The sequence below is a fragment of the Ornithorhynchus anatinus genome, chromosome 4 (assembly GCF_004115215.2).
Source record: "Ornithorhynchus anatinus isolate Pmale09 chromosome 4, mOrnAna1.pri.v4, whole genome shotgun sequence".
In the NCBI taxonomy this organism is placed as follows: domain Eukaryota; kingdom Metazoa; phylum Chordata; class Mammalia; order Monotremata; family Ornithorhynchidae; genus Ornithorhynchus; species Ornithorhynchus anatinus.
This window is the reverse complement of record NC_041731.1, coordinates 98,913,655-99,035,550: the sequence shown is the minus strand read 5'-3', so window position 1 is coordinate 99,035,550 and position 121,896 is coordinate 98,913,655. Positions and strand designations below refer to the sequence as shown.

The 121,896-nt window shown below is 47.5% G+C and overlaps 4 protein-coding genes and 1 non-coding gene across 8 annotated transcripts; 1 reads left to right on the top strand and 4 right to left on the bottom strand.

Moving 5' to 3' along the window:
- Window positions 1-2,132: 2,132 nt before the first annotated feature.
- Window positions 2,133-42,765, bottom strand: GTF2B (general transcription factor IIB). The gene is made up of 7 exons (XM_029063754.2): window positions 42,658-42,765; window positions 31,395-31,501; window positions 12,275-12,408; window positions 9,242-9,388; window positions 8,983-9,112; window positions 6,245-6,526; window positions 2,133-2,591 (listed from the first exon to the last, which is right to left on the bottom strand). The coding sequence occupies exons 1-7, from the start codon at window positions 42,672-42,674 to the stop codon at window positions 2,458-2,460; spliced, it is 951 nt and encodes a 316-aa protein (XP_028919587.1). The 5' UTR covers window positions 42,675-42,765; the 3' UTR covers window positions 2,133-2,457.
- Window positions 42,766-46,067: 3,302 nt separating this feature from the next.
- Window positions 46,068-82,164, bottom strand: KYAT3 (kynurenine aminotransferase 3). 4 transcript variants are annotated; one of them, XM_029063379.2, is made up of 15 exons: window positions 82,091-82,125; window positions 79,460-79,598; window positions 79,262-79,362; window positions 70,109-70,167; window positions 69,042-69,186; window positions 68,111-68,260; window positions 64,787-64,873; window positions 63,551-63,676; window positions 63,342-63,462; window positions 56,483-56,559; window positions 55,111-55,200; window positions 51,428-51,614; window positions 48,123-48,196; window positions 47,847-47,933; window positions 46,068-47,067 (listed from the first exon to the last, which is right to left on the bottom strand). In XM_029063379.2, exons 3-15 carry the CDS (start codon window positions 79,358-79,360, stop codon window positions 47,005-47,007), a joined length of 1,365 nt encoding a protein of 454 aa, XP_028919212.1. In that variant the 5' UTR covers window positions 79,361-79,362; window positions 79,460-79,598; window positions 82,091-82,125; the 3' UTR covers window positions 46,068-47,004. The 4 variants fall into 4 exon arrangements, with proteins under 4 accessions (XP_028919212.1, XP_028919213.1, XP_028919215.1 ...); XM_029063380.1 differs by lacking the exon at window positions 79,460-79,598 and having other exon boundaries at window positions 82,091-82,152; XM_029063382.1 differs by lacking the exons at window positions 79,262-79,362; window positions 79,460-79,598 and having other exon boundaries at window positions 82,091-82,164.
- Window positions 82,165-86,506: 4,342 nt separating this feature from the next.
- LOC100088038 (testis-specific serine/threonine-protein kinase 6) lies at window positions 86,507-87,739 on the bottom strand. The gene has a single exon (XM_001517765.4). The coding sequence runs from the start codon at window positions 87,585-87,587 to the stop codon at window positions 86,772-86,774; it is 816 nt and encodes a 271-aa protein (XP_001517815.2). The 5' UTR covers window positions 87,588-87,739; the 3' UTR covers window positions 86,507-86,771.
- A 6,222-nt stretch (window positions 87,740-93,961) lies between these two features.
- On the bottom strand, window positions 93,962-116,253 carry LOC100086420 (guanylate-binding protein 1-like). The gene is made up of 11 exons (XM_029063340.1): window positions 116,058-116,253; window positions 110,942-111,153; window positions 109,684-109,811; window positions 108,730-108,839; window positions 108,328-108,524; window positions 107,717-107,959; window positions 105,470-105,747; window positions 103,287-103,499; window positions 97,656-97,758; window positions 94,422-94,615; window positions 93,962-94,258 (listed from the first exon to the last, which is right to left on the bottom strand). Exons 2-11 carry the CDS (start codon window positions 111,132-111,134, stop codon window positions 94,136-94,138), a joined length of 1,782 nt encoding a protein of 593 aa, XP_028919173.1. The 5' UTR covers window positions 111,135-111,153; window positions 116,058-116,253; the 3' UTR covers window positions 93,962-94,135.
- LOC114811929 lies at window positions 110,486-110,623 on the top strand. The gene has a single exon (XR_003759624.1). It is a non-coding gene; the product is annotated as a small nucleolar RNA SNORA7 (small nucleolar RNA).
- Window positions 116,254-121,896: the final 5,643 nt, after the last annotated feature.

Genomic DNA, 121,896 nt, shown 5'->3' with positions numbered 1-121,896 from the left:
GCCCCGGCGGTGGCTGCTCTGAGGCACCTCAATCTCTGCCCGGGAAACCACTGAGGCAGCGTGGCCTGGGGGCCTGGGACTCGGAAGGACCCGTGTTCTAATTCCGGCTCCGTCGCTCGGCTGCCCCGTGACCTCGAGCGAGTCGCCTCGCTCCTCCGGATCTCAGTTCCCTCGTGCTTAAAATGGGGATTAAGACCGCGAGACTCACGTGAGACCCGGACCGTGTCCAACCCACTTATCTTGGATCTATCCCGTGGCTTAGCACAGCGCCTGGCCCCTAGTCAGGGCTTAACAAATACCTTAAAAAAAAAAAAAAGCCAATAGTCAGTTCTGATTCTACTCGAGAAGAGATATGTAGCCATTTGGAGGTTTTAGAGAGGGGGAACTCGAGTGTTGTGAATTCTATTTTAAAGAGAGGACGCATGCAGCTGGAGGAGAGGCTAAAGAGGGGGAGAAGCCGGAGGAAGTTACAGCAGTCCAGCCAGGGGATGCGGGCTCCAACCCGGGTGGTGGAGGGAAAGAGAGGGGACCAGCGGCGTATTTCAGGACAGGCAGGATTTGGAAAACAATAGGGGAGGCGAGAGAGGTGACAGAGGACACCGACATTACAAACTCCTTGGGCGGGTTCGGGAACAAGTCCATATCAATCAATCGCTAGCATTTTGAGTGCTGATTATATGCCGAGCACTATAATCAGCACTTGGGAGACAGAGTTGGCCAACGCCTTCCCTGCCCACGGCGAACTTAAAGTCTAGAAGGGGAAAATACATTAATATAACTCAGTAAATTGAAGGGAGATAAGGCAACAGGTGGAAGTGTGCGAGAGGGTCGTGGGCAAGGAATAAGCCTTCTTGAAACTTTGGGGTACTTTCCAACCACACTGCACCCACTGGGCATTCAATGGTATTTATTGAACGCTTACTACGTACAGAACACTGTATTAAACGCTTGGAAGCGTACGATATAGCAGATAGTTCCTGCCCACAAGCTGTAAGTCTAGAGGACCATGACTGTAAAGGACGGAAGTGACGCGATGACTACTTTATGAATCGATCGTTTGAAGTCGGGGGAAAGAAGACAAAGGAAAAGTGAGAGGTGGAACGGATAGGGAGAGGAGGGCAGGAATTCGTAATCCTTCAAAGGGGAAAGGGAGCGGGATCCGAGGCACAGAGAGAGCTGTGACCTTAAGGTCAACGGGGAGCCCTTCCTGGCAGATGCCGGGAAAAAGAAGGATGCCGTGGTGAAGACAGGAGACCACTGAGGATACAGGGGGACTCATAGAAAAAGTTGGAACCGTCCGGCCTGCTTCTTATTAAAAACAGACAGAATTTAAGCGGATAGTGGTCGTCAAGCACCTTGCCGAGCGGCTGATGGAAGACGCTCAGACCAGGGATATTCGCAGTAGAAGAGGGAGGGAGAGCAGGTATCACAGCCCCATTTTACAGCTGAGGAGAGCCGAGGCACGGCTAAGTTAAATGATTCGCCCGAAGTCATTCGGCCGGCAAGCGCGTCTCGTCGGTGAAAGAATTTGCAAAGTCACCGGGGACGGTTTGACGACGGGGACGGGGGAGAAGCCCCGGAGACTTTAGAAGGGAGCCGAAGGTCTGGAGCCGTCGGTGGGGAGTATTAGCGAGTGAGCGAATCGACAGGGGAGGACCGACACTGGGCGGGCCGGAGGGCAGAGCTGTGGCCCGAGGGGGCTTCGTCCGTCGTTCTCCGTCGTCGGCACGAGCGGCAGGGGTTGTCACGGGTTCTGGATTTCCCTTCGGATCGTTCGGCGGCTGAAGCGGGGGGAGAGCGAGGAGGGAGGAGGTGACCGAGGTACGGCCGGGACAGGAAAGGTGCCTAGGGAGGTGGGGCGGGCAAAGAGGTCTCAAAAAGGTAAGAGATTAAAGAGCGGCACTGAACGTTCATCGTGTCCCCTTTGCTGTGCTTCCCAGCACATTTCAAAGGAATACTTTCCAACCCATTTCTTCCCCGTTTCTTATTTCCTGGCTTTTCAGAAAGTCCCCAGGCTCAATCTTCACCGCCTCGTACTTAAGAGCTCCCTTTCGCGTCACGAGCTCAAACCAAACCGAAAACGTCTACCCGACTCTGCCTGCTGAAAGCCGAGCGTGACTGCAACCCAAAAGTTATTTTTGGAAAGAGATTTATTCGGGAATTACATCATTTCAAATATCTTCCAAAATACAATTTGCTGAGATAGCTACAAAAAGAAATCAAGTAAGAGAAATGAGTCTTGTTAATTACCATTTAAATATTTTACTTTCACTATATATACACATACAAAATGCCACACGATTTTCTTTACTCTTGGAATGTGCACCGGTTCAAGCCCGCAGCTTCGTGTTTTTCCAAATCCACGACACGGAGGTTCCGGATCGGCACGCGAGACGGCCTTGCCCGCCGGTCACGGCACGACGAAGTCTGTGAGTTTTTCCACGGAGCGGCGGCCGTTTAGAGCTGCGGGAGCTTGTCCACGGGGGTGTCGAATTTAAAGTCTGCCGGGAACAGATCCGGAGCCCGAGGATAGATGAGCCTGTAAGACTGCCGGATGGTAACGTCGGCAACTCCGGCGATATCTCCGATTTCTGAGAGAGAACAGAAGAGGTACGTTGTGTGGGTATTTTCCTTCTCGTTTTTAAAAGGACCATCCACCTCCCCAGCCCTCCCAGCCCCCGCCGTCTCCCCGGACGTTTTTCCACGATGCTATTTCGGTCCCCAGTAGCCCGTTTCAGTAGGCGCGACTCCAAAACGAAGGAGACCTCGGGTGGTCCGGGAGCTCACCCTCGACCTCCCTTCACCAGCCCATTCCCTTTAATTGTGGCCCCGCGGCCAAGATGGAGCAAAGCCGAAGCAGCGTGGCTTAACGGCAAGAACCCGGGCTTGGGGGTCAGAGGTTGTGGGTCCTAATCCCGGCTCCGCCTTTTGTCTGCTGAGTGAGCCTGGGCAAGTCACTTCACTTCTTTGGGCTTCAGTTCCCTCATCTGTAAAATGGGGATTAATAATAATGTTGGTATTTGTTAAGCGCTTACTATGTGCAGAGCACTGTTCTAAGCGCTGGGGGAGATACAGGGTCATCAGGTTGTCCCACGTGGGGCTCAGTCTTCCTTCCCATTTTACAGATGAGGTAACCGAGGCAAAGAGAAGCTAAGTGACTTGCCCACAGTCACACAGCTGACAAGCGGCAGAGCCGGGATTCGAACCCATTCGAGACAGAGCCCCACGTGGGAAAAGAACTATGCCCAACCTGATTACTTTGGACCCCCTACCCCAGTGTTTAGAATAGTGTTTAGTACAAAGTAAGTGCTTAGCAAATACCATAATAACAGGGCCCAGAGCCTTAGACTGTTCTCCCCATCTAGACTGTAAGTTCGTTGTGAACAGGGAATGTATCTGTCCACTGTTTTTTTTAACTCTCCCAATCGTTCAGTACAGTGCTCTGCACACAATAAGCGTTCAGTAAATACAACCGACTGAGTCACCCAACTTCAGCCGGCGGAACAAGCCAGCCCTTCCCGCGTCGGGGAGTCGGGCTGGGCCTCAGCAATCACGGCTTTCTTCTAGGTCACGGCGTGGTGCCACCCCGGCGGGCTTTTAGGCAGTGACAGCGTGAGCCACACGATTAAAAAGCCCTTAGTACAGTGCTCTGCACACAGTAAGCGCTTAATAAATCAGATTGAAAGAATCAGGACATCTCACTGAGCTCAGCAGCAAGCAAGGACTCTTGCTGGACTCTATCCTTTGTCGTAGGGGGCGGGGTGTGTGTGCGCAAGAATTTCCAGAACGGCGAACCCCCACAAGAGACCGTTGAGAATTGAGAGGACTTTCTTGGGCTCCACTAAGATGGATCCTGAGCCCTCGCCATCCTGGGCGAGGACGAGCCGGCAACCTGCCCACGCCCCTGGGAGGGTCTTCGGGAGGGAGGCTGGGCCCCAGCTGAGAAGGAGATCCTCTACCCGCGACGACATTCGTGGCGCTTCCTCATGCTGTAATTATCCTGATCATCTTTTTTTATGGTACTTAAGCACCTACTACGCCGTTCTATAGACTGTAAAAACCCGATTAGACTGTAAGCCCATCAAAGGGCAGGGACTGTATCTGTTACCGATTTGTACATTCCAAGCGCTTAGTACAGTGCTCTGCACAGTGAGTGCTCAATAAATACTATTGAATGAATACAAGTGAATTGGGCTGGACGCAGTCCCTGCCCCTCATGGAGCTCACAGTCTAAATAGGAGGGAGATCTGAGGCACAGAGAAGTTGAGCGATTTACCCAAGGTCACCCGGCAGACAAGTGGCGGAGCTGGGATTAGAACCCAGGTCCTCTGACTCCCGGGCCCGGGCTCTTTCCGCTAGGCTTCGCTGCTTCTCGGCATCATTATAACATTGCTATTTTTTGGTTTTACGCCATCACCACCCCCCGACACACTTTTATTCTTACACTGTGAGCGGGGGGCAGAGGGGGGAGGCGAGTGAGGGGAGTGTGCTACTCTAATTCTCACCAGGGGATTTTTTTTCCTCAGCCCTGAGTTCAGTGCTCAGCACACAGCAGGCATGCAATAAATAACGACTCAACGAACAAATGTGCCAACAGCCTCTAAGTACCCAATCTGCTTCCGACGACGACTCAGCCTTTTGTGAAACCTGTCAAAATTTCTAATAGCTACTAGACTTCTGATTTTGAACCCACGCCTGCTTCAACACGAAGCCTCCAATTCCTCAGTTTACGGAGACGCGTTCGAGTTGCCCCCTAGATGCAATGACCCGGGGTGGCCGGGTTTAGACTGGGGAATGCAGAATGCTCTTCTTAAATCACTCCATCGTTCTTTAGTCCTATGCAGACCTGCAGTGAACACAGTAACTGGCATCAGCTTTAACGATGGTTTCGCCACTTCTGTCACCTTCTCCAAGAACTGGGTTAATTCCAGAAACTTAGCTCCGGAAGGCAGGTCGGAACTATGTTCCGAAACGGAAGATCGAAGAGCCTCAGTTACTACACTACTTGCAGATGGTGGATTGCCGACGTGCAAAGCAGCCCAGACCCACCCCACTCATGGCCTCTCATGGTAAATTTTCTATAAATCGCTAGGACACGGAAGGACGAACAGGACAGCACGATTCCCATAATATCGCCGTGAACTGGATATACCGCATGGGCTCTCTGCTACTGGGAATGTTTCTTCTGGCAGACGCACAGGATTTGAGCAAGGGCCTAGGAGTCAGAAGGACCTGGGTTCCGATCCTGGCTCCACCACTTGCCTGCTATATAGTCTTGGGGAAGTCACTTCCCTGGACCTCCGTTACCTCGTCTCTAAAACGGGGATGAAGATTGTGAGCCCCGTGTGGGACAGGCTCTGTGTCCAACCTGATTTGACTATCTACCCCAGCGCTTAGAAAAGTGCCTGGCACATAAGCACTTAAATAAAATTTTAAAAAATGGGAGTGGTGGTCACATGACAGTCCTTCAGGGGCAACCACATATATGGAGGGGGAGGGAAAAGGGGACCTCCATCGTGAGACCAGCTATTTAGCAATTTCTCAGCTTTCCTAAAGAGACATTCAATACCCACCCTAATTTCATACACAATTTATAAACCCTAAGGATAGCATCCTTGGACTATTTTTCATGAAACACACACACTCCCCCCTCCAAAAAAAGAGACTGAAATATTTATGCCCAGTTATTTCAGCACATTTCCATAAAGCAATCTTGACTAATACCTGTGTTAACATTAGAAAGATCAGGTGAGAGGACTCCTATCACGGGCTCTTTTTTAAATTTGTTTTTTTTAATGCCCTGAAACGTTTGAATATATTTTAGTGCCTAATATATGCATACGTGACTCGCGCAAGCTGTAATGAAGAAATTCAAACTCCGGCTAAGCCATGAATATTTCATCTGATCTCAAACAAGTTTGAGGGTAGAGACGGGAGAACGAAATTAAGCACACCACCACACCACCTCGGGACCCGAACTGTGTCGTGCCGGCTTTAAAGAGAGGGCGTTGAGCATTACCGGTCGGGAGAGCGAGGCCCAACGAAGAGAAGTGAAGAGATGCCGTTCTAAGCGTCTCTGCCGTGAAAAGCCACCCACGGGGCCCTATTCTGGCTTCCGGGGGGTAACCGCGAGGATGGAGGAGGAGGAAAGGAGGACGACGAGGAATGGAAGATCCACACGGCACAGAACCCCCCCCCCCCCGTCCATCCATCAACGGGGCCGCACGGCTTGGTCGAGAATTACCTTTCTGGGTCCTCTTTTCTGTGGACGCCTGTGACGCCATATAAATGGCTGCTGCTGCCACAGAAATGGGGCTCCTGCCGGGCACCAGGTCTATCTCCACAGCTTTCCGCGCAATGTGTGTAGCGGCCATCTGGACTTGTTTGGGAAGGCCGAGGTTGGAACAGAACCTTGACATGAAATCCCCAGTTGTGATCAAATCCACGCTCGTCTCCAGAGCCTTCAGAATAAGCTTAAAACATCGGCCTATTTCCTTCTTGGAAATCCTCGACACGGCACATATTTCTACGGAGGGGGGAGAAAAAGGAGGAGAAAAATCAATAGTAGTTACTGAGCACCTACTGGGAGTAGAGCACTGTACTAAGTGCTTCAGAGAAGACAATACAGCAGAGTAGGTAGAAAAGTTCCCTGCCCACAAGGAGCTTCCAGTCTAGACGGAGAAAAAGAATTAAATCAAGTCGGTTTCACAAACTACTTAACTTAGTTCTAGGAAAAATTCAATGCCTCTTGGAGAAAGGTGTCAAAGAGAATGGCGTGGAAGCAAAAGGGTCAAGATGCTGCATTTCCCCCCCACTTCTCTCTCAGCCATTTCATTCAATAGTATTTACTGAGCACTTACTATGTGCAAAGCACTGTACTAAGTGCTTGGAACGTACAATTTGGCAAGAGAGAGAGACAATCCCTGCCCAGTGACGGGCTCACAGTCAGCTCCGGACTGCCTGATCACCTCTGGGCGCTCTTGGTTACCGAGGAAAGCACTTCCCAACACATTCATTCATATTTACTGAGCACTTCCTGTGTGCAGACCACTGAACTAAGCGCTTTGTTCTCTAGTCTTCTGAAACAAGTAGCTGAAACCAAGCTCCCTCACCTGTCTGCGTGACTCTGGGCAAGTCACGTCACTTCTTTGTGCCTCAGTTACCTCATCTGTAAAATGGAGATTAAGATTGTGAACCCCATATGGGGCAATGACTGTGTCCAATCTAATTAGTTTGTATCTATCCCAGTGCTTAGAACAGTGCTTGGCACAAAGGAGGAAGAAGGAAAAAGGAGGAGGAAGGAGAAGAAGAAAGAAAAAGGAGGAGGAAGGAGAAGAAGAAAGAAAAAGGAGGAGGAAGGAGAAGAAAGAAAAAGGAGGAAGAGGAAGTAGGAGGAGGAAGGAAGAAAGAGGAAGGAGGAGGAGAAGGGAGGAGGAGGAGGAGGAAGGAGGAGGAGGGAGGAGGAAGGAGGAGGAAGGAGGAGGGAGGGAGGAAGGAGGAGGGAGGGAGGAAGGAGGAGGGAGGGAGGAAGGAGGAGGGAGGGAGGAAGGAGGAGGGAAGGAGGAAGGAGGAGGGAAGGAGGAAGGAGGGAGGATGAGGGATGGAGGGAGCAAGGAGGAGGGAAGAGGGAGGAAGGAGGAGGGAGAAGGGAAGAGGGAGGAAGGAGGAGTGCCAGACACTTAAGCAGAAGATTTGAAACCACCCTGGAAAACAGTATGGGCTTCCTCAACAAAAATACTGAGGGAGACTGGCCACCACGGACAAGGGCCCGGAGAGGTCATGATCTGAGGTACTCTGAAGTAGCATGGCATAATGGATAGAGCAGATAGAGCACGGGCCGGGGAGTCATGAGGTCAAGGGTTCTAATCCCCACTATGCCACTTGTCTGCTGCGTGACCTGCGTGGGGGGGGGGGGGGGGGAAGGGGGGAGAGAAACACTTCACTGGGCCTCCCTCAGCTACTTCATCAGGAAATCAGGGATTGAGACTGTGAGCCCCATTTGGGAAGGGGTCTGTGTAGAACCCGATTTGCTTATATAATAATAAATATGGTACTTGTTAAGCGCTTATGACGTGCCCAGCACTGTCCTAAGCACTGGTGTAGATACAAACCGATCAGGTTGGAGACAATCCCTGCTCCAAATTGGGCTCATACTCTTAATCCCCATTTATTACAGATAAGGTAACTGAGACCCAGAGAAGTGAAGTGACTTGCACAAGGTCACACAGCAGACGAGTGGTGGAGCTGGGATTAGAACCCATGACCTCCTGATTACCAGACCCGTGCTCTATTCACTACACGATGCTGCTTCTTGTATCCATCCCGGTGCTCAGTACAGTGCCCGGCACACAGTAAGCACTTAAATACCATAACTATTATTAGTAGTAGTTGTTCATTCACTCGTTCAGTCGCATTTATCGAGCGCTTACTGTGTGCAGCGGACTGTACTAAGCGCTGGGAAAGTACAATTTGGCAACAGAGACCCATCCCTACCCAACGATGGGCTCACAGACTAGAAATAAAGACAGAGAGGGGTGGCCACGTGAGCTGAAAGGATCTGTGACGATCACCAAGAGGTGAGGCTACTGGAACGAACAAATCCCGTTGGCCTTTATGTAAAATGGGGATTGAGAGTACGAGCCCCTTGTGGGACAGGGACTGGACCAACCAGGTTAATTTGAATGTCCCCACAGGGTTTTAAAACAGTGCTTGGCACACAGTAAGCTCTTAAATACCGTCATGATTATAATTATTATCATCACCCTCCTCCTGCTTGGGCTGACGAGCGCTCGCTAGTCCTAAGCAGAGCTAGAATGGGTGGGAGTCAGGGAGGGCCCCCCGGGGGGACTCGCTCGGGGCTTCCCCTGCCCGAGGGAGTTTGGGGCCAAGGACGCTGCCTCGCATCGGTCTTTCTGGCCTGTCCGTCCAGTAGCCCACTCTTTTTCAGATGAGAGGATCTCATCCGGAAAACGGGCGGCTTACCTTTAAACGTCCGGGGCACCCCTTCTTGTCGACAGGCAATGTAGAGGCAAGCGGAAGCTATGGCGTCGTTGCACCTCCCCTTCAGGCTCTTCTGCTCGTACACTTGCTTGAATAAGGTGTTCGTCCGGTCCTTCAGAGCAGAGAGACTATGCTTAATCACCTCTAGGCCGTTCAGAAGGCAGGGTTCGCCTCAGACTACGCGAATGGAGAAGTCAGTCCCAGAATTACGGAAGGGAAGGGGTCGAGACCAAGGACTTACGACTATATTTCTCGGAAGGTTGATTCTGTCGGCCATGTTGGTGATCTCTTTGAAAGCATTCATGATGGCCCGATCGGAGCTGCTCATCGTCCGGCGGTTCTGATACTTGGAGTTGCCAAATTCATCGAAACTCGCAGCCCCCGTGCCCTGTAACACACCAGAGATGGCTCTTTTGACGGCATTCGCCGCTTCAGCACTGTAGACTGTAAGCACCTGAGGGGCAGGGAACACGCCTGCTCATTCTGTTGTCTCGTCCTCTCCCAAGTGCTCGGTACAGTGCTCTGCACACAGTAAGCGCTCGATATATACGTACACTGATTCAGGAGCTAGGTTCTTTAGGCGTTCATCTTCCCAGCTTAGAAGCATCCAGAAGAATTCCAAGAGAAGCACAACATTACAAAATAAAACAAACAAAGAAAACACACACCAGGGAGAGGAAGCAGGATAGTTTCCAGAAACGAAGAAGGGGGGAGGAGGAAGGAGCGGCCTCCAGGAGGTGAAGGGCCAGTTGCCGCCCGCCCGCCCCGTCCGCCGCAGGGTTGGCCGGAGATCCAGTCTCCACCAGCCCAGCTGCCCGTCTTCTCCAATGGCTCATCAGTCAACAAGTCCTGCCTTAAGTCCATCCCAAATCCCTGCTTCATCTGCTGCCTGCTTTCCTTTCAAGGACCCGGTTTTTCCTTTCCTTTAACCGTCCTGGCACTCCCTAAAGTCTCCCCAGTTTCTCCACGTCCTCTTCAAAGTGCGGTGTCTAAAACCGGTCCAAACCAAAATAGCTCTCCCAACTTGCGCACATCCTGCTCTCGTTAATACCGCATCCAAAAATACACTTTTTTTTTTTTTTTAAATCCTAGGTCCTGTGGAACGGGGAATTTATCTGTAAATTAAACACCTGTCTAAATGGCTAGTTCCTAACCCTTTCCCCTCCTTTCTAAGTGAATCATCTTCCAGCAAGAGAGAAGTCCCAATTTGCCCATTACCATAAATACCCATAGAGAAAAAGGTGAGAAGTTGGTGCTTTTCTTCCTCCCGGGCCCAGGCCCCAAGGACGTTCGTTTCAAGCTGTGGCGTCACCCCGTTCTCTTCTGCTTCCCTCCTCCCTCCTCCGTCCCCCGACTCAAATATTCAACCCCCTCCCGTGGTGCTGACCATAAAAACCAAAACACCAAACGACCAAACACAAAAAGCCACCCCAGGACAGCACAAGCCCCCACCGCTTCTATTTCGGCAGGGCGAGCGGGGAGTCTGGGGACAAATGCATCATCGCCATGAAAACGTAGGCGGGACGCTTAAATTTAACCGCCGTGAAAAACCACAGCAGCTGTCCAAAAGCTGAAGGATGCAAGGGGCGCCGAATATTTTCCAATGCTAAGTTATCAAATTAAAATAACGACAAGTTCCTCGACACAAGTTTTTGGGGTCAGAAACTCGCGCCGCGTTCGTTCTGCCCGGCATCTAGGGAGCTGTGGATTCTCCAGGATCAGACGCTACATTGAGGGTGACAAGAGGGGCTTGTCTGTTGTGAGCAAGGTCCCGATAACTGGAGAAGCAACAGATTTACCTCATGGCCTTCCCTCCGACTTCAACGGCAATTCACAGAAACCAAGGGCTACCTGAGAAGTTCAACAATCCCCTAGCCCTGCTGGGATCAGACAGCCACAGTCGAGAAGGCTACTGGGCCGGATGAACCACTGGCCTGATCCAGAAATGGCACTGCTCCCCTTTCCCACCCTGGTGGAGGATGGAAACCTATCAACTGTATTTACTGAGTGCCTACTGTGTGCAGAGCACTGTGCTAAGCGCCTGGATGAGTACAAAAGAATTAGCAGATCGGATGCCCTCCCTCAAGACGCTTACAATCAAGCAGAGGAGATGGGTGGTAATAGACTACAGATAAGAAGGAGGACGAAGGGAAACGGTTCCCGAGTCAATGCTCTGGAACAGGGTAGGTGAGAAGCCGCATGGCCCAGTGGAAACAGCTGGGGCCAGAGAGACAGAGTCATGGGTTCAAATCCCAGCTCTGCCACTAGGCAGCTGTGTAACTGTGAGCAAGTCACTTTACTTCTCTGGGCCTCAGTTACCTCATCTGTAAAATGGGAATTAAGACTGTGAACCTCACATGGGACAACCTGATCACCCTGTATCTACCCCAGCGCTTAGAACAGTGCTCTGCACATAGTAAGCGCTTAATACCAACATTATTATTACTATTAATAAACCCAGTTCTGCCACATGCTTGCTGTGGGACCTTGTGCTTAACTCCTCTGTGCCTCAGTTGTTCTTTTCTCCCTCCCACCGGGAGAGTGAGCCTTACATGGGGCAGGAACTGTGTCCAAACTAATTCGCTTGTATCTATCCCGGCGCTCGGAACGGTGTTTGGCACGTTGTGATGCCTAACAGATTCCAAAAAATAAAAAATAAGGACCCATGGGCTTAGGGTGGAAGGGCAGCAGCTGGGGAAGATATACGTCGGGGAAACGAGAAATTTATTGTTGACAGCCTCCTGCAGGGAGGAAGAAAGCTGACCAGTCCTGGGACAGATCTAATCTGAAGCTCGTTATGGGCAGGGAAAGTCTCCACTAAGTCCACTGATTCTCTCAAGCACTTACTACAACGCTCTGCATGTAGTAAGCACTCAGATGTCACTGATTGATTCAATACCAGTTTGGGTCAAAACCTGCTTTATTTCCACTCAATCAATGGTATTTACTGAGCCCCTACTGTGTGCGGAGCACTGTACTAAATGCGAGGGAGAGTACGATATAACAGAGTTGGTGGATACGTACCCTGCCCACAAGGAGTTTACAGTCTACGGGGAAGACGACAGACATCAATATAAATGAAAGGTGGATGTCTACGGGAGTGCTGGGGGAATGAGGGAGGGTGAAAAAAGGTGCAAATTAAAGTGAAAGTGACGCAGGAGTAACCATAGTTATTTGAGCACAGCACTGTACTAAGCATTTGGGAAAATTGAAGCCATTCTCCCAAAGACAGACGGGACACAAATCACCAGGCTTCGACAGAGGTTATCGCTACCTTGCCAATCATTGTAGTCAAATCTCCGTCGCTCAAGAGAGGATTCTGAGTGTCTCCAACTCGAGAAGGATCTTTAGTCGCTTTGTCATTGCTGAACGTTCTCCACTCGGATCCCACGTCTATGACTCGGTCACCTGAGAAACAAAGCAAAAGCTCAATTTCGGTCTCGTGTTGCCGCTTTATAACCTCCTACCCCACCGGTCGGCTTAGCCGGTCACCTGGCCTCTATTAAAGTTCGTGGCACCATTACCGTTTGAACGGCGAGCCCGTCTTCACCTATTCCAAAAGTACCAGACCCCTTCCGTTCCCCCCAAATCACTTTTCCTTTTAGCGGCTATCTCTGATGCCACAAGTCTCCTCCATTTATTCGCACGGCGGAATTCTTCGCGATATTGAAAAATTAAGATTGATAAAATTGTAAGGAATGATGACGACAAGTCAGCGGTCTTGATTATCATTAAACAGTCTTGATCATTTTGAAGGAAGTCCAAAGAGAATTATATAATAGTCCAGGGACTCATTACTGCACTTAAAACAGTGAGGAAAACCATCGGATCGTCTGGTGCCCAGGCTAGAAGCAACAAAATAGGACTCGATTCTCTCTTTTTTAATCATATTAAGCTTTCATGGGAATTTGCAGGTGAATCGGCGAAGTTTATGATCATTCTCAATCACGTGAGTAGGGCAAAACAGGACAGGCAGGAAGTTACTCAGTGAGGGTGAGTCCAGGAAATATTTCACAAGTTAATAACAGCAAACTGACGACTGCGCAGAAATGGCCTACAAAAGCAGCACGTTCTATTGGATAGAGCACGGGCCTGCGAGTCAGAAGGACCAGGGTTCGAATCCCCACTCTGCCACCTGTCTGCTGCGTGGCCTGGGGCAAGTCATTTCACTTTTCCGTGCCTCAGTTACCTCACCTGAAAATGGGGATTAAGACTGTGACCCCATGTGGGACAGGGACTGTGTCCAACCTGATTTGCCTGTTTCCATCCCAGCACTAGTACAGTGCAATACGGTGCGTATAACTTACATTAGTCATTTACTCCTCGTGACACCCCTGAGAGGTAGGGTTCAGGTATTATTATCCCCCAATTACAGCTGGAGAAACTGAGAAATGGGGAGGTTAAGTGGCTTGCCCAAGGCCACTGAGGGAACAGGTGGACGAGCCAGAACTTGAACCCGGGACCTCTGGCTTTCAGGACCGCGGCTCTCTCCTCGCTCCATGCTGCAGGGACTGTGTCCGAACTGGTCACCTTCTATCTACCCAACAACTTAGCAATAATAATAATAATAATGTTGGTACAGTGCTTGGTACAAACTCCGCACTTCACTAGTGACCCATCAGATGTATAAAAGAGAAACACGAGGAACAGCTTCCACTCATCCGTCTGGGTCCTTTTTTGTCCCCCCGAGAGCTTTCCCGGGGGGGGGGGGGAACTGATCTGCTGCAGCTGGGCCCAAAGTGACAATAATAATGATAACGACAACAGTGGATTTGTTAAGCCCTTACTTTGTGCCGAGCACCGTCCTAAGCGCTGGGGTAGGTGCAAGTTAATCAGGCTGGATACAGTCCCGTCACACGTGGGGCTCACGGTCTTAATCCCCATTTCACAGATGCGATAACCGAGGCACGGAGAAGGTTGCCAGCAGACGTGGCGGAAACGGGATTAGAACCCAGTTCCTTCTGACCCCCAGGGCCGTGCCCTATCCTCTAGGCCACGCTATGTCCCGCTATGAAAATCAGATCTCACTTTTTTGGGCCAAACTTCCCCTTCGGAAGCCGCAATAGCAGGAGCACCCCGCCCCCAACACTCTGCAACTATTTGATTACGCTACGCTCCCCTTCTGGTCTAACTGTAACTCACCCCTAGAACAATGCCCCTTATTGTCGATGGTGATTTCAAAACCAAAAAAAAAAAAAAGTCAAAGGAACTTTTTAAAGAAGTCTGGCCGGGTATAAACGGAACACCGGGCGGTGATGTAATTTTTCCACATACATGGGAATGCCCTAAATGACTCACGCAGAGACCTGAATTATGAGCCGTTCCCTCGCTAATGAAACGTCTTTATGCAAAGGCCCAAGACGTTGCATTCACAGGAACTTGAAATTCATCAGGCACAATTCGCGGAGGAGGGCATCGCGAGAAGGAAACAAACCAACACCAGAATGTGGCGCAGAATGTACAGGAAATGGGGTCCACCGGGCAAAAGTTTGGGATGTGAGAAACTCTCTCAAGTTTTATTTTACATTTTCTTCTTTGGAAGACAGGTCGCAGGATCGTGCGAGGGTCCTACCTAGGAGGAACTCGCCCTCTATTAATAGGTGCAGCATGGCTCAGTGGAAAGAGCCCGGGCTTGGGAGTTAGATGTCATGGGTTCAAATCGCAGCTCTGTCACTTGTCAGCTGAGTGACTGTGGGCAAGTCACTTAACTTCTCTGTGCCTCAGTTCCCTCAGCAGTAAAATGGGGATTAAGACTGTGAGCCTCACGTGAGACAACCTGATTACCGTGTATCTCCCCCAGCGCTTAGAACACTGCTCTGCACATAGTAAGCGCTTAACAAATACCAACATTATTATTATTATTAGGTGTTCAAAGGGGAGCGCCTGACAGTAAGATACACGATGGATGCTTAAGCCTTTAGCAATACAGGCTAACTGCCAACCTACGACATTCCCTGCTCGGCCACAGCCCTGTCGTTTAGGCAATTAGCTCCAGAATGGAGGTGAGATTTTGGTCTACTACCTGCCACGATATCGGTATTTAGCTAACAATAATTTTGAGATCCACTTATTGGGGGGGCGGGGAGGCGTTTCTCAAAATGTAGGATCTTTTAAAATGGAACCGTGGGCCAGGCGCTGTTCTAAGCTCTGGGGTCGATACAGGGTAATCGGGTTGGACACAGTCCACGTCCCACATGGGGCTCGCAGTCTGAATGAATCCCCATTTTACAGATGAGGTACCGGGCGCAGAAAAGTGAAGTGTTTTGCCCAAAGTCACAAAGCAGACAAGCGGTGAAGTAGGGATTAGAACCCAGGTTTTTCTAAATCCCAGGCCTGTGCTCCACCAGTTAGGCCAAGCTAGGATGGGACATGACGTAGCGGATAGAGCACGGGGCTGGGAGTCGCAAGATCATGAGTTCTAATCCCGGCTCTGCCAGCTGTCTACTGTGTGACCTGGGGCGGGTCACTTAATTTCTCTGCGCCTCCGTTCCCTCATCTGTAAAATGGAGATTGAGACTGTGAGCCCCACGTGGGACAGGAGCTCTGTCCAACCTTATTTGCTTGTATCCGCCCCAGCGCTTAGTACAGTTCCTGGCACACAGTAAGCGCTTAACAAACACCTTAATTATTATTATTAATCATAATGTTGCAATCCAGGGGATAAGGTACTGTGAGGGATGGAATTGCAGTGAGTTCGGTACTGGAGAGTAGAGGAAGTGAACCGGAGACCTTCCCTGCCTCTCCCTTCTGCCTCGCCCTGGTCCTGGGACTTGTACCCTTTATTCACCCCACCCTCAGCTCACAGCACTCAATTTAGCTGCAAGTTATTTTAATTTCCGCCTCCCTTTCTAGACCGTAAGCTCCTTGTGACGAGGAAATGTGTCTACCGACTGTTCTACTGCACTCTCCTAAGTGCTTGGAAGAATGCTCGGCACAGAGTAAGGGCTCCATGAAAGAGCCCGGGTTTGGGAGTCAGAGGTCACGCGTTCGAATCCCTGCTCTGCCACTTGTCAGCTGTGTGACTGTGGGTAACTCACTTAACTTCTCTACGCCTCAGTTACCTCATCTGTAAAATGGGGATGAAGACTGTGAGCCTCATGTGGGACAACCTGATTACCCTGTATCTCCCCCCCAGCGCTTAGAACAGTGCTCTGCACATAGTAAGCGCTTAACAAATACCAACATTATTATGAATGACTGAAGGGATCAAACTGTCAATAGAATTCTATTCCGTTTTTGAAAGATACTAATTTTAAATACAATTCGCAGGCCACATTCCCCTTTAGTTATTCTGGTCTAGCAAAGTGTTTTACATCCCAGTGTTAAAATTTCATGATGAAGGAGCTGGTTTTAAAAAACATCTTTCTAAAGCTAAAGGTAAACTATTCAATATTCTAGATTAAAAAGGTATTCTCTCAGAACCCATCAGGCTATAAATCTGTACAGAACCAGTGTCGGAAGAGATAAACTCCCAGTCTCCAGTCTCCAGTGTATATGTAATCAATCAGTGGTATTTACTAAATCCTGTTTACTTGCTTTGCTGTATATACATCTATAATTCTATTTGTATTAATGCCTGTTTACTTGTTTTGTCGTCTTTCTTCCCCTTCTAGACTATAAGCTCGGTATGGGCAGGGACTGTCTCTCTCTATTGCTGAATTCTACTTTCCAGGTGCTTAGTACAGGGCTCGGCTCACAGTAAGCATCAATAAATATGACTTCATTTATTGAATTAAATGCTTACTCTGTGCAAAGCACGGCACTAATGCTTAGGAGAGTACAACAGAGTTGGTAGACACATTCCCTGCCCACAATGAGCTTACAGTCTGGGGTGGGTTGGGGGAGAGGAGGAAAAGACATTAATATAAATAGGTTATGGATATATGCATAAGTGTTATGAGGCTGAGATAATAATAATAATGGCATTTGTTGAGCGCTTACTCTGTGCAAAGCACTGTTCTAAGCGCTGGGGAGGCACAAGGTAATCAGGTTGTCCACATGGGGCTCACAGTCTTCATTTCCATTTTACAGATGAGGTCACTGAGGTCCAGAGAAGTGAAGTGACTTGCCCAAAGTCACACAGCTGACAAGCGGCGGAGCCGGGATTAGGACCCACGACCTCTGGCTCTCCAGCCCGGGCTCTTTCCACTGAACCACGCCGCTTCTCGATGAATACCATGCCCGAAGGGTGCAGGAGAGACGCAGAAGGGAGAGGGGGTTGGGGAAGAGAGAGGGCTTAATCAGGGAGGGCCTTCTGGAGGAGAGGTGACCTTAATAAGGCATTGAAGGTGGGGAGACTGGGGGCCTGGCGCACGTGGAAGGAAGGGGAGGGGGTTCCTGGCCAGAGGGAGGATGTGGGAAAGGGGTCACCAGTGAGGCAGAACTGACCGGGGCCCAGTGAGCAAGCTGGAGGTAGAGGAGTGAAGTGTGCGGGCTGGTCTGTAGTAAGAGATGGGTGAGGTAAGGTAGGAGGGGGTGAGATGGTTGACTGCTTTAAAGCCACTGGCAAGGGATTTCTGTTTGACGTGGAGGCGGATGGACAACCACTGAAGACCCGGGGAGATATGGCCTGAACTTCCTTTTAGAAAAACGATGGAGGCAGCCGAGCGGGGAGAGGCCGGAGGCAGGGAGGTCAGTGAGGAGGCTATGGCAGCAGTCAAGAGGGATACGCTAAGTGCTTGGCTCAGCAGAACAGCAATTTGGATGGAGAGGAAAAGCGGATTTTAGCGATGTTTGGAAGATAGAACCGACAGGACTGGCACTCCGTCCCCTTCCTTATCTTCTCTTGATTGGGAGCTCGCTGGGGGCAGGGAACGCATCTGTTTGTTGTTATACTGCATTCATTCAATTCAATCGTATTTACTGAGCGCTTACTATGGACAGAGCACTGCACTACTCTTCCAAGCGCTTAGGAAAGTCCTTTGCACACAGTAAGCACTCAATAAATAACGACTGAATGAACGAAAGAGGCCTTTCCTGATTAAAGGCCTCTTGTCCTTGGCTCGCTCTCCCTTCTGCGTCGTCTGTGCACTTTTGGACAACTGATATTCGCCTCACCCCCAACCTCACAACACTTACGTACAGATCTTTAAATTACGTATTTATTCACATTAATGTCTGCAACCCCCTCTGGACTGTAAGTTCATTATGGGCAGGGAATGTGTCTGCTAACTGCTGTACTGTAATCACCCAAGCATTTAGTACAGCACTTAGCATCACTCTGCATCTAGCGTAAGTATTCAATAAATAGGCCACTCTCTCCACCTTCAAAGGTCAGTTAGTACAGTGCTCAGCGCTCAAGAAATACAATTGAATGAACATCTCCTCCGAAAGGCCTTCCCCAAGTAAAGGCCACCTCCCAACCCCCAACTCCCTCTCTCTTCTGACTCTTCTAAGAGCTTGGATCTCTATCCTTAAGAGCACTTGGTATTCACCCCCTCTCGGCCCCCCAGCCACCGCAATTTATCACGTTCTTATCCATCAATCAGATCGGTGGTATTTATTGAGCGCTTACTGTGTGCAGAGCACTATACTAAGTGCTCGGGAGAGTACAATACAGTAAGAAGCAGCATGGCCTACTGAAAAGAGCAAGGGTGGGACTGAGAATCAGAAGGCCTGGGTTCTAAACTGGCTTCACCCACCACATCTACTGTGTAACCTTGAGCAAGTCACTTCACTTCTGGGCCAAAGTTAGCTCATCTGTAAAATGGGGGTTAAGACTGTGAACCTTATGGAGGACATGGACTGTGTCCAACCCAATTACCTTGGATCAACGCCGGCACTTAAATACCATTAAAAAAAAAATACATTAGAGTCGGTAGACACAATCCTTGCCCACAATACTTACGTAAATATCCCCCCAGTCTGCCATTTCCCCTATCTGTAATTTATTTTCATTTCTGCCCTCTTCTGTAGCCTGCAAGCTTTTTGTATATTGCCAACTTTATCGTTTTGTACTACCCCAAGTACTCCGTACAGGGCTCTGTACACAGTAAGCACTCGATACCACTGATTGAGCTTACGGTCTAGTGGGATACGAAGAACTTCTGTGAGCATTGGAGAGAGAGCCAGGGAAGTACACCGAAAGTCTACGACACGGGCACTACCGTCATGAAGTTTCCTACTGGGGGGGTGGGGGAAGACAAGAAAACTAAAAAAATACCTAGTTCAAGACCAGTGGACATCTGGCAGAAGGATGGGTTTCTTTCATACCGTTTGTGTCGACAGTTCTCGACACGCCGTGGTCTCTTCCAAACCTACGTCGCTGAGACCTCCAGCTTTTGTTCAATTGAGATGGTTCTCTGCTAGGTGAACAGAGCACGGGCCTGGGATTTAGAAGCTCATGGGCTCTAATCCCGGCTCCGCCACTTCTTTGCCGTGTGACCCTGGGCCAGTCACTTCATTTCTCTGTGCCTCAGTTCCCTCCTCTGTAAAATGGGAGTTGAGCCCGGCGGGGGCCAGGGACCCTGTCCACCCCGCTGTGCCCGTATCCACCCCAGCGCTTAGAACGGTGCCTGGCACATAGTAAGAGTTTAAAACATCGTAATTACCAACTAGTCTCTCCTCATTCTGTCCTTAGGTTGCTTGACGTACCTAGGTACCTTATCTCGTACTTGTCCCTATTGAACTTCATCCATTTGATGAGACTGATGTCAATTCCTTTATCTGGGTCAATAGAGTTACTGAACAGAATTGGTTCCGGTGGGACACGCCACTCGAAACCACTTCAAGCCTGCCGTACACTCATTTAGTGGATGGTTAAAAACGCATTTTCTAAGCTCTTCAATAAGATGTCAAACAGGACCAAATCGAAATCCCCCAAGAAGCCCATACAAATGACATCTATTGCTTCCCTTCTGGCTCCACGATCTCTAAGACTGAAGGACGCTAAGTTTTGTGGGTTTTTTTTTTTGGTCCGATCTGCTCTTTCCAGGTCCACAGTGGTTGAAAATTGTTCAATAATTTTTTTTTGCCATGTCCCCCCCCCGTGAATCAGTATTAAGGTGCCTGGCCGGTGACTGCTAGTCCTCCCTTTTAAAGTTGGATAGGCTCAAATGTGTATTTCTTGCCAATCCTCAGGGACTTGTGCCCTCTATGAATTCTCAAGAACAAGTGGCACTGTAATCACATCTGTCAATTGCTTAAAACTCCTAGGGTACACCTCATCTTTACTTGCTGATTTAAATGCAGCTGGGTTTTAAAATGTTAACTTTCCTTTCTTCCAAATCTGAAGCAGCTCTCCAATCTTTTGGGAAGTGGGGCTCGTCCTGGTCAAATGCTCGCTTTTTGATCTTTTTGGAAAAAACCGAAATGAAAAACCTGAAAAACTCCTGCCTTTTTCACTGTCCTCTATCATCACTCTAACCTTCCAGTCTATCAAAGGGCGGGGAGAGGGGGAGGCAGTCTGCACCCTTCTCTTCCGACTTTGCCTAAGAATACATTGAGGGCTCTGCCATCTTATATCCTGTGATGGCGACGGTTCCTTTTCAGCAATCGCTTTCTAATATTAACCCACACAGAACTGGGCTTTTCCTTTATAGGCTTTCCATTTTTTGCGGCCTTCCCATTTGCCCTTCGGGTCAAAGAAAAAAAAAATCAGGATTTAGCCAACTTGTCATCTGAGAGTTATTACCCATTTTTTTCATTCCTCTGCATGGGTACAGTTCATTCGTGGGCCTGAAGAGATCTCTCTCGGGCCCAGTCAAATGTCCTAGCCTCTTAGGTCCGACTTCTTTCCTATCTCAAACTAATCATATTTACTGAGTGCTTACTGTATGCAGATCACTATATTAAACGATTGGGGAGAGCTGATGGACACGTCCCCTCCCCGCAGTGAGTTTACGGTCTATCCGTAACCTGAACTTCGTTGGGTGGTGCTTTATTTTTACTGAGAACTTTAAGAAAGGAAGATTTAACTCCTCCCATATCTTCGACACTATTTTTTTTTATGGCTCCCGCAAAGATATCCATCTCCTATAAGGTCACTAATTTTTCTCTACTAACAGGGATACAAATCGAGGCCATTGCTCCCAGTCGATTCCACACCCTGCCAGGCATAGCCGTCCGTCGGCATTCAGTCCTAATCCCTCTAGTGAGGTGCTCAGAGTGAGTCTTAAAACCCGGGGGGTGGTGTTACAAGAATGGATGGCTACAGAAAACTCAAACCGTGTTCACTTTCGCTCCCACTTGCTACCTCCTGCTTCCTGAGCCTTAAAGCTCCTCTCCCCCTCTAGACCGGCAGCTCGTTGTGGGCAGGGAACGTGCCCGTTACATTGTACTCTCCCAAGTGCTTAGTACATTGCTCTGCGTGCAGCAAGCGCTCCATAAATACAACGGATTGACTTGTCTAGCTACCCTACATGCATAATGCTTGGGGCCAAGGAAAGAGAGGAGGTTAAAACCTCTCATCCATGCTTTTGTCAGGGCCTGCCCTTTCCCACCACCCACTCCTAAAGATCCATCTTCTCTAGGAAGTCTTGAGAAGCAGCATGGCCTAACAGATAGAGCACGGGCCTGGGAGTCACAAGGTCACGGGTTCTAACCCCGGCTCTTCCACTCACCTGCTGTGTGACCTCGGGTAGGTCACTTCTAGACTGTAAGCCCGGTGTGGGCAGGGATTGTCTCTATCGCTGAATTGTGCTAAGTACAGTGCTCTGCACACAGTAAGCGCTCAATAAATACCACTGAATGAGCGACTGCGCTTTACTTCTCTGGGCCTCAGTTCCCGTAACTTTAAAATGAGGATGGAGACTGTTAGCCCCAAGTGGGACAGGGGCGGTGTCCCAACTGATTTGCTTTCTATCCAGCCCAGAGCTTAGTATTCATTCATTCAATAATATTTACTGAGCGCTTATGTGCAGAGCACTGTACTAAGTGCTTGGAATGGACAGTTCGGCAACAACAGTACAATGCTTAACAAATAGTAAGTGCTTACCCAATACCACATTTATTATTAACGATGTCCAAGCTATGACGTTTCTGAATCTGCACCATTTCGAGCTTATAATGGATTCCACTTTATGTCAGCAAGCTCTTGGGGCAACCACACACTCCCCCCCACCCCACCATGAGTCTACAATATAGACGGAGAGAAAACTGTTCTATTCCACCCTGCCAAGTGTACAGTGCTCTAAACACAGAACTCAAAAAATACAATGGATGGATAATGGAGTACATAACTGGCTGCCATAAATATCCAGCTTGGTTTGAGAAGCAATCCTCCGCTTATAATACTGTTCCTATGAGAAAATTGGTTCTGACTTGCACTAGGATTTAAAATGAATTTTTCAGAAACCAACTGCATCCCGATTCTCAGGACTGTTTGTAATGTACACTGAGAAATTCTGATTTACAAGATAAAACCAATATGTGTCATCAATATATTCGCTGAGAAAACTGAAGCTCGGAAGAATCTCTAATGAAGATGACAGATTTTGACAGAGGCCTAGTCGAACTGCAGTAATATTTTCAAAGGAATACTCTAAAGTTTCTAATATTCTGGGAAATGAGATGTTTTTTCTTTAATATTGAAACCAGGTTTTTCCTCCTATTCATTTGGCCAACTGATTTTTATCTACTATCGCCAAGCAGACGGAATGGCTAAAAAGCAATAGCGGTAAGAAAAACAGCCATCCAAGAGAAATATGAATCCCACTTTCATCTACTGTACCCTGCAACACAACTCGGTATTTTTCAAGGAACAGGGTAAACCAGTCAGAAAGGGCAACCACACCATCAATTCGAATATTTCCCCTTTACCAGGCACAAAGTCAGCAGGCAACACCTGCATCTGTAGGCTTTGAAAAGTGACAAAGTGTATATACGTCCGACTTGTCGGACGGGCTTATTATCGTTCAAATACATTTCGGGCATGCTTCACTTCCATTTTCCAGAAGATTAAGTACAAAGTTGCACCAGTTTTCCTAATAAAAGATCTCAGGCTAGAAGAATTAACTCTTTCCTCTCAATTTATGTTTCATCTTTTTTTTTTTTTTGGTAGTTCCCCGCCACTGCCCACCCCCCAAACTTCCCAATCACGGTTCTAATACAATCCAGGAGGCAGCAAGGGGAAAAAGTAGATTTGTCTGTAAATGCCAATGCTGAAATCAGTTTACCTTAAATTCTTAAAGTACATCACCTGTATTTGTTTGGACATTCGGAGGAGTGCTGCTGATGAATGTTACTCATGAGTGCAGGTGTAGCCGAAGAGACCGGGGACAAATAGACCCTTTCTCACTTTTCTCACTTTCTCATCCCGGCCCCATCACCTGTCAGCTGTGTGACTTTGGGCAAGTCACTTAACTTCTCGGCGCCTCAGTTACCTCATCTGTAAAATGGAGATTGAGACTGTGAGCCTCACTTGGGACAACCTGGTTACCCCGTATCTGCCCCAGCGCTTAGAACAGGGCTGGGCACGTAGTAATTACTTAAATACCAACATTATTATTTTGGTTCACAAAAACTGCCCTCTTCTCTTCCGCCCTGTGTTGGCACTGTTTACCTCAAAGTGCATGCTGCAAGGATGGCACTGCCTCCCTGCCCAGTGATTCATAACTAGATCACCATCTTCCACCTTTGCATTTTAGCATCACACATTTCAAGGCTCCAGTTCCGGACTGAGATACGACGGGAGTTTGACCATTTTCAATTTCAAATCTCCGATACCTTTGAAGACTCGCATTAGGTCACTAATTGCCGGGAACACAAAATTAGTTTTGCTGCTCCATCGAATATGGGTTTGCTGCCATCTAGTGAACGACGACTGCCAAGTAATTGCCAAGTAAGGGGGTCTAGCCCCAAACTCACGACCAGACACACAATTCTCCCCCAATTAGGAAAGAAATCCACCTACGAAAACCGACCTTTGAAGGTATAAAAACATCAGAACCTAAAATGAGATATTTATAATTAAAGATGCACCTACTGCCCGGCCGAAACAGCCTCTACACCGTTAATGAGCTAGGTGAAGGTGGAATGCCTTCTAAACGACCAGCAGCCCAAACCTTAGTAGGATCCTGTCCTCTGTTCCAAACGCCATTTACTTGCTCATTTTACAAAAATAAGAGTCCACGATTAATGATATTTGTTAAGCGCTTACTATAGGCCGAGCTCTAGTCTAAGCGCCGGGGTAGATACGCGGTAATCGGGGGGTTAACAGTTTTAATACCCATTTTACAGATGAGGTAATAGGCACAGAAGTCACGTGGTTCGCCCAAGTCTCACGGCAGACAGGTGGCGAAGCCAGGATTAAAACCCAGGTCCTCTGACTCCCAAGCCCGTGCTCTTCCCACTGAGCCACGCTACTTCTGAAAACAAATTAAGAGGCTGAGATGACCAATATAAAGCTAAAGAATAATCTCACAAGTCCAAAGAACTATTTAGAGAGGACAAGCCTTCCTAGTTTCAATCTCAACCACCTTGAATCTACCCCAGCGCTTAGTACAGTGCCGGGCACGCGGTGGGCACTCAAATGCCATTATTATTATTATCACCCTCATCTTCAAAACAGAGGACTAACCCGTGGCAAGAGGATTTGATTGTTAGATCTCATGAAATCCCTGACAGTGAGAATTATCGGAAAGGTAAAGAGAAAACCAGAAAAGTGAAAGGAACCCCACAACCCTATTTGCTAATGGTGCTAAAAATTGATTATGTTATTTAAGCCCCCACATGGGGGTCACAATCTAAGCTGGCGAGCTGCAGGAGCGGGGAAGAAACACAAACAGAAATACGTTACTAACTTTGAGAGCAACTAAAAATACACAGTTGAGGAATTTCAAAACTCAGTTGACACGGCCTGAACGGTGAAGTTCCCCTTAGGCTGTGAACTTTGAGGGCAAATGGCTATTTTTCACGGTATTTGTTATAGTGCTTACTATGTACCCTGCACTGTACGAAGCACTGGGGCAGATACAAGCTATTCAGGTTGGAACCAACTTGTTTGGTTCCTCTTCTGTTGGCTTCCATAGTATCTAGTCACGTGCCCTGGGGCTGAGAGTCCGGTAACTGAAACCACCGTGAAAGTAAGAACTGTCAAGAAGTGGTACTGACAGCCACTCACGTTCCCAACTATCTCCCCTAATGACAGGCATATTGGAGGACTAGTGTCAGTAATATGGATTTTCAAAATCTCAGACCCAGAAACCAAGATAATAATAATGTTGGCATTTGTTAAGCGCTTACTATGTGCAGAGCACTGTTCTAAGCACTGGGGTAGATGCAGGGTAATCAGGTTGTCCCATGTGAGGCTCACAGTTAATCCCCATTTTACAGATGAGGTAACTGAGGCACAGAGTATTCATTCATTCAATAGTATTTGAGCACTTACTATGTGCAGAGCACTGTACTAAGCGCTTGGGATGAACAAGTCGGCAACAGATAGAGACAGTCCCTGCCGTTTGACGGGCTTACAGTCTAATCGGGGGAGACGGACAGACAAGAGTAGCTAAGTGACCTGCCCACAGTCACACAGCTGACAAGTGGCAGCGCTGGGATTCAAACCCATGACCTCTGAGTCCCAAGCCCAGGGTCTTCTCACTGAGCCACGCTACATGGGTTCAGTTAATCACCCTCAAACACTTTAAGGGGCTCCCTCACCGTGGCAGAATATTTCTCCAAAGAATTTTATCTATGACTTGCTGACTTTTTTCCAAAGAGATCATTTCCCCTCAAACAATTATTTTCTCCCACCAGATCAAGAACAGGAAAGGAGTCCAAGTCATTCCCAATTCCCAACTGGCCGGTGAATGATTTCAATCTCCTGGTTCTCCTCCTCTCTCTCAGACTGTTCCTCCTCAGTCTCTTTTGCGGGCTCCACCTCTGCCCTCCCACCCTCAGGGAGTGGGAGTCCCTCAAATCTCAATTCAGGGTCCCCTACTGTTCCCCATCTACACCCATGCCCTCGGAGGACTCATTCGCCACCATGGCTTCACCTACCACCTATACACAATTGGGAATCTACCTTTCAAGCCCTGAGCTCTCTCCATCTCTGCAATCACCTAATTCCTCCCGCCATCAGGACATCTCTACCTGGAGATCCTGCCGATCCCTCACAACAAAACATGTCCAAAACAGAACTCTTCACCTTCCCACGCAAACTCTGCACTCCTTCATCACTACAGGCAACAACATTACCTTCCTATCTCACAATCCCAGAACCTTGGTGTGACCCTTGACTCACCTCTCATTCAACCCACATAACCTGTTACCAAATCCCGTCAATCCTACCTTCACGACACGACTAAAATCCAGCCTTTCCCCTCCATCCAAACTGCTACCTATGCTGATCTAAGCAACCGGCGTCTTCCTCCTTCCTTGCTGAATGCCCTGTCTTCTCCCTCTCTCCTCGCTCCAGTCTGTGTATCACTCTGTGGCCTTGATCATTTTTCTCCAGGAACGTTCAGTCTATGTCTTCCACTCCTCAAGAAGCCTCAGTGGCTGCCCAACCACCTCCGCATCCAACAGAAACTCCTCACCCTGGGCTTTAAAGTACTCAATCAGCATGCCCCCTCCTACCTTACCTCTCTGACCTCCTACTGTAGTCCAGCCACTTTGTTCCTCTAGCACCAGCTTCCACAGTAATAATATTAAGGGCTTACTATATCCCACATACTGTACTAAGCACTGCGGTAGACATGAGCAAATCAGGTTCACTCATTCATTCAATTGTACTTATTGAGCGCTTACTGCTTGCCGAACACTGTAAGAAGTGCTTGGGAGAGTACGATACAATACACACATTCCCTGCCCACGTTAAATTTACAGTCTAGAGGGACACAGCCCCTGACCCGTCTGGGGCTCAAAATCTTATTCCCCATTTCACAGTTGAAGTAACTGAGGCACAGAGAAGTTAAGTGACTTGCCTATGGTCACCCAACCAACCCGGCTTAAACTCTGGCCTCCTCGGTCTCAAAAGACCCAAGGCCAATTCAACCGCCTCCTCTGGGTATCAACAGATTAAGTCGTTGGTGCTGTCTTTTACTTCACTGACACCACCATGACCCTTCAATTCCCCCCACCCTCCTGTCAGCCCATCCCAGTCCTCCCCTTCCAAACTCTCCCGCCCCCTCCACCAAACTCCTCCCAAGCCTTTCACGGCCCCCATATCTTCCCTCCCCATCCCTGTCGTCCTGTCCCAGCGTCACCCATCGTCCCCCTCCTCCCGCCAACTCACTCCCATCCAAATCTTCCCCTCCCCTTACCATCCCCCCTCGCTCTCACCCTTCCACTGCCGCTGCCAAGAGTGGCCCGCAGAACCCCGGCTCCATCATCCTTGATCCTTGACCTGTTCCTGTCCCGCTCTCTCCTCCTCCTCGCCATCCCTGAATCCTGGCTCACCCATTCCTGTTGACAAGGTCTCTCCCGCTGCTCTCTCCAGTGGAGGCCTCTCCTTCTCCCACTGCCCCAGACTCCCTGGGAAAGGAGGAGGCGTCGGATTCCTTCTCGCGTCCCGATGCCGCTTTCGCACCACCTCACCTCCTCCATCCTTTTCTTTCCCCTCCTCTGAAGCCCATCTCATCCGCCTCTACCACCCCCTCCAGATTCTTGTAAGCCGTCATCTACCGCCCCCAGGTCCCACCTCCAACTTCTTTTTACCATTCTGACCCCTCTCACACATTCTTCTTTCTCCAAGCCCACTTCGATCCTTGGGGGCTTCGAGATCCACAGAGATGTTCCCGCTGACCCTTCTGCCTCCCGCCTTCCATCGCTCAACTCGACTGACCTCCTGCTCCCCCCGACTTAATAAAAATGTCGGTATTTGTTAAATAAATAAATGGTGGCATTTGTTAAGCGCTTACTATGTGCAAAGCACTGTTCTAAGCGCTGGGGGATACAAGGTAATCAGGTTGTCCCACGTGGGGCTCACAGTTTTAATCCCCATTTTACAGATGAGGTCACTGAGGCACAGAGAAGTTAAGTGACTTGCCCAAAGTCACACAGCTGGCAAGTGGCGGAGCCGGGATTCGAACCCATGAATTCTGACTCCCAAGCCCGCGCTCTTTCCACTGTACCACGCTGTTAAGCGCTTACCCCACTTCACCCACTCACCAACTTGGACACACCCTCCACCTCATCAAACTCTAGCCGCTGCACAGTCTCTACCCTCTCCGATCCTGAAATCCCCCTATCCGACCACAACCTCACTTGAATCCCCATTTTCCAGATGAGGAAACGGAGGTCCAGAGAAGAAAAAAGTGTATCCCTTGTATCCCCCAGCGCTTAGAACAGTGCTTTGCACACAGTAAGCGCTTAAATACCACCTTTTTTTTTTATTTTACTGAGAAGCAGCGTGGCTTAGTGGAAGGAGCACCAGTTTGAGAGTCATAGGTAGTGAGTTCTAATCCCCGCTCCGCCGCTTGTCGGCTGTGTGACTTTGGGCAAGTCACTTTGCTTCTCTGTGCGTCAGTTACCTCATCTGTAAAATGGGGATTAAGATTGTGAGCCCCACGTGGGACAACCTGATAACCCTGTATCTACCCCAGGACTTAGAACAGTGCTTGGCACATAGTAAGCACTTAACAAATACCACAGGAAGCCCTAAAGCCCAGGATCCTGTCAGGAGAGACAAAGGAACTTGAAATAGTTCCGTGAGCCTTCAGGTTTTAAATTTCAAATCAAGAGCAAATCTTTCAGTTGAGAGTTTCGAGTGGAGAGACAATGTGGCCCCGTGGACGGAGCACGGGCCTGGGATTCAGGAGGGCCTGAGTTCTAAATCCCGGCTCTGCCACTTGTCTGCTCCATCACCTTGGGCACGTCGCGTCATTTTTCGGTGATCTCATCTGTAAAATGGGGATTAAGAATGCGGGCCCTTCGTGGGACATGGTCTGTGTCCCACCTTATATCTACCCCAGCGTGTAGGACGGTGCCCGGCACCAAGTAAACACTGAACAAATACCACAGATAAATACAAAAGTGTTCTTGGTTTGGGACCTAGGCGAGGCACGAAGTGGTCTGAGCTCTGCATATGCACTGGACTGTTGGTTTCATCGGTGTACGTATAAACAAACTCCAAGACCACATCACCTTCAGGTTTTCCTAGGTGCGTGACTGACTGAAGAGGCAAAAAGTGAGCTTCCCCAGAGCCACCCAAACGCTGTCCTTTGCTGGGCCGTTGGGCTTCCCGGGTCTGGTGAAGCTTGCACGGGTGCCTTTCGGTCCACCCAGTCCCTCGGAAACTCTGTTTAAAAACCAACTGGAGGAGCGAATCTATGCTGTGCCACGGGTCTTCTGTCTTGGGGGTTTTCCTCCCAGCTTCCGGGGGCGATGGCACGCTGCCCGCGGCTTCATCGCTTAAATCGAGTGCCCCGTCCCTGTGCTCCCGGACCTCGCTTTCTGTCATTTCTTTTCCGGCTCACCACCCGGCAGCCGTTCGGCCAGACTACCGTCAGCCCCTCTTCGTCCATCCCGCCCGGTGGAACCGCACGCAGTTGGGACACCGGGAGGGGGGCTATAGCGGCCATCACCCTGCTTGCCACCCGATATGCCGAGAGCTCACCTCCTCCAAGAGGCCTTCCCAGACTGAGTTACCCCTTTTCCCTCTGCTTCTCCCCCTTCACCTCCCCTCAGCTGAGCCCCCTTTCCCTCTGCTCCTCCCCCTCCCCCCTCCCCCTCAGCACTGTGCTCATTATCTCCTTATATATAATTGTATAATTATTCATTTATTTTGTTAATGACGTGTACATCCCCTTGATTCTATTTATCGTGATAATGTTGTCTTGTTTTTGTTTCGTTCTGTTTTACTCTGTCTCCTCCGATTAGACTGCGAGCCCGTCATTGGGCAGGGATGGTCTCTAGCTGTGGCCGAATTGTACATTCTAAGCGCTTAGTCCAGTGCTTTGCACACAGTAAGCGCTCAATAAATACTATTGAATGAATGAATGCTGCCAGGGGAGGGGGGCGGTTCTGCTCAAGGAGGCGGGATACTTGTGGGGAGGAGGCAGGGCGTTCCCTCAGCTCTGGACCGGAGCCGTAACGCTGTAGCCCCGCCAGCCCGAAACGCGGCGGGGCAGGGGGATTGACTACAAACAAAATCCCCCCCAAACAAAGCCTAATCCTAGATACGAACATTACCGTTGCCCCTCTTGACCGAAGGCTTACTGTGGGCAGGGAACACAGGTCTACAAACTCTGTTACACCGAACTCTCCCAAGCGCTTACTACAGCGCCCTGCCCAAGGTAAATACGATCGATCACACTTAGAACGCAGACTCCACTTGGCCTGTTTATTTGGTGGTTTTTAAAAGGTCGCCCTCGACACCGCATCGACCGATTTGATAAAGGACTCGGCGCCTTCCCTCTAGTCTCTGCCCATCCACACTTCTACTCCTCCTCGACAGTGATGATTATCCGGTTACTTATTCAGCACTCCCGGTGACACATTTACGCTACTTGCGATCTGGGCTCCAAATCCTTGTAAATTGGCCAAGCTCTGGCATTAGACTGTAAAACCCCAGGGGGCAGAGCCTGTGTCTGACGCACCTGGTGGACTCTTCGAAGCATTTACTAAGAATAGGCTATTAAATTTCATCCTTTATACACCCCACCCTCAGCGCCCCAGCAATTACATACGAAGCGTAATTTATTTTAATGACCGTCTCCCCCCTCGAAACTGTAAGCTCCTTTTGGGCAGGGAACGTGCCTACCAACTGTTATATTAAATAATAATAATAATAATAATGATGATGATGGTATTTGTTAAGTGCTTACTACGTGGCAAGCACTGCTCTAAGCGCTGGGGTAGATACAAGGTCATCTGGCTGTCCCACGTGGGACTCACAGTCTTCATCCCCATTTGACAGATGTGGCAGAGAAGTTAAGTGACTTGCCCAAAGTCACACAGCTGACAAGTGGCCGAGCCGGGATTAGAACCCATGACTTCTGACTCCCAAGCCGGTGCTCCTTCCTCTGAGCCATGCTGCTTCTCCTATATATATTACTAGAGTTTTCATATTGTACTCTCCCAAGCACTAAGTACAGTGTGAAGCAGCACGGCCTAGTGGGAGTCGGGACCTGAGTTCTAATCCCACTCGGCCACTTGTTGGCTGGGTGACCTTGGGCAAGTCACTTCACTTCACTGTGCCCCAATTACCTCAACTGTGAAATAGGGATTAAGACTATGAGCCCCATATGGGACAGGCAGGGACTGTGTCCATCCTGATATACTTGTATCTACTCCAGCACTTGGTTGACATAGAATAGGCACATAAATACCACTTTTTTTTTTAAATGTTCTGCACATAGTAAGGGCTCGATAAATATGATCAAGAAAACATTAGGATAAATACAAAATGGCACCAATACTTTCTCTCATGAACTTAAAATCCGCATTTATAGCAAATCACCTACTCTGATGAAACATGTTAGAAAAATTGAACGTCGTGATGGATATCCACTTACCTACTACCAATCCACACTCAGGGCAGATCATGTCTCCAGCTCTGTAGTCTTCCACTAAAATAGCATCCGGATGGTTTGGACAAGTCACTCTGGGGAGGACATCCAAACTAAGCAAAAAAAGAAAAAATTCACACATTTTATCTTCCGCCAGCCAACAATGATGCTAATTTTCCAGTGAAACTTCAGATTAAAGGAAAAGCCTGTCCCTTGTCTATTTCTTCACACTGTTCCAGGTTGGTACTGGCCCCCTTTTTTATTGAACTACTAAATAGTGGATGGTTCCAAAGAGCTCACTTTAGCTACATTCCAAATTGGGTTAATACTTGCGTATTGATTCTATGCAGATCGCCTTGTCAAACGGTTTCCAAATTCCTTTCTTCTACCCCTCCGCCAGTTTGAACGTGTCCCCCTCCCCCCCAGTGCCCCAGGACCTTTGCTCTACCCCCACCCCGCTGCACTTGTGTATATATGTACATATTTACAATTATAATTACACTTTTATTAATGTTTGATAATCAATAAATGTTCAATTAATAAAATCAATTTATTAATGTTTAATTAATCTATAATTCTACTTATTTATAATGATGCTACTGATGCCTGTTTACTCGTTTTGATGTCTGTCTCCCCGCTTCTAGACTGTGAGCCCATTGTGGGCAGGGGTTGTCTCTATTTGTTGCTGAATTGTACTTCCCAAGGGATTAAGTACATTGCTCGGCACACAGTAAACGCTCAATAAATACGACTGAATGAACATTAGTAATTGGTAAAGGCACGAGAAAAGTTTTCATTTTTGTAAACTTTTTTAAGTTTTGTCTCAAATTGCCAATAGTTCACTCTACCCTTACAAGAATGTCACGGAATTGGTTGCAAAACCACTTCAATGACCCTGGAGGGATTATGACATTCCTTTGCTCTTCCTCAACCCTGTTCCTGTTCTTTTCTTAGGCCACTGAGTAAGCAGTACAGAGGGAGGTGAAATTCAAATCTGCCAGTTTCGCTAAGGAGGGAAAAGAAAGAAGTTGAAATTAGGGTTCCGCTCCGGCGGGGTGTTCATTATGGATAGGGCACGTGTCCGCTAATTCTCATCATACTCTCCCAAGTGCTTACTGGGGTCTTCTGCACATAGTGAGTTCTCAATACCACTGATTGAGCAGCCTGTGATACTCCTTGGAAATCACTTTGAGATTAATTCTACATCAACTTCATTCATTCAATAGTATTTATTGAGTGCTTACTATGTGCAGAGCACTGTACTAAGCGCTGGGAATGAACAAGTCGGCAACAGATAGAGACGGTCCCTGCCGTCTGATGGGCTTATGGTCTAATTGGGGCAGACAGACAGACGAGAACAATGGCAATAAACAGAGTCAAGGGGAAGAACATCGCGTTAAAAAAAGGCAACTAAATAGAATCAAGGCGATGTACATTTCATTAACAAGATAAATAGGGTAATGAAAACATATACAGTTGAGTGGACGAGTACAGTGCTGAGGGGGTGGGACGGGAGAGGGGGAGGGGCAGAGGGAAATGGGGGGAAAAGAGGGTTAAGCTGCGGAGAGGTGAAGGGGGCGTGGTAGAGGGAGTAGAGGGAGAAGGGGAGCTCAGTCTGGGAAGGTCTCTTGGAGGAGGTGAGTTTTAAGTAGGGTTTTGAAGAGGGGAAGGGAATCAGTTTGGCGGAGGTGAGGAGGGAGGACGTTCGGGACCGCAGGAGGACGTGGCCCAGGGGTCGACGGCGGGATAGGTGAGACCGAGGGACGGTGAGGTGGGAGGGGAGCGTGCAGGGTGGGCGGTAGAAAGAGAGAAGGGAGGAGAGGTAGGAAGGGGCAAGGTGATGGAGAGCCTCGAAGCCTAGAGTGAGGAGTTTTTGTTTGGAGCGGAGGTTGATAGGCAACCACTGGAGGTTTTTAAGAAGGGGAGTGACATGCCCAGATCGTCTCTGCGGGAAGATGAGCCGGGCAGCGGAGTGAAGAATAGACCGGAGCGGGGAGAGGGAGGAGGAAGGGAGATCAGAGAGAAGGCTGACACAGTAGTCTAGCCAGGATATAACAAGAGCCCGTAGCGGTAAGGTAGCCGTTTGGGTGGAGAGGAAAAGGCGGATCTTGGCGATATTGTAAAGGTGAAACTGGAAACCTCTTGCATAGGGCATAAAGACCTCGTCAGCTGACACAAAATAATAATAATAATGTTGGTATTTTTTAAGCGCTTACTATGTGCAGAGCGCTGTTCTAAGCGCTGGGGGAGATACAGGGTAATCAGGTTGTCCCACGTGAGGCTCACAGTCTTCATCCCCATTTGACAGATGAGGTAACTGAAGCACTGAGAAGTCAAGTAACTTGCCCATAGTCACACAGCTGACACGTGGCGGAGCCGGGATTCGAACCCAGGACCTCTGACTCCCAAGCCCGGGCTCTTTCCACTGAGCCACGCTGCTTCTCAAAATGTAATGGACGGACTCCTGCTATCACTACGTAAATCAACTGCAGCGTCCTTGGAAGCAGGGAACATTTGTCTTAGTTGTATTCCCCCAAGTGTTTCATTCGGTGCATGGTACTCAAGTAGGTGTTCAATAAATTTCATTCATTCATTCAATAGTATTAATTGAGCGCTTACTATGTGCAGAGCACTGTACTAAGCACTTGGAATGGACAAATCGGCACCAGATACAGTCCCTGCCCACTGACGGGCTTACAGTTTAATCGGGGGGAGACAGACAAAAACAATAGCAATAAACGGAATCAATCATGGATTCACTGAAGCCCAAACACCTGATTGTCTGCAGTAAGGTTTGCTGTGATAGTTGAACACAATCGCATCTGGCCACCTCCATTAAAAAACAAGTATACCATACCACAGGCACTTTTCTAATAGTATTTGTTAAACGCTTACTACGTGCCGGGCACCGTATTAAGCACGGGGATGGTTACAAGCTAATCAGGTTGGATACAGTCCATATCCCACATGGGGATCACAGTCTTAATCTCTATTTTACAGATGAGGCAGCTGAGGAACAGAAGAACGACTGGCCCAAGATCACACAGCAGACAAGTGGCGGAGCCGAGATTAGAACCCAGGTCCTTCTGACTTCCAGGCCCAGGCTCTATCCAGGACTTGCCCGGTTTGGTTATCTGTGTTTCCTTTGATTCTAGTTCTACTGGATATGAGGCTCCCGGCCCCACAGAACTTATGTACATATCTGGAATTTATTTATATTACTGTCTCCCTCCTCCACCCCTCTAGGCTGTAAACTAGTTTTTAGGGAAGGGAACGTGTCCTTTCGTTGTATTGTCCTCTCCCGAGCGCTTAGTACAGGGCTCTGCACACAGCAAGCGCTCACTAAATACAACTAAATTAATAAAATTAAATGAGGACGGCGCCATTTCCAAAGCCTCATTACAGGTTTAATTTCTAAAACCACCGACTTACTAAAGTTAGGGCCAGCAGGTTCATGTGGTGACATTTCACATGGGAGTGATTCTCAAAGAGAAATCTGGCCCCATATATAAAGGTAATTCTCCGGTTTCCTGCTAAACTGGCATTGTTTTTTGTTGGGTTTTTTTTTCTTTGAGAAACCATAGACGAAATGAAAAAGGTGACAAGAGGAGAGGCTAAGTTCTTGAAAAGGAACCAGCACCAGCGCTCTTCGTCTTTCCCCTATTTAACTGCCCAAAACGAAAACAGCTTCCTATGCAGATAAAACACCAAACTTTGCCTTTCTCTATATGTTGCGGTAGTGACAGTCACAGAAAAGAACAAGAAAGGAAATATCACAGGGTCCCTCTAATTATCCGTTAATAGTGATAAAAATACACAAAGAGGCAACTGAATTCTCAGTTTTAAATGTTAGTTTCCCCACGATGGTTTTAGCAGCCTGTCCCACCTGACACAGATGAGGCTTGACCTTGTGACAAGGGATCGAGAACCTACATGAGACCCGTGAAGCATTTATTCAGTGGTATTTATTGAGCGCTTACTCAATAAAGCAGCGTGGCCTAGTGGCCTGGGAGTCACAGGATGTGGGTTCTAATCCTAGCTCTGCTGTGTAACCTTGGGCAAGTCATTTAACTTCTCTCTGCCTCAGTTCTCTCCTCTGTAAAATGATAATAATAATATTGACGGTATTTGTTAAGCCCTTACTATGGGCCAAGCACTGATCTAAGTGCTCGGGTAGATACGAGGTGATCAGGTTGTCCCCTGTGGGGCTCACAGTCTTCATCCCCATTTTACCGATGAGGTCAGGAAGAGAAGTGACTTGCCCAAAGTCCACAGCTAAGGGGCAGAGCCAGAATTAATAATATTAATAATAGTGTTGGTATTTTTAAGTGCTTACTATGTGCAGAGCACTGTTCTAAGCGCTGGGGTAAATACAGGGTCATCAGGTTGTCTCACGTGGGGCTCACAGTTTTAATCCCCATTTTCCAGATGAGGGAACTGAGGCACAGAGAAGTGAAGTGACTTGCCCACAGTCACACAGCTGACAAGTGGCGGAGCCAAGATTCAAACCCATGACCTCTGACTCCCAAGCCCGGGCTCTTGCCATTGAGCCGTGCTGCTTCTCTGATTAAAACTGGGATTCATTCAATTGTCTTTATTGAGCGCTTACTGTGTGCAGAGCACTGTACTAAGCGCTTTTAGACTGTGAGCCCCATGCGGGACAGCGATTGGGTCCAACTGGGTTATCCTGTATCTATCTCAGCACTTTAGTGCTTGACACATAGTAAGTACTTAAATTCCCAATTATTAGTAATTATTATTATAAAAGAATTGGTTTGAGTGTCCGTAGAGTGCACAGCACCACTCATATTCTCGTGACCCTGCTGATTTCTACCAGACTAACAAACGACCAACTGACGGATGATTTTCGTGACTTTTCCCTTACCTTTGGGGAGGGGGGAGGGAAGAGATATAGAGAAATGTTGGGATTTGTTAAGCGCTTACTATGTGCAGAGCACTGTTCTACGCGCTGGGGAAGATACAGGGTCATCAGGTTGTCCCACGTGGGGCTCACAGTCTTCGTCCCCATTTTACAGATGAGGTAACTGAGGCAAAAGAGAAGCTAAGTGACTTGCCCACAGTTACACAGCTGACAGGTGGCAGAGCCGGGATTCAAGCCTATGACCTCTGACTCCCCAGCCCGGGCTCTTTCCACTGAGCACACACACAAGGAAGCGAAAGAAAGAATTACTGAGCAGTGTGCCCTAGTGGAAAGAGCACAAGCCTAGGAGTCAGACAACCCGGATTCTAATCCCAGCTCTGCCATCTGCCTGCTGCGTGACCTCGGGCAAGTCACTTCACTTCTCTTGTGCCTCAGTTTTCTCAACTTAAGCGTTAAAACCGACTCGCCCCTACTTAAGACTACACCCCACGTGGACGACGACTGCATCCAAACTGACGGCCCTGTACCTCCCCCTCGACTGGATCTGAGTGCTCACTATGGGCACAACGCTGTACCGCGCACCTGGGAGCGTACGATGCAACGGCATCAGCCCTCCCGGCCCACGGGACGAGCTCACCGGTGCTTCACACAGCGCTGGGCACAGAGTAAGCTCCTAACGTGCGCAGTTTTGCCCTGAGGTTTTTCTAAATGTTCCTTCAGGCCACGCCTGGGCGAAGTTTAGCCCTGGGGTCGGTTGGGGCAGATCTGTTTGCTTCCCGGGCCCGGGGACCGGCGGGAATTGTAGCTCTGCGGCCAAGGTGTCTCACAGCTGACCTGGTGGGGCCACACCCAGAGAGATGACGGATCACGGAGTCACCCGTTTACCAGCCTCTGAAGGGTCCGGGCAACATCGACGGTTGTGCAAGCTGACCCGGGGCAGACGCCTCCCCGGCGGGCCGGTTTTCCCGACGGAGAATCCTGCTCCAAACGAGGCCGCTCTCAACCTCGGTGTCGGCCTGTCCCAGTTTTAGGCTCGTTCAAACTCTACTGGAAACCCGGGCACCTCTCGTCCCAAGGAGAATTTGGGGGTGGGGGGTGTGGTGGGGGGTGTGGAGGAGGGGGCAGGTTGTACTGCAAACAGGCCTTCTGTCCACTTCAGAGCCAGGCCCGCAGTGGCCGTTGACACCCCATCTCCTCCTCTCAGGGAAGGGAACAGGGAAGGCGTCTGGGAATTCTGCTGTAGTGCACTCTCCCAAGTCCTTAGTGCACATAAACGCTCAATAAATACCATGGATAATAACAATAATGGTGGTATTTGTTAAGCGCTTACTATGTGCCGGGCACTGTTCTAAAAGCCGGGGGGCGATACAAGGAGATCACGTTGTCCCATGTGAAGCTCACGGCTTTAATCCCCATTTTACAGATGAGGCACTGAGGCCCAGAGAGGTGACTTGCCCAAAACCACACAGCTGGCGAGTGGCGGAGCTGGGATTGGAACCCCTGACCTCTGACTCCCAGCCCGGGCTCTTTCCCCCGAGCCGCGCTGCTTCTCGTAATAATAGTAATTGTATTTGTTAAGCGCTTCCTATGTGCCGAGCGCCGGGGCAGATCCCGGTTAATCAGGGGCTCCCACTTTTAATTCCCATTTGACAGATGAGGGAACTGGGGCACGGGGATGTGAAATGACTTGGCCAAGGTCACCCAGACGGGTGGCGGAGCCGGGAGGAGAACTCACGTCCTCCGACTCCCAAGCCGGTGCTCTTTCCACCATTAAGCGTCGCTGCTTCTCTGGAGGAGGAGGAGGAAGAGAAAAAGGATCCTCTAACTAGAGCTCTGGAGAGGAGGAAAAATTATAGCACCGTGCTCCCTCCCGGAGATGCTGTGAAGATGAGGCCTCTAGTCGTAGCCCATTACCTACCTACCACATCTGCAATTAGACGAGAAGGCCGGGAGTCACTTCTCCCGGATTCCAGTCAGGAGACAACACCTGAGTGACTCAGTTTATTTTTATGCAAAAAAAACAACAAACCAAAAACCCCATAATGCCTACCTCACGTAGGATGATGCCGGCTTTAATTGATGCCTCAAACATTTTGGTGGTCATAAAACGAGAGACTGCCCAAGTGCAAAGGTGAGGATCAGACCATTTAGGCATTATATGTGAGTCAGCTGAGAGCGCGCTTTGCTTTTTACTTTGTAAGCATTTGGGGGTCGGGGGTGGGGGGGGTCACTAACGATTATGTCAGAAATCGTTCGACTGCCCGGCTCCTCCGAACAGCTTCGGCCCTGAGAGGTTTTTCCTCAAAATGGCAAAGTGCAGAAAGACCGCGGGCCTCGGGGACATCGCCCGGAGCCGATCTTTCATTCTGACGGGTCTGGGCTCCGGGATGGCGGACGTACAGCTTTATTAAGCTCCCAGGGAACGTGCCTACCGACTCTGGTGTACTGTACTCGCCCAAGCGCTCAGTACAGTGCTCTGCACACAGTAAGCACTCGCTAAATACCGCTGATTTGATTAAACGGAGGCGGCATTAACCAGGGAAGCACGGTGGGTTTGGGGAAGAAGATAATGGGAGGGGCTGTGGGGTGGGCGGACTGCACTTGGGAAGTCTGGCGTGACGAAGCGTCCGACCAGATTAATTTGTACCTACCCTAGTGCTTAGTACAGTGTCTGCCACATAGTAAGAGCTTAACCACCATTAAAAAAAAAGAAAAAGAAAGATTCTGGGAGAAGCAGAGTGGCCTGATGGACAGGGCCCGGGCCCGGGTATCAGAGGGATCTGAGCTCTAAATCCCTGCTCTGTCACTTGTCTGCTGTGTGACCTTGGGCAAACCCCTGCACTTCTCTGTGCCTCGGTTAGTTCAACTGTAAAATGAGGCTTGAGACTGGGAGACCCATGAGAGACAACATAATTGTGGCATTTCTTAGGCGCCTTCTGTGTGCCAAGCACTGTACTGAGCACTGGGGCAGATACAAGACAATTGATCTAAGCAGGAGGGAAAACGGGTATTAAATCCTCCCCCTGCCCACCTCTGGACTTTAAGCTTGTTGTGGGCAGGGAATGTGTCTGCATATCTGTACCCCTCTGTAATTTATCTATTTATCTGCATTAATGTCTGTCTCCCCCTCTAGACCATGAGCTCGTTGTGGGCAGAAATGTCTGTTATACTGTATCCTCCCAAACACCTGGTGCAAGGCTTTGCACACAATAAACGCTTAATAAATCCGATTAACTGAATGAATCCATTGTCCTCTCCCAAGCGCTCGGCACAGTACTCCGCACACGGTAAGCGCTCGATAAATCCAATCGATTTTGCAGACGACGGAACCGGTACCCAGAGAAGCGAAGAGATTCTCCCGAAGTCACGGAGGAGGCAAGTGAGGGAGCAGGGACGGGCTCTGCCCAACCACCCGACCAGCGCTCCGCTCCGTGCCTGGCACCTAGTCACACTGTAACAGATGGCATTAAACCCCCCCAAAAAGCAAACAGAGGAAGGAGGAAGGGAGGAGGTTCCCCTCTGGCGGCGAAGGCACAGATGATGATGAGAGGGAAGGGAGGGAGATCCAGAAAGGGAGAAACGAAACCGACTCGAGGCCCAGGGGAGGGGAAGGGAAGGGCAGGGCCTCCTGGCAAGGCCCCCAAATTTGGACTGGTTATCACTATCTTTATTATTAATGGACTGGCTCCCTTTCTGCCCCCGTCCCTCAGTCCACCTGTGAAATTTCTCCCTGGATTTCTGGGAATGCCTGCCTCCCTGCCCCCGTCACCTCCGCACTTGGAATTATTATCATTATTATTAATCTACTGGCTCTCCTTCTGCCCCCATCCCTCGGCCCACCTCCGACATTTCTCCCATTTCTGGGAACGCCTGCCTCCTTGCCCTCCTCTGAAAGCTCCACTCTTGGACTTCTCTTTATTATCATGATCTTATTATTATTACTATTAATGGACTTGCTCCCTTTCTGCAGGTCTCCCAGTCCACCTGCAGAATTTCTCCCTTGATGTCTGGGAATGTCTGCCTCCCTGCCCTCCTCTGTCAGCTCCGCGCTTGGTCGACTCATCTTATTATTGCTACTACTACTAATCGACTTGCTCCCTTTTTGCCCCCCGCCCCTGCGGCTTAGAACAGTGCTTTGCACAGCGTAAGCGCTTCAGCGTGGCTCAGTGGAAAGAGCCCGGGCTTGGGAGTCAGAGGGCGTGGGTTCTAATCCCAGCTCCGCCACTGGCCTACTGTGTGACCTTGGGCAAGTCACTTCGCGTCTCTGGGTCTCAGTTCCCTCATCTGGAAAATGGGGATGATGACTGTGAGCCTCACGTGGGGCAACCTGATGACTCTGTATCTACCCCAGCGCTTAGAACAGTGCTCGGCACATAGTAAGCGCTTAACAAACACCATCATTATTATTAACAAAGGCCATCATTAACTTCCCCCTTGATTTCTGGGCCTGCCTACCTCCCTGCCCCCTCTGTCAGCTCCACGCTTTGACTTATTATTATCGTTTAGACTCTGAGCCTGTCACTGGGAAGGGATGGTCTCTATCTGTTGCCGAACTGTCCATTCCAAGTGCTCTGCGCATATTAAGTGCTCAATAAATACTATTGAATGAAAGGCCATCATTAACTTTCCCCTTGATTTCTGGGCCTCCCTGCCTTCCTGCCCACCCCCCATCAGCTCCGCTCTTGGATTTTTTATTATCATCATTAACATCCTACTGGCTCCCCTTCTGCTCCCATCCCCCACCTCGGGCTTAGACCAGTGCTTTGCACAGAGTGAGCTGGGCTTTGGAGTCAGAGGTCCTGAGTTCGAATCCCAGCTCTGCCACTTGTCAGCTGTGTGACTGTGGGCAAGTCACTTCACTTCTCTGGGCCTCAGTTACCTCATCTGTAAAATGGGGATTAAGACTGTGAGCCCCACGTGGGACATCCTGATTCCCCTGTGTCTACCCCAGTGCTTAGAACAGTGCTCGGCACATAGTAAGCGCTTAAATACCAACATTATTATTATTATTCACTTAAGAAAGGTCATCATTAACATCCCCCTTGATTTCTGGGCCTCCCTGCCCCCCCCCCCCCGTCAGCTCCGCACTTGGATTTATTATTATTATTATTATTAACAACCTACTGGCTCCCCTTCTGCCCCCATCTCCCAACATCCCCCTGCAGCTTAGACCAGTGCTTCGCACAGAGTAAGCGCTTAAGAAAGGCCATCGCTAACTTTCCCCTTGATTTCTGGGCCTCCCTGCCCCCCTGTCAGCTCTGCACTTGGATTTATCATCATTATTATTATTATTCTTAGCATTCTACTGGCTCCCTTTCTGCCCCCCACCCTCCCAGGGCTTAGACTGGTGCTTCGCACAGAGTAAACGGTTAAGAAAGCTCCCTGCCCCCCATCTGTCAGCTCCGCACTTGGATTTATCATCATTATTATTATTACCACCCTACTGTCTCCCCTTCTGCTCACCTCCCCAGGACTTAGACCAGTGCTTCGCACAGAGTAAGCGCTTAAGAAAGGCCACCTTAACTTCCCCCTTGATTTCTAGGCCTCTCCCTGTCAGCTCCGCACTTGGATTTATCATCATCATCATTATTACTATTATTACCATCCTACTGGCTCCCCTTCTGCCCCCCACCCTCCAGGGCTTAGTCCAGTGCTTCGCACAGAGTGAGCACTTAAGAAAGGCCATCCTTAACTTCCCCCTTGATTGCTGGGCCTCCCTACTTCCCCCCCCGTCAGCTCCACACCTGGATTTATTATTATTATTAACGACAACCTACTGGCTCCCCTTCTGCCCCCGTCTCCCAACATCCCCCTGCAGCTTCGACCAGTGCTTCGCACAGAGTAAGCGCTTAAGAAAGGCCATCGCTAACTTCCCCCTTGATTTCTGGGCCTCCCTACCCCCCCAGCAGCTCCGCACTTGGATTTATTATTATCATTATTAATTAACATCAGTCTACTAGCTCCCCTTCTGCCCCCGTCCCCCAACATCCCCCTGCAGCTTCGACCAGTGCTTCGCACAGAGTAAGCGCTTAAGAAAGGCCATCCTTAACTTCCCCCTTGATTTCCGGGCCTCATCATCCCGCTCCACAGCATCCAGGGTCTGTGCACCTCATTACTAAAATAAACAAGGTAATAAATAATCTATGCAAATAAATCATCCATGCAAATGAGCGCCGTGCTGAGGGGAGGATGAGGGGGAAGAACCGACCGTCCCCCCCTCCCCCCCCGGGGTTGGTCCAGCGCTCAGCGCAGTGCTTGGCACCCGGGAAGCGCCTCCTTCGTCCTCCCCGGCGCTTAGTGCAGCGGCCCGCGCCCTCCCGCCCCCGCGGAACCCGCGGCCCCCGCCCAGCGCTTAGCGCAGTGGGCCGGGCCCGGGCGGCCCCTCACCGGCTGCTCGACGCCATCTTGACAGCGGCTGGGGCGGCGACGGCCGAGCGCCGAGCGCATGCGCACCGCGATCCCCCGAGAGGGGGCGGGAAGAGCCGCCCAACGGCCCGCCGACCCGCCCTTTTATAGACCGCCCCGCCGCGCATGCGCATCACACGCCCCGCGGAGAAAGGGCCCGGCACCGCCCCCTTTTAGAGGACGCCACGCATGCGCACCACGCTCCTCCGCAAGAAGGGCCGGCACCGCCTCTTTTAATAGGCCGCTGCGCATGCGCACCACACTGCCCCGCGAGAAGGACCGGCACCGCCCCTTTTATAGGACGCCGCGCATGCGTACAACACTCCCCAGCAAGAAGGGCCGGCACCGTCCCTTTCACAGGCCGCCGCGCATGCGCACCACACTCCCCCCCCCCCCCAGAAAGGGCTCGGGGCTTCCTTTCATAGACCTCCCTGCCGCGCATGCGCACCACACTCCCAAGGGTTAAAAAAAGACCCGGCACCGCCCCTTTTATAGGCCGCTCCATCGCGCATGCGCACAACACCCCCAGCAAGAAGGGCCCGGCACCGCCCCCTTTATGGGCACGCATGCGCACAACACTCCCCCGCAGAAAGAACCCGGCACTGCCCCTTTTAGAGGCCGCCCTGCCGCGCATGCGTACAGTACCCTCCACCCCAAAAAGAGGGCGGGAAAAGCAGCCCAACGGCCCGGCGCGGCCCCCCCCCCCTTTTATAGGTCGCGCATGCGTGCCGCGCGGGGGGGGGGGGAGGGGAGGAGAAGAATGCACTACGGGAGGGGAGGCGGGTCAAACTTAATAATAACTTTGGCATTTATTAAACGCTTACTACTATTACTAATAATAGTTATGGTATTTTTTTTAAGCGCTTACAATATGCCAAGCACCATTCTGAGCGCTTAACAAATACTATCATTTATTCTATTATAATTATCAATGATAATAATAATAATGTTGGTATTTGTTAAGCGCTTACTATGTGCAGAGCACTGTTCTAAGCGCTGGGGGAGATACAGGGTCATCAGGTTGTCCCACGTGAGCCTCACAGTCTTCACCCCCATTTTACAGATGAGGTAACTGAGGCACAGAGAAGTGAAGTGACTTGCCCACAGCCACACAGCTGACAAGTGGCAGAGCCGGAATTCGAACCCATGACCTCTGACTCCCAAGCCCGGGCTCTTTCCAGAGCCACGCTGCTTCTCTATTACCCAGTGCTTAGCACAGTGCTGGCACATAGTAAGTGCTTAACAAATACCAAAATTTTAATTTTTATCATTATTAGTTTTGGAGAATTTTAAAACTTTGACAACAGCCCCCCGGGGGTGAAATTGAGTTAATCAATCCATCACTGATGTTTATTCAGCATTTACTTAGTACTTGGGAGAGTACAGTAGAGTTCAAAATTGTGATATTCATTTATTCAATAGTATTTATTGAGCGCTTACTATGTGCAGAGCACTGTACTAAGCACTTGGAATGAACAAGTCAACAGATAGGGACAGTCCCTGCCATTTGACGGGCTTACAGTCTAATCGATATGTGTTCAGCGCTTACTATAATAATAATAACCATAATAATAGTGCTTACCAAATACCATAATTATGTGCCAGGCACTGTACTAAGCGCTGAGGTCGGTACAAAGAAATCAGGTTGGACACAGTCTCGGCTCTGCCACTTGTCAGCTGTGTGACTGTGGGCAAGTCACTTCACTTCTCTGTGTCTCAGTTCCCTCATCTGTAAAATGGGGATTAACTGTGAGCCTCACGTGGGACAACCTGATGACCCTGTATCTACCCCAGCGCTTAGAACAGTGCCCTTCACATAGTAAGGGCTTAACAAATGCCAACATTATTACCCTTCCCTCCGAGTTTACAGTCTAGAGTTAAAAGATCCCCCCAAACCACCTCAGGCTTTAATGTTAGAAGGCCTGATCCTAAGAGGACATTGGCTCCTCTGCCGCCGCTCACCTCTTCACGGTTCCCCATTTGCTCCTGTCCCACCATCGACCCCTGGCCCCCGTCCTCCCGCGGTCCTGGAACGCCCTCCCTCCTCACCTCCGCCAAACTAACTCTCTTCCCCTCTTCAAAGCCTTACTGAGAGCTCACCTCCTCCAGGAGGCCTTCCCACACTGAGCTTCCCCTTTTTCCCTCTGCTCCTCCTCCCCTCCCCATTGCCCCAACTCCCTCCCTCTGCTCTACCCCTTTCCCCTCCCCACAGCCCTTGTATATATCCGCACATATTATTTAGTATTCTTTGTTAATGATGTGTCCATATCTATGATTCTATTTGTCTATTTTGATGGTATTGATGCCTGACTCCTTGTTTTTGTTTTGCTGTCTCCCCGTTTTAGACTGTGAGACCGTTGTTGGGCAAGGATTGTCTCTGTTGCCGAACTGTACATTCCAAGCGCTTAGTACAGTGCTCTGCACACAGTTAGCGCTCAATGAATACGATTGAATGAATTAGGCAAGGATGGCCAGGTTTCCCCTTAGAGTAAGATAGTGCTCATGTCCAGAGACCTGTCCTTTTAGGGGGCAGGTGCAGCAGAACGTGTCTGAAACGGTCACTCGTTCATTCATTCCATCGTATTTATTCAGTGCTTCCTATGCACAGGGCACTGCACAGCACGGGCTGGGGAGTCAGAGGTCTTGGGTTCTAATCCCAGCTCCACCACTTGTCAGCTGTGTGACTATGGGCAAGTCACTTCTCTGTGCCCTCAGTTACCTCATCCGTAAAATGGGCATGAAGACTGTGAGCTCCATCTGATAACCTTCTATCCACCTCAGCAACAGTGCCTGGCACATAGTAAGCACTTCATAAATACCATTATTATTATTATGAATATTAACAATAAGCAGATTCTCGGCCCAATAACCAGTATTCTCTTCCTGATGTTTACCACAGTATACAGGGAAGCAGCGAAGCCTAGTGGAAAGAGCCGGATCCTGGCAGGCAGAGGACCTCGGTGCCAATTTCGGCTCCACCATTTGGCTGCTGGGTGTCCCCGGGCAAGTCTCTTAACTTCCCTGTGTCTCGGTTCCCTCATCTGCAAACTGGAGATTCAATCCCTGTCCTCCCTCCTATTCGGACTGGGAGCCCGATGTGGGACTTGTATCTACCCCATGCTTAGTTCAGTGTTTGGCATAGAGTAAGCACGTAAGAAATAGCACAGTTATTAAATTAGACTCATTAAATATCATTATTATAACTGCTTCTGTGAGCCCCACATGGCATATGGACTGTTTCCAACCTGATTAGCTTGTAATTACCCCAGTATTCATTCATTCATTCAACCGTACTTATTGAGAACTTACTGTGCGCAAAGTAGTAAATGATGTTAGTAAATGATGTTTGGTCCTCTTTTCAAAAATGTAAGAAAATATGAAATTCACTTAACTTTGTGTTTCAAGATGAAAAAATTTATTAATGCTAAAGTTGAAACAGAAAAATCAAACCCCAATAAATTAATGATGAGTGGTTTTTTTTAATTGAGGAACTCCTAACCCAAGTGAAATATTGTCAAAAGCACAGGGATCACAACTGTCATTTAAAACTTTATTATGAAATAATCAGAAAAGATTAAATTTAGGGGGAAGAGTGAAAAATTTCACTAGATCAGTGGCGTAACAGTATAAACGAAAATCTTCCACAAGAAATACACTCTCAGTTCTATTATGTAATTTATACTGGTTAGTGAAATGCGTATTTCTCTTTTTCAGGTGCTTTCATTTTCTACTAGACCACTCCAACCAATAAATTATTGGCACTTCATTTTCCTTTAAAGTCTCTACATTTGGTTGAACAAATGGTTGAACAAATAAGCAATTTTTAATGACCCCAATGCTTTCGATGCCCAAGTGAACTGTCCGGGGGTAGGAAATGTATGTTTTCCTGCCGGTGTACTTGCCCAAGAATTTAGTTCAGTGCTCCTCAGTCAAAAAGTCTCAATGAGTGATGGACAATAGGGCTCCACAGGGACCAATTTAGTTCAACTGCTGCATTAGCTAAACTGCCCTCCTGGTGGTCTAGAGTTGAGTCTCTCCACAAGTAGATCATTTACTAGTAGGGAATAACTTTGGGCACTACAAAAATTGGGCTTGAAGACTTTTAGGAAGTGGTCTGAAGCCCCTTGAATATTCCGGCAGGGCGAAGGACTGAAATATTTTGGGAAAACAGAAATGATTCCTTAGATGCCACTGAGATGCTTGTTTTCAACATCTACTAGGTGGCTGCACTAGGTAACTAACATCTGGTTACTAGTAACAGTGTCCATTAGTTCCTGCTATTAAGTTAGGTAAAAATTAAAATTGGACAGTTAAAAATTTTAGCCTACGTCAAGACTTCTGCACACTCCAATCCTTGATGATTGCCTCAGCTGCATCCAATGTACTGTCTTGCTGTAAATTAAGGAGATGATTGTTACAGGAGAAACGGATATCTAGATATCCATATTACATTTTATGAAACCCAAGGGTCTTTGTATTTACAAAGCCCTGCCTGTTAAATTGATTTCGTGTTTCCGCTTCCGCGCCGGGAAATGTTCGTCCCGGCACACGGAAGAGGAGAAAAGAGAATTTCACTCGGAATCCCTTCCTCGCTCTCCTTTTTGCCCATGTACAGCCACCTTCTCTGAGCTCCACGGGGCAGTCGTAAGAAAATGACTTAGATAAATCTTTGCAGCCGGGCAGAAGGGGCGAGACAGGGATTTAATGTAAATGACCTGTTTAATCAAATCAGAGGTAAGAAAAACCAAAATCTTCTTTTCCTGGGGGTGAGGATTCTATACTATATGGACAGAGATTTCATATTTTAACAATGGGATCCACAGTGCTCCAGAGTTCCTTAGGGTTAGCCAGGGTGAGAAAAGTAAAATATAACCCAGGCCATTTCAATTTGAGGCCAACAGACCTATTAGAGAAAGCACTGGAACAGGCAACTGAAAACTTTGTTTATTCCAAGTTTTGCTGCCAATTCCTTGTGTGTTTTTTGGTAAGCCATTTTGCCTCATAAAGAACTTCAAAGTTGCTGACCGGTTGAAAGCTAAAGGCAATCAACAGTTTGTCCTGGCCACCCTTTAAAGATCGCTTGGGGGGGATAATGTCTTAATAATGCCTTAATTTTAAAAGGGAGTTGAATAGATTCGTTAACATACACCTAAAGAAGGGCAGAAGCTTACTTTGATGAAGCAGAATCGTATAAATTTCTCAAACTGCAATCTGGTCCCCGAGCTACAAAATGCTGAAACAGGAATGGCTGCCAGTTTCTGAAATGGTAAACACAAAAGGGTTACTCACTTTGATTTTTTTCATTTAGTTTAAATGAGAAATGAATTTTTTGATACTATTTATGGTTAACATAAAAAAGCGAACAGCTGTAAAGAACATATATTAGAGGTGCATCAGATTACTTCTTGTAACCTTCTAAAAGGCATAAACAGGGATGAGGACATTACCTTATTTTTAATCATCCACTTCACAAATTTGTAGTCATATGGTTGGTTTTCCGTCATGTCAGAAAGATCCGCATCTAAAATTACAAGAAGTTCACAACATCATTTGTCTGCTATGTGACCTTGGGCATGTCATTTAATTTCTTTGTGCCTCAGTTACCTCATCTGTAAAATGGGGATTAAGATTGTGAGCCCCACGTGGGACATGGACTGAGTCCAACCTGATTATCTTGTATCTATTCCAGTGCTTAGTAAAGGGCTAGGCACAGAGTAAACGCCCAACAAATACCAAATAAATATATACATATATAAAGATATGAAGATATATATATACATACATATGCACACACACACACTACATGGTTCTCCAATATCTCATTTGGATGAAAAGTCTACTTTTAATGTAACTGTTGAAATAGAAATAGGTTGCTTCCCCCTACCTATAATTTATTTTTTAGTGTTTGTTTCCCCATCTAGCTGCAAGCTCTGCGAGGGCAGGGTTCAAGTCTACTAACTGAACAGAATAAGCACAAAATAAATACTACTGATAATTGGATTGATTCTCTGTGAAACATTAACACTATGACACTTGCATCAAATATTTTTCATAACGTTCTTAGGAAATATCTCGTATTCATACTTTACTCACACTTTAAATTCATTCATTCATCTTTATTGAACGCTTAACTGTGTGCACAGCACTGTTCTAAGCGCTTGGGAGAGTAAATACTACGTAGTACTAATCGCTTCATGTTAGCTGTTCCACAGAGCAGTGAAGGGACTGTTACCTTTTTTTAAGAGATAATCCTTGTCTACCTTTCCTCAGTGGGTCTTCATCACTGCATTTCCCATTGGTGTATGACATTGCTAATTCTACTAGTGATCTTATACACCTCACAACCAGTCTACCAAAGTGCTCAGTCCAGTGTTCTGCACAGAGTAAGTGCTCCGTAAATGCCATTAATTGATTGACAGTGTCGATAGGGGAGGAGCCCTGGTAAGGTACTGGCGAGGAAGTGGTTATGTGAACTGAATCAGCTTCTAATTATTTGAGAAAACTTTGTGGACCCTCTGAAGCAGATTTTTAAGCTTCCTTCTCCCCTCCTCCCACCCTCTGCCACCCACGGCCCCAATATGAGTAGCAGCCCAACCTAGACCCCCGGGGCCAACTGGTTCATTCATTCAATCATTCAAGAGTATTTATTGAGTGCTTACTATGTGCAGAGCACTGTACTAAGCGCTTGGAATGGAAAATTCAGCAACAAATAGAGACAATCCCTGCCCTGATGGATGGACTGATGGAATGTGTCTGTTGGGACAGTTGTCTATGAACTTGGTACCCTTTGATCACTGGGTATTCACTCCGCCCTCAGCCCCACAGCCCTAATAATAATAATTATAATGGTGGTATTTGTTAAGAGCTTACTATGTGCACAGCACCATTCTAAGCGCTGGGGGGGATACAAGGTGATCAGGTTGTCCCACATGGGGCTCCCAGGCTTCATCCCCATTTTACAGATGAGGTTACTGAGGCCCAGAGAAGTGAAGTGACTTGCCCAAAGTCACACAGCTGGCAAGTGGCAGAGCCGGGATTAGAACCCACGATCTCTGACTCCCAAGCCTGGGCTCTTTCCACTGAGCCACGCCACTTCCCGTAATTTATTTATATTGATGTCTGCCTCTAGACTCTGAGCTCACTGTGGGCAGAGAACGGACCCATCTGTTGTATTGTACTTTCCCAAGCGCTTAGTACAGGGCTCTGCACACAGTCAGCACTTAGTAAATACCACTGATTGATTGATAGTGTCAACGGGTGAGGAACCATGGAAAGGTACAGTTATAGTGGCCATCCAATTGTGCGGGTTTGTTTGAGAAAATAATAATAATAATAACAATGGCATCCGTTGGGCGCTTACTATGTCCCAGGCACTGTACTAAGCTCTGAGGTAGATACAAGCTAATCAGGTTGGAAACAGTGCCTGTCCCACGTGGGGCTCACAGTCTCAATCCTTATTTTACAGATGAGGCAACTGAGGCCCACAGAAATGGAGTGACTTGCCCAAGGTCACACAGCAGACACGTGGTGGACTGGGATTAGAACCCACGACCTTGCGACTCCCAAGACCCGGGCTTTATCCGCTACTGCATGCTGCTTCTATGTGCAGGGGAATTCGCTTTCTCCTTATCACAGAGCTTGCCTCCTTCATGTTAGCAAAGAGAGGAGAATGAAGGAGGAAGGAGAAGACGACGTATTCTCTCCTCCACAGCTCCTAAGGCTATCTTGGCCCTGTGGAGCATAAAAAGAACAGGGCCCACTGTGCCTTCTAAATAAATTGAATAATTTCAAAGTTGAGAAAGCTTCCCCCAAAACTTTCATCCTATAACCTTAAAAGATGCAGACGCACTACCAAACTATTTTTCTAACCTACGTAGTCTACTGGGTGACGTTATGAGTTTTCCTTGAACTCTGAGGGCCCTTAACCTTCCTAGTTACTCGTAACGTGCACGGGGTATGTCACTTTATAGATGGGTCTGAAAGCATCATCAATTACTAACTGGGCAAGAACTCCAATTTTACATTCTTTACAGAATCAAATACATCTTGGACTCAACCTTTTACACTCAGATAAACATATATATGTATAACTCACTGCCTTTACTCCTCCTCATCATCAAATCAATCAACCAGTGGTATTTACTGACTGAAATGCTTACCGTGTGCAGAGCACTGCACCAAGCTCTTGGGAGAGTACGAGGGCTAGTAGACACGTATCCTGCCCGCAACGAGCTTAGACGCAAGCCAACCTTCTAGCCGCACATCGATCTCAACTCCCCCACCTCCTATTCTCCCTCATGATGTTCTCCCCTTAAACTCTCTCCCTCCTTCTCCAGACAGACCACAGCTCTCCCAACATCCAAATCCCTCCTGATATCCCACCTCCCCCTACAAGCTTTTCCTTGTTCATTTCTCACCACCTTGAGCCCTATCATTCCTTCAGCCAATTCAACCATTTGCCGATTTTTTACACCCTCCTTAACGCTCACGTAGACAAGTCTGCTCAACTTCTGTAGTCTGACAGTGTTGTAAGTGGCTGTCCCCCTGTTAGCACGTAAGTTTCTTGTTGGCTGGGAGCGTGTCACTTGATTATTCCATATTTGTCCAGCACCTAGTAAAGAGGCCGCATCAAGTGGTTGCTAAATAAATGCTCCTGACACTTGTGGGAAACCTCGCTTTGTTAACGAAATATTACAAGACCCCGCGTTTGCGTTTTCGTGTGTACTGAAAAAGCTAGAAAACCGTCACTGACTTAGTGAGGAAACATCTGCAATGATGAAGTACCCTCCTTCAGGGATTATGGGTTTCAGGCCAATGCTTTGGAGTAGACGTGCCATCCGGTCACGCTTTCCCTCCAGCTCCCGCGGCAGAGAATTAAAATAGCACTCGGGATCGTCCATGCGTTTAGCGTCAACCCAAAAGGCTTGAGCCAAAGCCTCCTGCAGGATACATTCAAAAACAAGAAACAAACAAGTGCTATCAACAGATGTTCTTACTTCCTTAAAATTGACATCGAATGTTATAAGGTCTGAATTAAACTAGGACAGTCTAACAGTTCCAGTGAAAAGTGGACCAAACACCAGAAATCCTGAAATAGCCATCTAAATGATGTTGAGATGTCTAGGGAATTCTACCTCAATTTTTGTGCTTCTCATTACATAGCCGCTGCCTGCTCATTTTTACATATGATTGTGAAGTAGATGCCGTTATAATAAAATACCAGCAATGATAATAAGAACGAAAAGATCATTTTTCTAAACTGGAGAACAATAAAAACCGTGAGAAAGCTTGGATACGTGTGTAGGTTTAGGAGAGAAGCAACCAGAGTTAAACAAAATAAGACTGTCCTTACTCTGAAGAACAGGTTGAGTTACTTTTCATCTAAATGATAGATTAACCCCCTGAGGAAAAATACTGAACTTTCATACAAACATATTTCACTCCAAAATTGAAGACTATGTCAAATTCTCTTTTTACAAAAAACACTGGAGACCCTCTCTGACATCGATTTCCAAGACACCACTCTTAGTTCTCTTTCTATCTTTATAAACGCTCTTTTGGTGTCCTCTACTGGCTCTTCTGCATCAACTTCCCCTTTACCTGTTGGTGTCTCACAAGGCTGTTCAGGATCTTTTTCTCCTCTTTGTCTAAAGTAATTCTCTTGGGGAATTTATCTGCTCCCATTATTTCAACCAGCACTTCTACACAGGTTACTCCCAATTCTACCTCACCGGTCCCATTTTCTCACCTGCCTTTGGTCAATCGTATTTACTGAGTATTCACTGTGTGCAGAAGACTGTACTGAGCACTGGGGAGAATACAAAAGAATTGATAGGCAAGTCCCTTGCCCACAATGAGCTTTAACGGTATCCGATATCTGGTATCCGTTGCAGGCATTGGGAAGCAGCGTGGCTCAGTGGAAAGAGCCTGGGCTTGGGAGTCAGAGATCATGGGTTCGACTCCTGGCTCTGCCACTTGTCAGCTGTATGACTGTGGGCACAAGTCACTTAACTTTTCTGTAAAGTGGGGATTAACTGTGAGCCTCACGTGGGACAACCTGATTACCCTGTATCTACCCCAGCACTTAGAACAGTGCTCTGCACATAGTAAGCGCTTAACAAATACCAACATCATCATCATCATTACTAAGCGCTACGCTGGAGTAGAGAGAGGCAACCATGCTGGACACGGTCCACATCCCACATGTCCAGAGAGGGAGACAGGCATTAATACAAATAAATTACAGATACATACATAAGTGCTGCGGGGCTGGGAGATGGGTGAATAAAGGGTCCAAATCCGACTGCAAGGGTGATATAGAAGGGAGAGGGAGCATAGGAAATGAAGGCTTAGTCAGGGGAGGCCGGTTGGAGATGTGCTTTCAGTAAGGTTTTGAAGGTGGGGGACAGTGATCACCTGTTGGATGTGAAGAGGGTGTTCCAGGGCAGAGGCAGGATGTAGGCGAGAGGTCGAGGCAACATAGATCGTGATATAGTGAGGTTAATTGGCACTAGAGGAGCGAAGTGTGTAAACTGGGTTGTAGTAGGAAAGCAGAGAGGTAAAGGGCAAGATGCCCGAGTGCTTTAAAGCCGATGGTAAGGAGTTTCTCTTTCAAGTGGAGGGGGTAACGCGGGCTCAATGTTTAAGACGGAGGAGGGAACAGATATTTCTTCAATATTTTACAGATGAAGAAACTGAGGCCCCGGGGCAGTCAAGTGACTGGCCAAAGGTCACACAGCAGACAAGGGGCCGAGCCAGGATTAGAACTCAGGTTCTCTGACTCCCTGTTTTACTCACCAAGTTCCTGCTACACTATATATGCCTCTCCGCCTTCAAAGCCTTCTTAAAATAACTTCTCCTTTAGGAGTCATTACCTGACTAACCTCACCGCCCAGATCATTTCATCCCATTTGCCATCCTTGGCTCTGCTTTGTATATTGGTTTATTTATGCCACTTATTTATTCATTTATTCACACACATTGATTTGGACATAAAGGTGAACAGGGTCATTAGGGCCCTGGGTTCACCCCAGTGTGAGATGCTCATGCCTAGAGGAATGTTTAGGAGGATGGCCCTGGCCCGGTGGAAGTAATCGAAGAAGCAACAGCTCAAGTTGTTGCTGAGTGGCTTCGTACTGGACTTCTCGCCAAGGGAGTCCACCACTTGCCTGCCGGGTGACCTCGGGGGTAAGTCGCTTCACTTCTCTGTGCCTCAGTCACCTCATCTGGAAAACGGGGATAATAATAATAAATGATGGCATTTGTTAAGCGCTTACTATGTGCAAAGCACCTGATACAAGGTGATTGGATTGTCCCACATAGGGCTCGCAGTCTTAATCCCCATTTTACAGTTGAGGGAACTGAGGCACAGAGATGTGAAGTGACTTGTCCAAAGTCACACAGCTGACAAGCGGCGGAGCCGGGATTAGAACCCATGACCTCTGACTCCCCAGCCCGTGATCTTTCCACTGAGCCATGCTGTGAGCCCCATGTGGGACGTGGACCGCGTCTAGCTTGATTTGCCTGTCTCTACCCCAGCGTAGCGCTTAGTACAGTGCTTGCAAAAGATACCAGATAACGGATACCGTTAAAAAAGGGGGGCCGGAGGGATAGGGCGGGGAGGAGAACGCCAGAGAGCCACCAAAAGCCAGCAGCAGCATCTGGAGCAGGTGAATGTAGAAACTGGTTCTGCAGTTGCTATTACCAGCTAGCCGAGAGCCTGGCAAGAAAGCCTCCGGGCCAAGGAGTAGGAATGTCGGCAAGAAGGCGGTAAAGGCACAGTCAGAAGCAGTTTGTCTCACCTGTTTTGGCCGTTGTGCTCCAACAGAAGGACGGCTCTCTCCGCTGAGCCATCTCTCCTCTAAGTACCGTCTCCGTGGAGGGGTGTGAGACGGTATGAGAGGGCAAGAGAGTTGGAAGGGTTGGATATGAGGAAGAAGAACAGATGGGAAGGTCTATTCCAGGTGAAACCTTAAATCCTCTCGGGAGGACGCAAGCCCCGGGCCGGGCTATTCTTTCCCCTTTGCCACTGGTAATTGCATCAACAGACATAATTATTCTGTTATGCGGAAACCCGAATTTTAATAATAATAATAATGTTGGTATTTGTTAAGCACTTACTATGTGCAGAGCACTGTTCAAAGCGCCGGGGTAATCAGTTTGTCCCACATGAGGCTCACAGTCTTAATCCCCATTTTACAGATGAGGTAACTGAGCCACAGAGAAGTGAAGTGACTTGCCCACAGTCACACAGCTGACAAGTGGCAGAGCCGGGATTCGAACCTATGACCTCTGGCTCCCAAGCCCGGGCTCTTTCCACTGAGCCACACTGAATTTTGAGGCAGAAGCAATTCATAGGCATTTCCGAGACCTAAAATCAGAAAATAATAACTGAAAAAAGTTAACGGATAACCTACAGAATCCACTGGTACTTACTTGTAAAGGCGTTGCACAAGTATACAGAGTATTCTGTTGAACGGTCTGCAAGTGTTTTATCAGATGTTTAGGACCGATAGACCAGCCAAGCTGAAAAAAGACAAGCAAAGGAAAATCTTTTAAGTAAAATCTACTAACGAATACAAAGAGGTTGAGCATTTTCAAGTAATAGACCATTTAAATCAATTGATCAATCACTGGCATTTACTGAGGGTTCTCAGTGGAAAGAGCCCAGGCTTGGGAGTCAGAGGTCATGGGTTCGAATTCCGGCTCTGCCACTTGTCAGCTGTGTGACTGTGGGCCAGTCACTTCACTTCTCTGTGCCTCAGCTCCCTCATCTGTAAAATGGGGATTAACTGTGAGCCTCACGTGGGACAACCTGATTACCCTGTATCTATCCCAGAGCTTAGAACAGTGCTCTGCACATAGTTAAGCGCTTAACAAATACCAACATTATTATTATTATTATTATTATTAAAACCGTACCGATAACACATGAAATCTAACACAAACTGGGTGTGCGTTCGAATTCGATAAATTTGGAGATGGCTTCCTCCTAGCCCTTTACTGACCCATGTCTTTTCGCTGGGTCAAATGTAAACGTACCGAAGACCCACGGAAGAAAGAAAATATTTTTGGTTTTATTTAAAAAAAACTAAGATTATTACAATGAAATTAGATAACATTTAGTATGGGAAAAACGTCTCACCGAGGTGACAGACCGGGAAGGAAGTTTTAAAAAATGTCTAAATTCTCTGTGCCTCAGTTTTCTCATTTGTAAAATGGGAAATAAATAGCTCTTTTCCTTCTTTCTGAAACTGTGAGCCCTGGGTAAGACAGGGCCGTGTTGTCTGATCTGAATATCCTGTATCTACCCCAGGGCTTAGCACATAGTAAGGGCTTAATAAATGCCATACTGACTGCTATCCTGAGCTTAATATTTCCCAGGTAAGATTTTTTAAATTTTTCCTACTACTCATTGTTATCCTTACAGAAACTTAAACAGAGCTGAATTCAGCTCTGAAAATACAATCTTTGGGGTTTTTTTTTCTGTTTGCATTTGCTACAAAATTATGCTTTGAAAGCGTCTGAGCATGTTATGTAACACACAAAGGTGAGTGATGTCATCAATTCATAAATTAAGAAAGCCCTAATTATTTTCCCTTTCTAAATGGACCATTATCAAGATCCTCTAAAGACAACGGGCAAAAAAAAGAGTAGCAGCAGTTGAGAGAAAATACTAATTCTAATTACCTGGGTGCTTCGATGAAGAATGTGCCTTCATATGACATAGAAGAAATAAAGAAAATATTCAACTACGATACAAAGGATTCTACTTTTTAAATCAGTCAAGCTTTCTTATTCTTCTCACCTTCCAGCCAGTCACACTGAATGTCTTTCCAGCACTCCCTATTGTTACTGTTCTGTCCCACATACCTGGTAAAGAAGCTGGATATAAAGAAAAATTAATTAGATTAATGTCTATTGAATCTACATTCAATCTAATATCGAAACATACCTTCTACTGGGTTTGAAAGGAATGATATCGCACCAAAAATATTAATAACCTGTCTTTGAATGAGGCAATACTTATTTCCTTAAGGGATATTCTAAAGGAAATAAAATATGTCTACTAAAGATTTTTATCGGAATAAATCCTTCAATAAAACTAAGGATTTACAGAGCTTAGGAAAACATACCAGGATGGTTTTAGTGCACATTTAGCTTGAAATGATGTGGTCATAAACCCTAGGTCTAAAAAATGAGGTATTTAAAGTAGTATTTGAAGCAGATTGCACAAATAAACCCTAAAAAAACCGTAAGTACACCGTGAGTTACTAGGCATGAATGAACAAGAAGGAAAAGGGCCGAATGAATCGGGGAGAGATTCATCAGGCAGAGACAGAATCATAATGGAAAATTTAAAAAAAACCCAGAAACTATGTTCTTGGATAGGGAGATTAGCTCTGATTACTGCTACTGATGGGAGGGGATACAATCAATAAAGAATATTATTTTCCTTAAAATATTAGGATAGTTCTAGTTATGGCACACACTTTTTGTCTACTAAAAGAACTACCACTAAGGGGCACATTTTAAGTTTTTCTAGATGGTCCAAGAAAGTCTAAGCTCGATCCAGCAAACAAACCTGAGTTTCATTTCAAGGAGGGGCAGGTGAATAAGATTTCACCAAAGCAGCAGAGGGAACAGGTAACTAGTTGGAAATCAGTTTGCACATAATGATTCACAAAAACTTGTACTCCTGATGAATCCCCCACTGTTTGTGGAACGTTGCGTATACATTCCGAATTCAAAATTCAAGGAAGCCCAGAGAAATCAATACTGACTTCTGAGCCTTGACTGAAGCCCGGACTCTGCCGGGCGACTAGAACTTATACGGATCATGGCACTACAAGGCTTGGATTAGCCCGCACTCCATTACAGGCTCTCTACAACAACCTCCCATGTAACCCATGTAGGCTGTCTCTTTCCTGACCGCTTTCTTGCATTCTTGAATTATATCAACCACAAGACAGACTAGACACCAAAATTTTGTTTGCGAGGCAAAAACTAAGCAGTTAAACACCACATTATACGACCAAGATTTCATTTACAAGCGGGTTTCATTCATTCTACAGGTTAACTCTACCGACCCACGTTTTAAAATTAGGCACACTGCTTCATGACTATTCTGAAAAGTAAATGAGATAAATATAATTTCACTTTTCAGGAAATGGTATCTACAGAATCCCACCTGGAATTTGGAGATATTTCCCCTTTAACTAGTGTTTACTTGCGCACCAATTCTAGAAGGCAGTAACCTCATTTAATGAACCAAAAATTTCATCCTTTACATCAACCTCAAGTTTTGAAGTGGACTTAACCTCTCTGAATCTAGAGAGACTGGGTAGAATAGATGGAGAAGTGAAAGGGTAAAGAAGGGGAAACTTGGGTAAATGGGGAGAAACCCAAGAAAAGTTTACTGTCTGAGATTTTTCTGAGGGTTTTTTTTTTATCAGTAACATCTGTTAAGCACTTACTATGTGCCGAGCACTGTTCTAAGTGCTGGGGTAGATATAAGCTAGTCAGGTTAGACATAGTCCATCTTCCACATGGACTCACAGCTTTAATCCCCATTTACAGATGAGTTAACTGAGTCACAGAGAAGTTAAGTGTCTTGTCCAAGGTCACACAGCAGATATGTGGCAGAGCCAGGATTAGAACCCAGGCCCTCTGACTCCCAGGCCCATGCTCTTACTTCGAGGCCACGCCACTTAGATTTTGAAAACTATTTGCAGTGTGTGGTTACGGACAATCGTATCCATTGGATTTGCTGGAAACCATGAACATTCGTGGTTATAGCTTAAAGTGGCTTTAACTCAGACGAGGTTTACTCTTTTAGAGAAGTTGGAGAGCGGGTGAAAATATGATGGAGAGTCCTAGGTTAAGGAAAGCTGCCTATTCGACAATAAAAATACAGTGCTAATTCCATGATATATGGCTAGCAATCTTCTCTGTATACTTTTAAAAAACCACTGCCGTCTCCGAAAATTGATGTAATAGCCAGTTTGCATCTTTCACGAAACAAGTGTCACAGTACTTGGTGGAACATGAAAAGTTTAATGGAGAAAGATCGTGCTCTCTAAATACTGAAATAGTGGATTCATTTCTTTTTCTTATTTTATCTCCATTGACCGCTATAAAAATGAAAAAAACCCGAGTTAAAAAACATCTTGCTTCTCTTTAGAAACATGGCTTTATCAGTTACATTTTTACCACAAAGGTTTTATGGTTCGTAGGGTTAGACAGTAAATTGTAAGAACATGGAGAACGATCCATTAAAACGAATACTGCTAAACTCTATTAACCAAAACTCTCATCGCATGATCAGATTAGCATCTATACCTATTTTATGTGGAGCATAAAATACCATTTGTACATTAGATACTTCTTTTAAAAACCTAAAATCTGATTTAAGTGCTTCTTTTCCCTGTGATTTTCTACTGAGAAAAATCCACATAGAAAATCACCACCACAAATAGGGTTGGAACTTCAACTATTGAGACTTTTAATAAAACAACAAAGGTCCACAGTGAGAACCAGCACGTGGCAAGCTCATGTGGCTTCTGCTCCCTTCCTTTCTATTTCTACTTCGAAGAACAGCAACTAACTTCAACTGATGGGGATCGACCCTCCTCTGATCCCCTTCATAACCTTGCCATCACAAAAGTCAATGGCCTGCCAGTATTCCACTCCATCCCCCCATTTTTCAGGCAATTTCATAGTTGGAGATTGTGATCCTCTAAGGTGCACCACCGGCTTTGAAGCAGCAGCGTGGCCTAGTGGATTGAGCCTGGGCCTGGGAGTCAGAAGGAACGGGGTTCTAAACCCATGTCCGCCGCTTGTCTGCTGTGCTATGACCTTGGGCAAGTTGCTTCACTTCTCTGTGCCTCAGTTACCTCATTTGTAAAATGGGAATAAGACTGTGAGCCCCACGCGGGACACGGACCGTGTCCAAACTGATTTATCTTGTATCTACCCCAGCGCTTCGTACAGTGCCTGGCACATAGAAAGTGCTAAATAAATACCATGACGAGAACAGTTTTCTGGTTGGGGAAAGTGGAAATCAGCATGGAGAATGAAATCTGCTTGACCTCTTTCTAACCACTCACTCTATTCTCCATCAACAGTCCCTTTTCCTGAGGAGAGAAAGTGGGGAAGAAGAGGGGAAATGCAAGAGAACTTTCATCTTACTCATTCCAGCATCCACCTCTATTGCCTATTATTGCTCTGTGTTCTGTTTCTGCACCAGGCGAATCTAATGGGGCTAAAATCGTTGAAACAATGAATTAAAATAGATGTTCACGGCACTAATGGTCTCTGATTCATTTGCTACCTAATAATTGGAGAATTTCCCTTTAGAGGCTTTTTCTGCAGAAGCTTGGAAGAGCTGAAGAGTGGAGGTTGTCCTGGCAGTGAGGGCTGGCATAGGATTGTGTTTCATAAATGCTTCAAGACTGAGGAGATTTCAAGACCTCTAAATAGCACCGGTGAAAACCGTGTTTCCCCGCTCCACGAGTTCAGACTGCGCAGATTCAGAAGATGGTCTTGCGACACTTCAGGGCAGGAGGAAATGTGGAACGGGAGTGGGTGGGTGGGTGGAAAAGCCTGAAATATAGTCTCGCTTTGAGGCACACGTGCTCTCATCAGGCTGCTCGGAGCAGGTCCAAAAGCCACACTACAGGCACACTCCTCCAAAAGCACTATCGGGTCTGCCTGCCTCATCAATATTGCCCTCCGACTGGCATCGGGTTGGCTGAAAATGGATTTTTCTCCTCGAAAGTTCGCTTACCTCAGGCAAAATACACCCACTGTCTCCTAAGACTTGCAATGTAAAATGCCTCAACTGTATCACCGCGTAAAATCAAACTTCAAACCTGATTCACAGTCAAAAAGGTTTGCTGAGGAATAATTTATTTCCATTACTAAAAAACTACATTACTATGTATTTCTATTTTACAAGAGGGAACATAAAGGCCAAAGTGAACGTTAAACTGGAAGGTGACCTTGGGTCTCCCAAAGCTGTTTCTGCATGGCCCAGTGGAGAGGGCATAGGTTGGGAAGTCAAAAGGATCTGGCTTTTAATCCCAGCTCCTCCACTTGTCCACTGTGTGGCCTTGGGCAGGTCACTTAGCTGTTCTGTCCCTCAGTTACTTCATCTGTAAAATGGGGATTAAGATTGTGAGCTCCATCTGGGACATGGACTGCGTCCAATCTGATTAATTTGCTCAGTACAGTGCCCGGCACATAGTAAGCCTTTAACAAATACAATTAAAAATAATAAAAAAAATGAGCAGTCTCCAATAGGATCCAGTTATCTTGCACTCACTATATTTGTTCCTCAATATAAACAAATCTCTCATCTTAAAAATCACCTTTCCTAGTAGACAGCCTTCTCCTCATTTCTCTACCACAATCAGCTTTTTTCCCCACTTAATCCTTCACCCAGAATGAGCAAATTCCCACTTTGCTAAGGCTCAACAAAAGTTCTCTTCAGCTACTGTTACCCAATGTAGATTAAAATCTAGGCTTAAAAATACATTTCACTTATTTATATTTCTAGAGAAACAGATCCAATTCTTCATCAATCATAGAACCCTATAGATCTCAATTGAATTTGCTTATATAATAGGTCAGAGGTGGTCATAGTGCTGGGACGGTCTGGCGATGTCTGAATCCTTGAGGACAGAGCCATTTTGGCAGATAATTGGCACAATGAGAACATAGTGCACAGGAGCAGAAGATGAAAAAGCACCATAGCGTAGTGGATAAAGCATGAGCCTGGGAGTCAGAAGGTCATGGGTTCTAATCTCAGCTCTGCCATATTCATTCAATAGTATGCCATATGTCTGTTGTGTGACCCTGGGCAAATCACTTAACTTCTCTGTGCCTTTGTGAAATGGGGATTGGGACTGTGAGCTCCCACATGGGACAGGGACTGTGTCCAACTCGATTTTCTTGTATCCACCCCAGCTTTTAGTACAGGGCCTGACACACGGTAAGTACTTAACAAATACCATCCCCTAGCTCCCTCCTACCTCATCTCCCTTCTCTCCTCCTAGAGCCCACCCCGTACACTCCGCTCCTCTGCCGCCGCTAACCTCTTCGCGGTCTCTCGTTGGTGCCTGTCTGGCCATCGAACTCTGGCCCACGTCCTACCTCTGGCCTGGAATGCCCTCCCTCCTCACATCTGCCAAACTAGCAAACATCCCCCCTTCAAAGTCCTACTGAAAGTCCACCTCCTCCAGGAGGCCTTCCCAGACTGAGCCCCCCTTTACTCTGCTCCTCCTCCCCTCCCCATCGCCCAACTCTCCCTCTGCTATACTCCCCTCCCTGACCCACAGCACTTGTGTATATATTGTGTATATATATGTGTGTATATGTATATATTTATTATTCTATTTATTTCATTAATAATGTGCATATATCTACAATTCTATTTATTTATATTGATGCTATTAATGCCTGTTTACTTGTTTTGTTTTGTTGTCTGTCTCCCTTCTTCTAGACTGTGAGCCCATTGTGGGCAGGGTTTGTCTCTGTTGCTGAATTGTACTTTCCAAGCGCTTAGTACGGTGCTCTGCACACAGTAAGCGCTCAATAAATACGACCGAGTGCATGAAATACCATCATTATCAGCATTATATTATTATTATGGAGATTTGCCGTGCTTAGTGTCTGGAAGCTCTCTGCCGTTCTCTGCTCCAGTGGAAAGACAACTTGGCTGTAGTGAGTATTTCTGCATTGGAGGGGAAAGTCCACGGTGTGGGGGAAACACAAGAAAATAGTTTCTAAAAGATCTGAAACTCATTTTTTCAGAAATTTCAAGCCACTCGCCACCAACTGCAATAACCTTAAACCTGGCTCCGACACAAAAACCCTCCAGTCACCTCCAACTGATCTTCTTGTGACACACTACCAATTTTGGCCCCATCAACTCTCTTATCAGAAGTGGGCAGGGGACAGCAATGGGTGAACTTTCCCACCAGCCCAAATTGGGAAATTCTTTGCAAGGGGCAAAGCAAGGTTATCGGGAACAGGGCAAGCAACAGGGCACTTCCAGTCACTTCCCTACCCTGTCACTCCAGTTCAGGGGGCCAACTCTCCTGTGGTTTCTGGACTATTAAATGCTGAGTACAGTGCTTGGCACAGTAAGTGCTTAACAAATGTCAGAATAATAAGAATAACGATAACAAGAATAACAACCACCAAGGACAACTTTATATATGCTGTGCAGTCAGGGTTATGGGACTGGTCTTTGCAGTCAAACTTGCCCCTGCAAGTGAATTTTCCCACCATTCATTCATTCAATAGTATTTATTGAGTGCTTACTATGTGCAGAGCACTGTACTAAGCGCTTGGAATGTACAATTCGGCAACAGATAGAGACCATCGCTGCCCAGTGACGGGCTTACAGTCTAAATGGGGGAGACAGATGGCAGAGCAAAACAGAACAAAACAAAAACAAGACAACATTATCAAGATAAATAGAATCAAGGAGATGTACACCTCATTGGTAACTTCTCAGAGCATGAAGTACAGCTCTATGAGTGTTTGTGTATGAGATCCTATTTTTAAATCTCATTTAAATTGGGCCCACATAGTCAGCCAATTTTTCCCCCAAAGACAGAAAATCCATAACACCTGTCTGTCTAGAAAAGAATTGTTACCTATTTTCATATGCTTATTTCCAGGGTACACCAGCCACTCGTAAACCTCATCACTGATGCAAAGGGTATCGTATTTAATGCAAAGATCGGCAATTACTTGGAGCTCTTCTTTGGTAAACACCTAAAACACAAAACGTTGAACCGACACATTACTCATTAAACCTGAGCTAGGAGAAATAATTCGCTTTTAAAAAAAGACAAAGAATTACCTTGCCAATAGGATTGTGTGGTGTATTCAATATGATGGCTTTTGTTTTCGAATTAAATTTACTTGCCAGTTCCTGAGGGTCTAACTTCCAGTCAGCACTAGACCATGAACTTCCAATCTGAGATTTCTAGGGTGAGAATGAAGTTGCGGTTTAACTCCGATCTTTTGCCTAAATCCCCTCTTGCCTCACAGTTTAGATTGACCCCTGGCCAACGGGGAAATGATCTGGCAATGTCAAATCTAGATGCCTCTTAAGACAGGGTCACCTAGAGCGATCATAGCTAGCCTACCAAAGAAGTGGATGTCGCTTTGGTAGTATATCCCCCATGTGAGACTATTCTGCTGGGGCCCAATTTCTTTTAAGGGTTTACACGTGGGGTTTAAACGTGCCACAGAATATGCGGGTAGAGTGGCATGGCAACCCCTCCTCTAGACTGTAAGCTTTTTGTAGATAGGGATTGTGTCTGTTTATTCTTATTTTGTACTCTCTCAAGCATTGAGTACAGTGCTCTGCACACGGTGAGCACTCAATAAATACAACTGAATGAATAGCCCAGGGAGTTTTTATATTTCTTCCAGGAAAACACCAGGTCTAAATATCAATAATAATAATAATGCTGGTATTTGTTAAGCACTTACTATGTGCAGAGCACTGTTCTAAGTGCTGGGGTAAATACAGGGTAATCAGGTGGTCCCATGTGAAGCTCACAGGTAATCCCCATTTTACAGATGAGGTAACTGAGGCACAGAGAAGTGAAGTGACTTGCCCACAGTCACCCAGCTGACAAGTGGCAGAGCCAGGAGTCGAACCCATGACCTCTGACTCCAAAGCCCAGGCTCTTTCCACTGAGCCACACTGCTTCCCCAGCTGGGTTATACCATCTACAGTACGACAGGAATCAAAAATGTAATTATGCTGTATTTACTATCTTTCTCCTTTTTTTATTTATGCACACTGGCATCATCATTTGGAATTCTTGAAGACTATTCTCCTTTTTTTATTTATGCACTTTGGCATCATCATTTGGAATTCTTGAAGACTACTATTCGACCACTTTTTTGGATTACAAGTGGAGCAGCATTAACAAAAAGAATGAAACAGGAACTGCTTATTGAAGTCGTTACATAACTCAGTGTACAGAAACAATTTCAAGAGATCACTGTATCACTTTTGATGCCCAACATTTCAGAAAAATACACTGCTATACTTGGGAAAAAAAAATTACAAATTACTCACAGTTCTCAGTGGAATAAAAACAGGCGTCGCTCCTACCATCCTTACCATAGGCTCGTAGCAATCATAAAAAGGCTCTATTATTATAACCTAAAATGAAGATTACCACAGTATTGATTCATTCACAGGAAGAAAAACCTCAGAACCTAGTGGAGATTAAATCTAGGAGAACCCCCAAGCTTTACCATTAGCCTGCTCTGTGATCATGAGCAAGACACCTAACCTCTCTGGGCCTTAATTTCCTCATCTGTAAAATAGAGATATGTGCTCCAGTGTGAGCCCCAGGTGGGACAGGGACTTGTCTGAACTCATTATCTTTTACCTAGACTATCTCCCCCTCTAGACTGTAAGTTTCCTGTGGGAAGGGAACCTACCCGGGGTGACTAGACCGTAAGCTCGTTGTGGGCAGGGAATGTGTCTGTTTATTGTTACACTGTAATCTCCCAAGCACTCACTACAGTGTTCTGCACACAGTAAGCACTAAATAAATGACTAACTGGTCCAACCACCCTGTTGTACTGGACTTTCCCAAGTGCCTAGTACTATGCTCTGCGCAAAGAGCTCAATCAATACCATAATCAAAATTCAGAGCTATAACGATCCACTTAAAAACTATCTTTCCACCCTCTGTCAACCATACAGTATCGGGCTAATTTACCTACCCAACTATCTAGAGAAGCAGCACGGCTTAATGGAAAGAGGACGGGCTTGTGAGTCTGAGGTCATGGGTTCTAATCCCATCTTCGCCAACAGTCTGCTGTGTGACCTTGGGCAAGTCACTTAACTTTCCTGTGCCTCAGTTACCTCATCTGTAAAAATGGGGATTAAAAATTTGAGCCCCATGTGGGACAACCTGATTACCCTGTATCTACCCTAGCGTTTAGAACAGTGCTCAGCACATAGTAAGTGCTTAACAAATACCATAATTATTATTATTATTAGCTCTGGTATTCTTTTCTTCCATCCTCATTAGCCGCCACCCCCAGTTCTTGAGCACACTCATACAACATATTCTTTCCAGCCCTGACTCTGGCTTTCAACCTCCACCACTAAATTCAGGTGTCTGCAAAGAGTAATGATAATAATAATAATAATTATGGCATTTGTTAAGCAGTCACTATGTGCCAAGCACTGTTCTAAGTGCTGGGGTAGGTACAAGGTAATCAGATTGTCCCATGTGGGGCTCACAGTCTTAATCCTCATTTTACAGATGAGGTAACAGAAGCACAGAGAAGTTAAATGGCTTGCCCAAGGTCACAGGCAGACTAGGGTCAGAGCCTGGATTAGAGCTCACATCCCCTGACTCCTAAGCCCATGCTCTTTCCCGTAAACCACGCTGCCTCTCACATATTTCTCCAGTAGCCTTAGGAAATAGTCGGGGAGGGATAAGGGCTCTGTTCGGCTGCAGGAACTTTGTACCGATTTTGCAGTAATTTGAGCTCAATCTTGGAGTTTGAGGGGTTCGTTTATAAGGAGAGACCCAAACTCCAAATATCAGTGTAGAAATGACAGAAATGAATGTGTATGGATTATTAACTCTATCAGTTATCTACAGATGCACCACCTTCCATTTAAGGTAGCTAATTGTCAATAGATTGTGATAAGAATTTCATTTTCCTTTACAAATGAAAGTATATACAATAGGGAGACCAGGTTCAGGCCTTTTTGCTGTTATCCAAAGATGGAAGAGAACTAACGCCAAGAAAGACTGGAAGCCCCTGCTTTCTTATCGGGAAGCAATAGCTCAGACCAGCTGACTCTTTTTAAGGTGGTCAAATTAGGCACCTGCTTCAGCAGGTTGCCTTTGCTAAAAGGGATCAAAAGAGCCTCTTAGAGCACCTGGTGAGTAATAGTCACTCTGAAGAGAGGACATAATAGAGAGATAGGGACTGTGCACCGTTGCTCCGCTAGATACCTAAAAAGAAGATGGCATTTAGCTCAGTCGGAAGGTAGATTTGGCCCAGGGCAACCCAAGGGTTATCACAGGAGGACAGACCCCAGTCCAGAATCAGAAAACCCTCGGGATCCTGCGGCCAGCACTTCCCTTTGTTTCAGGATAGACAGTATGACAGTCTGCATTGAGAATATAACTGGGGAAACTTACTCTGCTCTTTAGGTCAGTATTCATTCGTCATCCACTGGGATAGCCGTACAACTGGGCGGCAATCGTTAACTCATATCACCATGGGGTGGAACAAAGAGCAAGGACTGAAGATGTTATAAGTTTGTTTTTTCCCCCCTTCTAGGCTCCTGTATCCTTGGCTCGGGCTGGACCCATAAACCTCTTCTACCGAACGTGCCGGCCTCGACCCACACCAATTTGGGCCCTGTGGGCTCCGGCTATACAATCAGGGAAGTGGGTTTAAGTTGAGGAGGAGCTGGAGGCAGAGAGCCCAGCGAGATCTGAGACTCCAGTAGATACAGAGTTGGGTCAGTGGCTGGAGCCAAGGCTTAGAGAGATCCCAGGACCCTGAAATAACAAAAGCTGTGGGACTTGTTAAGCACTTACTATGTGCCGAGCGCTGTATAAAGTGCTACGATAGACACTGGATAATCAGGTCAGACAGTCTTTGCTCTACTTGAGCTCATAATGTAAAGGGGAGGGAGAACTTACCATTCTATATATGAGAAAATTGAGGCACAGAAGTTGATCACCCAGGAGGCAAGTGGCAGAGCAGAATAATAATAATAATGATGGCATCTGTTAAGCACTTACTATGTGCGAAGCACTGTTCTAAGCGCTGGGGGGGGGTGGAATACAAGGTGATCAGGTGCTCACAGTCTTAATCCCCACTTTACAGATGAGGTAACTGAGGCAAGAGAAGTTAAGTGACTTGCCCAAGGTCACACAGTGGACAAATGGTAGAGCTGGGATTAAAACTCATGACCTCTGACTCCCAAGCCCGGGCTCTTCCCACTGAGCCATGCTGCTTCTGACTCCTAGACTTATGCTCTTTCCACTAGACCACATTGCTTCTTTTAATGTTTGCCTCCTAAACTGTAAGCTCCTGATGGGAGGGATCATGTCTACCGACTCTACTGTGTTCTCCCAAGTGCTTAGTACAGTGCTCTGCTCATAGTTAGTGCTCAATAAATATCATTGATTGATTAATTGATTAATTGAATGTCTGCATATACCAGGATCATCCACAAATTAATTTCAAGTTTCTGGACAATGCCAGTCATGAAAGCCCTATTTGTGGGAGTAGGTAGGATATTCTTATATTATTTTTCCATTTAAACAAACTTAGAAGCATATAGATTTAAAAAATCCTCAACAATTAATTTGTGAAGTGACACCTTATCAGGTTTCCCAAAGACACTTACTTCATCTTTCTCTTCAATTAGTCCCTGCATTGTACTGAATAGAGATCCATATCCTCCAACTGTCACTAGAATTTCACTGAGCGGATCAATCTGTCTTCCATGAACTCTTCCATAGACGTAGGACAAAACTTTCACCAGAGAAGGATGACCCTGTTCAAATCATAGTTAAGAAATAAACACAATTGGATTACATGTGTTACTTGCCCGTGTTGAAACATTTCCAAAAGTAAACATTCAACTTTCTTCCTCCCAGAGGTTTGGATTTGTAAAATATTTGAGCTTCTCCACAATACAATTTCTATTGAATACAGATTATTCGTAAACACTGTGGTAAAAAAGCTTTGAAAAGGAAACTAAGAATGCTTTAAATATCAATATATCCGTTTCCCACCTTCAGAAGCAAGGATGATGGCATTCTTATTTTTAAAACTTTTCTACAACTGGACACATATTTAGCAACCCTTTCAAAAAATTAGAATTAAAAATACAGTTGACTGACTGACCAACTACTCCTATGGGATCCTTTCACCCCAGTTGAGCAACGTGGCTTAGGGGAAAAAGCACGTGTTTGGGAGTCAGAGGATCTGGGTTCTAATCCCTGCTCCGCCACTTGTCTGATTCTGTTAGATGGCTAAGCACTAGATAAAAACCAGTGATTGATCCAGAAAATTGGGGTCCAAGCTGAAACAATTTCCAATTTATCTACCCATCACATCGCATATATGCTTAGATTTGGCTACTAGGAAAACACTTTAGCTAAAGAGTAGAGAAAAGGGAAGAAAAATGGATTATTAGCAGCTACAAACTCTACTAGAGCAACTATATTCTGGGAGAAAGAAGGAAAGAATCAATTTAAAGACCCTGAAAGAGGCCCAGGTTTAAAAAATAATTCACAGACAATAAATCTTCCAAATTTTTGCACGATACTTACAAAACCCCGAGTGTATTGATTCATTCTATCATTTCCTGCTGCTTTGGCTAGTTCCTCTTTAACGTAAGGAGGAGGAGATATATCTGGAAGACCTTGGCCAAGATTCACAACAGAGGGGTCTGCAGCCAACTGTGTAAATTCAACCCTGAAATAAAAAAAATGGAAACAGTTAAAACAATGGGGCGTAATTCCAAATCGCCTTGCCCGCATCTCGTGTTAAAAGTACCGTATTGAAGAGAAAGAACTAATTCTTGATGACCCCTGCAAATCCAAAAATTATGCACTCAAAATGGTCACTTACAACCCCATTTGTTTTAGCTAATGTTAAGCTAATGATAAGGTTGGTGCAAAACATCAATATAAACAGCTTCTCTAAGTTCGCTATGAGCTGGGAACACGTCTGCTAATTCTGTTGCGTTGTACTCTCCCAAGAGTTCAGTACAGTGCTCTGCACAGAGTAAGTACATGCCACGGATTGATTGCTCAGTTCCAGGTTCACGTGGTTTTTCTACTAGTCCATTTACTAGCACACTTTCTGGAGTAGTACACTTCCGGTGCAGTGAGGTAATTTTTCATACAACTCAAGAGTTCTTGTTTAAGCAGCCATGAGTTAAAGCCAGCGTTCTTGAGAAATATTTTCTCTCTTGTAGTCCCTTTAATTTTAATGAGTTAAAAAACACTGAAAAACTACTTTTTTCCACAGATGAATGATGCAGCTAAAACTCTTCCACCATAATAAATAACAGACAAGAGAAGCAGTGTGGTCTACTGGACGGAGCATGGGCCTGGGAGTCAGAAAGACCTGGGTTTTAATCCCCACTCCACCAGTTGTCTGCTATGTGTCCTTGGGCAAGTTATTTAACTTTTCTGGCCCTCAGTTACCTCATCTGTAAAATGGGGATTAAGACTGTGAGTCCCATGTGGGACACGGACTGTATCTAACCTGATTACCTTCCATCTACCCCAATGCTTAGTACGTACTAGGTGTTTAGCAAATACCATAAAAAAAATCAGATACCTTTAAAAAATACTTAAATTAGGCATTCATTTTTTTTCTCAATACTCACCACACATTACTGTCGAGTCCTTCGATTCTTTTGGCATTCTTGAGCTTTAAAGACATTTTCTACAGGGCATAAACAGACAAAAGAGTTAACAAAACACCTCAAATTTTATAACTACACAGTCAAATCGCCCTACATCTCTAGCATCTAAATCAACCCTTGATGTGCTTACTTGTTGATGTCTTCGACATTTCAGTGGGGATAGTATTTACTAAGCACTAATGAATGCCCTTCTAAACTCTGGACTAGCTGCAGTGGTAGACACAAAATAATCCTACGGGACACTGCCCCTGTCCGTCACTAGGATCACAATCTAGGAGCTAAGGGAAGCAGGTACCTTATCCCCATTTTACAGATGAGGAAAATGCGTGGCCCAGGGTTACACAGCTGACCAGCGGCAGAGCTGGGAGTAGAGTCCAGGTGTCCTGAATCCCAGGTCCATGTGGTTTGTCTACTAGACCATTTATTAGTACATTTTCTGGACTTGCCTTCCCTGTGCAATGAGGTAATTTTTCTGAAGAGAAAATTTTGTTTGGCCCCAAGTCTGCATGTCACTAGTGACTGAGAATGAAGGCCAAACCAAGAATAGCAACGACAGCACTGAAGGGCGTCACTATTCTGCCCTCCAAATTTACTTCATCTCATATCTCCAAGATGTGCTGGATTGTGGGTGAACATTTCAGGATTCTCATTTCCAGCTTGCTACTGGCTCACAAACCAGTGTGGCCCAATGGAAGGAGCATGAGCCTGGGAATCAGAAGACCTGGATTCTAACCTCAACTCCACCACTTGCCTGCTATGTGACTTTGGGCAAGTCGCGTCACTTCTCTGTGCCTCGGTTGCCTCATCTGAAAAATGGGGTTTAAATCCTACTCTCTCCTAATCCGGCTGTGAGCCCCATATGGAGAAGGGCTATATCCAACTTATTTGTATCTACCCTGGCACTTAATATAGTGCTTGGCACCCAATAACTGCTTCACAATTACCGTAATAATAATTTTTAATATTATTAAATCAGGTTGGTCCAGGGCATAATTGGTGTTGGGGCCTGCCTGGGCTTAGATCTGGCTGTTCAGCCTGGGATCCCTAGACATGACATTTCTGTTAAGTCAAAAATAAAATTGATATTTTAGATGTTTATAAATTGAACACGTAAAATACCTTGCAAGTAGTAAAAGTAATAATAATAACTATGGTATGTGTCAAGCACTTACTATGCGCCAGGCACTGAACTAAGTGTTGGGGTGGATAGAACCAAATCAGGTTGGACGCAGTCCCTGTCCCACAAGGGGCTCATAGTCTCAATCCCCATTTTACAGATGGGGTAACTGAGGCCCAGAGAAGTGAAGTGACTGGCCTGCAGTCACATGGCGACAAGTGGCAGAGCCGGGATTAGAACCCATGACCTTCTGACTCCCAGGCCCGGGCCCTTTCCACCAGATCATAAGTGCTTCTGTTTCAGTATGATGGTCTCTTAAAAAAAGTTGATGTGAGTGATGGTTTTAAAACGTACAACTGCATAACGCTGGAGCCCCAGGATCACTTTTCATTCCAAATAAACTGGAGAGAGTCCCCAGGGTCCGGGCACTGGGTGAGGGACACCGGATGAGCACAACGGGTCGCTGGACCATCAGTTCACTTGCCAGATGGGCAAAGGCCTGGCCCAGCAAGAAATCACATAAAGGGGTAGTAACCAGTCCTGCCTTTGCCTCCTAGAGCCCTAGACTGTGAGCTCCCTGTGGGCAGGAGTGTGTCTGTTTGTTAAGCTGTACTCTCCCAAGTGCTTAGTGCCGTCCTTTGCACACAGTTAAGCGCTCAATAAATGATTGATTGAATGAAAGAATGAATGAGAGGCCATCTAGCATTTGCCAATCCTTTCGGGTGGCACGACAACCAAGAAAACCAGCCGTAAAACCTCCTTTCGTTTGTTGGTTCCTGAGTCTGGTCATGATGGCACCATTAGAAAGAAACATTCAGTCAGCCAGTCATTCAGTTGTATTTATTGAGCACTTACTGAGTGCAGGACACTGTACTGAGCGCTTGGGAAAGTACAATAAAACAATAAAAAGTGGCATTCCCTGTCCACAATGAGCTCGCCGTCTAGAGTGGGGGAGAGAGACATCAATACAAGTAAATAAAGTTACGGATATGAACACAAGTGCTGTGGGGCTGGAGCGGGGAAAAGCAAAGGGAGCAAGGCAGGGCGACGCAGAAGCGAGTGGGAGATGAGGAAAAGAAACAGGCTAATGGCATTTCAATCTACAGGAAGCTGCAGCCACCGAGTAGCCCCCTCTGCCCGCCCTGGGCCTTTGAAGCGGGGCGGTCGCCGTCAGCGTAGAGTTTGAGCCTCCTCGGATTCCTGTCTACCTCGGAGGTGGGAAGAACGGGAGAGCAGTGGCAGGCGGCCGGGTCAGCGGCCCGGGGCTTGGAAGCAGTCGATCCCAAGGAGATGAGACTCCGAGGACTCTGGAAGTGTCGCCGCCGTCCCAGATGAGAGCACCCGGGCCTCCGGCTCAACCCAGGTTAGGGGTCAGTCAGATGGGGTTGACGGGCACGGGGGAGCACCGCGTGCCAAGAGTGGCTGAGCCCCGCTTTAGAGAATCAACAGCTCTGGGAGGGTTAAAGGCCGGGGAGCCTGAGCATTTGTAGCAGCGTTTATTCAGCCCCCCACTTGGTGCAAAGCACTGTATCAATTCTCTACTCCCCCTCCCTCCTGCATCACCTCTGCACTTGAATTTTAAGGACTTGATATTCACCCCACCCTCAGCCCCACCGCACTCATGTACACATCTGTAATTCATTTATTTTTATTATAGTCTGGCTCCCCCCTCTAGCCCCTCTCAGGATCACATCTGGAATATTTCCAGTCCTCTACCAGTCTCGACTATGGGAGGGAGAACCAGGCAGAGGCCTATCCATTCCATTCCTAGCTTGGCCAGTGGCTAGCGAGTGGATGGCAATCGGCTACGAGTCAAAACTCCCCTATGCTGGGCAGCAGCGGCATAGGAGGGAGTCAAGGGTGGAGACTCGAGTTTACTGCGTGAAAGGAGGCGGCGGTAAACCGCTTCCATATTTTTACCGAGAAAACTCTGTGGATTCACTACCAGAAGGATTGCACATGGACGTAGGGCGTTCTGGGAGAGATGTGTCCATGGCATCCTTATCGGTGGGAGACAGATGACTCAATGGCATAAGATACCAACTCCCTCTACACTTTTAGCTCCTTGTGATCAGGGAAAGTGTCTACCAACTCTCTTATACTGTAGTCTACTAAGCACTTGGAAGTACAATTCGGCAACAGAGACAAACCCTGCCCAACAACGGGCTTGCGGTCTAAAAGGGGGAGACTGACAGCAAAACAAAACAAGTTTTGCATTTATGAACATATCCGTAATTTATTACTTTTATTATTGATGTCTGTCTCGCCCTCTAGACTCTAAGCTCATTATGGGCAGGGAACATGATCACTGACTCTATTATATTGTACCCTCCCAAGTGTTCTGCACACCATACGCACTCAGTAAACACCGACTGATTTGATTTGACATGACCGGAAAGAGCACGGCATAAAATAAAAGGTACCTATTGTACAAATATTTACCAAGCAGGCTATACACTACCATAGAAATCTGTATCATAGTCTGATCTATATTAAGACGACAAAATTATCAGCGAAATGATTACAGCAGAATAATTTTATATTCAATCCTTAACTGATCAAACAATAGTATTTATTGAGTGCTTGCTGTGTGCAGAGCACTGTACTAAGCGCTTGGGAAAGCACAACAGAACAAATTTGGTAGACATGTTCCCGGCCTAAAAGGCGACTTTAGAGAGCAAAGGATGTTAGCTTCATTCCATCCAGATTTTCATACCCTGGGGGAAGCTATCACGATGAAGGAGGAATAAAAAATGATTTCTGAAGAACTGCCAAACCCTGGGTTGTTAAAACATGAAGGAAACTGCAATAGGTTTAAGATCTATAGCACACACAGTGACTTTATCTTGCTCAATGTAGACAAACAATCTGATGATAATTTAGGTGTCTTTTGGGGCCTGAATCATCCACCTAATATCTAGCTTTGACTATTTTGGACAATAGTAATTATAGGTGGCACCTACAAATGATGTAATGTTTTCTTATATTTAAATATTCTAAGTATTTAAAGGGGGCCAACTCTTCAGATTTTACAGCAATGGAAACTTCCCAGAATAAACCACTTACTGCTCAAAGAATATCTGAGAGACAATTCCTAAAACTCCCCTTCCTAAATAGCCTTTTGCCTGTGATGGTTTTCCTGCCCTACGCATAAATGAAGATTATGAATTAAAAGTTAACAATAGGAGCACTTACTCTGTGAGCGAACCTTGACCTTAATAGTGAATAATTCAAAAAAGTTGGTTGCAATTGTTGGATTGCTGTGTAGATCTATGCCAGCAGTTCAGCTGGAATTCTAACTCTGCTTGATCCTGAACCTTCATACGTTCTAAATCCATACCAGAAAATTAACGACCTCATATTGCAGTGATTCATGAAAACTAATGAACTGAATTCATACCTTTCTTTCTCCGTGGGCTGTTTGCCACATTCCTACCATGGCCTCGAAGACATCCTCATTTTAAACCTTTCACACCCAGAGGCTTCTACACATTATTATTTAAGGATTTGATTTTGGGGGTACTTCCATCAGTTAGGTTTGCCAGATTTGGTTTCATTATAGTACAGTGTTCTGCACACACAAAGCCCTCAATAAATACCGCTCAATAAATACTGGTTAGAAATGTAGTAATATTGAGGTTAATTGTTAGGAGGCTGTCCCAGAATACCAGGTTCAAGGAATTAGGGAGAAGATACAGGTATTTCTTCCCTAATCCAAGAGGTCACTCCTGACTAATCCCTCATTTCCTCTCTTAACTCTCTCTTCTGTGTTGCCTGTGCACTTGAATCTTACCTTTTAACCTCCCCTTCAGCCCCACACACTTAAATGCATATCCGGAATTTATTTTAATTCCTACCTCCCCCTCTCGCCTGCACTTACGTGCACATCCGGAATTTATTTGTCCGCCTCCCTCTCTAGACGGTGAGGGCTGGAGAGAAGAGAACATATCTACCAACTCAAATTGTACTCTCCCAAGTGCTTGGTACAGCGTTCTGCACACAGTAAGTGCTCAGTTAATACTACTGATTGACAGGCCGATCAAACCACTGGCTTTAATAAGCAGTTTGTTAGAATTGATTTATAAAATTAGAAGTATCAAATGATTCATTCACTCAATCGTCCTTATTGAGCGCTTACTGTGTGCAGAGCACTGTACTAAGCGTTTGGAAAGTACAATTCGGCAGCAGATAGAGACAATCCCTGCCCAACAACGGGCTCACAGTCTAAAAAGGGGAGACAGACAGCAAAACAAGTAGTCAGCCATCAGTGCCATCAAAATGGATAAATAGAGTCATAGATATATACACATCGCTAATAAAATAGAGTAATAAATAATATATACAATATATACACAAGTGCTGTGGGGAGGGGAAGTGCTCTGTACACAGTAAGCGCTCAATACATACGATTTAATGAAGGGGGTAGAGGAGAGGGAGGGGGAATACATATTCAGCATTATCCTTGACTCCTCTCTCTCTCTCATTCAACCCACATATTCAACCTACCACTAAATCCTGTCGGTTTGATCTTCCGGATATCGCTAAAACCCATTCTTTCCTCTTCATCCAAACTGCTATCACGATAATCCCAGCATTTATCCTATCCTACCTCGGTTACTGCATCAGCCTCCTTGCTGATCTCCCTGCCTCCTCTCTACTCCAGTCTATATTTTAACCTGCTGCCTCATCATTTTTATATGAAAATATTCAGTCCATGTTTCCCCACTCCCCAGGAACCTCCAGTGGTTGCCCTTCCACCTCCTCATTAAACAGAAACTCCTTATCACTGGCTTTAAAGCACTCAATCGCCTTGCCTCCTCCTCCAACCCAGCCCACACACTTTGCTCCCCTAATGCCAACCTACTCACTATACCTTGATCTCCTCTATCTCACCGCCAACCTCTTGCCCACGTCCTACCCCTGGCCAGGAATGCCTTCTCTCTTTCCATCTGACAAAACAATTCCTCTTCCCACTTTCAAAGTCTTATTGAAGGAACATCTCCTCCAAGAGGCCTTCCCTGACTAAGCTCCCTCTTTCCTCTTCTCCTATTCCCTTCTGCGTCACCCTGACTTGCTCCTGGAACGTCCCCAGCCCTTATGAACATATCCATAAATTTATAAGAATGTCTCTCTCCCCCTCTAGACTGTAAACTCGTTATAGGCCGGGAATGTATGTTAATATACATGTTGTACTCTCCCAAGCGTTGAGTACAGTATTCCGCACATAGTAAGCACTCAATAAATGTGATTTATTGACTGATACGGAAAGGAATACTTTATTGAAGAAGGTAACATTTAAGAAAGGATCTCTATAAATACTGCCGGTTGATTCAGATTAAGTTACTCGAGGGCAGAGACTGTGTCTTCTACTTTTATTATGTTTGTCTATGAAACAAGCTCATTGTGGACAAGAAATGTGTCTGTTTATTGTTATATAGTCCTCTTTCTTTAAAGTCAATAGTGAGGAGCTTTTGTTTCATATAGAGGTGGATAGAAAACCACTGGAGATTTTTGAGGAGGTGGGTGACATGCCCAGAGCATTTCCGTAGAAAGATATAATCCAGGCAGCGGAGTGAAATATGGACTGGAATGGGGAGAGGCAGAAGGTTGGGAGGTCAGAAAGGAGGCTGATGCAGTCATCTAGGCGGGATAGGATTCTTTGTCCCGTACTCTTTCCCGATTAGACTGTAAGCCCGTCAAACGGCAGGGACTGTCTCTATCTGTTGCCGACTTGTTCATCCCAAGTGCTTAGTACAGTGCTCTGCACATAGTAAGCGCTCAATAAATACTATTGAATGAATGAATGAATTAGGGAATACTGCTTCTGGATTTTTACTGGGCGGTCTGGTTTGCAACTGACCTCTCCCGTGGCCGGTCCAAGAGAGTGACATCGTGTGATGCAATATTTTATTTTTGGCAGGGAGCCTCCCTTCGCCGCAGCTCCGGCTGCTAGTTCCATGACCCTGCCTCTGCTCCAGATTTCACACTGACCTGGGAGGGGAATGCCAAGGCTCTGGAGAAACTGGAGGGTTTAGGGGACCCTCCCACCCCACCCCCAGAGAAATGCTCTAAGATGGCAGAAGGCCACAGTCTTCCGGAAAACAGTGCCCAGGATGTCATGACAATTACAGCGCACACCCGGCACAACACGTGATATCACGTGTGCCTTCTTGTCTGGTATTGGTGAGGGAAGTCAGGAGCCACCCTAGACACAGAAGGTGCCCAATAAATAGGACTGATTGATGGAGATTCCAATAGATAGGACTGATTGATAGAGATTCAATCAGGTCTATATCCATTCCTAGAAATGAAAGTATATTATGCTCTTTCACTGAACTTCTATTTGCTTTTCTCAATCAATCAATGGTATCGACTGAGTGCGTACAAGAATTGGAGACTCAATCCCTGGCTTCAAGGAGCTCATAATCTATTGCGTGGGGGATAGGGGAAAAGGTGACAGAAATGGGAGAGAGACACACATTGTTTTAACTAAGGAACTAAGGAAACTAACAGAGTATAAAGATATGTACCTCAGAGCTGTGGGGCGGGCGTGAATATTAAAATGCTTAAAGGGTATCGACCCAAGGGTGTAGGTGATGCATAAGAGAAGATGAATAGGGTGGAAATGGTTTCGTCAGAGAAGGCCTCTCTGGGGAAATATGATTTTAGTAGGACTTTGATTATAGGGAGAGCAGTGGTCTATTGAATATGAAGGAGGAGGGAGTTCCAGGCCAGAAGGGGGACGTGAGCAGGGGGTCGGCGGCAAAAGAGAGAAATGAGACTGAGGTATCTTGAGTAGACTGGAGTAAAAGGAGCAAAGTGTGCAGGTTGGACTGAAGTAAGAGATTAGTGAGGTTAGGTAAGGTGGGAAGAGCTGAGTGCCTTTAAGCCAATAATAAAAATGATGGCATTTGTTAGGCGCTTACTATGTGTCAAGCACTGTTCTAAGCGCGGGAGTAGATATGAGGTTATCGGGTTGCCCCACGTGGAGCTCACAGTCTTAATCCTCATTTTCCAGATGAGGTAACTGAGGCACAGAGAAATTAAGTGTTTTTCCAAAGTCACAGAGCTGACAAGTGGTGGAGCAGGGATTAGAACCCATGACCTCTGACTCCCAAGCCCGTGCTGTTTCGATTGATAATGATGGTGTTTCTTAAGTGCTTACTATGTGCCAAGCACTGTTCTAAGCACTGGAAGCCATGCTGCTTCTGTTTGATGCAGAGATGGACGATCAGTCCATCACTGGAGGTTTCTGAGGAGTGGGGAGACATGTGCCGAACAATTTTTTAGGGCTATGATCTGGGAAGCAGAGTAAAATAAGGACTGCAGTTGAGAGAGATAGGACTTGGGGAGGCTAAGCCATAACATTTCACACTAAAGTAGGAAGACCACAGGCCAGAACAGACGGCTCCATGAAATAGAGTTGGGGCAGTGTGTTTGTCAAAACATGCAAACTCACCCACTAAGTAGTTTCTAGGGCAAAAATGATCTGATGCTTTAAAAATAAAAATATAGATAATAGTAATTCCTTTCCAAAACAAGAAAGCTAATGCTTAGTTTTGGGACACCAACACCCTACCTAGGACACCCAACAAATTAAAATTTGCTTTTCTAAATAAAATAAACGGTATGTCTCACAGTAATGTATTGTCAGGAATTCAGATCTGAAGAGAAAAAGGGAAAACTATTTTGTGTAGCTGATCCAGCTTCACAGCCGGCTTGATCTTAGAGACTGTGAGCCCCTCAAGGGACAAGGTCCGTGTCTAATTCCCACCTTTACACTCTTTCCCACCCGTCAGTACATCGCTCTGCACATAGTAAGTGCTTATAACTGTTACTGCATTATATGAAGCAAAAATAGTCCTACTCCATTATTGAGTCAAAGCATTTGTTAAAAAGGAAAACAGAATGCAAGCAGGCAACTGAACACCAGTGCATCACTGCAAGCTTATGTAATACACACCATGGTTTTTCTACGTGTCATTAGCAATACATACTGCACAGGTAGAAAGTGTGAGGAATCTTGAAATAGAAACAATCTTCAATAGATGTGCTTTATTGCCAAGGCAGCAGAGACTCTTCTGTGCTAAAAACATGTCTGCATGATAATCACAGGAAAGAAAAAACCAGTCAGTTCGGTATATCACCATCTAATGCTTGCAGATGACAGCCCCGAAGCCGGTACTTTTATATACCGTTAAAAAAACGGGGCCTGCAATGTCCTCCCCGATACAATCTCTCTCTCGACTAAAATCGTTCTAGTAGATTCATTTTGCCGTATCCTCCACAGATATATTGTTGACATTTTCTGTACTTGAGACCTGAAGGGCAATTCTGAATAGGAGGAAAGTTTTCATTAGGTATGAACGGTAAATAAAAATTCCTTCTACTGGGAACTATAAAAATTAATAATAATTTAGTCAAAGGACCCCTTCGGAGATTCAAGCTCTTTATTTAGAGGTCACTGGAACAAACTGAATCCAACTTAGCAGAGCATGAGAGTTGTTTCAAGTTAATGATTACTCAGAAGCTTATTTAAAAATACCCATAGCCTCGGGTTTTTTTGGCTTTTCTTTAAAAAGTACTTCCAACAACTAAACTGTTAGGGTCAGCCTCGAGAGAAATGCTCTAAGTGAATCCTTGATATGAGGTGAATCGGTATAAAATTAGAAAACAAAAGGCTTCTCACAAATCCTCTCGACAGAGAGGGAGATCATTTCAGAGCCATGTATTACAAGTGTCTTTTTTTCACCTCCCTCCAATGAGGTTATCACTGGTATAACAGTATTTATGTGGCATTTTCTTTATGCAGGGCGGGGAAGGCTGGAGCGGCATGGGAAGCAAGGAGAGAGTTGGGAAGAGTTTCCCATAGAGGATATTTGGGGTGGATTTTGAAGGAGAGAAGACAACTGACTTGGCAAAGCAGAACTGGCAGAGACTTCCAAAATGAAGGAGCATTGGGTATTGGGCAGCTGTCATAATCTAGGCTTCATCGCAATATTCATTCATTCATTCATTCAATTCAATAGTATTTAATAATAATAATAATAATGTTGGTATTTAAGTGCTTACTATGTGCAGAGCACCATTCTAAGCAGTGGGGTAGATACAGGGCACTCAGGTTGTCCCACGTGAGGCTCACAGTCTTCATCCCCATTTTACGGGGGGGGGGAACTGAGGCCCAGAGAAGTGAAGTGGCTTGTCCACAGTCATCCAGCTGACAAGTGGCAGAGCCGGGATTCGTGGCTCAGCGAAAAGAGCTCGGGCTTGAGAGTCAGAGGTCATGGGTTTGAATTCCAGCTCTGCCACTAGTCAGCTGTGGGACTGTAGGCAAGTCACTTCACTTCTCTGGGCCTCAGTGACCTCATCTGGAAAATGGGGATGAAGACTGTGAGCCTCACGTGGGGCAACTTGATTACCCTGTATCTACCCCCAGCGCTTAGAACAGTGCTTTGCACATAGTAAGCGCTTAACAAATACCAACATCATTATTATGACCTCTGACTCCCAAGCCCGGGCTCTTTCCACTGAGCCACGCCGCTTCACAATAGTATTTGTATTGTATATAAACAGCATTTATTCAGTGGTATTTATTGAGCGCTTACTATGTGCAGAGCACTGTACTAAGCGCTTGGAATGGACAATTTGGCCACAGAGGGAGACCATCCCTGCCCAACGACGGGCTCACAGTCTAAAAGGGGGACAGCAGAGCCAAACAGAACAGAATAAAATAAGCCCACATCATCGAGATAAACAGAATCAAGGGGATGTACACCTCATTAACAAAACAGAGTAATAAATATGCAAATATGCACAAGTGCAATTGGGGAGGGGATGGGGGAGGAGCAGAGGGAGTAGGGGGAATGGGGAGGGGAGGAGGAACAGAGGGAAAGGCTCAGTCTGGGAAGGCCTCCTGGAGGAGGTGAGCTCTCCCTCACCTCCCCCCGCCCCCTTCCAGATCTGCGCATGCCCACTGACTCCCAGCCACACGAGCCAGATCTACGCGCATGCCCAGTGACACCCGGACCCCTCCATGGCACGCGCGCCTCCCTCTCCTCCCCCCGCCCCCTTCCAAATCTTCGCGCATGCCCAGTAACAGCCGGACACACCCCCTAATCGCACGCGCGTCTCCCTCTACCCCCGCCCCCTTCCAAATCTTCGCGCACGCCCAGTGACACCCGGACACCCCACCCCCCCACCCCACACACAGTCGCACGCGCGCCTCCCTCTCCTCCCCCCGCCCCTTCCAGATCTGCGCACGCCCAAGGGAGCCCCAGATAGCCACGTGCGCGCCTCCCCCTACTCCCCCACCTGCGCATGCCCACTGGTTCCCAGCCAAACGGGCGCGCGCCTACGTTTCCTCCCCCCCGCGCCCCTCCCCAATCTGCGCATGCCCACCGACTCCCAGCCGCGCGCACGCTCGTCTCCCTCTCCTCCCCTCCCCAATCTGCGCATGCCCACTGGCTCCCAGCCGCATCCCCAGCCCCACACGGACGCGCCTGCGCGCTCCCCTCCTCTTCCCCCCTCCCTCCCGCCCCACCCGCGCGTGCGCACGCGAACACTCGGCCGAGGGGCGCCTGCGCGTTAGGCGCCGCGGGTGCCCCCTGCCCGCTTCGTCCACCCCACGGGACGACGGTGGGTCCCTGTCATTGATGAATATTCGGGAGGGGCCGGAGAATGGCGGGGCCCGAGCCCTTGGCCTCCCCCCCCCGCCCTCCCGAGGGCAGTAAAGTGGTCACCCGGACAAGCGTCCCGGGGAGGGGAGCCCAAGAGAGATAGGCATGGTCAGGGACCTCGCCAGGAGCCTGGCTCCCTCCCCCTCTCACCGAGCGGCGCGGCGGAGTCGATCCCGGGCTGAGGAGGGACGAGCGGCGGAGGCCGGGGGCGCGCGGGGGGCGGGGACAAGGGCGGGCGGCCGGGCGGGGGAGGGGTCAGAGGTCACCGGAGGCGAGTCAGGCCGGGGGAAGGGGCGGGGCCGGGGAAGGGGCGATGGAAGATGGACAAGGGGCGGAGCCTGTCAGGGGAAGGGGCCAGGGGAGATGGGCGGGGCCAGAGGAGAAGTAGGGGGCGGGGCCTAGCTCGAGGAAGGGGCGGGGCCGGGGTGATGGACAGGTGGGCGGGGCCGGGGAGGCGGGCGGGGCCAGGAGAGAGAGAGGGTCGGATGGGCGGGGCCAGGGAAGACGGACAGGTGGGCGGGGTCTGCTCTGGGAAAGGGGCGGGGGAGATGGATGGAGGCGGGGCCAGAGAGGGACGGAGGGGGCGGGGCGAGGGAAGATGGACAGAGGAGATACGGGGGAGGGGCCAGAGGACGGGCAGGGGCGGGGCCTGGGGCGGGAAAGGGGCGGGGCCAAGGGAGATGGACAGCCGAGCGGGGCCAGAGCAGGAGAAAGATGACGTAGGCGGCGGAGCCTCGTCTGGGAGACAGGGGGCGGGGCCTCGTCAGGGAGGAAGGGGCGGGGCTTCGTCAGGGAGAAAGGGGCGGGGCCTCGTCTGGGAGACAGGGGGCGGGGCCTCGTCAGGGAGAAAGGGGCGGGGCCTCGTCAGGGAGGAAGGGGCGGGGCCTCGTCTGGGAGACAGGGGCGGGGCCTCGTCAGGGAGACAGGGGCGGGGCCTCGTCAGGGAGGAAGGGGCGGGGCTTCGTCAGGGAGAAAGGGGCGGGGCCTCGTCTGGGAGAAAGGGGCGGGGCCTCGTCTGGGAGAAAGGGGCGGGGCCTCGTCAGGGAGAAAGGGGCGGGGCCTCGTCTGGGAGACAGGGGCGGGGCCTCGTCAGGGAGGAAGGGGCGGGGCTTCGTCAGGGAGAAAGGGGCGGGGCCTCGTCTGGGAGAAAGGGGCGGGGCCTCGTCTGGATGAAAGGGGCGGGGCCTCGTCAGGGAGAAAGGGGCGGGCTCCGTCAGGGGAAAGGGGCGTGGCTTCGTCAGAAAAGGGGGCGGGGCCTCGTCACGGGGAGGGCGGGGCTGCGTCAGGGAAGGGGGCGGGGCCTGGGGAGGAGGCGGGAATAATAATAACAATAATAATAAAAATAGTACTAATGATGATGATGATGATGGTATTTGTTGAGCGCTCCCTCTGTGTCCCGCCCCTTGTAAGCGCTGGGGCAGCTCGAGGGGGAGCGGGTGGTCCCCCGTGGGCAGAGGAGGGAACGGAGGCCCCGACAAGGGACCTGCCCCAGGTCACACAGCTCACGGCTGGCGGAGGCGGGATTGGAACCCACCACCCGGGGGACTCCCCGGCTCCAGCTCTTGCCCCTCGGCCCCGCGGGCCAACGGACAACGGGAATCGAAACCCCATTTTGAAGCCGATGGAACTATGACCCAGATCATAATCAGGTTGCTATTTGTTAAGCGCTTACAAAGGTCATCAGGTCGTCCCACTTGAGGCTCACAGTTAATCCCCATTTTGCAGAGGAGGTCACTGAGGCCCAGAGAAGTGAAGTGACTTGCCCACGGTCACACAGCCGACGAGTGGCAGAGCGGGGATTCGAACGCATGACCTCTGGCTCCCAAGCCCGGACTCTTTCCACTGAGCCACGCCGCTTCCCTAATAATAATAATAACAATAAGAAGAAGAAGAAGAAGAAGAAGAAGAAATGAAGATATTTGTTAAGCGCTTACTGTGTGCCAAGCACTGTTCTAAGCCCTGGGAGGGGAGATACAAGGTTTCCAGAGAAGCAGCGTGGCTCAGTGGAAAGAGCCCGGGCTTGGGAGTCAGAGGTCATGGGTTCGAATCCTAGCGCTGCCACTTCTCAGCTGTGTGACTGTGGGCCAGTCACTTCACTTCTCTGGGCCTCAGTGACCTCATCTGTAAAATGGGCATTTAGACTGTGAGCCCCACCTGGGACAACCTAATCACCTTCTATCCTCTCCAGCACTTAGAACAGTGTTTTGCACATAGTAAGCGCTTAACAAATGCCATCCTTATTACCGTTATTATTCTGCTCTTTCTGTTCGGCGCTGACTGCCAAGCATTAACCTAAACGCTGGGGCGGGGGCGGGTCAGCCAAGTCGGGCACGGTCTCTGCCCGACCTGGGGCTCACAGTCTAAAGGAGAGGGAGAAGGGGAATTGAACCCCCATTTTGAAGCCGATGGAACTATGACCCAGATCATCATCATCATCATCATCATCATAATAAACAATGATGACACTTGTTAAGCGCTTACTATGTGCCACACACTGCTCTAAGCGCTGGGAGGGGAGATACAAGGTCTTCAGAGAAACGGTGTGGCTCAGTGGAAAGAGCCCGGGCTTGGGAGTCAGAGGTTGCGGGTTCTAATTCCGACTCTGTAATCCCCATTTTACAGATGAGGTAACCGAGGCACCGAGAAGCGAAGTGACCTGCCCACAGTCCCACAGTTGACAGAGCCGGGATTCGAACCCATGACCTCTGACTCCCAAGCCCGGGCTCTTTCCACTGAGCCAGGCTGTTTCTTAGATGGGGTCAGGGGCCTGTCCTACAGAGGACTTACAATCTAGCCCCATGTGTGGACGGTGCGGGGAGCGGAGGGGAGATCGAGCTCCTCGTGGGCAGGGAATGTGTCTCCTTGTTGTTGCAGAGTTCCTTCCAAGTGGTCGACACAGTGCTCGGCACTCAGTAAGTGCTCAATAAATGCAATTAAAATACAATAAATACAATTACAAGTAGAGAAGCAGCGTGGCTCAGTGGAAAGAGCACGGGCTTTGGAGTCAGAGGTCATGAGTTCGAATCCCAGCGCTGCCACTTGTCAGCTGTGTGACTGTGGGCAAGTCACTTCACTTCTCTGTGCCTCAGTTCCCTCATCTGGAAAATGGGGATGAAGACTGTGAGCCCCACGTGGGACAACCTGATTCCCCTGTGTCTACCCCAGCGCTTAGAACGGTGCACTGCACAGAGTAAGCGCTAAACAAATACCAACAGTGGGCAAGTCACTTAACTTCTCTGTGCCTCAGTTACCTCATCTGTAAAATGGGGATTAAAACTGTGAGCCCCACGTGGGACAACCTGATCACCTTGTATCCCCCAGCGCTGAGAACAGTGCTCTGCACATAGTAAGCGCTTAACAAATACCAACATTATTATTATTATTATTATTATTATTACAATCGAACGAATGAATCGAGAAGCGGGGTGGGGGCGAGAGAGACAGAATTCTGGCCCGTTATGGGCAGGGATTGTCTCTCTTTGTTGCCCAGTTGTCCTTTCTAAGTGCTTAGTACAGTGCTCTGCACACGGTAAGCGCTCAATAATATGACTGAACGAACAAAGTGCTTACTGTGTGCCAAGCACTGTTCTGATCGCTGGGATAGATACAAGTTAATCTGGCGGGACACGGTCCCGGTCCCGCGTGGGGCTCCCAGTCGCCATCCCCGATTCCTGGCTGAGGGAACCGAGGCCCGGAGAAGCGAAGCGGCCTGCCCCGGGTCCCACGGCGGGCCGGTGGCGGAGCTGGGACCAGAACCCGGCTCATCTTCCTGCAGAAAGGCTCTGGGCCTGTCACTCCCCTTCTTAAAAACCTCCAGCGGTTGCCTATCGACCTCCGCATGAAACAAAAGCTTCTCACTCTAGGCTTCGAGGCTCTCCATCGCCTTGCCCCCCTCCTACCTCTCCTCCCTTCTCTCTTTCTACCGCCCACCCCGCACGCTCCGCTCCTCCGCCGCCCACCTCCTCACCGTCCCCCCTTCTAGCCTATCCCGCCGTCGACCCCCGGGCCACGACCTCCCGCGGTCCCGGAACGCCCTCCCTCCTCACCTCTGCCAAACTCATTCTCTTCCCCCCTTCAAAACCCTACTTAAAACTCACCTCCTCCAAGAGGCCTTCCCAGACCGAGCTCCCCTTCTCTCTCTACTCCCTCTACCGCCCCCCCTTCACCTCTCCGCAGCTTAACCCTCTTTTCCCCCCTTTCCCTCTGCTCCTCCCCCCTCTCCCTTCCCCTCCCCTCAGCACTGTGTTCGTCTGCTCAACTGTATATATTTTCAGTACCCTATTTATTTTGTTAACGAGATGTCCATCCCCTTGATTCTATTTATCGCTACTGTTTTTGTCTGTCCGTCTCCCCCTGTTAGACCGTAAGCCCGTCAAAGGGCAGGGACGGTCTCTGTTACCGATTTGTCCATTCCAAGCTCTTAGTACAGTGCTCTGCACATAGTAAGCGCTCAATAAACACTATCGAATGAATGAATGAAGCCTGGTCCTGACGACTCCCAGGCCCGTGCCCTACCGGCTAAGCCACGCAGCTTCTGAGTGTCCCGGGACAGAGCCACAGGCCTAATCCGATTCCCCGAGGAGGGAAGAAAGCGGTTTTATTGTAGGGCGCGGCTTCCGGGAGAGAGGAGGCATCCGGACGGCGTCTTCGGGGCGAGCGGGGTGGGGAAGAGGGCGTCCCCCCCAGCCGGGATTTTCCCTCCGGCCGGGATTTTCCCTCCGGCTCCTCTCCCGAGGCGCGAAGAGCCGGAGGGGCCGCCAGGGTGGTGGCGGCGGAGGCCTCGGGGGAAGGGTCTCTCCCCGGTGACCTCCGCGAGCCCTGGGCCCGGGCCTCAGGAGTCCCCGCGCAGCCAGGCGTTTCGCACCACCTGCCCGGCGGAGGGCCGGTCGGCGGGGCAGAACTGGAGCAGGTGGGCGATGAGGGCCCGGCAAGGCCCGACGGGCTCCAGGCCCTGGGGGTAGACGACGCCTCGGCGCTGCCGGCGGGGCAGGCGGGCGACGTCGGCGTCGTCGAAGGGCATGCAGCCGGTGACCATGACGTAGAGCACGACGCCCAGGCTCCACACGTCGTACTTCTTGGGGTCGTAGGGGATGCCCAGCAGCACCTCGGGCGACGCGTAGGCCGCCGAGCCGCAGTAGGTGGTGCTCAGGTCCGGGAAGCCGCGGGCCTGGCGGCCGAAGCCGAAGTCGGTCAGCTTGACCCGCCGCTCGTCGGGGCTGAGGAGCACGTTCTCGCACTTGAGGTCGCGGTGGACCAGGTGGCGGTCGTGCAGGTAGCGGACGGCGCCGGCCATCTGGGCGAACAGGTCCCGGGCCCGGCCGCAGGCCAGGGGCCCGGACCGCTGGACCACCCGGAGCAGGTCGGCGCCCCCGGCCTCCATGACGATGTAGAGCTGGCCGTCGCACACCTCGATGAACTCGAACACGTGGACGATGTGCGGGTGGCGGACGCCCCGCAGGATGGACAGCTCCCGCGGCAGGAACTTGGTCACGAAGTCCGGCGGGGCCCGCCGCCGGTCCACCATCTTGATGGCCACCACGCCCTTGTACTTGCGGGACGTGGCCACCTTGACCTTGGAGTAGCTGCCCTCCCCGATGGTCTTGCCCAGCTTGTAGCCCAGCTCGGAAAGGAGTTTGTCTCCGGACATGGCGGGGGGCGGGAGGGCCCGCCGGCCGACCCGAGGAGTTTCTCGGGGGAGGGTTTCGAGGGCTTTAACCCATAGCGCCGGGCCCCCTCCCCGCCCTGGCAGTCCTTCGCCCTGTGTGTGTGGGTATGTGTGGCTGCGTGGGGAGGTGTGGGGGTGGGCGCCCTCGTGACACTCCCCTCTACCCGCCCCCTCGCCCACCACCCCTTTATTGCTTAGGTAACAATTTCCCACTGTGAAGCGGCTGGAGCCGGGGGGTGGGGGGGTCGCGGCCAGGAGCCCGGGCCAACGGGGGGCGGGGGGAATGGGAGGGATAGGAGACCTCCCCTTGCCCCCCACTCCTCCTCCCACCCCCTCCCCTCCTCAGTAGCCCCGCGGCTCAGCGGCAAGAGCCCGGGCTTGGGAGGCAGAGGTCGTGGTTTCTAATCCCGGCCCCCGCCATTTACCAGCTGTGTGACTTTGGGCAGGTCAACTTCGGGTCTCCGGGCCTCGGTTGCCTCATCTGTCAAATGGGGATGAAGACTGTGAGCCCCACGTGGGCCAACCTGATTAGCTTTGTGTCAACCCCAGCGCTTAGAACAGTGCTCGGCACATAGAAAGCGCTGAATAAATACCATCGTTATTATTATTACCATTATCATTATTATTCCTCTTCCTCCTCCCTTGCCTTCTTCCTCCTTCTCCTGCCCCTCCTCCTCACAGTCTTCATCCCCATTTTCCAGCTGAGGGGACCGAGGCCCAGAGAAGCGAAGTGACTTACCCAAGGTCACACAGTGGACTGGCGGCAGAGCAGGATTAGATCCCGTGACCTTCTGACTTACAGACCCTGGTTCTACCTACTAAACTGTGCTGCTTCTCACTAACAGAGCCCGGGCTTGGGAGTCAGAAGTCATGGGTTCGAATTCGAGCTCCGTCACTTGTCAGCTGTGTGACTGTGGGCAAGTCACCTCCCCTCAGCTAAGCCCCCTTCCCCCCCGTTCCCCTCTGCTCCTCCTCCTCTCTCCCTCCCCTCAGCATTGCGCTCATTTGTACATATTTTTATTACCCTATTTATTTTGTTAATTAGGTGTACATCCCCTTGATTCTATTTATCGTGATTGTCTTGTTTTCGCCCGTCCGTCTCCCCCAGTTAGACTGCAAGCCCGTCAATGGCCAGGGATTGTCTCTATCTGTTGCCGAATTGTCCATTCCAAGTGCTTAGTACATACAGTGCTCTGCACATAGTAAGCGCTCAATAAATACTATCGAATGAATTGAATGAATGAAGTCACTTCACTTCTCTGTGCCTTAGTTACCTCATCTGTAAAATGGGGATTAACTGTGAGCCTCACGTGGGACAACCTGATGACCCTGTATCTACCCCAGCGCTTAGAACAGTGCTCTGCACATAGTTAGCGCTTAACGAATACCTACATTATTATTATTATTATTACGCCGTGCTGCTTCTCAAATCAAATCAATCGTATCTATTGACACCACTGAGCTAATTGCCTGGGAGCACAAACACCAGAACAGACACGTTCCCTCGCCCACAATAAGCCGACAGTCTAAAGGAAGCAGGCGAAGATTCTATCATTAGGTATAATGATGTCAGAGGTCAGCAAGAGGACCCGCCTGCCCGGAGGAAGGGAGACAGGTTTGGATATACGAGGAATTAGGGAAGGTTTTGGAATGGATGGAACTTGCACAAAGAAAGTGAGCTCCATCGGTCACATCATCACTGGTATTTACCGAGTGCTCGCTGTGCGCGGAGCACTGAACTTGGGAGAGTCTTCTTCAAACGCCGGCCAGCCGTTTCCGACCCGTAACGACTCCTTGGACACCCTCTTCAGAACCTCCCCTCTTCCGTCATAAAGTCGTTCTGGCCCGCATAACGTTTTCACGGAAAGTGGCTTACCGCTGCCGCCTTCCACGCGGTAAAAATTTGAGTCTCTGCCATTGTCTTTGATCGACGTTTTCATCACTTGATCATCACTGGGAGAATGCAATATAACAGACACATTGCCCCGCCCACAGTGAGCTTACAATCTAAAGGGGGAGACAGTTATTAATATAGATAGGGATGGGTCCGTAAGAGCTGTGAGGCTTGGGGAGGTGATCGATAAAGGGAGCAAGTCAGGGCGACGCAGAAGGGCGTGGAAGAAAAGGAAAGGGGGCTTAGTCAGGGAAGGCATCTTGGAGGAGATGTGTCTTTAATAGAGCTTTGAAGGTGGGGAGAGGAATTGTCGGTTGGGTATCCTTGACTCCTCTCTCTCTTTCAACCCACATATTCAATCCATCACCAAATCCTGTTGGTCCCAACTTCACTCAATAAATGCCACTGAGAGACCGACTGCTTGGGTGAAGGAGAGGATCCAACAGGGAATATGAAGTAAACTCAGAGTGCAACGTAGGCTTGTGCATTTAATGGAGAAAGTAGCAGATCTGGAAATGGGCAAAAATCCCCAAATACACAATTACTTTTATACTAAGATGGCTAAAGAATAAAATGGATGAATTAGCAACTTAATTTTATTGCCATTGTTCTTGTCTGTCTCCCCCGATTAGACTGTAAGCCCGTCAAAGGGCAGGGACTGTCTCTGTTACCGATTTGCACATTCCAAGCGCTTAGTACAGTGCTCTGCACATAGTAAGCGCTCAGTAGATACTACTGAATGAACGGCTAGTGAGCCTCGTCATGTTGCTGACATTTCTGACACTTAGCGGCGGGGGGAAATAAATGGAAATCAGGACGCTCAGGAGATAGATCCAGGTACGACGTGGCATTGTAAGAGACCAGGAAATAGTTTTGCTCTGATGGTTTCCCTGACTGAGCAACAAGGAGATTAAAGGGGGTGTATTGGCCTTTAGATGATGAGGATGGCTAACGCTAAGAGATTAAAATTCACAGCTTCTATACACGGAGAATAGATAGGTAACGTCATATCGAAAAGGATCGGGAGTTTATTATAGTTAGGTGTCAATTGCTAGAAACAAGAAAGCAAGTGATACAGACAGAGTCTCATCTCGGTGAAAGGGTTTGACATTCTTTATTTGCAAAAGAGCCAAACAAAATGAAAACTTTAAGCAGTTGCTGCCTAAAGAAACCATGCGATTTATGGCCTCCCCCATTGTTATTAATAGTTTCTTCTTATTAGCAATTATTAATTAATTGTAAAAACTATTAATAATTTTCTAAGCGCTTGGGTTATGACAATCCCATGCCTAAGAGCTGGGGGAGGACATGGCTACCATGACTATGGTGAGTCAGACACTGCTCCCATTTCCTTCTTTTTTTAATGTGCTCTTTTTGTTCTGTCTAAAAAACAGGTGCAATCCTGGAGGAGGCTGGTACCTATTCCTAGGTGGCTCTGTCCTGGAATCATGGTGGTGGCATTTGTGGTATTTGTTAAACGCTTACTATGTGCAAAGCACTGTTCTAAGCGCTGGGGGGATACAAGGTGATCAGGTTGTCCCACGTGGGGCTCACAGTGTTAATCCTCATTTTACAGATGAGGGAACTGAGGCAAGTTAAGTGACTTGCCCAAAGTCACACAGCTGGAAAGCGGTGGAGCGGGGTTTCGCACCCATGACCTCTGACTCCCAAGCCCAGGCTCTTTCCACTGAGCCACGCTGCTTCTCAATCATCATCACACTCACTCATTCCCATTGGGTTTTTCCTTCCCCTTCACTCCACAGAAACCATCCTCTCAGAAGTCACAACTGATCTTCCTGCCAAATCCAACGGCCTCTACTCCATCCTAATCCTCCTTGACCTCTCAGATGCCTTCGACACTGTTGGCCACCCTCTTCTCCCTGGAAACGCTATCCAACTTTGGCTTCATTGACACCGTTCTCTCCTGGCTCTCCTCCTATCTCTCTGGCCGCTCATGCTCAGCCTATTTTGCGGGCTCCTCCTCTGCTTCCCACCCCCTAACTGTGAGGGTCCTTCAAGGTTCTGTTCGGGGTCCCCTTTTACCCACATATTCAATCTATCACTAAATCCTATAGGTTCAACCTTCACAACATAGCCAAAGTCCGCTCTTCCTACCACGTTAATCCAAGCATTTATCCTATCCCGCCCGGATTCCTGGATCAGCCTCCTTGCTGACCTCGCAGCCTCCTGTCTCTCCCCATTCCAGTCCATACTTCACTCTGTTGCCTGGATCGCTCTTCCACAAAAACACTGAGTCCATATTTCCCCGCTCCTCGAGAACCCCCAGTGGCTACCCATCCCACCTTTTTTATTTAAGGTCTTTGTTAAGTACTTACTATGTGCCAGGCACCGTACTAACCTCTAGGATAGATACAAGCTAATCAAGTTGGACCCAATCCCTGTCCCGCATAGGGCTCACAATCTTAATCCCCATTTTACAAATGAGGTAACTGGGGGACAGAGAAGTTAAGTGACTGGCCCAAGGTCACATAGCAGACAAGTGGCGGACCTGGGGTTAGAACCCAGGTCCTTTCGACTCCATCCACTGTGTCACAGTGCTTCAAATCAAGCAAAAACTCCTCACCCTTGGCTTCGCTCCTCTAATGCTAACCTTCTCATTGTACTTCGATCTCGTCTATCTCGTCACCGACCTCTCGTCCACATCCTCCCTCTTCATATCTGACGATGACTCTCCCCATCTTCAAAGTCTCACTGAGGGCACATCTCCAAGAGGCCTTCTCTGACTTAAGCTCTCATTTCCTCTTTTCCCACTCATTCATTCATTCAGTTGTGTTTATTGAGCACTTACTGTGTGCAGAGTACTCTACTAGGTGCTTGGGGGAATACAGTATCACAATAAACAGACACATTCCCTGCCCATGATGAGCTTACAATCTAGAGCGGGAGAAAGACATTAATAGAAATAAGTAAATTAAAGATACGTACATTAGAGCTGTGGGACCGGGTGGTGGGATGAATGAAAGTAATCATAGGTCAGGCTGGGCAAATTGCCGATATTGCGCATCTCTGTGCTAAAGTAGGTGGGAATAGTCAGCCCCTGCCTATTCCACACCTTATTTATTTCTTTTAATGGCATTTGTTAAGCACTTACTATAAGCACTGTGGTGGATACGTTAATCGCCACGTGGGACAATCTGATTACCCTCTATCTACCCCAACCCTTAGAACAGTGCTCAGCACATAGTAAGCGCTTAACAAATACCATAATCATTATTATTATTATTGTTACAGTGGTTTGTTTGTAGTAAGTCCTTAAGAAATACCACAATTATTCTCACCTGTATTGTAATTTCCCTGCTTTTTTGTTTACTCCCCCAAGCACTTAGTAAAGTGCTCTGCATAGTCAGCACTCAAATACGATTAAGGGATCATTTGAGGGCTTTAAAGCCAATGTCCAGGAGTGTCTGCCTGATGATGATAATAAGTGGTATTTGTTAAGCTCTTACTATGTGCCAGGCACTGTATTGAGCACTGGGGTGGATACAAGCAAATCAGTTCGGACACAGTCCCTGTCCCAAGTGGGGTTCACAGTCTCAATCCCCATTTTACAGATGAGGTAGCAGACCAAGAGAAGTGAGGGGACTTGCCCAAGGTCACATAGCAGACAAGTGGCTGAGGCGGGATTAGAACCCATGACCTTCTGACTCCCAATCCCAGGCTCCACCCACTACATCACGCTATGGAAAGCACCGAGGGAACCAGTGGAGGGTTTTGAGTAGGGGGAGATCTGCGGAGTACCATGTTTTAGAAAAATGCTAAGGGCAGCAGAATGAAACGTGGACTGGAGACGGGGTGCAACCATTTGGCCGGAGAGGAAGGGATGGATTCTGGGAATATGATGGAGGAAGAATGAACGGGATCTGGTGACAGACGGGATTGAAAGAGTGGTAGGAGTCAATAAGGATAAGGGGCAGATGGTTGCTTTTTGGTTTCATTTTTCAGGACAAAGGAGCAGCATGGCCTAGTGGAAAGAACATGAACTTAGGAGTCAAAGGACTTAGGTTCTAATCCCAGGTCTGCCACTTGTCTGCCGTGCGACCTCGGGCAAGTAATTCAACTTCTCTGGGCCTCAGTCTCATCTGTAAAATGTTAATCCTACTTCAACTTTGAGCCCCATGCGGACAGGGACTGTGTCCAACCTAGTTATCTCTCATCTACGCCCGTGCTTAGTACAGTGCTCGGCACACAGTAAGAGCGTAACAAACACACCCGGAGGCAGCACGGAGGCAGGCAGAGGGGCAGAAGCACGCAGAGAGGCAAGAAGGAATCATGCTGAGAGCAGCAGGAGAGCAGCACTCGGAAGCAGAAGGAAGAAGCATAGCAGAAAGGGATCCTTTGACCACAGTCCTGTATTGGACCCTTGCGGGGGGTGGAGTGAGTGTGTGTATGTGTCACTCCCTTGGCCGGTGATAAAACTATATAAAAGCTTTCCACAATAACCTTGGTGATCAGAGGGGTGGTTTGACTTCTATTCCGTGACACCGAGGCTCCCCTGGTCCAGGAAGGTCCTGGCTGGTACCGATTGAGGGCTCGCCACAGATATGCTATTGATAAAACATCTTCTGCCTATGACAAAGGGTGGCGTGGACACGAGAGTACTCTTGACAAAAGATCTTCACAATATGGTGCAGGGTGAGGATGGACGGGGAGTATGGATCTGCTTCTGGAGGCTCAAAATCTGATTCTCTAGTTGCTTGGCTTCGTTTTGGAGCCCTTCCCGAATTATCTGTGTGTGCTCCTGTGGGAACATAAAAGGAATCTGAGACCCTGAGATGAGGCTAGCAGAGATGAAAACCCAGTAGAATGGTCCTTTGGTCTCTCACCACGAACCAAGTCAAACCCCCCTCAACCGGGAACGGGAAGAAGGGCCAATTGCTGGATTGAGGATCGTCTGTGATTACCTTGAGTTTCAAATTTAAGGCCTTCTCTTGCTCTGCCAGCATGTGCTGCTTCTCCTCTTCCATCTTCTTGATCAGTTGTTTCACGTGTTCCTGGTGACTTTTCTCCGTCTGCTCCAGCAACTGCTGACTCTTCTCCTGCATTTCCTGGAGCTGCTTGGCTGCCTGCATTGCGGACTCAGATTTTGCCTTCTCCACTGAGGGGAAAAAGCAGAAAAACACAACAGCTTAACCAGAAATACAACCTCTTTCCTGTCTGCCTCCTGTCCTTTTCATTTTCTATAGCTCCTCCTTGGATGGAGCACTTTATTGAGAAGCGGCGTGGCCTAGTGGCAAGAACCCGGGCCTGGGTGTCAGAGGACCTGGGTTCTAATCCTGACTTCACCACTTGTCTGTTTTGGGAACTTGGGCAAGCCACTTCAGTTCTCTGTGCCTCCGCTACCTCATACGTAAAATGGGGATTAAGAGTGAACCCGCCGTGGGGCAGGGACTGTGCCACCCCCAGTGCTTAGTACAGTGCCTGGCCCAGAGAGCTGAACAAATGTCAATAAGAAAGAACCTTCTTTGGCCAGACCTTAAAGAATTCCCTCAGAAAATAGAGAACTAGAAGACAGTGGAATGCAAATGCCTGGAGTATGAGTCAAGAAGAGGATTCTGAGGACCCCCCCAGGACATCAAGATGGAGTAAACAAAAACCCTAGAACTTAAGGAGCTTGACCCCCTCATAATCATCATCACCTCACAATCATCATCAACAATGATGTTTATTGAGAGAGCTCTCTACTAAAGAATCAGAGAACTTGAGATAACAAGAGCAGAGATAAAACCCAGTAGAGAATATTGTACACCAGAGTTGGTTGATATGTTCCCTCCCACAATGAGTTTACCATCTAGACGGGGAGACAGACAGTAATATAAACCATGTAAACATAATAAATATGATAAATACATTTACTATATACAATAAATATAAGAAGCAGCAGGGCCTCATGGAAAGAGCAGGGGCCTGGGAGTCAGAGGACCTGGGTTCGAATGCCACTTGTCTTGCTGTGTGTCTTTGGGCAGGTCATTTAACTTCTCTGTGCCTCAGTTTTCTCATCTGTAAAATGGGGATTGATCCTACTCCCCCTTACCTAGACCGTGAGCCCCATGTGGGACGGGAACTGTGTCCAGCATGATTATCTAGTGCTCGGAACAGGGCTTGGGACATAGTAAGTGCTGAAGAACTATTAATATTATTAACTATACACAGTTTGCAATATATAGTTTATAGATACATACATTAGTGCCGTGGCGTCGGGGGTGGGGAAGATATCAAATGCCCAGAGGTCACTGATCCAAGGGCAGAGATGATAATAATACTAATAATATTAATGTTGGTATTTGTTAAGCGCTGGGGTAGACACAAGGGAATCAGGTTGTCCCACGTGGGTCTTACAGTCTTAACCCCCATTTAATCAGATGAGGTAACTGAGGCACAGAGAAGTTAAGTGACTTGCCCCCAGTCACACAGCTGACAAGTGGTGGAGCAGGGATTCGAACCCATGACCTCTGACTCCAAAGCCCGTGCTCTTTCCACTGAGCCACGCTGTTTCTCTATAATGTTGGTGTTTGTTAAGCACTTACTATGTGCAGAGCACTGTTCTAAGCGCCGGGGGAGGTACAGGGTCATCAGGGGGTCCCATGTGGGGCTCACAGTCTTCATCCCCATTTTACAGATAGGTCACTGAGGCACAGAGAGGTGACGTGACTTGCCCACAGTCACACAGCTGACAAGTGGCAGAGCCGGGAGTCGAACCCATGACGTCTGACTCCCAAGCCCGGGCTCTTTTCACTGAGACCCAGAAGGGAGAGGGAGCTGGGGAAAAAGAGGACTTAATGGGGAGGAGATGTGACCTTATTAAGGCTTTGAAGATGCGGAGAGGGGTGGTCTGGCATATATGGAGGGGGAGGGAGTTCCCGGCCAGAGGGAAGATGTGGGAAAAGGGGGTGGCGATGAGATAGACGAGATCGAGGCACAGTGAGTAAGTTGGCTGTAGTAGGTGATGGGTGAGGTGAGGTAAGAGGGGGCGAGTTGATTGAGTGACTTAGAGACAATGGTAACGAGTTTCTGCTTGATGTGGAGGCGGTTGGGCAACCACTGAAGATTCTTGAGCAGTTAGGAGTGGTGGGCTGAAATATGCTATTGTTCTTGTCTGTCCGTCTCCCCCATTAGACCGTAAGCCCGTCAAAGGGCAGGGACTGTCTCTATCTGTTTCCCATTTGTACATTCCAAGCGCTTAGTACAGCGCTCTGCACGTAGTAAGCACTCAATAAATACTATTGAATGAATGAACGAATGATCGGGGCAGCAGTGTGACTGCTGGTAGCCTAGTAGGTGCTTAACAAATATCATTTTCATTCAGTTGGATTTATTGAGTGCTTACTGTGTGCAGAACACTGTACTAAGCACTTGGGAGAGTACAATACTACAATAAGTACCATCATTCTTAGACACTTGAATGCATACGTTTTGGGGGAAAGTTAAGAGGTCTTGCCTGGGGAGAATTTTAAAGGAGTCCAAATGTATCCAGTTGTGGTTGAACAAATATCCTAGGACCTACAGAGCTGCCTACTGCCCCTTTCCTAATAATATGATAATTATTTTTTAAAGCACTCCCACATTAATTATCTCACTTTATCCTCACAACAATCTTGCGAGGTTGGGAGAGACACGTATTCGTTCAATCATTCATTCAGTTGTATTTACTGAGCGCTTACTGTGTGCAGAACACTGTACTAAGCACTTGGGAGAGTAGAGTACAACAATAAACAAACGCAGTCCCTGCCAACAACGAGATCATTATAATTTACAGATGTGGAATGTGAAGTACAGAAAACCTAAATAACTTGTGAGAGATCACACTGCTGGCTATAAGCTCTTTGGATTCCTGCTTCCTCCCTAGATCCAGTGCCATTTTTGATGTATATTGTTAAGCACTTACTATGTGCCAGGCACTGTACTGAACTCCGGGGTAAAACAAGAGAATCAGGTTGAACCCAATCCCTGTCCCACAGTCTTAATCCCCATTTTACAGATGGCGGTAACTGAGTAACGGAGAAGTGAAGTGATTTGCCCAAGGTCACACAGCTGACAAGTGGGGGAGACGGGATTAGAACCCAGGTCCTCTGACACCCAGTCCTGTTCTCTTTCCACTAGCCATGCTGCTTCTTAGGTGCCTTTTATATACGTTTTACCTTCAATCATCTTTTCCTTTTCTGAGAGTGACTGATCCACTTGTAATATTGTTTCTGCCTTATCTTCCATCGATTGCAAATACTTTACAAGAGTCTCCTCAGCCTGAGGACAGGAAAACAGCCAGTTACAAATGTGAAATAGTGACTTGGGGTAAAAGAAAAGACTTTCGTATCTGGGTTTTCAGGTGTCCCTAAAAAAAGTAATAATAATAACTGTGGGATTTATTAAACGCTTAATGTACTAAGCGCTGGGGTGAATACAAGCAAATCAGGTTAGACACAGTCACTGTCCCGCCTGGGGCTCACAGTCTTACTCCTCATTTTACAGATGAGGGAACTGAGGGTCAGAGAAGTTAAGTGACTTGCCCAAGGCCACACAGCAGACAAGTGGTGGAGTCAGATTAGAACCCACAACCTTCCGACTCCCAGGCCCGGCTCTTTCCACTACGCCACGCTGCTTCTCTGTACCCTAGCTTACATCTACCCCATGATACCTATAGCCCAGGGATTCAGCTCCTATTATTCCATACCACGACACTCCATTACATCACTGAGGTCATGGGTTCTAATCCCAGCTCTGCCACTTATCAGCTGTGAGACCTTGGACAAGTCACTTCACTTCTCTGTGCCTCAGTTCCCTCATCTGTAAAATGGGGGTAAAGACTGTGAGCCCTACGTGGGACAACCTGATTACCTTGTATCTACCCCAGCGCTTAGAACAGTGCTTGGCACATAGTAAGCGCTTAACAAATGCCAACATTATTATCACTGCAAACTTCCAAAAGAGATCCCCAAATAGACTGTGAGCCCGATTGTCTCTCTCTGTTGCCGAATTGTCCATTCCAAGCTCTTAGTACAGTGCTCTGCACATAGTAAGTGCTCAATAAATACTATTGAATGAATAAATAAACTAGGATTTCTCCATCACTAGATGAAAAGACATATCAATTTTAAATAAAACAGATAATTTTATGAACCGTGATGGAGAGAGGAGTTTGAAGATGCGAAGAGGTGCTCAGAAGGAATTGGTCGGAAACTATGGGTATTTTATGACAAAGAGACGAGGCCATTGCTCACTTTCATTTGGTGAATTATTCACCAAAGGCCATTCCAATCAGCAGAGAGAGCTTCTACCTCTGCAGCCCGCAGCAAAGTTTCATAATCCTACTCCTACGCCTTGATTAGTTGATTGGTTATATTATGAATGATGTTAAATTTTAGGCAACTAGTAATATTAAAGAATAAAGGAGTTGTATATTTTTCCAGAGGTTTTGGAACCCATCTCTACTTCTAACACTTAAGTCTGGGGGAAAAGGCATCTCACGATACGTCTCTAGACCATACGCTCGTCCTCCAGAGAGTAAACTCATTGTGGGCAGGGAATGTGCCCACTCTGTGCACTCCTAAGCACCACCCAAACACTTAGTACAGTGCTCTGCACATTGTAATCGCTCAATCAATACCAATGGTGATATCAGCAGAAAGAGTCCGGGCTGGGGAGTCAGAGGTCATGGGTTCAAATCCCCACTCAGCTGCTTGTCAGCTGTGTGACTTTGGGCAAGTCACTTCACTTCTCTGTGCCTCAGTTACCACATCTGTAAAATGGGGATGAAGACTGTGAGCCCCACCTGGGACAATCTGATCACCTTGTATCCTCCCCAGCGCTTAGAACAGTGCTTTGCGCATAAGAGCACTTAACAAATGCTATCATTATCATTATTATTATGATACATTCATATTTTCAAGGAACAGAGCACGATTGTGTCGCAGAGTACACCCACATATCGGTTTGTTCCTTTTCATTCATTCATTCATTCATTCATTCATTCATTCACTCGTGTATATTGAGCACTTTCTATGTGCAGAGCACTGCACTAAGTGCTTGGAAAGTACAATTCGGCAGCAGATAGAGACAATCCCTGCCCACTCATGGGCTCACGGTCTAAACGCGGGAGACAGACAAAACAAAACAAAACAAAACAAGTAGTCTGGCGTCAATATCATCAAGATAAATTGAATCACTGATATATACAGCTCATTAACAAAATAAACAGAGTAATAAATCATATATACAAATAGGCACAAGTGCTGTGGGGAGCGGAAGGGGGAAGAGCAGAGGGAGGGAGAAGGGCAATGAGGAGGGGAGGAGGAGCAGAGGAAAAGGGATGGCTCAGTCTGGGAAGGCCTCCTGGAGGAGGTGAGCTCTCATTGCCTAACTGTTTTTTCGCCATGTCACCCATTTCGGGGGTGACACACAGGCTCTGCCTCCCAACTGAACACTCTTCTAGCACATTCCTGGCAAATGTCCTCCTCTATTCCACTAGAAGCAGCATGGCCTAGTGGAAAGAGGAAGTCAGAGGACTTGGATTCTAATCCAGGCTCTGCTGCTTGCCTGCTCTATGTCCTTGGGCCAGTTCATTCAATAGTATTTATTTCAATAGTATTTACTGAGCGCTTACTATGTGCAGAGCACTATACTAAGCGTTTGGAATGTACAAATCGGCAACAGATAGACAGTCCCTGCCCTTTGACAGGCTTACAGTCACTTCACTTCTCTGAGCCTCAGTTTCCTTAACTGTAAAATGGGGAGTCAATACCTCGTTCTCCCTCCTGTTTACGCTGTGAGAACCATTTGGGACCTGATTATCTTGTATCTACCCCAGCGCTTAGAACAATGCTTGCCCCCACTTCTAGACTGTGAGCCCATTGTTGGGTAGGGATCATCTCTATTTGTTGCCGAATTGTACTTTCCAGGAGATCAGTACAGAGCTCTGCAAAGAGAAAGCGCTCAGTAAATACGATTGAGTGAACAAATGAACAGCCCTTGGACATAGTAAGTACTTAACAAACACCACAATAATTATTACTATCATTTTCTTTCACATGGTAATTTATTTATATTAATATCTGTCTTCCCCTCTAGACCCTGTGCGCCTTATGGGCGCGGGACGTGTCAACCGACTCTGCTGTAATGTCCGCTCCCAAATGCTAAATACAGTGCTCTCCATAGAGAAAGTGCTCAACAGATATCACTGCCCAAAGGTAAATCTGAATCTAGTTTCCACACTGAAAGAGGTGGACTTGTGGGGGAAGGTGTTGGGAGAAACACATCTAGCACTTGGGAGTTTGCACATTTCCTTTTTTGACCAAAAAAGGTAATGTTTGCTGGGATTCGTGCCTACCTGGGAAGCAGCATGGCCTAGTGGAATGAGCCTGGGCCTGGGAGTCAGAGGACCTGGGTTCTAATGTGAGCTCTGCTGCGTGCCTGCTGTGTGACCTTGGGCAAGTCACTTCACTCTCTGACGCAATTTCCTCAGCTATAAAATGAGGATTCAAAACCTGTTCTCCCTCCTTAGATTCTGAGCCCCATGAAGGACAGGGACTGGGCTTGATCTGATTAACTTGTACCCACCACAGCACTTAGAACACGTCTCCTCCAAGAGGCCTTCCCCGATTAAGCCCTCTTTTCCCTGGCTCGCTCTCCCTTCTGCGTCATCCGTGCACTTCAATACATGACCTCTGGACATTTCATTCATTCGTTCATTCATTCAATCGTATTTATTAAGCATTTATTGTGTGCAGAGCACTGTACTAAGTACTTGGGAAAGTACAATACAGCAATAACGAGTGACAATCCCTGCCTACAACAGTCTGGCAGGGGTGGTGCAGTTGGGCGGGGGGAGACAGACATCAATACAAATAAACAGACATCAATATAAATAAAATTACAGATATATACTTAAGTGCTGTGGGGCGGGGAGATGGGGGAAGAGCAAAGGGAGTGAGTCAGAGTGAGGCGGAAGGGCGTGGGAGCTGAAGAAAAGCGGGGCTGAGTCTGGGAAGACCTCTTGGAGGGGATGGGCCTTCAGTAGGGCTTTGAAGGCGGGGAGAGACACTGTTTGGAGGATTTGAGGAGGGAGGACGTTCCAGGCCAGAGGTAGGACGTGGCCCGGGGGTCGGCAGCGAGACAGGTCAGAGAACGTTAGCACCAGAGGAGCGGAGCGTGTGGGCTGGGTTGTAGAAGGAGAGAAGCGAGGTGAGGTAGGAGGGTCAAGGTGATGGAGAGCTTTAAAGTCAATGGTGAGGAGTGTTTGTTTCATTTGGAGGTGGATAGGTAACCATTGGAGGGTTTTTTGCAGGGGGGGTGACATGTCCTGAATGTTTCTGTAGAAAGATGATCCAGGCGGCAGAGTGTACGGACTGGAGTGGGGAGAGGCAGGGGGTTGGGACGTCAGCGAGGAGGCTGATGCTGTCATCTAGGTCGGATAGGATGAGCGACTGGTGAGCGAGTGATAATAATAATAATGCTGGTATTTAAGCGCTTACTATGTGCAGAGCACTGTTCTAAGCGCTGAGGTAGATACAGGGTCATCAAGTTGTCCCACGTGAGGCTCACAGTTAATCCCCATTTTACAGATGAGGGAATTTAGGCTCAGAGAAGTTAAGTGACTTGCCCACCGTCACAGAGCTGACATGTGGTGGGGCCGGGATTCGAACCCATGACCTCTGACTCCCAAGATCGGGGTCTTTCCTCTGAGCCACGCTGTGATGAGTGGTAGCAGTTTGGATGGAGAGAAAAGGATGGATTTTAGTGATGTTGTGAAGGTGGGACCGACAGGAATGAATATGTGGGTTGAATGAGAGAGAGAGAGAGGAGTCCAGGATAACATGAGGATTACGGGTTTGTAATATTTGGTTTTCACCGCATCCCCAACCCCGCAGCACTTTTGTATATATATTTAAATTATATTCATTCATTCAATAGTATTTATTGAGCGCTTACTATGTGCAGAACACTGTACTAAGCTCTTGGAATATACAAATCGGCAACAGAGACAGTCCCTGCCCTCTGACGGGCTTACGGTCTAATCGGAGGAGACGGGCAGACAAGAACAATGGCAATAGAGCCAAGGGGAAGAACATCCCATAAAAACAATGACAAATAGAATCAGGGTGATGTACCTCTCATTAAACAAAATAAATAGGGTGATGAAGATATATACAGTTGAGCGGATGAGTACAGTGCTGAGGGGGTGGGACGGGAGAGGGGGAGGAGCGGAGGGAAAGGGGGGAGAAGAGGGTTTAGCAGCGGAGAGGTGAGGGGGGGTAGAGGGAGCAGAGGGAAAAAGGGGGAAGTTATTAATTTATTCATGTTAATAATAAGCAATTAATACAGTGCTTTGAATACAGTAAACACTCAGTAAATATGATTGAATGAATGAATAAGATCATTATGGGCAGGGAACATATCTGCTAATTCTGTTAATTAACTAATTCTGCTAATTCTGTTGTATTGTATTCTCCCAAGCGCTTAGTACAGTGTTCTGCACATAGTAAGCACTCAGTAAATAGGATTGATTAGTAAGCACTTAATAAATACCATAAAAACACACACACACAATAAACCACGTTAAATGTTTCAGCATCAGCATGGCCCCAGCAGTTATGGATGAGCATTTCTTGTCGGGACCCAGCTCCTCCACCAGGCCAGAAACAATTAATACTTGGGTTTTTTTTGAACTTTTAACGGAGCACTTGCTAGGAAAAGGCCAGTACCGACCCCTTACGGAACTCAGAGTAAAGAAGGATAGTTCAAAGGCCTCAATTCCACAATTTCTAGGAAGGGTTTACCCATGGTTCCTTTTTTGACTCCTGCTCATATTTCTCCTTTAGTTTTTGTTTCTTCTGAAGAAAGTGGTGATATCCTCCCGGTCTGGAGAAGGTTCCATTCTTCATCGCCTCATCCAGAGGCTTGAAAATATTCTGAAGCAAAGTCATGCAACGTTTGGTTGACTCTTTTTCATTCTGCTTAAAGAAGTCATCCCATTTTGCTAACAGATGGTTCTGCAGTGAAACCAAAAGCAGAAGAGGAGGGTAGACATCAATAAGGACATATACTCTCCCATTTCCCCTAATTGAAATATATTTTAATGTGTGTCTCCCCCTGAAGACCGTGAGCTTCTTGTGGGTAGGGATCATGTCTACCAACTCTATTGTATTGTGCTCTCCCAATCGCTTAGTACAGTGCTCTGCACATGGTCAGAGTTCAGTAAATAACACTGATGGATTGGTTGACTGACAGCAGAAAGTAGCTTCTCATTTAGGATTACTGAATTTTTCCTGTTCCTCACACCCTAGCCAATCCCCACCCCCAGCCCCCACAGTCCTGGATCACCCCCACGGTCAGCTTCCTCCATCCCTACCATTATGAGCTGAGTAAGAAGCAGCACGGCTTAGTGGATAGAGCACTGGCCTGAGAGTCAGAAGGACCTGGGTTCTATTCCCGCCTCTGTTGGCGTTCTGCCACCGACTACTACGGTTCAGAACTTGGTGAGTAAAGAATTACTCCGAGGGGATAAACAAGGCCAAAACAAGTTTATTTCACTCCCAACTCCCAGCCCCTTGTCCCAATTATAACGCCAGGAATTTAAAAGTGGTGGGCGATCCCTCGAGGGAGGGGAAGCGTGCCAAGTCCTTTGTTCTTCTCCTTTTATACTTTGTTGACATGCCCGTAGGCATTGTGTCGCTTCCTGATTGGCCTGAGTGTTTATGGAGACTCCAGGTCAGCTGTCTTTTGATGACAAAACCATTACATTATTCGAGGTTAGCTGCTGGGGACTTGGGGCTTGAAGCTCCCCCTGATATCCTCTCACGTAGTCAATATACCTGCCTTGGACTGCCCACTCGCTGTTTTTGGGCCATCCCTCTGTATTCGCCCATAGCCACCCTTCCTCACCTCCACCACATGTCTGCTGTGTGACCTTGGGAAAGTCACTTAACTTCTCCAGGCCTCAGCTACCTCATCGGTAAAATGGGGATTAAGAGTGTGAGCCCCACATGGGACAGGGACTGTATGCAACCTGATCAACTTGTATCTAGCACTTAGAACAGTGCTTGGCAAATAGTAAGCACTTAACAAGTACCATAATTAATTACTATTATTATTTGTGGTGGTGTTTCAGATCGTAGGCTGACTTCTGACACTTCCAAATTCACCCTGACCTGCCAGAATCCAGCACTCTCGTCTGCTTGACAACATCACTTTATTCATTCAATAGTATTTATTGAGCGCTTACTATGTGCAAAGCACTGTACTATGCACTTGGAATATACAACTCGGGAACAGATAGAGACAATTCCTGCCCATTGACAGGCTTGCAGTCTTCTCTTCAACTCCCATAGCCAATTACACCCACCAGCTATTCCTCATCTGCGTTCATAAATACCAGAAATGTGGCCGAGCTGGAACCCCTAAAACTAAAACCCCTTTGGGACTCCTAGAGGCAACCTAGGGAAGGATGATCCAATGGAAGGAGCACAGGCCTTGGAGTCCTGGGTTCTAATCCCAGCTCCGCCACTTCCTTGCTGTGGGACCTTGGACAAGTCACTTAACTTCTCTGAGCCTCAAAATTTCCTCATCTGTAAAATGGGGATTCAATCTCTGTTCTCCCTCCTACTGTCCGTTCTCCCCATGTCGGGCATGGACTGTGTCCAACACAATTACCTTGTATCTACTATAGAGCATAGAACAGGGCTCGACACATACTAACCACTTAGCAAATGAATAAAACCTACTCACCATCAGATTCTCCCCACTCTTTTTTTGATCCCGGCCAGTCCCAAGGCATTTTGCTCTATAGTGTGGAGCGGACAGCTCAGTCCAGACCTGTGATCCCTGAACATTCTTTCCCTCAGTGTCTCCGTAGAGAGTGGAGAAGGAGTCACTTTCTCAAGAAAAGTGTTCTTTTCCCCTTTCCACCCCATCCTTTTCCCCATCCAGACCCGAATCATCTACTTTGGAAGAGCAAAATTACCCTTAGCTCCCTCTGGTACTTTTGATCTTCATCCTTGAAGGAATGCTGCATGAAGACCTCAATGGCTTTCCCTTCGCTGGCCGTATGCAAGTCCAGCAGCTCCTGCAGGGTGTTTGTGGAGAACTTCACTGGGCTCATCAGCTTCTCATAGCAGTCTAGGGCCTTCTGAACTGCAGCTGAGTTTTCAATCTCTGCCAGGGCTGACACTGCATTCTCCATGCAGGGCACAGTGCCACTGGAGATGGTCTCTACATAGGTCACCACTAGGCTTTCCAGCCCTGCAAATGAAGATAAATGAGAAAGTCAGGGGGAAGGGCATAACTTGCCTGGTTTGCACTAGAAGGCTGACATCCTCAGAGAGAAGGCCCACCACTCCTGTTCCTCAGAGATGCCTTTTATTGCTCTGAGGAAAAAGAAAGCATTATAATAATAATAATGTTGGTATTTGTTAAGCGCTTACTATGTGCAGAGCACATTCTAAGCACTGGGTAGATGCAGGGTAATCGGGTTGTCCCACGTGAGGCTCACAGTTAATCCCCATTTTACAGATGAGGTAACTGAGGCACAGAGAAGTGAAGTGACTGGCCCACAGTCACCAGCTGACAAGTGGCAAAGCCTGGATTCAAACCCATGACCTCTGATTCCCAAGCCCGGCTCTCTCCACTGAGCCACACTGCTTCTCTGGAGTATTATCTTCATTATACTCAGGAATCCTGATTTATATAAATATTCAGATTTATATTCACCAAAGACCTACGAGGTGCAGGACTCTGTATGAACAGCTGTACGTCTAAAGAGCGACACATGCACAGAAGGCTGGTCTGGAGGAAGGAGCACAGGCCTTGGAGTCAGTGGCCCTGGGTTCTAAACCCAGATCTGCTTCTTGCTGGCTATGTGACCTTGGGTAAATCAGACAATTTCTCTGTGTTTCAGTTTCTTCATCTGTAAAATGGGGACTAAATATCTGTTCTCCCTCCTACCTAGACTGTGACGGGGACTGCGTCTGGTCGGATTATCTCGTGTCTCTCCTAGTGTTTACAACAGTGCTTAGCTTTTCTCTACACTGTAAACTCACTGTTTAACGTTACACTGTACTCTCCCCCGTGCATAGTGAAGTACTCTGCCCACAGTAACCACTCGATAAATACCACTGATGGGCAAATAGTAAATGCTTAAAAATACCTCAGTTATCATGATTATTTCTCAGACTTGGTGGAGGACAACATAAACCACACATACCTAATCTCCCCAACTAGTTTGTGAGCTCCTGGAGGGAAGTTATCATGTCTACCGACTCTACTGTATTGAACTCTCCCAAGTGTTTAGTACAGTTCTCTGCACATGGCATGACCTAGTGGACAGAGACTAAACCTGGGAGTCAGAAGGACCTGGGCTCTAATTCCACCTCGGCCACGTGTCAGTTGTGTAACCTTGGGCAAATTATTTCACTTCTCTGGGCCTCAGTTACTTGATTTGTAAAAGAAGGGTTAAGACTGTGACCCCCATGTGGGACAAGGACTGTGTCCAACCTGATTAGCTTGTATCTATCCCAGTGCTCAGAACAGTGTCAATCAATCAACAAGTTTACAGTCTAGAGAGGGAAACAGACATCAATACAAAGGAATTACAGCTAATATACATAAGTCCTGTGGGGCTGAGGGTGTGGGGTGAATAAAGGAAACAAATTTATTTGTAGAGAAGCAGCCTGGCTAGTAGAGAAGCAGTGTGGCTCATTGGAAAGAGCACAGGCTTGGGAGTCAGAGGTCATGGGTTCTAATCCCAGCTCCACCACTCATCAGCTGTGTGACTTCGGGCAAGTCACTTCACTTCCCTGTGCCTCAGTTACCTCATCTGTAAAATGGAGATTTAGACTGTGAGCCCCACGTGGGACAACCTGATCACCTCGTATCCCCCCAGTGCTAAGAACAGTGCTTTGCGCATAGTAAGCGCTTAACAAATACCATCATTATTATTAACGAATCCGGGTGACACAGAAGTGAGTGGGAGAAAAGATTGGAAGAGCTACCAAACTGGGATTGATGGTACTTAGGAGCGATATCAGTTGTCTTCACATAGATTTCAGAAGAAGTCAGGAGGCCGAAAAGTGGGGCTAGGTCATGAGTTTTCTAGTCCTAAAACCCAAGAGGAAAGAGTAAGATGGGGCTCTCTCGTCTCTATGCGAATAATAATAATAATAATGTTGAAGTAGTAATGATATTAAAAAACCTTGGGGTAAGGGAGACTTACGAGGACCGTTGATTACTATGCCCCCCTGAATCGTCTTGACCTTGGCATTTTGGAAGATGTAGGAGCAGAAGCGTCCTGTCTGTTCCACAAACTCAGGTTGCAGTTCGTTTTCCTGCAAGTCCTCCAGTTTAGGGAGCTCTTTCCAGGTTGCCGGTGGGGCAAAGACAAAACACTTCTTAGTCGGAAAGAATTGCCGGATACAGGTCCGGGGCAGATTAAACAGTTTGGTTTTCTCGTCGGTCCCTGAGGGAGGAGAAACCGGAAGCCTGTTAAATTAAAGCAAGGTGGGTGCCCAGATCCAAGCTCTGTCCATTTCCTGCATTTCTTTAGGTCTCACCCAACGTATTTTCACATCCCTTAGGGGGCACGTTTAGGAGCGGCTAATCACTGGACAGAGAAAAACAGAAACAGTGGGACTGGGATGATTCCCAAATCATGAAATAGTAATACAGGAGTCCAGACTTCTGGCTACAACTTTTCCAAAATCAAACTCCTTTCTCAGAATAAAGGAGCGCAGTGGAAAAATACATTTTGGCCAGAGCTGAGCCCCGTTCATTCCTTTCCTGAAGTTCGCTACTCCATCTGAAATTCCCCACTCATGACCCGAGGACCTCTCTTTAGTTTAAGGGCATTCTCCAGGTACTCTTCTTCGGTGATGGGGTGACCGTCCAGTTTCAGCTCCAAGTTGAAATCGCGCACAGTCCACACAAAGTCTGGGAAGAAGCTGACGAATCCAGCTGAGTCATCTACCCCATCAAGACTGGGCACAGTTTTGCTCCTGATGTGTTCTGTCAGCTCTGACACATAGCTGGGGACCCAGTTAAGGAAAAGGGAGAGAAACAACCACGTCCTATCATCCTTCTTTACATCCTCTGCTCCCTCTGTATCCCTAACCGCCTCCATTCTCCTTCTTGCTCTCAGTTAAATCGACTGGGGAGAAGGACACCCAGGGAGGAGTTGAACCAAACTCTGTTCCGGCCTCGGTGATTTCCCCCAGGACACCGAAAGGATACTGAAGCTGGTCCATGGCCGGCTGATTGATAGTGCCCATGCTGTTATATACAAACATGCTGCTCAGCAGAACAGCCAAGGCAAAAATCCAGGAGTCATTCTTGGGATCCTCCTACAAAGCAGAACGAACCTTCGGATGTGACCAAGTACCACATCCCTAGCACCTCCCGGACCCTTAGAACCAACGATTGGAGGGTGAAGGTCTATCAACCTAGGGTGGGTCAGGAATAAAAAGCCTGGGATCCTGACTGAGAGAAATTAAATGAATGGTCCTTTTCTGGTAATGTACTAAATTTGTGTTGATAACCCTGGGTAATGTCCATTTGGTTTGCTTCATTTATTGCCATTGTTCTTGTCTGTCCGTCTCCCCCGATTAGACTGTAAGCCCGTCAAAGGTCAGGGACTGTCTCTATCTGTTGCCGATTTGTACATTCCAAGTGCTTAGTACAGTGCTCTGCAAATAGTAAGAGCTCAATAAATACTATTGAATTGAATGAATGAATGAAGCAGTGTTGTCTAATGGTTAGAGCATGGGCTTGGGAGTCAGAAGGACCCGGGTTTTAATCCCGGCTTCACCATTTATCTGCTGTGTGACTTTAGCAAGTCACTTCGCTTCTCTGTGCTTCAGTTTCCTCATCTGTAAAATGGGCATTGAGATTGCGAGCCTCAGGTGAGACAGGGTCTGTGTCCAACCTACCTACCCTAATTCCTAGAACAGTGCTTGGAACAAAGTAAGAGCTTAACAATTACCATTATCATTATTATCATTAATAAATATCAAGAAAAAATATAACTAGTGCAAAAAGGTTATTCTGGATCCAATGTCCAGCACAAGAATATATCACTCCCAAGGAAGCCTATATCTAAAGAAATTCACCAGAGTCCAGACTGGGTTTCTGCTGCTTCTAGGAGGAGGTTTAACCAGAAATGAGGGTGATGGTCTCCTGCTTCCTCACCTTCTCCACATCTCCCAGCCCCTCAGTGTCCAGCAGAACCAGAGTGAGGTTTTTCTCTGTGGGATGAGGAACACACCACATCCAGATTCCCTTGGTGTGAGACTGCACTGTGGAGCCCAGAGAGAAGCCTGCAAAGGAAAAAGGAAAGCTGCATGCACAATGAAGCCACATGGGCTCTGGGCACTATCGGGCACTGGGTGACTGCTGTTTGCCAATCTTTGCTGATGGTACTCAGGAAATACCCCATCCTGTGGTGGGAAGAAAAATACGGTTGATCATACGATAAGGTCTGAGGCGATCTAGGTGCCAAGGTTGTTGAATTGCCACTGGAACAATGGAATGAACCTTGGAGGCCACAAGGAAAAATTCCTCCATTTACAATTTTGGTTGCCAACTCAAAGGACAACGACTTGTAAGAAGCTTTACATTTCTTTCTCTAGAAAAATGCCCCTCTCACCCCGATAACCATCTTAAAGTGCTAACCAAGAGTTATCCAGTTTGTCTTTACCTCATTTTTTCCTCTCTTCAGTGGAAGCAAGTCTTGACTCTTCCTAAAGCATGGCCTAGGGGAAAGCACACAGGCCTAGGAGTCACAGGTTCTAATCCCAGCTCTATTACCTCAGGAAGTCACTTAACTTTTCTGGGCCTCAGTTTCCCTCTCTGTAAAATGGGGACTAAATCCTATTCCTACTTAGACTGTGAGCCCCATGTGGGACAGGGACTGCATCCAACCCGATTATCTTGTATCTACCCCAGTGCTTAACAAGGGCCATAATTATTAATGAAAACTGAGACCAAGGGACCCCTCTCAGGGTCACACCTGAAGAGTTCCCATTACTCTACCAGTCTCGACTACGGGAGGGAGAGTCATGCAGAGGCCTGTCCATTCCATTTCTAGCTTGGCCGGGGGCTAGCGAGTGGGAGGCAATCTGCTACAAGTTAAAACTCACCCTTGCTGGGCAGCAGAGGCTTGGGGGAGAATCAAGGGCAAAGATTCAAGTTTACCACCCGGAAGGAGGCAATGGTAAACCACTGCTGTATTTTTACTGGGAAAATTCTGCAGATACACTACCACAACAATTGCAGATGGAAGTGGGGTGTTCTCGGAGACAGGTGTCCATGGCTTCACTATGGGTCGAAGACGACTCGATGGCGTAAGACGAGACAAGAGACCTGTTGCTCTTTGTTTCCCAGATCAATGAGGCTATTCAGGAGATTTCTGAGGAAAGAACACTGTAGCTCTGAGCAGGTCACTTACCCTTCTTCTGTCCCGCCAGCCTGTTCATCAGGTAGGATTTCCCGGTGCGATACAGGCCCACGATGGCCACCACGACCACAGGCTGGGAAATGCCGGACAGGATGGCCAACGCCTTCTGATTCACCGTTAGCTGGCCGCTGCTGGAGTTCTCGATTAGACATATGGGAGCGGGCATGATCTTCTTGGTGGCCATGATTGATGGGACGAGTCACCTGGAAACACAAAGGAGATGCTCAGATTGGGAAGCTGCACCAACTACTCATTCCACGCTGTTTGGGATTGATTCCAGGCCATATTCCTCCTGTGTCTTATGATTCTCAGTTCTGATAGTGCAAGGGTCAAAATAGGAGTTGCTTTTTGTGTAAGGATTGCAAAATATTATTCCATCCCCGTTAGTCTATGTTAGTCTGTCTAATTAGACCTCCAAGGGAGTAGCCGCATCTTTATTTCTATTTTATGATCCCCATGCGTTTCTGTGCACAGTGATGATCTGGTCATGATTTTTCATTTCATTCAGTAGTATTTATTGAGCACTTACTATGTGTAGAGCACTGTACTGAGGCCTTGGAATGGACAATTCAGCAACAGATAGAGACAATTCCCAACCAATGATGGGCTTATAGAGCTTACTATGTACCAGGCACTGTACCGGTTGCTGGGGTAGATACAAGATAAATCAGGTTGGACCCAGTCCATGTCCCAGTTGGAGTTTACAATCTTAATTCCCAATTTACAGATGAGGTAACTGAGGCCCAGAGAAGTTAAGTGATTTGCTCCCCCTCCCATCCTTTAATTGTTGGAGTTCCTCAAGGGTCAGTTCTTGGCCCTCTTCTGTTCTCCATTTACACTCACTCCCTTGGTGAACTCTTTCGCTCTCACGGCTTCAACTATCCGTGAAGCCACCTCCACTCCCTCTCCTCCAATTTTCTCCTTGACCCTCTCCAACCTGGCCCCCTGATCTCTTTCTTGCCCCAATCCAATGGCCTCTAGTCCATCCTAATCCTCCTCAACGTCTCAGCAGCCTTCGACACCGTGGACTACCCCCCCTTCCTGGAATTATTATCTAACCTCAGCTTCGCTGACATTTGCCGTGGCTCAGTGGAAAGAGCCCAGGCTTGAGAGTCAGAGGTCATGAGTTCGAAGCCCGGATCTGCCACTTGGCAGCTGTGTGACTGTGGGTAAGTCACTTCACGTCTCTGGGCCTAAATTACTTCATCTGTAAAATGGGGATTAAGACCGTAAGCCTCAAGTGGGACGATCTGATGACCCTGTATCTACCCCAGCGCTTAGAACAGTGCTCTGCATATAATAAGTGCTTAACAAATACCAACATTATTACTATTATTATTTGCCCCCTCCTAGTTCTCCTCCTATCTCTCTGGCCGCTCATTCTCATTCTCTTTCAGAGGCTCCTCCTCTGTGTCCCACCCTTTAACAATGGGAATCCCTTAAGTCTCAGTTCTGAGACACCTTCTACTCTCCACCTACACCCATTCATTTCATTCATTCAATTGTATTTACTGAACAGTTACTGTGTGCAGAGCACTGTACGAAGCGCTTGGGAGAGTACAATATAAGAATGAACGGACATATTCCTTGCCCACAAAAAGCTTACAGGCTAGAGGGGTAGACAGACATTAATATAAATAAATAAATTACAGATATACACAGAAGTGCTATGGGGCTGTGGGAGGGGGGATGAATAAAGGGAGCAAGTCAGGGTGACAGAGAAAGGAGAGGGAGAAGAGGAAAGGAGGGCTTAGTTAGGGAAGGCATCTTGGAGGACATAATAATGTTCGTATTTGTTAAGCGCTTACTATGTGCAGAGCACTGTTCTAAGTGTCGGGATAGATACAGGGTAATCAGGTTGTCCCACTTGGGGCTCACAGTCTTCATCCCCATTTTACAGATGAGGGAATTGAGGCAACACTTGTCAGCTGTGTGACTGTGGGCAAGTCACTTAACTTCTCTGTGCCTCGGTTACCTCATCTGTAAAATGGGGATTAATTGTGAGCCTCACTTGGGACAAGATTACCCTGTATCTACCTCAGCGCTTAGAACAGTGCTCTGCACATGGTAAGCGCTTAACAAATACCAACATTATAGAGAAGCAGCGTGGCTCAGTGGAAAGAGCACGGGCTTTGGAGTCAGGGATCATGGGTTCGAATCCTGGCTCAGCCACTTATCAGCTGTGTGACTTTGGGCAAGTCACTTAACTTCTCGGTCCCTCAGTTACCTCATCTGTAAAATGGGGATGAAGACTGTGAGCCCCACATGGGACAACCTGATTCCCCTGTGTCTACCCCAGCGCTTAGAACAGTGCTCGGCACATAGTAAGTGCTTAACTAATACCAACATTATTATTATTATTAGAGTAGTGAAGTGACTGGCCCACAGTCACACAGCTGACAAGCGGCAGAGCAGGGATTCGAACCCATGACCTCTGACTCCAAAGCCCTGTCTCTTTCCACTGAGCCACGATTCTCTTCCTTGGCTTCAACTATCATTTCTAAGCAGATGTTTCCCAAACTTACCGCTCCAGACTTGCCACCTCTCCTTTTCACGCATTTTCTCCCGCCTTCGGGATCTCCCTACTTGGATGTCCCAAAGACACCTTACATTTATGTAGCCAGAAAAAACTCATCTTCCCACCCAAATCCTCTCCTCCCTCAGTCTTTCCCATTACTGTAGGCATTAGCACCTCTATGTCACAAGCATGAGAAGCGGTGGAAAGTGGAAAGAGCCCGGGCTTGGGAGACAGAGGTCATGGGTTCGAATTCCAGCTCTGCCACTTGTCAGCCGTGTGACTGTGGGCAAGTCACTTTACTTCTCTGGGCCTCAGTTACCTCATCTGTAAAATGGGGATTAACTGTGAACCTCACATGGGACAACCTGATTATCCCGAATCTACCCCAGCGCTTAGAACAGTGCTCTGCACAGAGTAAGCACTTAACAAATACCAACATTGTAATACAAGCCCATATAATCTTGGCATTATCCTTGACCCACCTCTTTCATTTAAACCTAACGCTCAGTGTGGGCCCAAATCCTGTCAGTTCTATCTTCACAACAGCTGAAGAATCCACCCGTTCCTCTCCACCATCTAGACTGTAAACTTATTGTGGGCAGGGACTCTGCCTTCCAACTCCATTCCAAGCACTTGGGACAACACTCTGCACACAATAAGTGCTCAATAAATGCCGTAGATTGACCGATCGATCGAAACTGATACTGCAATTTTCCAAGCTCTTGTCAAATTCTGCTAAAGCAGATGTCCAAGTGTATTCAGATTGCCATGAAATAAAGAAATCCTGTACGCTGTAAGAGACGATAAACGGCCCTGTACGTGGTATTACAGCACCTTCGCAGAGGGTAGGTGGCTCTAGATTTATGACGGATGCTTCCTGAACCTGCAAAACAGTATGGATTTGTTGGAAAGAGCATGGGCCTGGGAGTCAGAGGACCTGAGTTCTAATCCTGACTCTTCCACTTGCCTGCTGTGAGACCTTGGACAAGTCACTTAATTTCTCTGGGCCTCAGTTTCCTCAACTATAAAAAGGGCATTCAATACCTGTTCTCCCTCCTATGGGGACTGTGTCTGACCTGATTGACCTGTTTCTACCGCAGTGCTTAGCATAATGCCTGACACATAGTAAGTGTTTAACAAATACCATAGTTATTGTTGCTTTAGAGATATGTTCCTTCAAAACATAGAAAACCCAATGACATGAGAAGAGGTAGAGGTGGGATTAGATTACCAGGCCTATGTTCTGTCCGTTAGGTCAAACTACTTCCCAAAAGAGTGGTAATAATGTTGGTATTTGTTAAGCGCTTACTATGTGCAGAGCACTGTTCTAAGTGCTGGGGTAGATACAGGATAATCAGGTTGTCCCACGTGAGGCTTACAGTTAATCCCCATTTTACAGATGAGGTAACTGAGGCCCAGAGAAGTTAAGTGACTTGCCTACAGTCACACGGCTGACAAGTGGCAGAGCCGGGAGTCGAACCCATGACCTCTGACTCCGAAGCCCAGGCTCTTTCCACTGAGCCACGCTGCTTCCCTGCCCTCAAAGAGCTAAAGTCTGGTGGGGGAGACAGGAATTAAAAACAATTAGATTGGAAAGCAGCAGAAATCTACTCAAGTGCTGTGGAGGTAGGGATGGGATGGGATGGGCATCAATGTGTTCACGAGGAACAGATCGGGCTGCATTTTATTCTAATTAAGTGCCGTCGAGTCGTTTCCGATTCATAGCGACTCCATGTATATACTTTCTCCAGAAGGTCCCTTCCTCTGCCATAATCCACAACCTTTCTAATGGTTCTTCCGTTATCGTTTTGATGGTCTCTCCAGCCTCTACCTCTTACTTGTTGTGGGCAGGGAAAAAGTGCTTAGTACAGTACTTTGCACACAGTAAGCACTCAACAAAAATGATTGAATGAAGGGAATATGTCTGCCGATTCTGTGGTACTCCCCCAAGTGCTCTGCACACAGTAAACACTCAATAAATACCATTAACTTGATTGACTGGTTGATTCTCCGTGCCCCGGTTCCCTCAGCTGTTAAATAGGAATTCAATACCTGTTCTCATTCCTACTTAGACGTAAGCCCTATGTGGGGCAGTGACTGTATCCAACCTGATTAGCTTGTATCTACCCCAGCATTTAGTACAGTGCCCTGCACATAGTAAGCAATTAACAAATACCATTAAAAAAAATCAGCAACCAATCATTTCTGAGATTCCTTGGATTGTGATTTATCATGTTTCCCTGAAAAAGACTTGGAGATGCGAGAGTAACTGACCAGAAAAGACAAAGAGGACAGACTGCGGATCTAGGGAAAGGGAAGTACATTTTCTGGGTTTATCCTTTTCCAATTGCTCACTGACTCTCGTAGCTAAAAGTCAATGGCATAAGGTTCTAAAAGTCACCCCTCTTTTTCCTGAACTGGGGTCCCCACAAAGCACAGCCGCCTCCCCTCCCTCTGCACGATGTGCTCAAGTCACCCCCAGTCTCTCTAAGAGAGTGGAGGGAGGAAATAGAAGAGTTGGGAGGCAGACGGAGAAAGGAGACCCTCTGGGTAGAAAGTTTCTTAGAGAAAGATGAAAACAATTCTTACCAGTTCCACTTTGCTTCAAACTGTTTCCTCGTAGTCACAGGTCTTTTTCCTTAAGGGGTGTTGGCTCCTCTTGCTTCCTTTACACTTCCAGTGTTTTTTTTTTCCCCGGGTCTTAGAGATCCTTCACTCTATCTGTTTTGCTTCTGAAGATTGCCCCTCTGTTGCGAGTCCTTTCAAGATTTTGAACCTGAATCCTAATTATACTCAAGAGGAAAGGAAACTGAAAGTAAAATAGATGTATGTTCTGAGTCAGAGTATAATGCAGAAAAGACAACTTTGCTGCACAAACATGCAGGGAAGCATAAAGGGAAAAAAACTGAGATAGAATAATCTTTTTTGTTTTGTTTTAAATGGTATTTGTTAAGCACTTATTATGTGCCAGGCTGGGGTAGACACAGGCTAATCAGGTTGGACGAAGTCCGCATGGGGGGTCACAGTATTAATCCCCATTTTACAGATGAGGTAACTGAGAAACAGAAAAGTGAAATGACTTGCCCAAGGTCCCACAGCAGATGAGTGCAGAGATGGGATTAAAACCCAATAATTGAATGAACAATTGAATAAACATATGTAGATAAGACCTGAGGATAAGTACATAAATACTAGAGATGGCTAATGTGTTTATATGACTTGGGAAAATGAGAATTAATCAGGGAAGCCATGTTGGAGGAAATGGGCTTTTGGGAGGGTTTTGAATATGGCAAAATCTGTGGTCTGTTGGATTTGATTTAGGGGAGTTATCTCACCAATTCTGTAGAATAATTACCTGGATGAGACGCAGTGTAGCCTAGTGGAAAATGAGTCAGTCAGGCAGTCAATAATATTTATTGAGCACTTACTGTGTGCAGAGCACTTGCTAAGCGCTTAAGAACAGAGGACCTGGGTTGTAATCCCACCATCAGCACATACCTGCTTGGTGACCTCCCATCCGCTAACTGTAGGGGTTCTTCAAGGGTCAGTTCTTGGCCCTCTTCTGTTCTCCATCTACACTCACTCCCTTGGTGAACTCATTCGCTCCCACGGCCTCAACTATCATCTCTACGCAGATGACACCCAAATCTACATCTCTTTCCCCTGTTCTCTCCCCCTCCCTTCAGGCTCGCATCTCCTCCTGCCTCCAGGACGTCTCCACTTAGATGTCCGCCCGCCATCTAAAACTCAACATGTCCAAAACTGAGCTGCTTATCTTCCCTCCCAAACACTCTCCTCTTCCTGACTTCCCCATCACTGTGGATGGAACGACAATCCTTCCCATCTCACAGGCCTGCAACACTGGTGTCGTCTTTGACTCTGCTCTCTCATTCACCCCACACATCCAATCCGTCACCAACACCTGCTGGTGTCACCTTCACAATATAATAATAATAATAATGTTGGTATCTGTTAAGCGCTTACTATGTGCAGAGCAATGTTCTAAGAGCTGGGGTAGATACAGGGTCATCAGGTTGTCCCACGTGAGGCTCACAGTCTTCATCCCCATTTTACAGATGAGGGAACTGAGGCACAGAGAAGCGTAGTGACTTGCCCACAGTCACACAACTGACAAGTAGCAGAGCGGGGATTCGAATTCCTGACCTCTGACTCCCAAGCCTGGGCTCTTTCCACTGAACCACACTGTTTCTCACCAATATCACCAAGATCCGCCCTTTCGTCTCCATCCCAATTGCTATCAAGCTGGTACAAGCTCTCATAATATCCGGCTGGATTATTCAGTCAGCCTTCCCTCTAAACTCCCTTCTTCCTGTCTCTTCCCACTCCAGTCTATTCTTCATTCCGCTGCCCGGATCATCTTCCTGCAGAAACGCTCTGGGCATGTCACTCCCCTCCTTAAAAACCTCCAGTGGTTGCCTATCAACCCCCGCACGAAACAAAAACTCCTCACGCTAGGCTTCAAAACTCTCCATCACCTCGTCCCCTCCTACCTCATCTTCCTTCTCTCCTTCTACTGCCCACTCAGTACACTCAGCTCCTCTGCCACTCACCTCCTCCCCTGTACGTGCCTGTCCCGCTCTCGATCCCTGGCCCACGTCTTACCTCTGACCTGGAATGCCCTCCCTCCTCACCTCCGCCAAACTAACTCTCTTCCCCGCTTCAAAGCCCTACTGAGAGCTCACCTCCTCCAGGAGACCTTCCCAGTCTGAACCCCCCTTTTCCCTCTGCTCCCCCTCCCCTTTCTTCCCCCCTCCCACCCCCTGCTCTTCCCCCTTCCCCTCACCTCAGCATTGTGCTCATTTGTATATATTATTTTTTACCCTATTTATTTTGTTAATGAGGTGTATATCTCCTTGATTTTATTTATCTTGATGATGATGTCTTGTTTTGTTTTGTTCTGTTTTGCTCTGCTGTCTGTCTCCCCCATTTAGATTGTGAGCCCGTTATTGGGCAGGGATTGTCTGTATCTGTTGCCGAAGTGTAGATTCCAAGCACTTAGAACAGTGCTCTACACATAGTAAGCTCTCAATAAATACTATTGAATGAAGTGTGACCTTGTCCCCTACCTGCTCTGTGCCTCAGTTACCTCATCTGTAAAATGGGGATTATGACACTGAGCCTGATGTGGGAAAGGGACTGTGTTCAACTTGACAAGTTTGAACCTACCCCAGCCCTTAGTACAGGGCCTGGCACAAATACCATTAAAAACATATATATACATATTCTGCCTCCCCCTCTATGTTATGAGTTCACTGTAGGGCAGAGAACGTGTCTGCTAATTCTACTGTACTGCACTTTCCCAAGTGCTTAGTACAGTATTCTGCATGTAGTAAGTTCTCAATAAATACCACTGATTGATTCACTGGGACTATGTCCAACCTGATTATCCTGTTTTCCCCCCAGTTCTTAGTTCAGTGCCTGGCACAGAGTAAGTGCTTTACAAATATGATTTAAAAATTAAAAAAAAATGAGGGTCACAGTGCAGGACCCTGAACAGAATTTTTATACTGCATCCTTATGGCCTGATGGGGTGAGTTTTCATCCTCAGCAGCAAAATGCATCTATCTCATCTGCTCCAGGTATACCCTGTTCTTCCATGAGCAACAGTGGATTAAAGCAAAGGGTCCCAGGCCCTCAAGTTTATAGAGACCTTGGCCGACCCCAAAATTCTGTTCTCTCTTGACCTTGCCAACACAGACATTGCTTTGGGGCATTATGAAGAAAGTTATCCTCCCCAAAGAGTCGTCTTATAATAATAAGAATAATGATTATGGTATGTAATGATTGTGGTATTTGGAAAGTGCTTTCCATGTGCCAGGCACTGTTCTAAGCACTGGGGGGAATACAATCAAATTGGGTTGGAGACAGTCCCTGTCCCACATCAGGCTCATAGCTTTAACCCCCATTTTACAGATGAAATATTTGAGGCACAGAGAATAATAATAATGGTATATTTGTTAAGCGCTTACTAAGTGCCAAGCACGGTTCTAAGCACTGGGGTATTCATTCATTCATTCTATCATATTTATTGAGCACTTACTGTGAGCAGAACAATGTACTAAGCGCTTGGAATGTAAAATTCGGCAACAGATGGAGACAATCCCTGCCCAACAACGGGCTCACAGTCTAAAAGGGGGATATAGACAGCAAAACAAAACAAGTAGGCATCAATAACACCAAATTGATAAATAGAAGCATAGATATATACACATTATTAATAAAATAGAGTAATGAATAATATATACAAATGTACACAAGGTAATCAGATTGTCCCAAATGGGGCTCACAGTCTCTTTCCCATTTTACAGATGAGGTAACTGAGGCACAGAGAAGTGAAGTGGCTTGCCCAAGGTCACACAGCAGACAAGTGATGAAGTTGTCACCACCTTCTGACTCCCAGTCCTGTGCTGTTTCCATTAAATCACGTTGCTTCTCAACTGTTCCCTCTCCAGTGGCTTCTTCCCCACTGCTCTCAAACATGTCTCCCATCTTAAAAAAAACTCTCCCTTGACCCCACGGCTCCTTCCATTTATCTTTTATTCATTCATTCATTCATTCATTCATATTTATTGAGCGCTTATTGTGTGCAGAGCACTGTACTACATGTTTTGTCACCTGACTACGTTTTGTTTTGTTGCCTGTCTCCCCCTTTTAGACTGTGAGCCCGTTGTTGGGCAGGGATTGTCTCTAACTGTTGCTGAATAGTACATTCCAAGCGCTTAGTAAATTCATTCATTCATTCAATTGTATTTATTGAGCGCTTACCGTGTACTGTACTAAGCTCTTGGAATGTACAATTCGGCAACAGAGAGAGACAATCTCTACCCAACAACGGGCTCACCATCTGGAATGGGGAGACAGACAACAAAACAGATCGCCCCATTTCCCTCCTACTATTCCTCTCCAAACTCCTTGAGCCAGTTGTCGACACCCGCCGTGTCAAGTTCCTCTCCTCCAATTCTCTCCTTGACTCCTTCCGGTCTAGCTTCCATCCCCTTCACTCCACAGAAATCACCCTCTCAAAGGTCACTAATGATCTCCCTCTTGCTATATCCAACGGCCTCTACTCCATCCTAATCCTCCTCGACCTCTCAGCGGCCTTCGGCGCAGTCACCCACCCCCTTTTCCTGGAAACATTATCCGAACTTGGCTTCAAGGTTCTCCTCCTATCTCTCTGGCTGTTTATCCTCAACACACCTTGTGCTTCTGTTGTATTTTCCTCTTTAGTAAGTAAGCCTTTCATCCAGGGGATTTTCAATAAATGCCCCAAGGAAGAAGAAGGAAAAGGAAGAAGAGGTTGAAACAGGGTGTTTCCTGAATTGCAAAATAATTATTTCACTTCTTTTAAGTGCTGATGTGGTTCCAGCAGATGCCACTTGGAATAAAAAAATGGTGATTGCCAACAACCATGGCTTAACCCCACAGCCTAACCTTGAGATTGTAGAGAGAGTAAAGGCTTTGCAAATCCTTTTGCTCTGAGGTCTAATAGCTACTGCCATTCTATCATTGCCTAGGGTCCCTGCCAATAGTTTAGGAAGAAAATTCCCTCAAAGAGTTACAAAACTCAGGGCTTAGTCCTTTCTTTAATCACTGTCAGCTATATTCAGGACCGTATTAACTGAAGTCTGGGCCTGGGATGGATGATGTAATGGGGGCTCCCCTCATATAGCCCTTGATGATGTCTTTAAAAGGCCAGATAGTCAATCATATTTATTGGGCACTTTACAGTGTGCAGAGCACTGTACTAAGTGCTTGGATGTATATAACATAATATATCAGACACATTCCCTGACCACAATGAGTTCGAGGTGGTAGACATTAATAAAAAGTAATAAAATTACAGATATTTACATAAGTGCTGTGGAGCTGGGTGAGGGGATGAATAAAAGGAACAAGTGAGGGTGACACAAAAGGGAGTGGGAGAAGAGGAAAAGTGGGGCTTACTTAGTTTGGGAAGGCCTCTTAGAGGAGATGTGTCTTCAGTAAGGCTTTGAAGCGGGGGATAGTAACTGTCTGTCGGATATGAAGAGGGAGGGCGTTCCAGGCCAGAGGCAGGACGTAGGCCGGGGGTCAGCCACGAGATAGATGAGATGGAGGTACTGTGAGTTGAGCAACTGCAAAGATGGAGAAGAGGCCTTAGTAGCCGGGACCAGGGGACATCTATCGTGTCAGAGTGCCAATTCCTGACCAGCCTCTCTTCCCCACTTCCTTCCTAAAGTGAAAGCAGCTGTGGGGTGGGCGACTGAGGAAGGGGGAGGAGGCAGGGCATCCCTCTCCCACCCTATCATAGCGACACCTCACAGAGGCGGGCACCCCATGACTAAAAACACGCGGGCCTTCAACTCTGCTCCAAGGGAAGACTTCTGACTCTACATGCAATCCCCAAACCTTCTCTTCAAACACTAAA

Excerpts from the sequence above, each read along its gene's own strand:
- GTF2B (XM_029063754.2), bottom strand. Across the intron at positions 12,409-31,394 it reads TGAGTGTGGATTGGTAGTAG|GTGACCGAGTCATAGACGTG; the intron begins GTAAGTGGATAT and ends TTTGTTTCTCAG. Across the intron at positions 6,527-8,982 it reads GGTGCCCCGGACGTTTAAAG|AAATATGTGCCGTGTCGAGG; the intron begins GTAAGCCGCCCG and ends CCCCCTCCGTAG.
- KYAT3 (XM_029063380.1), bottom strand. The coding sequence starts at position 79,360 with ATGTTTTTAGCACAGAAGAGTCTCTGCTGCCTTGGCAATAAAGCACAT. Across the intron at positions 63,677-64,786 it reads TTTTTATTCCACTGAGAACT|AAATCTCAGATTGGAAGTTC; the intron begins GTGAGTAATTTG and ends TTCTCACCCTAG. Across the intron at positions 48,197-51,427 it reads TGCAGATGTTTCCTCACTAA|ATGCGGATCTTTCTGACATG; the intron begins GTCAGTGACGGT and ends TTGTAATTTTAG.
- LOC100088038 (XM_001517765.4), bottom strand. The coding sequence starts at position 87,587 with ATGTCCGGAGACAAACTCCTTTCCGAGCTGGGCTACAAGCTGGGCAAG.
- LOC100086420 (XM_029063340.1), bottom strand. The coding sequence starts at position 111,134 with ATGGCCACCAAGAAGATCATGCCCGCTCCCATATGTCTAATCGAGAAC. Across the intron at positions 108,840-109,683 it reads GGCTGGGAGATGTGGAGAAG|GAGGATCCCAAGAATGACTC; the intron begins GTGAGGAAGCAG and ends TCTGCTTTGTAG. Across the intron at positions 94,259-94,421 it reads CCTTAAATTTGAAACTCAAG|GAGCACACACAGATAATTCG; the intron begins GTAATCACAGAC and ends ATGTTCCCACAG.